General features: G+C 50.9%; 2 protein-coding genes across 4 annotated transcripts; one reads left to right on the forward strand and one right to left on the reverse strand.

Annotated features, from left to right (window-relative positions):
- Positions 1–16,227: 16,227 nt before the first annotated feature.
- Glt1d1 (glycosyltransferase 1 domain containing 1) lies at positions 16,228–86,524 on the reverse strand. Of its 3 annotated transcripts, none has more exons than XM_076866409.2 (12): positions 86,457–86,524; positions 76,862–77,010; positions 68,318–68,423; positions 63,608–63,659; positions 53,128–53,164; positions 51,568–51,624; positions 45,851–45,946; positions 45,171–45,220; positions 33,990–34,033; positions 32,508–32,628; positions 29,508–29,606; positions 16,228–16,983 (listed from the first exon to the last, which is right to left on the reverse strand). In XM_076866409.2, exons 1-12 carry the CDS (start codon positions 86,522–86,524, stop codon positions 16,822–16,824), a joined length of 1,041 nt encoding a protein of 346 aa, XP_076722524.1. In that variant the 3' UTR covers positions 16,228–16,821. The 3 variants fall into 3 exon arrangements, with proteins under 3 accessions (XP_076722524.1, XP_076722516.1, XP_076722506.1); XM_076866401.2 differs by lacking the exons at positions 76,862–77,010; positions 86,457–86,524 and adding exons at positions 56,913–56,968; positions 74,964–75,041; XM_076866391.2 differs by lacking the exons at positions 76,862–77,010; positions 86,457–86,524 and adding exons at positions 56,913–56,968; positions 74,964–75,041 and having other exon boundaries at positions 32,508–32,673.
- Positions 86,525–97,505: 10,981 nt separating this feature from the next.
- On the forward strand, positions 97,506–120,030 carry Slc15a4 (solute carrier family 15 member 4). Its single transcript, XM_076838866.2, has 8 exons — positions 97,506–98,054; positions 103,666–103,958; positions 107,925–108,093; positions 108,515–108,592; positions 108,946–109,114; positions 114,581–114,736; positions 116,114–116,272; positions 119,498–120,030. The coding sequence occupies exons 1-8, from the start codon at positions 97,506–97,508 to the stop codon at positions 119,644–119,646; spliced, it is 1,722 nt and encodes a 573-aa protein (XP_076694981.2). The 3' UTR covers positions 119,647–120,030.
- Positions 120,031–121,896: the final 1,866 nt, after the last annotated feature.

A 121,896-nucleotide genomic window follows, 5' to 3' on the forward strand; every position in this document is an offset into this window, starting at 1 on the left:
AGGCTTCTAGCCTCCTGAACTGTGAGAAAATGACATTTCTGTGGTTTAAGCCACTGGGTCTGTAGCACCGGGTTACGCCAGCCTAATGCGTGGGCTAATGCATTCCCGCTCATTCTTGGATTGTTTGCTGTGTCCTGGGCCAGGTGCCAGGGGAAGTCTGAGTGACAAGGCACTAGGCAATCAACACATGAGCTTGCACATGAGCCCGAGGGGACGTCACCCCTGGCCAGCTCCATGACTACAGCCCTGAGAGGCCCTGAGCCAGAGCAACCTGACTATACTGCTCCCGGACCCACACCTCAATGTGGAGAGAACAGGCTCTAACTGCTTCCAGCTGCTGTTTGGAGACATTTGTTATGCAGCAATAGGTAACTGATACATCTACATCACGCCCTGCCCCCAAACTGTCCCCTGATACAACAAACGCTCCTGCACTGCAGGTCAAGGACCTGCACCAGCTTTGCCCCTGGTCCTGCTCAGGATCGCTCATGAGACCCATTCTTCGTAGGGCTTCAGGTCACTCAGGGCTGTGGAAGGGCCTCTGTCCCTTGCTGGCTGTGGGCAAAGGCCTCAGCTCATGTTCGTGTGGACCTCTCCCTGGAGTGCTGGGAGTCTTCTCCCAGAGCAGAGGACTTGAGAGAGAGCTGCAGGTGGACTGGCTGTCATTGCATCAATGCCATAGTAACCTACTGGTGACATGGTTGGCCCACTCAGCCTGGCCAAGACCTGCCCAGTGGTAAGGATACCAGAATTTGGCACCATTGAGGTCCTTGGTGGAAACTCCGTCAGTCATAATGTTTGTTACAAAACTGCAGGTATTAGCCCATGTGGGTACAGGTGAGCACAGAGGGCTCTGTGGGGATGGGGACGGGAAGGGACACTATTAGAGTTTAGACATGAGATGCTCTGCCTGTAATTCCAGGGGCTCAGGGAGGAGGATCATCGAAGCCAGCCTCAGCAACTTAGTGAGATTCTAAGCAACTTAGCAAGACTCTGTCCCAAAATAAATAACAATAATAAAGGGCTGGGAGTGTGGCTTCGTGGTTAAGTGCCCCTGGGTTTAACCGCTGGTACCAAATAAAGGACTAGTTGTGAGATCTTTAACCTGATCATTGGATTAGTCCACTGATAAGGATTAACTGGGTGGTGACTGTGGACAGGTGGGGTGTGGCTGGAGGAGGTGGGTCACTGGGGGTGGGCATTTGGGGGTTATAGTTTGTCCCTAGGGAGAGGAGTGTTCTCTGCTTCCTGGAGCCACGTCCTGAGCTGCTTCCCCCACCACACCCTCTCTTGCCTATTATTTTGTAGCAAAACCACACCAAATCCCAGGGACCTCAAAAGGAAGTGGTCCCCTTCCTGCTGTCGTTCACGACATCAGGTCATGAATTGCAGTGCAGCAGAGCTGATTGGTTATAATTCATTACAGTGGCTTGTCATTATCACAATTATTGCTCATGCTCCTCGGTTCTGTTGCCTGGAGTCGCGCCCAGCTGATGGTGCTGGACTTGCTCAGGTGTCTGTGGCCAGCTGCGTGGCCTGGGCTGGCCTCAGCTGGATGAGTCCTCTGTGCTCCACAAAGGCTTTGTCCTCCAACAGCTGGCCTGGCCTGGTCACATGGCCCCATGAGGGTGTCCAGGTTTGCAAGGAGGCATCTGGGCATGCAGGACTCCAGAGCCGGCAGACCCTGGCTCTACAACTTTCTATTTGTCAAGGTGAGACCATCTGTCCCACCCAGGGACAGGGATATGGATGATGACTCAAAACAGCAGAGCCCAGGCAGAAGCGGTAGCCTGGCTACAAACACGGCCCCCTGCCTGGCCACCACCTTCTCTCTGCCGCCATGCCACCTCCTCTGCCCAGCTCTGCTCCCAGGACTTTGCAGATTGCTGTAATTAAACCCAAAGTGTGGGAAGAGCAATTAGACTTTCAAAAGAGCCATTAAGTGGAATTATTCTTTGACACCTGACAAATTCAAGCCGTTCAGGCCCAACGTTAATCTTTGCTGCTCTTCCCACCGAATCTGTCACCTGAGATACGCTGGAACCATAAGCCTGGCCGCGAGGGGAGCTGGTCCTCGAGATGGCGGCCTCGCGGAGGAGAGACACACAGAGCTCAGCTGAACAAGGTTCAGCAACATGCAAATGCAGAGCCCTCCCTAGGAGGCTGCCCACCCCCCACACACACCTGGGCCACCGCCACGCACTGCCCCACGGAGAGCAAAGCCTAGAACAAGGGAAGAGACCCTCCTAACTTGAGGAGCTACCCTGTGGGCTGCAGGGTAACAGCTGTCCCTGGGCTCTGCCAGGCGCATTCACAGCGGGGGGGGGGGGGGGGGGCGGGGCTTGAGGGAGCGGGTTTGCAGAAGCTGGGATGGGGTCTGGAGAAATGTCCCATTCCCCTCCCCCACAGCCCTCAGCCAGCTAGGTAGGTAGAATATGGCAGCTCACCTGTGCACGTCCCGTCCTATATGCTGCCCACAGGGAAGTTACAGATCCCGAGGTGGGCAGGGGATCCTGGACCATCCAGATAATCAAAGGCTTTATGATGGGGAGATGGAGCACCAGAGCTGGAGGGGATGTGAGGATGGCAGCAGAGGTCAGACAAGGAGAGAGAGCCAAGGAAGATGCCCTGCTCCTGGCTCTGAGCATGGAGGAAGAGACCGAGAACCAGGAACTGAACTGCCTTGAGCGTGCAGAAGGCCAGGATCTGAACTGTCCCCTAGAACCGTCACTGGGGCACTGCCAGCCATCACCTTGGTTTCAGGTCTCCTGACCACTGGAACTGTCTGCTGAGAAATGTGCCAGGTTACGCCACCCACCTCCCAGGGGTGTGTTTCAGCAGCAGTAGGAAACAAATGCAGATGCCCATGAGGGGCACAGGCCGGGCCGGCTCTCATCTACCTCTGCAATCCCAGGAGGAAGAGCACGGCTGAAGCCCGGCCACCAGAGCCAGCCGGAGCCAGCCAGCCCGGGGCGGAGCTCGGCTCTCCTGCAACTTCTCCCAGGGCAGTGCCTTGGCTCTCTGGTCTACACAGCGGGCCTCGTAACAGGTCACGCCTCATAATGGGCAGGAGGAGAAAGCAAGTGAACGTGCAGAACGTTCTTCCCGTTTCCCAGGCTCGAAAGAAAAGCAGGATTGACCTTATGGATGGAGGACATGCCCCAAGGCCCAGGGACTTCCAACCAATTTTAGAACACACAGGAGCTGGTGGTTTGCACGTTCCACTGCCAAACAAACCCAGGGACAGCAGGGGGTGGCTTGGCTTCCCCAATCCCGGGAGCAGAGCCCCCGTGCCAGCCTGATATGTTGGCACGCATGCATACAGTGGGGGCCAGATGGACCACTTAAGTTAAATGAAAGTCGTTCCTTCTTGTTTCACTGCCCCAGGACCTCAGTAACAACTCGGGCCTCTCTGAGATTCGATTCAGACCCCCTGGATGTTGGTTGAAGCCTGATCAAAATGATAAGCCACCTTGATCCAAGGAGGTGATTACAAGGTAAAACTTTATTTTACATGAAGGGGCCGACATCACATAGAATCCTGGAGCCCTGCTGAACCCAGGAGCATTTGAAAACACGCCTTGCTCCCGACTGCTGTCTCTCCTTGTGTCCCAAGAGAAGTGTGTTTGCTTAGACCCTACAAGACGCCCCCCCCCCACCCTAGTGCTCTTAGGTTCCCCTCTGGCCTACTCTCCTGAGATGTCACCTACGTCACCTACAGCACGGCCAGCGCTGTGTAGAGGGAAGGGAAATTGTCCCCAGCCAGCGTAGTACCAATGTGCCTCGTTTGGAGCATCTCTTGAAGGACAGTCCTTGTACTTTGGTTTTTGCAAAGCTAATGAGAATAGTGATTTTCCTGTAGACATGAAAGAGAAGACTAATTTCCTATTGTGCAGCATCAGGATTAATAATTCATTTAGCAATTAACCGCACGCCCCTGTAATGTGCATTTGGATCTTTATTTGACATCGTCACAGGGACTCTAAAGGTTCCTTGAGCTCATCCTAACCTCCCAGACTCCGGGCATTCTTGTTACCATTTTATTTGTCTCCTTCAGAGTAAGTTTGACCACATAGGACAGAACCCCGAAATAACAACCACGTGAACACAACAGACCCTGCTCACAGAACAGGCTGACGTGGAGACTCCGCAAAGCCATCAGCGACCCAGGCTCCTGCTGCCTCAAGGTCACCCCATATCCCCTCAGGCTCCAGTCATCACATGAACAGTCCAGGAAACAAGAAGGAGAAGAGGGAAAAGTATCCCCCTTTACTGAGTCAGAGTCCTTCAAGAGACCCTCCTGGAAGTTCCTCCAAAGATTCTGCTTTGATCTCCTGGGCCAGAACTTATCCACATAGTCAGACTGACCTCAAGGAAGCCGGCTCTGCACTGCCTTTGTCTGAGCAGTTTCCACCCCAGTGAAGCCAGGGTCTAGATGAGGGGACATCCCCTGGCCACCAGCAATCTTGATTCCACCACCATCTTTCCCCGCTTAACAATGGCACCACGCCCCCACTACCCAGCTGCTTGAGCCAAAACCACAGCCTGAGCCCCCGATGGCTCACTTCCACCATCTTCCACATCTACCCTACGTGCACGTCCCTCTGTCCTACCTCCTAATACACCCCACATCCGTCCACTTCTATGCCATCTCCATGCTGCCCTGCACAAGCCACCGTGGTCACCTGCTCCCTCCTGAGCCTGCTCTTGCTATCCTGTCACGCACTCTCCTCACAGTGGCAAAGTCTGACCCTGTCACTCCCCCACTTCCTGCTCTGCAGCAGTGTCCCCTCCCTCTCGGGGGGGAACCCTGAGCTCCAGGTCTCCTGAGCCCCGTGAGATCCGTGAGATCCAAGCTGAGTCACCTCCACGCCCCCTCCCCCGGCTCCCAAGCCACCCATGCACCTTCCCCACCTGTCCCTCCAACACCCAGGTCCCCTTCCATCGCAGGGCTCTGCGCTTCCTCTCCCCTCTGGCCAGCTCTGCGCCTCGCTGTCCATCTCCCCTCACCTTCCTGGGTTCCCACCTCGGTGCAGGCGCTCCCCCACTGCCCCGAGCACCCAGCGGCTCCTGCCCGTGCCGTACTGAGGGTGGTTCCCCTGGTGCCTAGAATGAGCCTGCCACCTGGAAGGTGTCTCGGCAAAGCTGGCCAGACCAGACGGGCAGCAGTTGGAGGGTGGGACAGTAACAACCAGCCACTGGGAAAGAATGAACTGTGCAACAGACCCAACCCAGAGCAACGCAGGGCACAGGTGCAGATGATGCGTTTGGAACGTGCCCGAGACACCCGCCGGCCTCTGCAGGGGCAGCAGAGAGAGCTGCCCACGTCCAGCGACTGGAAAGACAGAGAAGACGAAATAATCCGTGGCACGATGAAATCACTGCGGACAACTTGATGAGACATCCCCAGTTCCCACTGAGGCATAAACAGTGGATCTCCACACGGAAGCCTCTGGGAAACTTGTGAGAAACCCTTGAGAAACTCCTTCTTTACAGAATGTCCAAGACGGACTATGCTTTCACTTCCGATGATCCCGAGCGGTTGATTACGCGGTTCTCAGTCAGGCTGGGGGAAAGCTCACTTCTACAGGAAGAGCTGCTTGCTTGTTCCAGCGTGGTTCACCCCCACCTTGCCCGGGAGGAGAGGCGCAGCCTCCTCTGCCGAGTTTGAAATCCTAGTAACCGAGGTTAAAAGGAGGGTTGAGCTCTGGGAGCTCAGAAATAGTCCACACTTGGCTACTTTGGTGCCCCAGGGCTGGTGGTCAGGTATTCAGGTCAACCTGGAGTGGATGCTGGCATGCCAGATGTCTGCCACTAATCCACTGAGCCTGGGAGACAACCACTGCCAGGGTTCCCAGGGCAGGGTCTTGCAAGGACGTGACGTGCTGGTAAAGGGACAGTCTCAGAGCCGCTCACTTTGACTGGGTCAAGAACCACATTGGCTGCACTGATCCATTAAGCACTGTGCTATATCTGAGCGGAAGTTACTCCGAATCTCCCTCTCAGGGCCCTGGGGGCTGAAGTCATGTGCTGGTCTTTTCATCTTGGGGCGCCAGATTTGGGGTGTGTCCCTGTTTTGATGCTCAACTCATGTTCTGCTGGGTACTTCCAAGAAGGCACAGCCATCTCAGCAGGAGCCCCAGGAGCCCCTGAAGGAAGCCGGACCTTGGCTCCAGTGACGACTCCCAGGCTTCTCCAGAGGACACCTAAGGAAAAGGGGGGTGACGTCCTTTGTCTTTGCCACGCTGTCTATGAGTGCACCCCGGGACACCTCCAGGCCCAGTCTCACCAGGACTCCGACTTGGTGGGAACTTGGGAAATAGTCCCCCAGGGTGACCGAACTCCCCAATGAGGAAGTCACCATGTTTCCTTAATTACACCTAAATATGTCATGGTTTGGCCCATGAAAATAAATGCTCATTTCAGAAAACTTGGGAAACAATGAGTAAGAAAATGAAAACCACCCTCAGCCCCGTGGCTCTCCTATGTGGGTGGGGCCAGCTGACTCCCAGCCCAGGCAGCCGCCATCTCACCAGGACCAATAGAGCATCTGTCTTGACCTGGCTAAAGAGCTTTGGAGGACTGCTGGCAATTCCACTTCATAACTATGCATTACTTGATTAACTAATCTGTTATTTCCAAATATTTGTGTTATTTGAAATCTTTGGCTTTACAACTAATTCTGTGATGCATTTGTTTTCAACATAAATCTTTTAAATTACCCCTGATTACGTCCTGAGGGTAAATTCCTAGAAATGAAATGGTCACATTAAAGGTCTTAAATTTTTAAGGCTTTTTGAGGATGCATGTATTGGGTTATCCATATGTATATTTAATTTTTTATTATTTGTATTCATTATTTATAATATACATTTATAAGCATATTTTATAATTTTGTAAATATTATCATTTTAATATTTATGAGTACTCAAGTCATCCTGTGCTATATAAATTATATTTACTAAATACACAGCTTTGTGTAAGTTTAAATGTTCATCTATTTTTGTGTTTTATAGCTATCCTTTGTATCATTGGACAGTGCTCAACGTATGTACGATACCTTAGACAGAGGCTGTGCTCTGGCTGCAGTTCACCACCCCAAATTGCAGGTTGACCCATCCCGACTGCACATAAATACAAGGTGACTCCCGAGTGCTCGCGTCCTTCCTGGGTCCTGTGTCTTCAGAGGGCCCTGCCCTCTAATTCCATACAGCAGAAAGCAAGTGCTGTGGCTCTGTCCCTCAGGATTCAACGTGAGCACCCCTCCCTGCCCTCAAGCCTGCACCCCCACAACAACTTGACTCATGGGCTCCACAGCCCATCCACCTCCAAAGAGCAGGTGGTTCCTGTGCCCCAAGAGCTGCAGGGGAGCTGGGCATTAGCCTCTCGACCTCTGTGTCTAGTTGGCATGCAAACGAAAGGTCTTGACCTGGCTCGGAAGTGTATGTGCTGGTCAAGGGTTGAATCGTGGCCCCCAAAGGGTGGGCACCCAAGACCTAAGCGTGGGTGGTTTGGACCTGGTGTCTTTACAGAGGTAAGGAAGGTGGGGATCTGGAAGTGAGGTCCCCCTGGGTGGTTCTGCAGCAGGAGGAGTGTCCTCCCAAGATGGAGTGGAGGAGACAGACACAGGGAGCAGCCAGGAGCAGGGATCAGAGGGCTTCCATCCTCTGCTTCTGTGAACTGCGTCTGCCCCAGGGACTCCCTTGAGAGAACACATGGGGCTTGCTGGACTGTGGTTTCTGTGGTTTCTCCCTTTCTTTCCCTCTCTCCCTTCCTCTCTGTCCCTCTCTCCCTCTCTCTCCCCGTCCCATCTCTGAGTCTCTCTCATTGTTCTCCTTTCTGCACATTTATTACATTTTCTCTCTCTGCCCAGCTCCCAGTTGTCAGGGAAAGGCTCTGATTGCTGTCTTGGGTCAGCTGTTCAGCTGGACCAACAGATGTGGCAAGAGCAAGGTCCTGAGCATGGGCTGTGTCTGTCCTCTCGTATCTGGATACACCTATTTGTTTTCCATCATGGCTAAAAGGCTTTCAAATTCTGCAGGTAGATCTCATGACACTTTGTCTCTCTGAGGCCCAGGACTCACTGCCGGCGGCAGCCACGTGACTGTGGCCGGGACACACCCCCACCCCACCCTTGTGTGGTCATCTCCTAAAGCTGCTGCCCCAATCAGAGATCAGTGGCTCCTCTCCCTCTCTTAAACCAGCTTGGTTTCCCTGCCGGTTGCCTTGTTAATCATTTGTGGGATTATGTTTTTTGGCATTTTGAAATTCTATCTGTGACATTACACTGTGGCACCCCTGTGGGTTGGGGAAAATTATTAGACAAGAGTGGCTATGGGCCAGAAGGGCTGCAGACACCGTCCCCAACAGATGCATCTGTGCTCCCAGGACTGTAGTGCAGGCGGTGGGGTGGGAATCCCAGTGAGGGGGCCAGTGGGCGAGCAGGACCTGGACTTGAGCCTCTGACCTCCACCCGGGGGCCAGCGATAGGGCTGCCCACCCTCCTTCCTCCTCAGGGGGTAGAAGACAGACATGTCCTCCCTCCAGGCAGGATCCGAGCAGCCCTCGCAGAGGCCATGGCACTAGGTGGGCGGGAACTGCACCCAGCCTCATTCTGCTGGAGAGTCCCCAGAAGACACTGCATCCCTGCAGTTTCCTGGCCTCTCCCTGCCTTCCTTCCTCCTGTGTGATGCAGAGCAGGACAGTGCCATCTCTGGGCACAGGGCTCCCCTCGTGGCCATCAGCAGCCCTCACGGCAGGCTGGACTTCCCCCCCAGGGCCCCGACACTGTGTCACCCATGTTTCTGCCTCAGTGAACTTGGGGCCGTGACAGCTTCTCTCCAAGCATGTTTCACACACTCCTGGCTCTGCACAGGCCAGCAGTGTGCCTGGGTCCCCTCCCCTCCACCTCCCGCCTCCCTGGACTCAAGAGATGCCACTCACCAAGACAACGCCCAGGCCACAGTTCCCTGCCCAGCAGGGAGGGCCTCCCACACCTGCCCTCACAGCCCCAGAACACCGCACACCTGCTGCAAATCACCCCAGGCACCCACATGCCTGCCCCATCACCTGCAGGCCACTAGCACCTGTCCCTATCACCTGTAGGCCACCTAGCACCTGCCCCCATCACCCCCAGGCCATTGTACACCTGCCCGATCACCCCCAGGCCACTGCACACCTGCCCGTTCACCCCCAGGCCACTGCACACCTGCCCTAACTATAATAATGTCAACTTTCTGCTTTGAATGTGGCCCTTGCTGCTCCACCTCTGCAATTTATTTTTGAAAGAACATGCTTCCTCCTCTTCCTCTCTCCAGGCTTCTCCCTAGTCTCTCTCCCTCTCTAATCTCAGGGAAAGGGGTCACCTTTCTTCCCTGTTTCAGGCAGGTGTATCTGTCCCTGAGCACACACCCACCACAGGAATGAAATCATCCAGACTTGGGGATGGCACCAGAAGATCTCAGAAATGACTGTCTCTCAAATTAACAAGTGAATGGCAACTCTGACAGAGAGCCCGTGGAATACGGCCTCTGAATCGCCTCTTTAAAAGCCCCCTGTTCCTGCTGAGGGGCAGAATCACAGCTCTGGCACAGGAGTCCCCAGTGCTTCTCCGTTGTGAGCAAAGCAATAAACCTTCTTTTTCTTTTTCCTTAAGATCGGGTCCTCATCACTGGATTGGCACTGGGGACAAGGACAGAGCTTCAGATAACATAATACTGCCAGGGCCACTCTATACCCAAGGCCCAGGGGCTGCACAGCCAGGGACAGCCCCTGTGCTCAGTGCTGGTTAGAGTCGTCCAGACCTGTCAATCCTAAGCCTGCTGGTCCTGCCTTGCCCACTCCTTCCCTAGAAGCCACATAGAGCCTGATGCCTGCCTCTCCTCCCCGTGGGGCCCTGTGGGGCCTGCTTGCTCCCTCCCCTTGGGAACTGGGAGTCACAAACTGCCATTGCATGGCAATTGTCCCTGGTCTCTGCCTCATGATGTCTCCAATAAACTCCCGATCCAGCATACTTGTACTTGGGAGCAGACTGGATGCTCACCACCCCTCCCCGTTCTGCAGCAATGTTGCTGGGCCCATCCTCCCAAAGCTCCGGGGGGAAGACGCTGTGCCCTCGGTCCCCAGACCTCCTCTAGTCACTGTCCCAGCAGGGCAGCAAGGAGCACGGGGCTCCAGGCATCCCGCCTGCCCCCCCAAGCCTGGGCGGCACTGAGGGCCCAGCTAACCCGACTCCCCTTGGTTTCCTTTGCAGTGTGCGAGCACAGATGCCAGCCCTGGGGACCGCAGACGCCACCAGACCTTGCCACTAGACCTTCTGCTCCCCACAACCCTGCTCTGCAACGTGCAGGATTTTGGTTTTCAGGGTCGGTTGTTGTTCTCTCTCCTGACATTCAAAAGCCTCCTCCAAAACCCAAGGCCAGGCATTGGAATCTTTGTCATCTCAACATGGTCACAGCAACACCCACCTCCACCCTCCAAAGCAACAGGCTCAGGAAGATTGGATTTTCACAGTGAATTATCTGCATGTGTCTCTTGCGTTGCCTGCAGAGAAAACCAGCACCTAACCCGTGGGAGGTTGCTTAACATCGCCCAGTGGACAGATTTTGCATTGATGAGGTTATCCAAAAAGTGGTCATTTCCAGGGTACTAAAAACGGTCTGAAACAAATGGTCTTATTGTATTTAACACTTAAAATCCCTCTTATGCTACTTCCATCAAACAGTGACCTCTGGGCCATGCAACTTACTCAAAAAAAAAAAAAAAATGCAGATGTTAAGACCGATGGCCCTGTGACTTGCTGGAGTGTCTGTCTAACCCCTGTGTGAGAGGGAAGAGAGACAGAGACCAGTCACCACCCAGCTGCCACCCTCCAGCCCCCTGTGCCTCCTGCTCCAGTGCCGACCCACCGGCACCTCAGAACTTCTCCAAAGCTACTTGGGCACCCGTGGAGTCCTTGACCAATCAAGGTATCCCAGCTCTCGAACAAAAACCAAATCCAGGCTCCGCAAGGAGAGATGGGTCCAAGGAGAGGCCATCTAGAGTGCTCTGGCCACGGGACCTGCAGTCTGCCCGAGGCCAAACCAGGCAGGCTTTACCTGAGAGTGGGCATGCACGTGAGGCCAGGACAGCTGCATGGCCCAGGGCACTTCCTGAGGAGCGTGGCTCCAACTGTGGACACCACAGGGTGCCTGTGGCTCAGGCAGGCAGAGCTCTGGGGCACAGAGCAGCCTGGACAGTGAGGTTGACGTGTGTTTTGGTCTGACTGAGCCCTGGGGACAGCAGTTCAGCTCATCTCTGATGAGGCGAAGGAGGGTGGGTCAGCCCTTGCCACAGGCAGTCGTGGGCAGGGGAGTCTGAGCTCAGCCAAGCTGTCCAGGGAGGGGGTCCTTGGAGCCAGCCTTTGCAGAAGGATGGGAGCATTTCAGAGCCTCCAGTGTTTTCCAGGGTGTGGGTAACATTTAGTGCTGCCAACTCTGCACACGGCACCTGCCACCCAGTAGGTGTTCAGTTCACATTTACTTTGGACAGAACTGGAGCGACGGCCCTGTTCAATAAAGTGCCAGACAAGACACACACGCGGCCCTGTAAGTTGTTCCGTCCATGAAGGCTGTTCACATGCTTCTGACCATGGCCTTAAAACTCACTAGACGCTGGGGGAGGCGGGCTGGGGAAACAGAAGGCAGGAAGCCCTCTGAGCCACCCCAGATCCTGCAGAGCTTTAGATTTGTAAGCTGTTGTTTCCAGACAGCTCTAAAATCGAGGTATTTGCACCAAATTCTGAGGAGAATGCTAGTCTACCACCCGGGGCCTCCCTCTCTAGACTCTAGCAAACGTCCAACTGTGAACCTTCTGACTTGGAGAAACACTCAACCCCTCCTAACGCAGATGCTTCATTGAGAACACTGATGCCCAGGGGGGTCTTCTGTCTTCGCGAAGCGCTCTGCCGTGCTGGGGGTGACTTCAGGGCCTCTCCCCGGGAAGGGGCTGCTCTTTTTTCTCCGCTAAGGAGAAAGCCTGTGCCATCGGGCAGAGCTGCGTGATTTTGTGGAAAGACATTTCCCTCCTGCTGGACTCTCAGGGACTATTTATGGGTCTGGAAGGACAGGTGGACTGTAAAATAATCTAAGGCAGATTGTGGCCATGGGCATGAATGAGGACATTCCCTTCAGCAGCCCCTGCCCTTGTGTTCATGTGGCTAGAAGCTCTTGGGAGCCCGCAGAGTCCCTTCTGGGACTTGGACGGAGTATCTTGGACGGAGTCTGCATTCTGAGAAATGGTGCTCTGCTCTCCCGACCCTTGACCCCAGCTCTTAGACAGAGGTCCCCTGCCCTCTGACTGAACACCATTGTGGAGCATCGTCTTACCGTGCTGTGACCTGGGAGGTGGCCCTGCCAGGTGGGCAGCTGGTTTCTTCACTGATGTATCTGTAGCCCCACAGCTGGTGTGTGGCCCAGCCCTGCCACATGTGCCCATCTAATGACCTTAGGAGTGTCTGTGAGGACATGGAAGGGAGCACACCCCCAGGAGGCAGGGACTCTGTAACCCAGGACAGAGCAGCTCGAAAGGCCAAGCCCTGGGGCATCTTTCTCCACCAGAGCTCAGGGGCTCCAGCACTCTCAAGTGTGGGGTGACAGAATTTTTGCAGGGCTACATGAGTCCAATCAGACATGCCAGGCCCAGGGGCAGTGAAGGGACAATTGTGACTTGCAAGGTTTTAGCTTTACATACTATTTAGAACCTAAACTCTGGGCATGATGGAACTCCAGGGCGTCCCTTTTTAATGTAAATTAGTGATTTCTGCTAGTGGACTTCTGACTCGTGAATCCCTTTGGAACAGACTCTGATGTGGCCAGACCCACCCACTCAGACAACAGTGGGCTTCCTCTTTCAGGATGCCTCAGGAGCACTCAGAGGGAACAGAATTCTACCCACGGTCAAGAGCTTTGATTTCACTGTGCCGCCCAGCACTGTGCTCCGCCTGACACAAAGGACATTTAAGGTGACATACTCTTGACACTGGGTTTTTAATTTAGAAACTGCAAAGTCTGAGGTACTAATCGATACCTGCAGCTGGCAGAGAACTCGGGTTACAAATGAGCATCCTGGGAAGAAAATGCAAGCTGCGTCGTGTGGCCTTAAAGGCCAAATGATAGCCCCATGGAAACCCTTCTCGGCATTGAAAGGTGTTCTGTGATTAATGCAAACCAGGGTTCCTGCACCTGCTGCGGGAATCTCACTCATTTATCTCCATGGCTGCTACACTAACAGCTACCCACGAAGTCCACACCCTCCCCTTCTTTCCCAGTTATAGATCCCTAATTCCCAGCAGAACCCAAGACTCCCTGCTGCAGGGTGGGGCCAGGCAATTAAATGAAAGTGGAAACTGTCCCAAAAGGGAGGAGAGGTGTTTGGGTCCCTGCTTCCTATGTTCCTGCCTGGAATTCAGGCATCATGATGGAGCTTAGGCAGCCACGTTACACTATGAGATAGGGATGGCCACCTATTGAGGATGCAGGAAGAAGAGAATAGAAGCAGGGTGGGTCTCTAATCCCAGGAAGACCGCACCCGCTCAGTGAATCTCTCTAGTCAAGAGAAGATGCCCTTGTCTCTTGCTAAGTCTCTGCCTATTTTGTAATGTCGTGTCTGCCATGACCAACTGCAATCCTACCTGAGCCCTCCCACTCCCTACCAAGGCTGAGTTGGTCCTTATGATGCTTTCAATGTTAAAACGCAACATGGCGTAAGTGCTCTGGAAACTGAAATCACAAATGTTGCCGAGGACACCGGATTTGCTGACCCTAACACAGTGGAGGATGACGGCTACTGGCACTGGAACGGCAGGCCTGCAAGGCTCGGGCAGCGTGAGGCTGGGTGGAGTGAAGGAGGTGAGCCGCTGGGAGAATGCGGGGCAGGAGACCAGACCCCAAAGGAGAGCGAGGTTCGGGGACACCACAGGCCCCGGTGTGTCGCTCCTTTCTTCTTGGCTGGGCCACGGGAAATCCTTTACATCTGGTTAAACATGGACAGATTTCACCTACTTTATTACTCTGGCCAGTCTGGGCTTTTCTTAGAACATCCCTGTTTTGCATGAAGTTCTGCTTCCTAGTTACATGATCCTGCAGTTGCCACAGGGAATGCACACTGGACCTCTGGGGAGCCTCAGCCCGGCCTGCCCTGGGAACCTGAGGTGCTTGGTCCAGGGGGCCGCTGACCACCCAGATTCCATGAAGCCAAGGCAGGGCACTGCCATTTGAGTGGGCCTTCTGGTAAGGGCTAGTTTTGGGGTGGGAATGTCCTCCTGTGTGGTCCTCCCCCATCAGCCCCCTGACACTCTAAAAGAATATCAGGATCAAAGAGGTGAAGTGTGCCCTGCTGTGCCCTTCCACCAGGAAGGAGGGAGGGGGTCCTGGAAACCCGGGTGAGAGCCAGCTCGCCACACAGGTCCTGAGTTGTCTGGATGCAGTAGGCTCAGGTGGGCGCCTAACCAGAGATACTTGGTCATGGGGCCACCCCTCATGAAATGGCTAATGCCCCCATTGAGGGAGTGGGGTCATTATCAGAAGTAAGCCCCCAAAAGGCCGAGTTCAGCTCCCTCTCCCCCACCCTCCCTGCTGTGCCCTTCCACCACAAGTGACAGTGGCAGCTCCTTGGACTTGCAGCCTTCAGACCTGGGAGCCTATAGGATTCTATGTATTACACATTAGGCAGCCCAGGGCCTCAGGGCAAAGCAAGACGCTGTCCCTGCCTTGTAGGGAGCTGCAGATACATGGCAGGGGAGGCAGTTTAGCCATCAAGAACCTTCCATGGGAAAAGGTTACATAGCTGTGCTAGTATTACTACAGAACCCACACAGAGGTATGACCACTTGAAGCCAAAATACCTGCTGAGAATTCAGATGTGCTCAAAATTGTACCCAAACTGTGCAAGGGAGAGTGGTCTTCCACACACACCTTGGACCGGGACCTCCAAAACTGTGACTGAAACAAGCATTTTTCTCTTTATAAAAAGTTTTCCTCTCGGCACTGATTACAGTGGAGGAAGGCTGATGGACACGCGGTGGTGCAAACACCTGGCTGCATTTCCATCTCCTCTAGATTAGATGTCGGGGTGACAGTCCTTCCTGTTAGGGTGAGGATTGGTGGGGTGGGGGGACCTGTTCCTGCCAAAGGTGCTCACAGGAAGAATAAACGGTGGCTGTTTTTGTACTGCAGATGGTGACACACTTTATTAACTTAAAACCTGCCCCTCCTCACCATGCACTGGGCAAGACGTAGCTCCGGGGTGATGGCTGGTGGAGGCCAGGCCCCCTCGAGGTCACTCAGGGAGGGGACAGTTGCGCTTCAGGACCAACAGCACTGGGTAAATAGCAGCAGTGTGGGCGGTGGCTGAGTGACCTGCCCCAACAGTCCCTTCCCCTAGGGTGGCACTGCTCCCTCCAGACACAGGGCTCAGGCCCAGTCTCCCTCCCTCTCCCTGTGTCCAGGCGTGGAAGCGTGTCCTGGCACCCGTGTGGGCCCAGGGGAAATGGGCGATGCTTGGCCAGCTGCTGATGCAGAACCCGAGGAGCAAGAGCCCTGTTCTCTCCACCCACCGCCTCCCTGGAGAGCGGCTCTTCCATGACCCAGGTGCAGGGTGAAAGGCCAAATGGTACTGTGTGGAATCAGAGCGGGCTGGTGCCCACCCCAGGACATTGGGATGGCGCTGACTGGAGGCTGCTCCTTCTGAAAACAAGATGCTGGCTCTTCTGTCCTCAAGAACACGGTGGTGAGCAGCAAGACGTCCGGGATGTGCCCTTGAACTTGGGGAAGTGCAGGGTTGGTCCCTCCCCTCTCTGCCTCTGTCCAGAGCCCAGGCAGGCTCCTCACCAGCACTTTCCATGAGGGCACCCCGGCCACTATCCTCTGTCCTCTTCTCCTCACGCTGCCAGCTTCTGACTCTTGAGGGGCAACAGGTCAGTTCACCCCCAGCTGATGGTAAGGGATGTCCACTTGGTGGCCATGATGTCAGTGCTTAGCGGAAGCCTTCCCAGTCTGGTCTTCCCAGCAGCTGAAGGTCAGTGGAGACTATTTCAAGAGAGGCTATGCCAACCCAGGGAGGCCACCATTACGATGACCACTGGACTTGTCCTGCTGTGCACTTGTGCTGTCCTACAGTCCCGGTCCTGCCGTGGGCTGGAGGTTCCTGACCCCATCTGACACTCAGCCTCAGCTCCCTGATGCTGGGAGGCAAAGGGCCCCAACTGGACCCAGGGACAGAGGCCTCCAATTCAGGGCCACCCAAATATTTTCCAGGCCATGTGTGGGCAGCAGCAAAGGTGGGCAGGGCCTGGAGGGCAGCGGGGCCTCTTCTAGCAACACAGTCTGCCTTCCCCTGCACCATTTCTGAAGGGTGAAAAGTTCAGGCTGTGAGCTCTGGCCGTGCTCTCCAGGGCTCACCCGCGGGTGGCTGAGGCCTGGCCCCACGGGCCTGTGAGGGCTGGGATGAGCACAGGTCACTCAGAGGAGGGGCTGGGGTCTGTACGGTGAGCACTTCAGAGGAAGCCTCTGCCATCCATGAGAAAGTCCCAAAGCTGCTGACCAAATTCTCTTGACAAGTTTCTGAAATCCCCGCCTGGCCACTGAGGTAGTCACTATGCACCTCTAGCGGCTGACCCAGGTGGACACACCTGGGCGAAGGGTCACTGGGGACCCTGCAAGTCCATGAGAGGGCCAATGGGCCCTGGCCTGGCCTACTGGGTGCCTGCCAGAGGCACGGATTGAGGTGTGGACAAAGGTGTGTGGCAGGTATGGTGGGCATGGCGGGCACGGCGGGCGCGGGCCCTCAGGCCTCCAGGGGCCCCTGCAGTTTCCCCACCAGGTGCTGGTAGGTCTCCCTCTCCGCCTGCCAGGAGTGGTGCCTCTGCACATGCGCCCGCCCCTGGGCCACGATCTCTCTCTCCAGCGCAGGATCACGGATGAGTCTCTTCGCCAGCTGCACAAACTCCTGCAGAAAAGGAAGGGGGGAGAAGGGCAGGAGCCATGGTGAGGGGGTTTCACGAAGGTGCCCACGCTGCTTTCGCTCCAGTTCTCCCTCCTGCCTGCCACCCGCCCTGCAGAAAATGACCTTCAGGAAGGACAGGAGTTAACACCAAGCATTTGGATTAAGGGAAAAAAATGTATGCTGGGCACAGAGGCACACATCTGTCATCCCAGTGACTGGGAGGCTGAGGCAGGAGGATTGCAAGTTCAACGCCAGCCTCAGCAACTTTGTGAGGTCCTGAACAACTCAGTGAGACTCCGTCTGAAAATAAAACATCAAAAGTGCTGGGCATGTGGCTCAGTGATTAAGCACTCCTGAGTTCAATCCCTAGTCCCCCCCAAAAAAGGAAGAAATGTGTACACACCTATCTGTATAAAATGTCTGCACACATGCATGTGCATACATATTACACACATGTGTGCAACACGTGCAGAGACACACGTCTACATACACCTATGCACATATCCGTGCCAAGGTGAGAGTCCCGGGAAATGCTGAAGCATGGGCTACGCTTCGTCCCTTTCTTCCCCAAACCAGCGAAACCTGCTGCTCTCCCTGAGGTCTCAGGAGCCGTGATGCCCACCTGAGCTCAGCCTGCCATACAAATGTGGCCTTCCCAGGCTCCGAGCTGCACACACTGGACACAGAACTTCCAGGCTGCTGCCCTGCTTTTGTCCCAGGCCCTGGGGGGTTCCCCTGGGCTCAGACAGTGTCTTCCCACCAAGGGTCAGTGGCACCTGGTGCAAGGGAGCTCTAATGTTCAAGGCCAGATCTGGGTTCAAATTCTGCACAGCTTCTCCCTGCTATGTGGCTTGGGCATGCTGGTTCACCTCTCTGAGTCCCACCCTGTGGCTCATCTGTGAAGAGGCACAGGACACAGGATGGGCCACACTGCCTGCATGAGGAAGGCAGGGAGAGGCAGAACCCGGGGATCCTGCGGGGCCAGGTCTGCTTTGGTTTAGGCCACACATATGCTCAGGCTTGTCACTCGTGCAGCTCACAGGCCTATGTGGGGACGAGAGGGCTCCTGTGTCCCAGCCTTCCCGTCAAAGCCCTCAGGACTCGCAGTCAGGGTTACTCTGGTGTTAAAGAGGATCCCCGCAGAGAAGGGGAAGGCTTGTTATTTATTACACTTGCATGTAAATCACCAGCACAGCTCTCGAGCCAGTAGACACAACATGCCACATGCCATATGCCACCTCCACATCTCAGTACCCACCTACAGATGAGGGGACAGCAGAGTCTCCGGCCAGGGCTCTAAGAAGACTAAACGAGTCACTCTCCTCACCCCCTGAGGCCACAGTGACTGAGATGAGCCTTCAATGCTTTGCTTCTAAAATAAATGTCCACGTAGTCTCAAAATTATTGTTAATTAAACATCGAAGGCCTCTGATAGCTAGCAAATAAACAGGAGTATAGACGAGAGCAGAATCATATTCTTGTATATGATGTCGACGCTTTATGGTAAATTTATTCTCCTCACAATAAAACACACAACAGAGTCCTTCCCACCCGGTGGTCCGAGGCAGTGGACGGGGCTTTTGCCGTGGCTGGAACACCACTTATGATGCAGCTCGTAGCTTTGATTTATCTTGGGCTGAAACCCACCCCCTGCTTATCATGGCTGCAGAATGTGAGGCCACTTTACAACAGCATCCGAACAACAGTTTCCAGGGTAAAGTTGCAATAAAATACTTTTTTTTTTTTTTTTTTTTTTTTTTTTTTAGCAAGCAAGCCTGGAAAGATGACTTTACCAGAGCAGGAGAGATCCTGGATTTGCCCCATAAAGCCCTGGAGGAGGAGGGAAGGCAGGGGAGAGGTCGGGGACAGGGGAGGCCGGCTGAGCGTGGGTGGCCCTGCCTACTCCAGGATGGGTTAACCATTCCAAAGGTGTCACCCTGACAGCAGGAGGCCCTCCAGACCCAGCCGGTGGACAGTGAGAGACTCCCTGGACTCAGACTGTCCCTTGTGTCCACTGAGGGTCTGCTTCTCCTCCCCATGAAGACAGGAGAGTGGGGGACCTCTGCCCACCCACAGTGCCAGGAGCAATGCATCCAGCTCCAAGAAAAGCTTTGGGAAAGCATCCAGCCTCCACCCCAACCCTCGGGGTGCCCTGGGGACCACCATGAGGGTGAGCACCCCACGGACAGATACTGGCCACGGCCAACACCAAAGACCAAGGAAGGTGTTGGGGTGCCATCCTAGACCATTCAGCCCCAGGCAGTTGCTCGGGACTGTCCCTGGGTGAGTGGCCATGGCCAGACCAGCCAAGAGCCACCCGTGGAGTCCAGCCCAGACGGCTCATCGTGTGGCTGTGAGATGATGAGGTGTGGTGGACCTAAGTCACCAGGCTGTGCAGTTCTTGGCTACACAAGAATCAATCAGCCCTCCTTCTTCTTAGAGGAAAATAACAAGGTTCTGTTAGATGCTGCCTCTCTGTGATGTGGTCTGGTGAGAAGCCCTGACCCCCAACTCCCAACTGTGCTGTTGTGGTCTACACGACACAGGTGACTCCAAACGACCCACCCCGTGACTGGAACATGGTGGGGCCTGAGATGTGCTTCCAACCAAGAGATGCTGGCCGAGGTCGGGGCTGCAACATCCTTGCCAGGGCTGGGCTGAGCAGGAAGGGCCCTGCCTCCACTGGCTGGGGAGAGGCTTCCTGAGCCCTTCTCAGAGCTGAGAGCAGTCCCCACCCAGCCGCCAGCAAGGGACTGGCCAACTCAGCCCTGCAATCAGAAACCAAATCCACCTTAGCCAGAGGCTCAGGCTGGAGGCAGCCTGGGGACGGCTTTGTGAGATAAGACATCCTGAGCAGCGAGCCCAGGCCGGCCCCAGGAGCTGAGAGAGCAGAGCAGGCAGCTGCAGCCATCAGCCTACAGTGATCCTGTCCAGTCTGCCCAAGGTGGACGCAGCGTATTCAGGCACTGAGCTAAGAGGTCCCCACCTGCCTCTGGGAAATGCTGCCTGGTTCTAAGAAGACACTGGGGACACTGTGCCCCTTACCTCTGGTGCATTCAGGCTGCCCCGATTGGCCAGTCTCCCCACTGGAGGAGGAGGCCACACTGTGAAGGCCAGGCTGGGACACTCAGAGACAGACTAGGCTGACATGAGACATCAGGCTGGCTGCCCATCTAATGCAGAATGCCTCATGGAATAGACCAAGGCACTTCATAGGAGCAGAAAACCTGCACGGAGAGGTTGACTCCTGTGGGTCACCAAAGCTCCAGTGTGGAGCTCGCCCCAGAGCCGATTCACTGACTGACAGGTGCTTACTGAGACCAGAGGCTGTATAATGACCACGCCTGAAATTCACTTATAAAAATCAGCTATAAGCAGTCAAGATGCACAAACTGGAACAACTACAATCAAAACTGAACATGGAAATTCTAGCTCTGAAGAGAGAAAGCTGTGGACACTGTTCCAGATCAGCACTGGGAACCCAACTGGCCCCAAGAACACAGGTGAAGAGGCCCACCTGCTGAGTGGACATGGGCCTGGCTTCTGGCCGGTTACCCTGGCTTTTTGCCAAGAAAAGTCTAAATTCTGGATATTTATGAAAAGTACCCCATGTCAAATTCAGCAAGTAATTCAAATTAAAAGACACACCAGACCCAATAAAAGCCAAGTGTGGGCCACAAGGAGCCCTGGTGTGCAAACCCTGGCTCAGGTAACACAAGTGCCAGGTTGGAAACCATGCAGAAATAACCACCCAATTGGGACCTGACCTTCCTGAGCAGTCCTCGGCTGCTAGTGGGTAAATTCCTCACCAAACCCTGTCCCCCAGCCTTCGCCAGGATCCGGGGAGGACAAACAGGACGGTTTCACACAGAGTAATCAGAGGCTTAGTCAGTGGCCTGGGTTTCTAAGCTCTGTGCACCCCCCAACCCAGCCCCCATGTTCTGACTGGGCAGGTGGGGGGGTGGTCCTGAACACTTGTGCTGAGAGCCACCCCCAGCCATCCTGAGCAGGTCACCCAGGCAGCAGATGACCTATCTTATTTCCCAAAAATTATTTGGCCATAAAAATAGCTTTATTTTTGGAAACTGCATGTGATGAGACTCCAAGAATTGGCTCTCTAGGAGAAGGACATGTTTTTGCCTGAACCACTTTTCCGGTACCTAACACCATCCTCTTGGTCACGTTTATGGCACTGACCAAATAGCCACCATTAACAGCAACCAGGAGTGGAGAGAACACATCTGATTCCCAACTGTCAGAGTGCCTGGGCCGTTCCCACAAGGACTCCATGTGGCCATCCCCTGGATGATTCAGCATAAGCCTCCCAGTCTTCTCTCAGGGGGCAGCAGTAATGGGCAGGTTGGGGACAGCTGATGTTTGGTGACCCCCATACCATGGTTACATCAAAACAGCTGCTAGGGTCCCTGTAGGTGGCTGAGTCGGAGAAGCCAGCCCGCCCCTGCATGCACTGTCTCTCTGGCCCCAACTGCAAGGTGGAGTCTGAGAAGTGGGAGGCTCTGGACCCACCAGGTCGTCCCTGTGGCTCTCCCACTGCGTACCCCATGCCTGACCACTGGGGAGGCTGCAGTGGGCCCTGCCTGCTCACACTGAGCCGGAAACTTCCGGGCTCAGGCCCTTCATTTGAGAATGCTGAGCTTGTATCCGACAGGGCATCACACAGCCCTGGTGCCTGGACGGTTCAGTAGCAGGAGTGATGGATGTGCAGGATCCTGGCTGCTTAGAGGAGGCAAGGAGGCAGGAAAGGAGCCCTGGGGAGAGGACTAGTCTGCTTCACTCACTGTCCGCCTTGGTGTAGCCAAGCTTCTTAGCACTTCTCTAACCGAGACCACAGGCCTTGTGCGGGGAGAGTGTCCAGCCAGAACCTAGTAACGACAACCAGCCACTGCGGGGCCCTGCACCTGTGTGACCATGTGCTGGAGGCAGATGTGGGCATCTGCAGGGTGTGGTGTGTACGCGCCTCTCCCGCTCCATCTCTAGCAGGCTCCAGGGCAGCCCCAGGACAGCTGTTTGCATTGCTGAACCCAATGCATGGGCAGTCCCTGGAAGTCCCACACATGGTCACACCAGTTCGGCCAGAGTCGTGCCAGTGAGCACTGGCCCCAGAGGCACTAAAATCAAACGAAGCTGGAACACCCTCCAACCTCTGCCGCTCAGTGGTGGAACCAGGGGCCAGAGGGTACACTAAACAGGACAGTTCTGCCTCTGTGCTTGTCATGCGCTCCCGTTCCAGATGTGCCAGCCGTGATATCCCTGGTGCTGCTCCAGAGTGCTCAGGCAGGAAGGGGACAGGTGGGGAGGGAAGAGGAGAGGGTGAGGAGGTGGCAGGGTCGAAGCAGGGGGAGGGAGGCCTGCAGTGGGAGTCCTGGGGAGTGGCAGGGGAAAGAACAGAGGCAGAGGGGCTGGGCCAAGTGGTGGTGGCCACCCTGCCCGGGGAGGTTCCTGAGGGGCGTCTCCCTGCTGTAAGGCCAAGGGAGGTGGTCACAGCCCACAGGCCAGCACAGAGCCACCCGCAGCCCCTATCCTGCTGCTGGCCACCAGTCTTGCTCACAGCAATGTCTACAAAGCCCCCGATGGATGGACGGCACAAGGAACTCTCACTCTCCCTGACATAGCCACCAGCTGTGCTCCCAGGTCACACTCACAGGGTATCATGGCTCGACGGCCACCCTAACGTTCTGTGAGCCTCCTAATGGTCATGAGCTTACTTCACCTGTCTGCTCACACTGTCTGGCCGCCCTCTGCCTCAGACTTCCAGAGAACCTGCCCACAGGCTGAGCGTGACGCCCTCAGGTGGGCTGGTAGGGGGGAAATGAGGACAGCAACTGCCTCTGTAGAGGTAAGAGGGGCGGCTCTTCCAGCCCAGCTCTGAGGAGGGGCTTGGCTCCCAAGGAGGAGAGGGGAGGAGGGCAGGGTACCCACTGGGAGGATGAGGAAGGGGAGGAGGAATAGGGAGGGGGTGGGCTGAGGAAGGAAGAGCTCCCCATTTCTGCTGACAGTCTAAGTACCAGTGAGGTCCCCTCCGGGGTCCTGGCCTCATCTAGCACAGGCGCCTGTGATCAGAATGCAACTTCAAACAGAGCTGGTCAGGCATGGTGACCAGACCCCACAGGGGCCAGGGGCAAAATGCCTGCTGCCATCCGCTCCTTTGAAAAGCAAGCAGTTAAGCTGCGTCTGTGTGCACACCGCGTGGCCACCACCAAGCTCAGCAACAGCCCTGCTGTCCACAGGGTGGCTTTGACACCCAGGCGCCATCGCCTCCTCCTGGCATTGGGACAGCTGCACAGGATCTGCCAGAATCCCCGCCCCGGGACAGTGAGCAAGGGCCTGCCCTCAGGAGCCCAGATCTGCCAGGAGGCGGGGCCCAGGGAGAAGCATGAACACAGTCTCAAACGGTCACAGTGGGCGAGCAAACACAGTACAAAGGACGAGGAACAGGGTGGGGCCCCGCTGCAATCGGGCCAAGAGGGAGCCAGCTTGGGGACCACAGGGCACTATAGCTGAGGTCCTGGGCAGAGGAGGGAGAAGCAGGGCCATATGGGAGCCCATCTAGGAGGCCCACTGCCTCCTCAATGCCCTGGAAAGCCCAGTGGATACAGCGCCTTCGGCTGCTGGGGACCCTGCATGGGCTGGGATGGAGGAGGCTGCTGAAAGAGCCCAGATCAGACTGGGCAGTGCCTTGGAGTGGGGGGTAGGGACACTGGAGAGATAGAGTCCACTTTATTTTGGAGACAAAACCGGCAAGAAGTGGGACCAGAGGGAAAGAGGCAGGTGGAGGGTGGGAGGCCCTGGGCAGTATACCCAGGGCTGCTGGCCGCCCCCACTGTCTCCAGCAGCATCACCCTGGCTGCAGCCCGGGGTGTCCTCTCAAGCCGCCTGCCCAACTTCCTCAAGTGCTAGCAGTTGAGGTGCTTCTTTCTGAGGTCCAGGAGTCAGGGCAAGCCTGCTGGGCTGGTCCACAGGCAGCTCATGGGACTGTGATTCCAGCAGGTGGAAAGAGAGGTAGTCCCGCTGGCCTGGGTGTGCTTGGGGGCTACTGAGGGACCTGTGGAGCTTTTTGGGTCACTCTGGGTCTCACCCAGCTGCTCCCCAAGTCACAGGTCCAGCTGAATGCACTGGCCACGCTCAGAGCAGGGGCTCAGTCAGGCTGGGGGAGCTGCCCTGCAGCCCCAGAGTGGGGAGGGGGCGGAGGCCCCAGTGTCCTCAGTGGGAGGAACACACTTCCTCTCTCCCTCAAAGTCAAGAGCACTGCAGAGGAGCAGGGTTCCCCTGCCCCACCCGGAGGGCCAGGGCCACATGCAGCTCCAGGCCTGGTACTGGCCACACAGGGCCAGGCCCATGCTCAACTCACAGTGGGGCGCAGCCTCCCTTCACTGGGGCAAGAGCCCCACCTGGTGGCTCAGCCCTGTTACAGCTTCGCCTCAAGGACCATCAGAGGGACAAGCAAAAGACAGGGACTTAGAAAGGACAAGTCCCTTCTCCTGAGAATGAAGACAAGCAAGCAGTGAGAGGATCCGCTTTGAGGACTCTTGGGTGGAAAAGTGCCACCTCTCCTACCCAAAGGAGAGGGGAGGAGGAGGGAGGCAGAGAACAGGGGAGAGAGAGACAGAGAGAGAAGCGCGTGATAGGGGAAGGAGGAGGCAGGGCCATACAGAGAAACCGAGGAAGAGACTGAGGAATGGACTCAGGAAGAGGCAGAAGGAAAGGGAGAGGCTGAGGCCGAGCCGCAGAGGGCAGGCAGGGTGGGGACGGTGGCTGCTCCAGGTGGCCGAGTGCGGCTCTGGAATCAGACTCCTGGGGGTTGGGCTGGGCGGGCGGCTCTAAGACAGTGGCCCAGGGCTCGGGACTTGCCCTCTCTGGCTGTCGTGAAGGCAAGGCAGCATGCTGGCGAGGGGCCAGTACACAGGAAGGCCAGCTGCGGCCCCTGCCAGCCGGCCCTGAAGCCCCTCTGTGCGACACTGCAGCTGCAGCTCATCACCGGCCAGGGCCTCTGAACACCTGGGAGGTGGCCTGTGTGCCAGAGGAAGGGCACTCTTCCTCATTATTTTTAACAGATTTAAAATTTTAAACCTGTACTTATTCAGTTACTCAAAAATTTTATGCATTTGGAACAACCTGGAGAGGCAAATCTATTTTTTAGGCATAGATCCTCCCGAGCTAGATGCAGACCAAGTTTTCAATAAGAACCTAATCTCCAAATTGAGCTGTGCTGGAGTGCCAAGCACGCACAGCACTGCAGAGGCTTAGTAGGAACAAAGAACGCGGGTACTAATAGTGTTGATGTCACTTCTAGCTGGGATGATGCAAGTTCAAATAGGCTGAGTTAAATCAAGTGTATTACGAAAATAGAATTCTTCTATTTCTTTATTTTTTCTTAAGTATGGCTACTATAAAAACGTGACTGGTGTCCTTGGCTGCCCTCTTGTCCACTGGACGGGACCATTCACGCCACTGGCCCAGCACCTGATTGCACACTCCAGGCAGGCTCCCCACCCGAGGGTCAAGTCCAGCTGCCCTTTCCACTCTCAAGCTTGCTGGGTTTACCCAAGAAGCAATATGGCTATCGGATTTGCAAATCCATGCAAACGCGTTTTGGATTAACTTCCAGCGTGGGCCACGTTGTCCAGAGCTTCCTTTTAGGTTTCAGTGCAGATGCTGTCCACATCTGGGAGGCCACCACATCCAGGTTTTACCCTGATGAGGTCCCATCAGGTCCAGGCACTGGAAGGGTGCCTCCTTATCAGCGCAGCATTTAACTTCTGAGAATTACATGTTAGCTTAAGAGTTAACAGACGCAAGAAGGAAGTCCTATGTTATGTAATGTTGGTTGACCTCCACCCAGTCCCCCAGGGACACTGTAATATGAACGTGACATGGGACATTCTCGGGCTGGCGCCTGCCTCTCATAAAACACAGCCTAGATGTTCTGACTGCACTGAGCACAGGCTGGCCATGTCCCCTGCTGCTCAGCACCAGGCTCAACTGTGCTGCAGAAGATGGCCTCTGGTCCCTGTGGTTCCCCTCAAGGAAAGGATGAGCCTCCACAGCATGTGTTTCCTGTTATCCCTGCAAGACAGGTCATAGTCTCCATCTTCCAGATGAGGGGACGAGCACAGGATAAAAAGGGCTTCAGGGATCATTCAGATCTCAAGCAGGAAACTCCAGACCTGAGGCCGGCTCAGCCTGGTGGAGAGTTGAGGCTATCTGTCCAACATGCCTCACGTTTTCCAAACACTGAGCGACTGACTGTCAACGCCATTACTGTTTAAAGGAAAAAGACATTATCTCTACTAAAATCTCACATCACGGAGAGCAGTAAGGACAGTGGCTGGGACACGGCAGGCACGTACTCCATGAACGTCAGTCTCTGCTTCATGACTATCCCCAGTTTTTCTACTCTTGTCTAAAACACAAACAGAATATCCCTGTAAAATAAGCTTGAGCTACCCATCTAGGTTCTGGCCCAGAGAATATGGATTCACAGTTTCTATTAAATGTCAAATGGATTTTAATTTTGAAGCTATTTTAAAAAAAAAAACACAGGGAAATAGTGCAACTCTTTTCTTTTAAAAGGCAAAATCACAGGATTGTTGCAGTAATGGAAAATCGATGTTGAATAGGTTTGGAAGACTTAACTCATACTGAAGTTTTCCAGGGGTGAGGGGTGTAAAATAGAGACCATTCTATTCTTGCCACACTTGATTTTGTCTAACCATCAATTGTTTTAAATTTTTTTTAGTTTCCATGGAGCGCCCAAAGCCCACTTCCCTCCCTCCTGATTCCCTTTATCTTCATGCCAATAGCTGCCAGCCAGGGGGGCTCTTGGGTTCTGGCTGGAACAGGTCACTGTTAACACACTGTGTGCCAGGTCCTGCACTGGTGCTGGCCTGGAGAGGCAGACCCAGAACACCCTGAAGGGGCACCTTCCCCCACGGTGCAGGTGCAGAAGGAGCCCTGGGGGCTGCAGAAGGGAGAGCGGGGGAGGCCCTGGAGGGCAGAGTGGCAGGCAGGGCTGCCCAGGGCAGCTTGCTGACCTCCGCCAAACGTGTGGACATTCTCCAAGGGCAGCAGGACACCTAAGGGCACCCCAGGCAGGAACACCCTCCATCTGCACCTCTCAGCTTTAGGTAGTTGACTCCCCTCCCGACACAGCTCACACTCAGATCTCGGGCAGTTCCTAGAGCATGCAAGGGTCCAGAGGGGCTTCAGGGGAAAGGAAATATGTGGCTTGTCTCCAGCAGGGCCCCGTGGGACCCCCAGTGATCTCCCTCACCTCCAGGGAGGCCCGTGTTCTTCCTTGAAGCTCTTTCTGGGGTCCCGCACGGTCACCGTCCTTTCTTGGCGTCCAGCCCTATAGGCAGGACCACATTCTTCCTTGCTTGTAGCCTGCTGCCCTGGCATGACACACGCTGTTCCCAGGCCTGCCTCCTGGGCCCCTTCTCCAGCACAGCGGGACAAGCTGATGCCAAGGAGGGCTTCACACGACGTGCACTTGTGGTCTCGAGGTTTCCGAAAGTTAAGATACAGCCGTGGCTGAGAGAGCCTCAGCTCCTGGCCTCACGGGACTGAAACCAAGGAGTTGGCTCCATCCCTGGAGGAGCGGGGGCCCTCGAGCCCACAGGCTGTAGGCAGGGTGCAGCTCCTGGCTGTGGGACGGACAAGCTTGTTCTTGCTGGCTATCGACTGGGAGCTGCTCCTGGCTCCTAGAGGCTGCCCAGGGCTCCTCTCCATGGGCTCTCACAGGCCCTGGCCCTCCCAGTCCCTCCCAACTCCTGCTCTGACCTCTAGACCTGCATTTAGAGGTGAGTCTCCTTTATATTCTTGATCAAGGCATAAAAGCTAAAGTGGAACCTGTAACTCTAGATTTAGCAAGAGTCTAAAGAGCATGTATGGCTGTATATGTTACTATTTATATTATACAAATTATATATATTTATAATTATATATACAAAGCACTCACCAGCAGCCCTCACAAGGCCCAGCCTCTCCAGGGCCACTGCCTCCTGCCCCTGCTCCACCCGGCTTCCACTTAGGAGCCTTTAAAGTGGCACTATAGAGGAAATGAGCACTGTTATTTTGGAAGATGGGGGTGGTCATTTTGCCAGCGTGCAGTGCTGGGCCTTGGCTGGTTTCGGGAGAACTGGGCTGCAGTCAAAAGCAGCGAGCCTGTGTCTGCAGCGCGGACAGGCGAGCGCAGGCCACACTCCACCCCTGACCGGCCCCTAGTTGTTACCGCTGAGAGAGAGGAACCCAGCACACTCGTGCCTGTCAGGCAGGCCAGGACCCCCTACCTGCTGTGTCCCCATTCCCGAACACAGCCATGTTGTCCCCTCCGCTAGGCACCAGAGGGCTCCTGGCCCTGCAACCCTTTAGCCCTGAAGCTCATTGGCTGCCAGTTTGTGCTGGAGCCTGTGACCCTGCAGGCTGGGGGCAAGAAGCGGGACCTGGGGACAAGAGCTGGTGTTAGGGAAAGGGACAGCTATCTGGGACCAGACCCTGTGACAGGACACTTGGAAAAACGAATTTCCTTAAGTTATTGTCACTTCTAGAATAAATCCTGTTTTTCTGAAACTAGCACGTGCTTTGACAGTCAGGAGCAGCACCTGGTTTTTAAAAGCACAGACGTAAAGAACGAAGCTTGCATCCATTTCCCCCCAGACGGTAAAGCCCTCCCTTGCCCCCATGCCCAAGCCTGCCAGGTTCTGAACCCGTGCCAGGCCCCACGTGTCACCTCCCTGGGCCCTGCCACAACTCTAAGAGGCAGGCATTGTCCTCCACTTCACTGGTCCCAAAGAGAAAGTGATTCTTGGAGACTTGGGCCACGCGGCCAGAGTCCCAGGCCTGCACAGGAACCCAGAGTTGGCGGGCAGGCGACACTCCAGGGCTTACCAGCAGACCTAGCAGCAGCACTTGACCCGGGCAACGCCCTCACACACCTGCCGGGCGGCGGGACATGCCTGCACCCCAGCAGTCACAGGACATCCCACTGTGCCCTCCGTCGACTGCACGGCTTGGCTTTGTTTTCCGGTGCATATGTGTGTGTGATCACACGTGTAAGCATACATGTTTTTGAGCAAGGGTGTAAGCACCCTGCCTGCCTTTACCTTTGTTTCAAGGGACTAAAAGTGAGGGTACCCGGCCACCTTCTGAAAGCCATGGGGCTCCACCGATACGAGATGCCTGAAGAGTGTCCAGCTGAAGAGTGCCCAGCTCAGTACCACAGAAACAGGAGCACTGAGAGTGAGCTGGCCTGCACAAGCCCGGTCTAGCCGCTTGGTGGCTGAGCCAGAAATGGAACCCAGTGGGCCCACTGCTTGAGCCTCCCTTATTCCCTCCAGTCACGTCCCTGCAGCTGCTCCAGTGGAAACAGGAGAAGCCATGTTGCACACAGGGCCCCTCCTGACCATGCCAGGGACACCGAGCTCCTGCAGACACAGAATCAAGAGCCATTCTCCACAAACATGCGTGGAAACTGTGCAGAGCCGATCGACACAAGGCAATGGCTTTACCTGGGGATCGGCGAACAGCAGTCCAGTGACTCCGTGCTTCACCAGGGCGGCATTCCCAGGGATGTTCCTGGCCAACACAGGGACCTCCAGATCCATCGCCTGGGGACACAGGAGGAGACACAGGGCAAGGTCATCTTGAGAATTAGGTGGTTGAGGGAGAGTAACTTCTCAGGTTAGCCAAGCCGCTGGCCATGGGCACAGTATGGACCTGCCTGCCAAAAAGACACCCCACTGCAGCCTGCTTTCAAACTACATCTAAACTTTAGCTGCCTGCTTTCAGAAGCCCTGGGAAATGGCACGCTGTTACAATCACATCTGACACAATCACTATTCCAACGTCACAGAGCCAGCTAGGAGTTAGAGACAGTAAATGGCTAAGTCCTGGTGCCAGGGACTTGACTCTGGACAAACACGTGAGTCGTGACAGACACGTCCAACACCTCTTTGCCTCTGAACCCACCTGGGTCCAGTTTCCCTAGAGCTCTCCCACCTCACAGGTGGATGGAGGCTTCACATCAGCCCTTCTGAACCCTCTGCTGCAGTCACCTCTTTCAGCAGTATGGCTGCTGCTCGCAGAGAGACTGCCTGTACTTCAGGGCCAGTCCAAGGAAACTCAGTTACTAGGGCTGCCTGGGAATAAAGGAAGCCCAAGTACAGAGGGGCAGATGTGGCACCCGTGTGGATGAATGGCTGAACTTGTGGGCAGCTCCGGTGCCATCCCTAGTCCCTCGACAGGTTGCACTGAGCCAATGATCATGGCTTGGTCTGAGCACACCACTGACACATGCTCAGCATGTCGGATCTTACATCACTGAGCTTCGAGAGCCTCTCCTGGGTATGCAGGGGCATTTGGGGTGTAATTCTTTGATGCAAGAACTACCCAGTGCCTTGAAAAATACCCCTCTTCCCACAGCTCCCTGCACCCTAAACACGTGCCAGTTACATAAACCTAGCTGTGACCACTCAAGAGACCCATCACTTTCCAAAGTGGGCAGGGCATAATCCTGCCACACATGTACACACGAACATTCGCACTTTGAGACCTGTCAGTCAAATTGCCACAGCCACAGTTGTCTTGGAGACGTTGCTGGGGGGTCTTCCCTCACTAGGGCCTGCAGGCTCAAAGTCAGGGGTTGAGCCCTTGCTGCCTCTGGCTGTGGAACTGAGCCTCCCTCCCTCCTCCCAGGTGGCAAACTGTGCTGGACAGTAGAGAGAGAGAGAAGGGGGCAGACACAGAGAAGAAGCGGTGTGTGAATTAGGAAGACAGGGATAGAAAATGGTTCTTGGTGTTCTTTTAACGCAATTCTACATAGAACTCGGGACTCGACTCAACTCAAACTTGGAAGGAGCTATGGTTTCAGGACTATTCACCCTGCTGCTGTGCACCCAGCCCACTGTCGGGGAGGAACGTGCTTTAGCAAGTGGCACTCTCACATGCTTCCATGGGGAAGTGAGCAGATTCTGACAGGTCAAAGATCACTTCCTTCAGATGCAACATGCCCACTCGGTGATGAGCCGCTGGGCTACTTGAATTGTCCCTAATGAAGCGCACCCCTATTCAGCCTCCACAATCAGTTCCATTCAGAACCCTTCGTCCAAAGGTTATTTTGGACTTTTCAAAAGGAACACAACATCAACATTTTAAGGCAGGCAGAATTGCCAACAGCTGCCTTTCCTTTGAAGTAAACGAGGTTTGACAGCAATTCATCTGCGATGAAGTGCTGTGTGTGCTAGTTATAAAATCATTCCCCGGCTCCGCTTTACCTTTTCTTAAGAAGTTGAAAAAAGTGTGTATTTCCATACAAAGGAGCGACTCAGCAGCCGCTGTAAGGGTGCATTCTAAGAATGTACATATTCAGAGCTAAAAGGAAGGGTGGACGCTTTGTCCCCATGCTGCGGCTGAGAGCCCAGTGGTGCTGGTGTGATCACCAAGCACAGACCTGGGCGTGGACACCTGGCGGGAGAGAAGCCACTGCAGGTTCTCACTCTGTGCTCTCAAAGCCTCCCAGTGCCGATTCCTGGCCTCAGTGCTTAGCTTCTACTGGCTCCCGAGTGTTTCTTCCCAAATGATGCCACATTAGAAGAAAACATTAACTCTAATCATTTCTTAAATTTAGGGAGAGTATTTTCTTGTCCTACTTTATCATGTTGTCTGAAACCCTAACTTTGAAAATCGTACCTTTTGTCAGTGAGTTTGGTGCAGGCAAAAGCACGTGCACTATTGACAGGACACTAAGACCGTGGCCGGCTGTGGGATCACACAGGAGCACACCCTGCACGGTCCCTGGATGTGGGGAACCAGCCTCGGCACCAGAGAAGGGAAAGCCCATGTGAGCCATCTTGGGGACTCAGTGAAACAGTTAAGCCGCTCTAGTCATATACCCTTTCCTAGAAAGCTCTCCGGTAACAAGGGATGCTTTAGGGGTCAGGTTACAAAGCAGACACCAGGCTGATGCCCTCTCACAGAGCACGCACTGCCCAGCAGAGCCCACCAGGACTTCCCGAGCAAAGCCCTCCTGCGGTGGCCTCGGCCCTGCAAATACAGGCGGCTCTGGCCGCTGCCTGCAGAGCTGTGCTGAAGATGCACATGTGGCCATGTTGTGTCCCCAACACTACACAGAGGACAGAGCCTCATCCACTGCACCACTGTCCCCTCCTCTGCAGGGACAGGGTACAACCCTTCTGCTCAGGACAGCGCAGCCAGAGGAGAGGTGGCGTGAAAGAGGCTGCTTGTGAACAGCTCCATGGCTTTCCTGGGAAGGGACCCAGAGGGTCCGGGGACAACACAGGCCGCATCTCTTTGTCTCTGCAGTTGGTGAGGACAGTGGCCCTGGGCAACGGGGTGACATTTTGGAGGCCCAGACTGAACTGCAAGGGGGCTTTAAACTCCCAGGTCGTGCTGCTTTCAGCTTGGGGAGTGTTACTGACAAAGACGTCACCGTCACAAGTGGGGGATGGAGGGGCCGTCTCACCCCACACTGAGCCCCCTCACACGGTTACCTCCAGAATGGCGGCCGACATGCCCTCGGAGACAGAGCTGTTCACCAGAGCGAAGCAGTTCCTCAAGGCCGCATGCAGGTCCTCCCGCTGCATCTCCCCCATCAGCCGGACCCCGGCGGCCCTGAAACAGAGCGGGAGGGGCTGCATCCAGCTGGCCCAGGAGGGGCTGCTGGCCACGGCCCCCGAGGAGGGACATGTGGGTCAACGCTGGCGGTGCTGGTGGAGGCTTTGGGAAGGGAAGGCCACCCTGGGGTGAGGAGGCACAGTGGGCCACACCCAGGTGACGAAGGGACTGAAACTCGGGCTTCCATTTGGGACCAGCTTCACTAGGGAGATACACGCTCTCGAACACAGAGAGTCAGACGGCTTTTGCCCTTTCCTGGGTAGGACCAGGAAAACAACACCTCTCTAATAATTCAACCTTTCCCCAAATGACTTTATGAACACCAGTGAGGGCAAAATGAATAGCAATAGATAGCAGAAATATTAAAAGATAATTAAATACTACAAGATAATTAAATCATTGTATATAAAAAGATAATAAGTGGGAATATTAAAAGAGAGATGTAGTGAAAGAGACACACAGCTTGTCGTCTTGGTCTGGCTGTTCTGTTTTCTGACCAATGGTCACCCCCAACCTCACATGCGGGTTGTCACCCCACAACCACCATCTTAAAGCTTCTCTCTCCCCTTCCGCACTGTGCCATCCCCCAGGGCATCTGCCTCATGAGAGGCAGACACGTCCCTGCTCTGCTGGGGACGAGCAGCACCGCAGACCTCTTTGCTGTTGGGGGGCCAGGGAGGCCAGGGAGAGAGGCTGGGGCTCTGGGCTGGAGGGAAATCCCGCCACAGGGGGTGACATAACCAGGAGACAGGTCCCTCTGGCCTATACCCTTTTCTGCCTCCCCACTGAAAGTGCAGGACACAGAGGGTGCAGTCCTGTGGCCCCCTGGTCACCTGAGAGGTGGGAGCCTCAGCCACACTGTCAGCACAGAGACAGGAGAGCAAAGGCCCTGAGGTCTCAGCCAAGTCCCCACTTTGTTCCCCGACCAGCCACTGTCAGGTTGTCTTGGTGAGCCTCTAAGCCTCAGCTTGCTGAGCCCAGGGAGCCGGGTCTCGTCCCTGGCAGACAAGTGCAACGTCTAACAGACACTTTGACATCTGCTCTCCAGGAGGCCGGAGCAGTTGCCACCTCATCCTCCAGGCGTGAGATGGGGCAGTTTCCCTGCATTCCTCCAAACTCTGATTCTCAAGGGGTCTCCCTGGCCATTCCCTAAAGACCAGTAAGTCAGGTGTCTTAGGTTCTTGGCCTATCAGCTTCCTTGCCTGGACAAGGGGGCCAAAAACAGGATCTCATAGGATCGTGGGGGGATTAAAAGGCGTGACAGCAGCAAGGTGCTTGGCGCAATGCCTGGGGGAGAGAACTGTGCCTTTCACTGGCCACTTGGGCCCTCGTGTAAAGCGCCTCTTCCCCTCCCTTACCTCTTGACCCTGGCTTTCACTTCCCTGGTGAACACGGGGTCGACCTGAAAAGAGAGAGACAGACTAATGAGTGCCGGTCCCAGAGAATCAGGTGGTGGCAACACAGCCAGACTCCACTATCCCGAAAGGAAAACAATAAAGGAAACTATGTCCTGAGTCTGTGATGAAGCAGTAAAAATGGCAGCAGAAGGGACCCCAGGAGAGGAGGGGGGCGGTTATGCATCTTCTGCAGGAGACAGCCCTCGGGTGACCTGAGGTCCTGGGAGGAGCAGCAGAGGCACCCCAAGCCCTGCAGTGAGGCTGCTTGCTACCAGAGACTGTCCTCAACTCCTGCAGAACGAGGACACCCTGAGCAGGCCTAGGGCAGGGCATCCAGGGGGTCCGGGAGCCCTCTGGAAACACAGTCTTGAAGTCAAGGACATGTCCATCCACTGAGGAATGAATGATCACCACGTGTTTACCTGCACAAGGGAGTGCCAGTCAGAAGGGACGGCTGGGCTGGGCTGTGGCCAGGGAAGCCTGGAAACATACACTAGCCTGACGGGAAAGGCCCCCAGGGTGCGGGCCCATTGTGTGAGATGCCCTGCGCAAGCGCATCTGCAGAGGAGGGGAGCAGGCTGGTGACCAGGGGGTGCCGAGGCACCAAGTCAGGGGAGGGAAGAGAAGGTGATTAGTTAGTGGACACAGAACATCCTCTTGGGGTGGAAAAAACAACCTGGAATGGGGGTGGGGTGCACAGCTGTGTGGATATACTAGAAGCCACCGGACTGCGCGCTCTAAAATGGTCGTGCTTTATGGCATGTAAATGCCATCTGGAAAACTTAAAAAGCCAAGTGCAAACTTTGCAATTAGTCACAACCTAATATGCTCCAGTCTGGGTTTCATTCCTTTTTCCATCTGTCTGACCTTTGGGACAGGCACTGTGCTTGTCCCAGCATGTCCCTGGAGACTGATATGTTTGTTAAATCAAGGCCAAAATGAGTGGCAGTATTTTCAAGCTGATACACTGTCCCCATAACTTTCACTCCTTGAAGGCAGGACCTGGACTTTCAGCACTGCAGAGGCCATGTTCACGAGCTTCTCTGAACCTGTCTCCTCATCTGTGACATGAGAGCACCAGCTGTGGCCAGGGCTACTGAGCACTCGGCCTTACAATGCTGTCCCTGCTCGGACCTGCACCTACCTCTGAAGAGCGCAGAGCCCACCGCTGCTCATCCAAGCCCTTCTGAGAACAGCAAGCATGAGTGTGTCAGGCCACACTGCCGAGACAACACTGCACAGGCGTTAGGCTCACCAGGGCTCCACTTGGATTCTCTAGGTTAGGAAGGGCCCAAGCAACCATGTGACCACCTCCAGGACAGTGTTTAAGACACCACATGAGTGGGCAGGACTTTCTGCAACGAGGCTTTGTGCTAGGTGACCTGCCCAGTGTGGCGCGAGGCAAGTGCTCTGAGCACAGTCAAGGCTGGCCATGGAGCAGGTAGACTTGGCGCACTTTTGACATAAGAATATTTCCCACATACGACGGTTTGCAGGGAGGAGCCCCAGTGTAAGTCAAGGAGCATGTGTATAAGCTAAATCAAAAAGTGTCCTTTCCAGGGATGGGGACCCCGTGCACCTAGGACTGCAGAGGAAAGGAAGCCACTGGGGTGGCCAAGGGATCACTGTGCCAAGGGAGCCAGCACCCCATTCCTGACCAGAACCCCCGTGATGCTGAGTGCAATGAGCTGTGTGGGTGGGTGGGTGGGCTCAGAGCAGCTGCCAGAGGGCCCTCCTCCCCCATCAGCCCACTCAGCACATCTGCCCCACCTAACCACAAGCTCTTCCCAACCCACCTGGAGGCTGCCGTCCTGCCCTGACCGTCCCTCCACAGTGGTCAACAGCACGACTTTAAAATAACTGAAAACATCTTAAGTTTATGCAAACCTGTCACAGAATCCTCGACATGGCCTCAGATCACAGGCCAATGAAGGCGTGAGCAGAGCGCGCAGCATCTGCATCTCCCTGGGGCTCGGAGGCACTGGGAGTCGGCAGAACCAAGTCCTGTTCCCATTTACACCCCCAGTGGGAGGGGGGAACAGGGGTCAGGCAGCTCTGAAGACTGGAGGCTGTCCCCCTGGCTCACACCATGCTGCTTCCTAGAATCGTGCGTGCACTATCCTCTGGTAAGAAAATGCTTCGTGTGTGTGCTGGACCCCAGGTATTCCACTGAACCACTCTGGGCTGCCAGGCACCCCACAAGGGTAACATTAGGTTTATTGACACCCCTGGCGTCCTTATGTGTTGGGCTCGACACTAATCGGTGTCAGGAAGCTCACAGTGACATAGCAGGTCTCTAAAGAGTGTAGTCAGGAGGGAAATGGGCAGGGGGCTGGCTACTCCCCTTTCCTGCAGTCCTTGGGAGAGGACCTGAACAGAGCCACCCTAGCTGTGCAGGGGGCACGCAGCCCATCCTATGTGACCCTGCTCAGACAGCCCTGCATCATATCCTGGAGTCATGTGAGCATAGGAGCTCACAGGAGCCGTGAGCAGTACAGTGGCCAGAGCTCCCCAGCAAGTCCTCCAGCTTTTCCCTGGGGGATGAACAGTGTGCTGGGGCCAGGGCAGCCCTGGCCCAGCACCACACCACTGGGAACCACTGTGCCGGCCTGCCTCAGGGGTGGATGCGTAAGGATGCAGAAGAAATTTGACATTATTCCTAGAAAAACTCATGAGCAACTTGGTGTTTTCCGCCACTGTACGTGTTATAGTCAATGCTCTGCCTCTCACTCTGTGCCAGACCTGGGCTGAGCCCCGTGCTGAGCCCACCACACAAATTAACTCAGTCCTTGCCATAATCCTGCTATCATTGTCCTTTTCTACACTTGAGGACACTAATGCTCAGAGAGGTCGTGTAATCTCATCGGGATCACACAGCTGCTGGAAGGACACTGGGCCGATATGCAAATTCAGGCAGTGACTCTGACGCCTGGATCCTTAAAACCAAGCTCTCCTGCATCTCCTGCCTCTCCAGCTTCTGCTCCAAGTGCTTCATCAAACAGCTCATAGAAACCTCATGTGGTCCCAGGAACACCTCCCTACTCACCCAGAGTTCGCCCTCTGTACCCATCTAAGTCCCAATCTCCCCAGCAACATCACCCCTGTGCCCGTGACCTACTCAGTCTCCGAAGCGCAGCCTGCACCACCTCTCTAAGGCAGGTCCCCGTCCTCCTGCCACTGCCAGGCTGGGGCTCCTTCCCTCCCCCTGGAACCCCTTGGCCCTCCCCAGGCCATGCAGTGTCCGCACACCCTCTGTGCCTGGGGACATCCTCCAGGTGAACCAGCCCCAGCTCGCCCTACTGTCCAGCACCTATCCTGCATCCTTTGTTCAGATGAGGACACTGTGACCCCAGCCTCCAGCAGAGACACAGCAAACCACCTATGAACGCCCTCCTGGCCCACAGATTAACTTTCACATTCATATTTTACTTGTGATGACTTTTAGCTAGAAATCCCTCTTTTTAATTTTACTAGCATGCTTCGGCTCTCAAGATCACACATTCAGGGAAAGATGATTTGTCAAGGAAACAACTCCAGGCTTGTACAGCCTCCAAGTACCTGGTGCTTTAACTAGAATTTCACTGAAGGTCTAACAACATCGCTGAAGATAAAGCTACAAACTGCATTGAGTTTTTCTGGGTTTATCTTCCACATCAGTTCATTTTCAAATCTCTTAGGGAAGCCAAGTGGAACAAAACACAAGATAAAAAGGAAAGGAAGGGTGGATATTTTTATTTAATGAAAGCACATGTTATGAAATTTTTAAAGGCAAATTGTTGCAAGCAGCAGAGAAAATTCTCATTTCCTTCTTCCAAGTTTGTTTATTTCCTAGCAAAAAATATATTGTTTCAGCTCCCGGGCTTCAGGGAAATAATCTTTGATATGAGAAGTTATTGTGGAAAGTCATTAAGCTGTCATGCCCAGACCAAGTGTGCTCCCTGCACTCCTCATCAAAGAGCCCAGGAACGCACCCACACAAGGTGCCCCTGCGAGCCGGAGCTGCATGCTCTGTGGAAACAGGTGAACTGAGATCAAAGGCGCGTTAATGGGAAACCCAAGCTGAGCTCAGAACATCCTGCATCCAGAGCGGCACCTCAGCCCCCAGGGCAGAAAGGGAACGTGGGCACCAACTGGCTTGGACTTGACCACCACGCGCCAGCTGCTGCCCCAGTCTCCCTCACGGGGACCTCACAGCAGATGGAGAGCAGATACTGCTGTCCTGGTCATCCTCGCTTTGTAGACAGGGAGACGGAGGTGAGGGCGGTTAAGTCATGAGCCCTCAGGCTCCGGGTGCTGCGACATGCCTGTGACCCTCTACTGGCTATAGTGCTCACCACGGAGGAGCGCTGCCCTAGAGGTAGCAGCGGCTCATGCATCAGCTGATATGACACTAAGACCCAGTTTTCCGGAGGGCTCTTGCTAAGAAATCCACAGAAATAAACCTATGTAAGAAAGCTCTAAAAAATAAAATACATGGCATTGGTGATTTTTTTAAAGCAATCAAGAAACACTCAGATTGCAATTTTGTAAGAAGAGCTGGTTGAGCAGATAAAAGCCAACGACAGACTGAGTGACGATATTCAAACGAGTGCCGTGGGGACCGGGTGACTGCCTCTGGGCTGCCACAGGAAAGGTGGGTGAGAGACCCAGGGAACAGGCTCCAGCCCCAGACTGCCCTCGGCAAGCTTCCTGCAGCTGGTCCTGCCTGCTTAGGTCTCTCCCAACTAGTGTGGGCTGCAGGCAGACGGGCAGCAGGTCTATCCCGCCCACTGGGATACGTCAGGGGCCTGAAACAGGCACTCACTCCTGGGCAAGCCCCCAACATAGCTGTGGATGTTAATGACATAGATCCCCCAACCTAGACCCAGACCTACAGAGAGAGCCGTAGACTGGGATGGGGACGTGGTCACAACAGCACAGGACCAGAAAACACACAAAGAAACCCAGTCTCCCCCAGCCTCCCCAGCCTCCCCCAGCCTCCTCTGGGCCTCCATGTGGTGGGCGTGCCCCTGGAGGTGGCAGCTGCAGGAGAGAGAGCCACGGAGGTTTCCCGCCACCTGCCCAGGTCACTGCTGAGGACATGATCTTTCCATCTCCCCGACGGAGAAGCCAAACAGCCACAGGATGCCCTAGTTGACCTAGAAAAGTACCCAGTCCTTGTCTTTGATTCTTGATGAGAACAGACACCTGTGCACATGTGGGAGTTTCTTTCCTTTTTGCTTCCACTGCTCCATGTCCCTGCCGCCCCTCTGGCCGGTGCCTGGCCACCTCAGCATTCTTCCTCGCCTCTTCCCAATGGAGAGGGTCTGGTGGGAGGAGCATCAGGTGCTGATCCTCTCCTTCCATGGGGCAGGCTGTGTGGCCAGAGCTGGGACATTCTGATTCCCTCTTCCTGGACCCTGAACCCTGTAGAGCAGGAAGCAGGTGGAGTGGTGTCCCGGGTGCAGCCTTGAGCCAGGCTCTTCTCCACCAGACGCCGCGCCCCTCCGATTTGGGGGTTACTGCCTACACCCACGCCAGTTCCTCAGCACCCCAGCGCACTCCTTAACAAGCTCCTGTATTCTTACAACCCCTTTTGCTGACCTTGGGCAAGAGGCAGCTCATTTCTGGTGCCCGTGGCGAAGCCATATGAGTGAGCTGTACAATTTCTTCAAGGGGGTCGGCTCACATGGGCTCTGCGTAAGGACAGACAGGACCTCGGGTCACGGCAGTCATCCCCCTAACAGGCTGGGCTCCTCTTCGTGACACAGGGTCTAACCAAGTTGACATGCTTCTGCACAGAGGCACTGGACGTGACCTGGGAAGGTGAGGCCCGCCAAAAGCCTAGCTCATGTCTTAAGAGCTCCTCCCTTACTGAGCACCACGGCTGACGAAGAAGCACGTGGACCAGAGGAGAATGAGGGTGCACCACCTCAGATGCCCCAGATAACTGTGCGCTTCAGAGGTTCCATCTGTGAAGGCCAGTCACTAAACTAAGAATTTAAGGTGTCCCTAGAATTGATCTCTTGCCCTTTCTCCGTCTGCCTCCAGATCATGAGCATGTGGGCCCCTGATGCTGTAGTACGTGTCCAAACTCAAGTGTAAGATGATGTCCATCTCCCTCGCTCTGGATCCAGACATAATGTCAAACTGAAGGCCTGACTTGGAGGATTCAGAGTTCTGCAGCGACAGGGGGTGGGTTGGAGCTGAGAGCTCAGGGAAGTGCACCTGAGAGGGTCCCTCGGGAGCCAGGTGAGCCAGGGGGAGTCTCACCAGGAAGCAGCAAGTGTGCCTTCACACAGGCAATGTCCAGTGGGGTCTGGCACAAACAGAGACCCGCCACACTGCATGGCCCAAGCCACACAGACCACACAGCAAACCATGAAAGCAAATTTGAGGTGGAAGCAGCACTTTGTAAAGGGACGTGGAAGGGCCTGTTCTGGAAGCTTTGGCACAGTTGCCAAGGCCCCTGGGCCCATTTCTAAGCAGGTCTAGTGCTCCTGGGGTGTACCTGACAGCAGGGTACTTGCTAGGCCAGAACCCAAGACCCCAAAAGTTTCTTTAAACTATCAGAGTGCAGGAACCGCAAGAAGTAAATGTTGTTTAGCTGACCTCCTTTCTGTTCCAGTGTGTGCGTGTGGCAGGTGAGTCCCGTGTGTGTGTGTGTGTGTAGCACATTGCCACATAGCATGTGTTGGGGCAGCTCTGCCTGCTGGTGACAGCTGCTGGTGCCCATCCCATCTCCTCTCAAGGCTGCCTTCAGTGACATCAGCTTGGAAACTTGGGACTAAGCACCGTGAAAGCGCTTACACCATGGAAGGCCAAATAGGGTTTTCCACAAATGGGCCCTGCTGCAGACAGCTGGTGGTCGAGTGTCTGCGGCATTACCATTGACCACGGCTAAAACATAGACAACACGTGGAGGCTCAAGCCCATCTGAATTGCCAAAGGATCCCAAAACCATGCTAAGTCTTAAAGACAAGCCAGGCATGGTGGCACATGCCTGTAACCTCAGCAACTTGGCAGGCTGAGGCAGGAGGATCTCAAGTGCAAGGCTGACCTAGGCAGCTTAGCAAGGCACTGTCCTCAAATAAAAAGGACAGTGGCTCAGTGGTAGTGCATCCCTGGTTTCAATCCCCAGTACCAGAAAGAACCGTCTAAGGACAGAGAGCATCAGAAAGGACACAGTTATGCCGGAGGGTCATAACTACGGGGCCTCAGCTGCCTTGGGGTGCAGGTGCTCTAGCCGCTCTGTGAGGTGGTGCACAGGTCTGTGGGGCTGTCGGCTGTCCACCTGAGATGTGAGAAAGATCTTTCAGGAGGCAGGACAGAGCCTGGATTCTGCCGGACGGCCCAGAGACGCTACCTTTCTGCAACCAGAGTCAGACCTGGAAGATTCGGTGTCACCTGCCATCGCAGAAGAAGCTGGCAAGTCCCAGGAGAGCTCCGGGCAACACGGACCCGCACCAGCCTGGTGCTGAGGCTGCTCTGCTCAGCAACGAATGCACAGCCAAAGACGCAGCTCCATTTCCCAGAGGGGTTTTAATTACAGATAGTGAAGTGCCTCGTGGGAGAGGTGCTTCAGAGCCACGAGGGACTCAGGCAAGGAGCTGAAGCACTCTCAGCTGGGAAGGCTTCATGCCGAGTCCCAGAGCCTGGCTGAAGAGCTGCCTGGCGACTGCTCTCACAGCCTGTGTCCTTTGCCCCACCCCGGGGAACTAACCTGTGGGGCTGCAGATAAAGCCCCACAACAGCCCCAGGGGACCTGGGTGGGGTGGTATAGTGGGAGTGGGGACCCAGGGACTTGCCCTGTACCTAGCTTGCCTGGTAAGCACCCTGTGGTCGGGGAAGCTGCAGTGGTGTTAGATCCACTTGGAAATGGGGCTGTAGGGCCTCTGGCAATGGCTGAGACAAGCCCCTCCACCATGGCCTTCAACCTGCCCCAAACCACCCTCTGCTCCCTAATCCTGCATCGTCAAACCCTAGTCAACACCTCATCAGGCAAAGCTGTCGCAGTCTTTGCTCAAAACCAGTTAGTGATTACATCCTTCCAGAGCAGAGGAGAACAAGAGAAGTGCACTGTGTAGGTCCTCCGTGGGCGACGGGGTGTGTGTGAGGGCCTGCAGCGTGGGCACTTAGAAATGAAGGCAGCTCACGCTGCCATCCTGGGCAACAGTGACCCACACACGCACCCATGAGGCCTCCAGATGCACACGGCTCTCACAAGGTGGCACAGAGTCCTGCACCTCCAAGCCCAACCCTGCTGTGGCTGGATGCAGCCCTCCCAGCTCACCACAGCTCCACACCTCAGGGACAGTGGGCCTCACTGCCCACTGGGAAGGAAAGAGAAGCTCGTTTCACACTGATGGTCACTTCACAAAGCAGGCAAAGGTTGGCAAGAGGAGAGGCATTCCGGAAAGACAGGGGAGGAAAGGCACGTGTCATAGGAGCACAGCATCGATGATGTCCCCCCGAAGGCCTGTGATAGAGGGCTGCTGTGGTGGAGCCCAGCGGGGACCCAGGAGGGTTTCTCCCGCACAGTGGTACTGTCCACCAGGCCCAGCTCGCGTGGCCCGCGCAGGTTTCTTGAAGAGGACACATATGGAGCCAAGACCACGTGGGCCCCACGCCCATGTTGTGTTGGTCTCTTCTCCCGCCGCACACCCACACCTGACTCAGCTGTTTGCACAGGTCCTCACGATTTGTCGTGCCTGCGTGTCATCTGTACCATTGCTTCTTGAGCACTTTTCCTGAAGTCAATTTGTTTTATGTTTAAAGGAAATCATCCTATTGGGAAAGCCAGTTCCACATACACTAAGTAGAATAGCATCAGGAAAATGTAAACGTTGAAAAAGAAAGTATTTTTTTGCTTGTTTTGGGGGGGGTCGTTTTTTTCCAGTACTGGGGATTGAACCCAGGGGCACTTTACCACTGAGCCACGTCCACAGCCCTTTTTATTTACTTACTTATTTTGATTTATGGAGACAGGGTCTTGCTGAGTTGCTTAGGATCTTGCTAAGATGCTGAGGTTGGCTTTGAACTTGCAATCCTCATGCCTCAGCCTCCTGAGCCACGGGGGTCACAGGCATGTGTCACTGTGCCCGGCAAGAAAGTCACCTTACTAAGTTCTCTGGGTGCTGTCATTGCTAGTCCACAGCCCAAGCCTGAAAGCTTCTCCTGGGCTAACAAGAATTGCAGCATCTAACTTTTTCTTCTAATCATGTCCTTCAAGCATAAGGCTGGAAGGAGGATTTTTAAAATAATAGTAACTTTCCCACTGTGGGACTGAAGAGTAATTAGTGCACCAGGAATCATCTGTTACCACCCAAAGCCAGCACTCTGTGTGCATGTGTGCAGAGGTGTGAGAGTGTGTGCTGTACCAAGCACAAGGCATGGATGGGGGTCCTCTCCTAGGTGGCACGCAGCACGGCCGCACAGATGCCAGACCTTAGTAGATTCTCTAGCTTCTCTGGCCTCTTTGCAGGGAAACAAAGTTTCCAAAAGCCCTTGAAAACACTAAAGCAAGCACACAGTGCTACAGTCCCTGAGAAAACCAGAAAAACCGGCTGAGGAACAAGGACCACACCACCAAGCCTCAGGGAACTTGTGTGGTGTCCCTTCTCAGGAGTTGGAGTTCTTGGCTAGGGTCCTTCCTATGTAGAGAGGGTGGAACCTGTGTGCTGTTAGAGTCTGTAAACAAGTCTGGATGGCTGCCTGGCAAAATGCCAGAGGGAGTGGTTTGTAAAGTAACAAAAGCGAGCCATTAAGTGTGGAGATTCCTGATTGGTTGACTGCTGTATCTAGTTTATGCTAATTAAGATAAGCTGTTATCCTACAATAAATGGCTCCTATTCCTGCTGCATCAACGTACACAAGTTATTCGTCAGCCCCCCAGTTATTTTGCCCAGCCAGCCTGGCTGCGGCAGTGTGCCATCACAACTCTGGGTCCCCGCCCGCACAAAGGCAGCAAGGTGGGGGCAGAAGTAGTTTCCAGGACCCAGCACAGCACAGCACAGCACAGCACAGCACAGACTTAACTGTCTTGGTTGCCACTGCAGCATCGCACCATGTACTCGGGGCTATGAACGAACAGGAACGTGCTGCTCACGGTTCTGCAAGTCCAAGGTCACAGCGCCAGAGGACTTGGAATCAGGCAAGTTCCGCTTCCTGCCTCATAGATGGTGACTTCTTCCTATGTCCTCACTTGGGGGTAATGGAGAGCAGCTCTCTGGGACCTTTGATGAGGCACTAATCCCATCACCAGGGCTCCATCCCCTGAAGCCAAATGCTCCACCTCCAGCACCCTGGCATGCTGGAGCAGGACTCCGCATAGGAATGGGAGTGGGACGCAGCATTCAGACCCCAGCAACAACCCTGGCCCAGAAACCCCAAGAAGAAATGGACTTGTTGCTGCAACATTGCGTCCCCCTGGCCAGAAACCCCAAACTGCTGGAAACAACTGCTGGGTCAGCTCCTATTTACGAGATGGCCAAGGTGGCCACAGATTCTCTGGATCCTGAGCACCGAAAACTGAGTGTGAGACAGAGCAGGTGACTGACCATCCTGGACAGTGGGGGACAGGAGGGACAGCTCCAAGGACTCCACTGGACTCTTCCCTGGCAAGGGTCGCCATGGTCACTTGTGGACATCTCCCCACCCTTGAGTTCCTTCTGCTTACACACAAGCATGCTCCACACAAGGCCTGTCAACACCGGCTGATAACTCAGTGTGAGGCTCGGTTGAAGAAACAGCACTGAGTTCCCTTCTTGAGCAATTTAAGAGAGTTCTAGAGACAAAGTGGGCTGTGCACGATGTCGATTTAGACTAACCTCTGCTTTATACGACTTTAAATAATTTTCTCTTTGTATGACCCATCTGTATTTGTATAAGAATTTAAGTATGCTATCCTTTGCAGCAAAAAGGTGTAAAGATTAATCGTAATGACTTCTGCAAAAACTTAACTGCAAAGATTAATTGCAGTTGTGATAATCTTTAACCTTGGTCTAGTTTTCATTTTTAAAAGGCAAACTGACTTCACTTAGTTAAAAAGAGAAAAAAAGTCCTGCTGGTTAGGAGAGTAATGAAACTAATTTTTAGAAAATACATAAAAGGACAAAGAAGAAAAACAGAGATGAATTAAATGTTCACAAAACATGGACTTACTTCAGGGCCCACAATTACCAAGTAAACGTTGGGCTCTTCTTGATGCCATTCTTGAGAAGGAAAAAGAAAAAAAAAAAAAGATTTTTGAAAATGGCTTTAAGTTACAGCTGTACAATTACATTTAACATGATTACTGCAAAACATAAATAATTTCTTATTCTTATATACCAATCATAATATTAGCCATTGTAAATTATATTTCTTGAGAATTTATACATGTGACAGTTTATGTTTTTAAATAAGATTTTCCCCCCACTATGTTGTACATTATCCATATTTCTAATTTACCAGAGAGCTAGGACCAATACACCACCAAAACCCAATATGGGTTTTAGAATGAACTCAAGTGTAAATAGATGAATTCCAACAACACAACACAGTGGTAACCTGTTGTGCAAATAGGCATGTATGGAATAGTTTCCAGATAAAAATTTGCAGCCTCCTGATCAGCTGTGATTTGATGAGTTCCTCAGCTCCGAGGACAGAGGAAAGCAGGAAACTGGGCTGAAGTCACCACCCCTCCCTTAAGCCCGTCAGCCATGTTTCCCGTGGTTTCTGCTGTAACACTCTGGAAACGGTTCTGCTCACGTTCAGAGCAGGAGGACGGAGAGAGGACAGGGTCAGAGCTCTGATGGGCGCATTCAATGTCCTGACACTCGCAGGCCCCGCAGGGAACATACCTGAAAAGGCATCCACCAGGTAGAGCGGGTCTTTGACCTGCCTGAGCCCGCAGATCAGAAGGAACACGTGCAGGTTGTCAGCATTTTGGTCAATCTCTGCAACACAAGGGGGGACACTTCAGTGGAGAGCACGCCCCTGGAGCTGCCGCAGCCCTGTCGCCTCTTGGGCGGCTGGGAAGACAGAAGCCTCCTCCCTGGTGTTTCCTCAACGTCCTCAGCCCCCTCTGGGGGTCCACCTGGGCTCAGCTCAGCCTCTGCAGCATGCTAACCTCTGCTGCAATGAGGAAGGGCTGGGCCAAGGGAGCTGACCCAACCGCAGAGAGGGGACCAGCAGCCCAGAGAATTCTTGGACCCGATGCCACCTGGGAGGACTCTGCTTGGTGAAGCTAGGAAAGAGGCTTCTGTATTAAAGTATGCTTAATACACAACCAGGCAGGGAGAGGGTCGCAGGCACATCCAAGTGCACATGCCCAAAGGCCCGTGAGAGAACACACGGGTACATCAATTCCTCACACTGTGCACCGTTCAGATTACAATTCAGATTTGTCAATTATGCCTCCATAAAGCTGGAAAGGGTTTCAAAATAAAAGAATATGTTCGGATGATTTTAAAAGGATTGGGCTTGCCAGATGGAGAGCTGTGGTGTGAGTTTGCAGCTGTTCCCATCAAGTGGTGCCCACTTCCTTCCCTGACCTCGGGCTGGCCTCACAGTGAGGGAGGCTGCAGAGACCTCCACGCATTGGCTGTAGGAGCCTTGTGGAGCCCACACACGCACTGCCTGGCACACCTGGGGGCCTAGTAATGGGGCCCAGCAACTGCGTTGGGAATGAGACTGTGGGGAGAGACCCATCCCTGCTGGGTAAGACCCCAGACCTGTGGCAAGGCCAGGCAGGACCCTCTGAACCTCAGCCAACTGCACACAGTGAGTGAGCCCCACAGACTCCAAGGAGCAGACAGGAGCAGCCACAAAATGACGATGCCCACCCACAAAAGCAAGAGAGATTCTCAGGTGGCCCCTGAAACAGGGCACCCTAGCACCTCTGGATTGCACCCAGCAGAGGACTGACTCCTCGGCAACCAACAGCCTCAACACAGGCCACCTGACGCTCTGGCATTTGCAACCAGTACAACTGGCCATAAACTCCTGCCAGGTCATCTTTCCCAAGATGGGCATTTGTCCATTATTCAATGCAAACAATTTCCAACCTTCTGTTTTTCTGAGTCTTGAACAGAAATGCAATCAGTCTAACTATGGACGCCAGTGAACAGAACTCCCAGACCCTAAGAAAAGCAATGTGTATCTAAATCTGAAGACAAACTTTACCCACAGGCTAAATTCTCTCTAAAAAGCCTCAAAAGTTCTCACCTGAGCTAGGCTAAACCCTGGTGGTGGAGAGCTTGCCTAGCATGCCTAGGGCCCTGGGCTCAATCCTCTACACCACAAAAGAAAAAAATAAAGTTATTGCTGTCTCTGAACTGTTGAAACTGTCATTGAGATGTTGAGGGTTTTATAAAAATACCTCCCCAGTACTCTGAATATCCTCAATGACCTTAGAACATAAACCTTAGCACTTGCTTGAAGTCTGAGCTGCAAAATAGATGCACAGCCTGAACTGAAGGTCAGAGGACCTGAGGTCGGGGCTTGCCCTGGGAGGGGGCATTGGATTCCGCCCCTCCTCTGGGTCTGTGCTTTCCGGCTGCCAAGAGGTGGCCAAGCTCCCTCCACTTTCACACCATGTTCAGCTTCACCACAGGCCTGAAAGCATCGGAGCCAGCCAACCACAGAGGAAGCCCTGGAACCCTGTGCTCCAAATGCAGCATAGAGATCTGTACCAGTGGTTCTGGGGGAAATATAGATGCAGAACAGGCAGCCCTCGAGGCCGCCCCAGAGATGGATGGGGGCAGGACACCCTCCCTCACCAGCACTGCTGTCAGCAGCTCAGATACGGGTTTGAAGGCCTCTTGGCCCCTGGCCAAGTCAGGCAGGGGAGTCTGGCCTGCACGTTCCCTGGCCCAGGTCCTTGGAAAGCTGGCCCTGAGCAGGGTGACCACAGAGCCCAGGTGAGAGTGCCGCTCACCACGAGGTGTGCACACTCAGGGTTGTGTGCAACCGCAAGAAATCCTTCCGTCCTGTCCACACGAGGCACTCTGTATGTCCCATTCGGCTTCACTTCCATTTTTTAAGGTGCTTGTTCCTGACCCACTGGATCGATTTTGAGACTCCTGACAAAGACCCTGGAGGGGTCGGAGTGAAGCCGGCACTCCTCACCTCTTCGCCATCTTCGTTGTGAGGTGGAGACTAAATGTCAAGGGAATTGGGGGAACTAAGTCAGAGGTGGCAGAACAAAAGACTAAGTGCCCCCTCTCGTCCTCGGATGCTGAACATGAGTCATGGAGACGACATTCAGATGTGACTGTCTCGTGTGCACTTCTCTCACACAGAAAGTGTCATTTTCGAGGAAATGAAGACAACAGCTGGAAAGTCCTGCCCCTCTGCCAGAGTTCAAGTCCTTGACTCAAGCATCAGCCAGACAGTGGCCGCGGCTCCCTGCAGCCTAGGACGGCTCCTGCCCAGGTTTTAAAAGACACCTAAGGCAGGAGACCTGCGAGCCGGGGGAGTCTCAGAGCATCGTGTTTCCTGGTTTTAACTCAGAGGTACTTTTACTGCTGAGTTTCCTGCGATAGCCAGGGTAGGCGTGAGTCAGGTGTGAGCTCCTCGCTGACAATCGCACACACTTGCCCGTCTTCCCGCCTGGACCGTTTCCTGCAGGGTGATATTTTTGTCTTTAGAACAGAATCGTGCTGTTTGCATGGTCTGGCACCCACACCGGCACCAATGGGCTGAGCCCCACACCCGCCCCGTCTGAGCTCGACATCCCCCTCTACATTTTATGGTTATTATTAGGAGAAAAGAACTCAAGAACTTCAGCCAAGCACATTAGGCTTACTGAATTTCAACTGAAAAATCTGATTTTGTGGCTGTGTGAGAATAAAGAGATCTAGTAATACCAATTTTCCATATCAAAAACAAGCCAGCTTTCTTAGGAATAACCCGGGAAAGAAAAAGACCACGTGTGAGTGAGGCATCTTAGGGACTCCATTCAGAAATACAAAGTGTTGATGGTGGGGGACTAAAATAAATAAGCAACAGGAGTAAAAATTAAACGAAAAACAAAGAAATAGGAAGGAGAGGCCTGGATCAGATCTGATCCTAGGTTGGGGGTTTGGTGGTCCAGCCTGCGAGGAAGCCTGGCTTCAGAGGTGTTAGCTTGGGCATAGGAGCAAATACCATGGACACTACACTGAATGTACCTGGCAGTGCCCAGAACCCTACAACTAGCTTACTCACCTGGGGTCTGCCCCGTATCTTCTGATCAGAATGGCTGCCACAAACACCACATGAGGAACTAGAGAAGCCCATACTCCATGTAGCCAGTTAAATTCTTCTTAGTTGAAATGTGCAAACATGGATCTTGCTAGCGTCAAGCTGGTTTAGTGTTTTCAACCAAGGAGACTAGTTACTTTGTTAGCTATGGCTGAGAGAAGTCACACTGTCTGGGAACCCGAGAAGATGAGAACACGTGGTAAGACTGACCTCAGGCAGGGCACAGTGGCACACGCCTGTAATCCTTGTGGCTCAGGAGGCTGAGGCAGGAAGATGGAGAATTCAAAGCCAGCCTTAGCAAATTAACGGGGCCCTAAGCAACTCAGCCAGACCCTGTGTCTAAATAATTAAATATTAAAAAGGACTGGGGTTGTGGCTCAGTGGTTAAGTGTCCCTGGCTTCAATACCTGGTACCAAAAAATAAAAATAAAAGGTTGTCCTCCAACACTGCAGAAGCCTACTATCCCGCCACCAGCCTTTGTGTCCAAGCAGATGCCAGCTGTGTAGACAGGGGTCAGAGAGGCCCTCCACCCACCCAGCTCTACAGAGGAATAGCTCATGAGAATTCAAAAGGGGTTTGGGCTCTAACAGCTGCCTCAAATCTGTGTACCTTCTGTCCTCACTGAAGCTCAGTGGAGGGGACAAAACAGCCACAGGGGCCAAAGGCCCCAGAGACCAAGGTAGGATGGAAGAGAGATGACAAGGACAGTCTATCCTCAGAGCCTGGAATAGGACAAAGACGGTGGCCCAGACCAGCGGATGCCTGGCCGGGTAACCCAGGCACAGGTCCATTCCAGCCACCCAAGGTCACCATCTTGCAGTCATCCAGCTACTCCCAGACTCCCCAGGTGGAAGGTTCCAAGGACGTGGCAGCTTCTAGTCGCAAACACTACGAGGACACTGCTACCATGCAGGGCCCAGAGGACAGGTCTGCTAGGGAGCATTGGACCCTCTGGGTGTTCTGTGGTCACCCCGTAGCAACACCAGACGCCAACCAGGAGGCCACAGCACCTGGGACGCATCCTCCTCCTTTAGGAATCATGAATCCCAGTCACACCATCACCACGTCCCGCAATTCCCTGAAGATGAAATAACCTCACGGCAGGCCATTTAGAGGGGCCCACCAGTTCTGAATAATGGCACCCTGGCCGAGGTGATGAAGTGGCCCGACGGCGCGGCTGCATCGGTAATGCTGAGTGTGGCCCTGCTGCTGTCACTTGGATGCAGGAGCACACTCCAGAAATTATTTCTAATAAAACGCTTGGAGATTCTTTTTCTCCAGGGAAACCAATACTGACACACAGTTTGTAGTGGGTGCAGTTTTGCGTGAGGATCTGGGGTGAAATGAGCCAGCCTCGGTGTTGGCTAAGGGAGGACGGCGCTTCTCAGTTTCCCCGTAGACCTGTGATTTCAACTCCTCTTCACCCGCAGGTGGGTCCGTCCGTCTGGACAGCACTCCTACACTGTCCCCTCTGGGGAAAACACATTTCCACGTAAAGCAGAAGAATCCTTGGACTTCCAACTGTACACGGCATCCAACTTCACCTCTTCTCCCTCCTTCACCCAGCAGGGCTGGACTGGCAGCCCGTGAGGAAGCTTTCCTCCCTGGGTGCCTCTCCCTCGGACCACCACGCGCCCTGTACTTAAGGACACTGTGCAGCAACATCCTGCAGGAATATCACGGCCATGTTCATCTGCTCTGCTCTCAGGCAGGGAAGAAGCCCCTCTGTGCATCTCTGGTGGACTCCTTTCCAGGAGGCATCTCTCTAGAGGCAGGAGCTCCAGCAGGTGTGTGGTCTAGCACAGTCTATGGTGGGAACCCTCCCGAGAAAAGAAGGGCCAGGTATGTGAAGGCAGGGCCTCGCACTCTCCTGACTGCTCACCACGGGGCTACAAAAACCCAGTGCCCCGTTGAAAGGTTCAGTCAAGCCAGTTTGTAGTGTTGGCAACCATGAAACCACAGGTTACATCGACACGCAAAAATCAATTAATTTATACACACACACACACACACACATATGGGCAGCAAACATTTTGAGAATATATTTTTTAAGTTTATAGTTGCATCAAAAGCAATAAAATACATAAGAGAACTTTTTAAAAGGCATGAACACTCTGTACAAACCCTTGTGAAGATAAATAAGACCAATAAATGTCCCATGTGCTCTCCACATCTTCCTGGCCTGGTGCCAGTATCCTGCTTCCTAGTCCTGCCCCACCCGAGCCAGTCAACCTCTGGGCTAGGCAAGCTCTCCCTCCGAGCCCATGAAGGCGACAGGAGCTGCCCCTGAGGACTTGCATCCAAGTCCTGGGAGAAGGCGCCCCAGCTTACCTGAGCGCTGAAGAAAGCTGTTCCAGTTAAAAGCGGCGTTCGGTATTGTTGCAATTCCTGGGTTGAAGGAAACAGAAAAAGAGAACGTGGGCATGGATGAGGTTGGGAGACACGGCAGCTTGTGGACTTTTTGGTTCTTAGGAACCCACTCAGCCCAGTCCCCACTGGGCCCATTGACCCTCCAGCAGGGGAGGTGGAAGGGCAGCCCCAGGTTCCACCAGGACAGCCGGCCTCTGGCCCGGTCCATGGCCAGGTCAAACTGCCTCTGGGTCATGCAGATCTCAGTTCCTTAGGAACCCTGTAGAAGGTTTCCCACACAACAGAACTGAGCCCTAACAGACCCATGTACCATCTTATCTTTATTTAAAATTCCTCATCTCAACCTCACCAATTCGTGTCCAATCATCTGAAGTCTGGGTAACATTTCCTCAAACAGATTTGCTAAGTTTACATTTTTTCTTAAAAAGCAAACCTGTAAGATTTAGACTGAATTCAAGAGCAACACTCAGCAGATTTCTTGACGATGAGAAGGAAGCTTGGAAGTTTTATAACATGTCGATCAAGTCATCTGACCACTTCTAGAACCCACTTTAGCAATCATGGTTGGCTCAGATAACACACTGGAGCCCTCTGCCAGGGACCTTGGGGGGAGGGGGAGGGGCGGTGCCTCCACCCACTGTCCACACTCCTAAGATCTGCACGCCAAGTTGGTTCCTGCGGCCTCTCTGGCTGGACACGGAGATGGCACGGCGTGTCAGCCTGGGGCTGTGTCCACACCCATGCTGCTTCCTCCCTGCTCCAGCACCTCCCGGCTGTAATCGAGGGAGACCTCCGGCCTCCCCACCCCTGGCCCCCTGGCCCCCTGCCCATGCAGCCTCCCGCACAGGCCAGGCGGCACACCTGCTCATGGTGCACACTCCAGAAAGGAGCATACGTGAAAATGGTCCTCATGCTAAAAACGACACTGAAACACAGGAGCAATGTTTCCATGGTGACACAATGAGGAGGGTCTTCAGGCAGGTGCCGCGAGGTGAGCAGCACAGGGGGAAGTCCCAGCCACGAAGTCCCTGCATCCATCCTGGGCCTCTGCCTGTCCTGTCCTGGCCTGGGTCAGGTCACCTGCCCTTCCCTGAATCCCTTCTTTCCACTCCAGGTTGCACACGACAGTGTTTTGCAGGAGTGATTACAGCCCACAGGGTTGAGCTGAGGGCTCCACCGGGCAGTCTGGGTGAGGTCAAGAGGGTGGGGTGGGCGATGGGGAGCAGGTCCCAACTCAGTCAACCTGGGTGCTCAGCCCCTGTTGTACACGCACCCCGGGTGACGTTGATTGCACTCCCACTGCCGTAAAGTGTGGGGAAGGCTTCAGTCTCGAGGACTCTTTCCTCATTTCCCCTAGGTGTTCTATTCATTTCTTATTCTGATACAAAACAATGAAACTGTGTTCATCCTGCTCATTAAGCAAACATCAGAATCATATTCTCTCATCCAAAACATCCCAGGGTGTCTCTCTAAAGGACACCTTCTTTCAAAACATAACATGTGTATTTTAAAGACTCTTACCTTGACTTTGGACATAGATCTTGTCCTTAGCGTGTGGCTTTTGAAAAGAGGAAGAAAGAAAAAAGTAAAATTGTTAGTCCATTTTGTACACTTTACAAACAAAATAAAAGCCATTTTAAATCCTTTTAGAAAACATCTCTAGGCATCGCCCCCTCAGCTGCCCGCAGGGTTACCTCCGCTTTTAATGGGTGTGGACATTAAATGACAGCGTCTATAAGGCAAGAAGCACAAAAGAAGTCCCTGGGATTAGGGTTAGTGCAGTTTTATGATCGCACAGTTCCTGTGTTAGCAGAAGTTACTAGTGCTCAGCGGAGAACTCGCCAGGATGGCACTCCCAGTGCCCCAGCTGCTGTCTGGAGCGGAGGGGAGCCTGGGGAGTATGGTTGGGGCCACACACCCTCCAGTGGGAGATCCATCCCCTCCCCCAGGACAAAAGAAACCAGGAGAAAGAAAGAGAAAAAGAGGAGGGGAAGTAAGAAGGGGAGGGAGGGGACGCATATGTGGGGCAGATTCCTCCCACAAGGCAGGACAGGTGAACCTCAGACCCAGGGCTCCCGGGCCCCAGGCCTGCAGGCCCTTCCATGGGTGACCCTGGCATTTGTGCCACGGTATTGACTATTCCTCCTCGTGGTATTTTCTGGAGAAACTGCACAAAACCACTAGCGTAAATAATCTATTTCCAGTTCATTGGGAAACAGTGGCAGAAGTCCTCTGTAACTCAAGGTCAGCCGCAAGGCGGGAGTGGGAGTGGAGAGGCATCCACTGTGGACCCGATGAGGGGCCCCCCCCACAGACACCAACCGTTCTTTTAGTGGCCCAAATATACACATTTCCAGGGGCAAATGTCCAAAATGTGTGACTTTTGACCCTGGGACCTAAATTTTCCAGATGAATGGATGAAATGACCAAGCCAGCTAGATGTCTGGAGGTCACAGGAGTCACAGCTCTGTCCTCGTGTGTGTGTGTGTGTGTGTGTGTGTGTGTGTGTGTGTCTAGGGGCAGGTGCAGTCCCTGAAGTAATATGGCCCTGGCCCTGTACAGGTGTGCTGGCTGGTGCCCCCAACCCAGCCTGCAATTCAAGGAGTGGGCATTGGAGCAGCACCCCCATGGGAAAGGCGGGCCTCCTGTGGGGGGACAGCCCCGCTCCAGCCTAGCAGCTCCAGGGGTCTGGTTGGTCATAACCATGCCAGGTTGTGTTTAACCGTGAGACCCTGGGCCTCCAGGGGTCTTGAGTGCCCTCTCTGTTCACCAGGCAGCAGAGGCACATGATCTAAGCCCAAGGAGATGGCATCTCAAAGCTCCCTTCTCTCCTGGCTAAAGAAGACACTAGCTTCCAGGGAAAAGCCGGAAAACGCAACTGTTGAAACTGGGAACTGAAGGTGGGAGCAGTGAAAACCTCCTTTGGTTGGATCATAACCTCACTGGGGAGCTGTAGGAAACTCAGCTGGTTCGTGGAGGCTGAGGGTTCTGCCTTAGGACACCTCTGCAGCAGAGGCTCAGAACCTCGGCCAGAGGAGGCCGAAGTTCTGCTAAAAGCACGTTGGACAGCAGCTCAGCCAGTGTTGGTGCACACATGTGACGATAACAGGGTCCACATAATCCTGGGTAAATCGGATTCATGAAGGAGAGGAAAAATAGAGTTTATAGTCTTGCTCCTCCCTGCATTGAGATGCGTTTTGCAAAATGTTCCCTTAGAAAGTTCTCTTTTCTACCAAAAACCTCATTTAACTGCTATGTCAACTCTACAATCAGAAGGAACTGATGTGCATGGAGACTCCGAGATTCAACCACTGGTGTTTATAAGTCTTTGAATATCATTTCTCTAAAACCCATTGAAAGCCTGAAAAGGTAAGTAAATGAACAGTCTAGTAAAGACCTCTACAACACATCAACAATGATATTTTGAGATGTGATCTAAAGCAAATCAAAAAAATAGAGCTAGAGTATAAAATATATCTGGACCTGGGCTATTTGTAATCATTGCGCTAAAAGAAATCCGGCAAAGGCCAATTGGCTTATACCGATTTTGAAAAACATTTTCTGTGTTAAAATGGTACAAATACAAATTAGTTTTCTTTGTTCAATATTTATTGCTTCATTTGCCCTACGATGAGTCAAAGTCCTTGTGTATCACTTATCTTGCCAGATTAGCTCATCTATGTGTTTTATTTTATTTATAAAGTCAAATAAAAAGGACTGGATCTACACAAGAGTGTGATGGAAAAGACTCTCCATTTCAGTATCTATGAGGAACTGTTGCTTAATTGAGCCTGTCACTGACTAGACACAGAAAGCCAGTGTCCTATCAGACAAACATGTAAGACAGGCATGTAAATAGGTGTAACAGAAGCAAATGCTCATTGGTGACTTTTGGTAATGGAATAACAGCAATCACAGAGAGACTCCCCATTCTTTAGCTAATGCAACACGAGGCTAATCTTCTGAATGAAGCCTTCTGCATGTGAAAACTACAATAAATATTAATCTTGTAATGTATGCATAATTAAATCCTCTTCAAGAGGCAAAAATAATTTTTATTTTGAAATTACAATACAGCTTCTGATTGTGACTTTATCAAACGTCTGCATGGGCTGCGGCTGCAGCTCAGTGTTAGGGCACTTGCCCAGCATGCAAGGGCCTGGGTTCCATCTCCAGCACCGTGGCCCACAGTACGACATTCCAGAAAGTACGTCTGTGCCTCAAATACATAAATTGGGCACTTCCCTGGGGGGACGTGGTGTTTTGTTTTCTTGTCCTTCTTAACTCTTTTCCATTGAAAATCTCTTTCCAAGCTAGAAAAGAAAATAATATTTTTAAAAAAGGGAGTGCAAAGGACACAGTCTTGCTACTGAACTCCCGAAACTGAACTGCAGAGATATTCTCTAAGCAAAGGAAACAGCCCAGCTGGGATGGTGGCTTGGTGATGGTGCACTTCCCCAGCATGCCCAGGGCCCTGGCTTCCAACCCAGGTGAGCTGGGGACACCATCCTATCCAATCATGGAGGAACCAGGAGAAACAGAGCTGGAAGGACCCACGATCCTGCAAAACAGCTGGGGGTGGGGATGTCCCACCCAAGGCAGAAGTAGGTCCAGCAGAGGAACCATGGCAGGAAAAGCCAGAGAACTTTTGCTTTCCCAGCAGTGACATCTCTGGGGGCGACACTCAGAACCACTGCTGACGGAGTGCTCAGAAGCATCCGCCCTCCTCAGCCACCTGGCCCAGGAGAAGTGGTGCTCCCACCTCCCACCTCCCACCTGCTGGAGCCGAGGTCACACAGCAGGTCAGCTCCAGATCTGTGCTCCAGAGTCCAGGAGCTTGCCCCTTGCTGCTGGGTTCCCTTGAAGCTTCTCAGTCCCCGGGCCATTCACACAAGGCAGGGGGTGAAAGAAACATGTGCCCTCCTTCAAGAACTCTCTGAGGAAAGCCGATCTTAACACAAGTTCTTGGAGTAATCAGCTTCCAAGATGCCACTGATCCCTGGAGGGTCTCGCACGGAGCCCTGTATAGCGGCCAGCCCACCCAGAGGTAGCCAGGAGATGACACCCACCAGGTGGGCGATTTCAGGTGTCCTCGGTGGTCGGGACCACAGCAGGAGTGGGCTGTAGCTCAGACACTATCCAAGCAACGTTTAGAGGCAGCAGCACACAGAGCAGTGGCCATGCGGGGAGAGGACGAGTACCAAGCACAGAGACAGCAAGCATTCGCTGCGTGCGTCAGTACTAGTTAATAGGCAGCTGGTCCAGGTTAGGTCAGTGTGAATGCCCACGGAGACGTTTGGGCTCACCTGTGACATGAACCGTATGTGTGACAGTCCCTGAGATCTGCCTCGCTTTCTGCATTCTAGTTTCCAAAAGAATCTTGATGAGTTTAGGTACGGGCTGAAAGTAAAATGGCACTTGAGCTACTGCCCACCACAATGACTTGGAGGACAGAGATCTTGGTTACCAGGCAAGGAAGATAATTAAGCCCCAGAGGTGGTGACTCAAAAGTTTTCAAATGATCACACACATCACTAAAAAGGTGACAGCACCAGGAAGCTCAGCTGCATGCTGAGCGCAGCCAACTGCACCCTGAGGCCACCCTGCCGTCACCATGCCTATTACAATGCCATGCTTTCTCAAACACAAGCGTTTTACAAGGAGTGCATAAATAAATTCTGGAATTTAATATCCTCTTAGAATAATTATTGGTCAGAGTGTGACCACAGGCATGAGGGTCTCGAGACCCAGGGAGACATGTCAAAACATCATCGCTGCTTCTGCGGGGGCAAGAGGTGCCGCTGAGCTAGATGTCAATTTCTAATTTGTTTTTGGTGAAATGTTTACATTTTTTTAAAGATTTTAAAAAATGTTTTCTTATTGGTTATTCATGACAATAGAATGCATTTTGATCCATCACACATAACTGGAGTATAACTTCTCATTCCTCTGGTTGTACATGATGTAGAATAACACCAGTTGTGTGATCATAGTACACAGGGCAAGAATTTCTGATTCATTCTACTACCCTTCCTACCCCCAGAGCCCCTCCCCTCCCTTCACTCCCCTCTACCTAATCCAAAGTACCCCGATCCCCCATTTCTGATTGTGAATTGGCATCTTCGTATCAGAGAAAACAGTCAGCCTTTGGTTTTAGGGGGTTGGCTTATTTCACTTAGCATGATGTTCTCCAGCTCCATTCATTTACCTTCAAATGCCATAATTTCATTCTTCTTTAAGGCTGAATAATATTCCATTGTGTATATATACTAGTTTCTTTTTTAAAATATTTTTTTTAGTTGTAGATGAATGCCTTTTATTTTATTTATTTATTTTTATTTGGTGCTGAGGATCACACCCAGTGCTTCACATGTGCTAGGCAAGTGCTCTATCACTGAGCCACAACCCCAGACTGATACCACAGTTTCTTTGTCCATTCATCTGTTGAATGGCATCTAGATAGGTTCCATAGTTTGGCTATTATGAATTGAGCTGATATAAACATTGATGTGGCTGCATCACTGTTGTATGTTGATTGTAAGTCCTTTGGGTATTAAACCGAGGAGTGGGATAGCTGGGTCAAATGCGGGTTCCATTCCAAGTTTTCTAAGAAGTCTCCATAGTGGCTGCACCCATTTGCAGTTCCACCAGCAGTGTAGGAGTGTGTCTTTTTTCCCCACATCCTCACCAACATTTATTTTTGCCTGTATTCTTGAAGATTGCCATTCTGACAGGAGTGGGATAAAATCTCAGTGTAATTTTGGTTTGCATTTCTCTAATTGCTAGAGATGTTGAACATTTTTTTATGTTTGTTGATCAATTATATTTCTTCTTCTGTGAAGTGTCTGTTCATTTCCTTAGCCCATTTATTGATTGGGTTATTTGTTTCTTTGGTGATGAGGTTTTTGAGCTCTTTATATATCATGGAGATTAGTGCTCTATCTGAGGTGCATATGGTAACAATTTTCTCCCATTTTATGGGCTCTTTCTTCATGTTATTGCTTCCTTTGCTGAGCAGAAGCTTTTTAATTTGATTCTTGATATTAATTCTTGTGCTTTAGGAGTCTTGTTAAGATAGTCAGATCCTAGGATGACATGATGAAAATTTGGGCCTACTTTTTCTTCTATTAGGTGCAGGGTCTCTATTCTAGTGCCTAAGTCTTTGATCTACTTTGAGTTTTGTGCAGGGTGAGAGATAGGGTTTTAATTTCATTTTGCTACATGTGGTTTTCCAGTTTTCCCAGCACCATTTGTTCTGAATAAGCTCTCTTTTCTCCAGTGTATGTTTTTGGTGCCTTTGTCAAGTATGAGATAACTGTATTTATGTGGGTTAGTCTCTGTGCCCTCCATACTGCACCATTGGTCTACATGTCTATTTTGGTGCCAATACCATGCCCTTTTTATTACTATAGCTCTGTAGTATAGTTTAAGGTTTGGTATTGTGATGCCTCCTGCATTACTTTTCTCACTAAGGATTGCTTTGGCTATTTTGGCCCTCTTACTTTTACAAATGAATTTGATGATTGCCTTTTCTAGTTCTATGAAGAATGTCATTGGGATTTTTTTTAATATTTATTTTTTAGTTGGACACAATACCTTTATTTTGTTTATTTATTTTTATGTGGTGCTGAGAATTGAATCCAGGGCTTCACACGTGCAGGGCAAGCGCTCTACTGCTGAGCCACAACCCCAGCCCTCATTGGGATTTTATTAGGAATTGCATTAAATCTGTATAATGCTTTTGGTAGTATGGCCATTTTGACAATATTAATTCTTCCTATCCAAGAGCAAAGGAGATCTCTCCATCTTCTAAGGTCTTCTTCAATTTCTTTCTTTAGTGTTCTATAGTTTTCTTTATAGAGGTCTTTTACCTCTTTTGTTTGATTGATTCCCAAGTATTTTATTTTATTTGCTGAGGCTACTGTGAATGGAGTAGTTTTCCTAATTTCTCTTTCAGTGGATTCATCACTGGTATATAGGAACATAATTCACCACATCAATGGATTTAAAGACCAGAATCATATAATCTTCTCAATAGATGCAGAAAAAGCATTTGACAAAATCACAACACTTCATGCTGAGAACGCTAGAAAAACTAGGATAATAGGAACGCACCTCAACATTGTAAAAGCTGTCTATGCTAAGCCAAGGTAAGATCATTTTAAATGGAGAAAAACTGAAAACATTCCCTATAAAAGCTGGAACAAGACAAGGATGCCCTCTTCCAATAGCCCTTGAAACTCTAGCCAGAGCAATCAGACAGACGAAAGAAATTAAAGGGATGTGAATAGGAAAAGAAGAACTCAAACTATCACTATTTGCTGATGATATGATTCTACATTTAGAAGACCTAAAAAATTCCATCAGAAAACTTCTAGAATAAATAAATTCAGCAATTTAGCGGATATAAAATCAATACCCACAAATCAAACGTGTTCCTATACATCAATGTTTACATTTTTCTGGTGAAAATCTTGAGAAAAAAACATCCTAAACTTGAATGAGAACTATTAGCCAGATTTGCTTCTGCAGGTATTACGTTCTGCAACAAAAAGTCAAAATCCCGTGCAGGATATTTCTACAATGTTCACAGTACACAGCTCACAGTTGGAAACACCTAGTGAATCAGATTCTCAAAACTGCTGAGTCAGGAGCAAAATACCACAAAACAGGACCAAGGCCGGGCAGGAGAGACTCACAGCTGCATGGCCTGCCACCCTGGCGAGGGGCCCATGGGGACACAGCACACATGATGTCAAATTGGGGCTGAGAAGAGCAACACTGAAACCTGACAACCTGAGCCTAGACAAAGGCATCTCAAACTAAGATAGAGAAAACCCTCTTTGTGGAAATCCTATCAAAGCTTGTGTAGAGCCAGCTGTCAACAGATTACAAACACAGCCTCCAAAATCCTGTCCCCACGAGGCCACTCCAGCTCTCAGAGGCTGACGTGGACCTGTGACCTGACACGCTCTCACTAAAGAGTCTGTCCACGGGCATCCTCATCAGACACTGTGCCTGAGTGTTCCAGAAGCTGGAGGCTGCTCCACCCCTGCGTCATGGAGCTGCACTGGTGGGCACAGGGCCACACCACCTGTGCTGCTTACTCGGAGGTGGAGCTGGCCAGAGCCCTGGTGTGCGACAAGTACAAATGCACTGGCTCGGAAGGCTCTGTACCAGACAAGGGCGAAGGTATCCCAGTCTTCTCTGTTCTGATGCCACATTGTGATGAGATTCTGGACACGGAGCGGGGAGTAAAGAATTTGGCCTGGACCAAAGAGAGCACTGGCCTTGCCCTCAGCTGCTGGGCAAGGACACCTGAGAGCTGAGGACTGTCTTTGTTTAGGGCGGGGGGGCGGGCACGCTGGATCCGAATGGGACCGGCCACACCCAGTAGTCCCAGGGTTGGGGCTGGCCATGCAGAAAGGCTGACGTGGTGATTTCAAGTGAGGACTTATGTCGAGTGCTATCAGTTAATCTGGAGACTGAGTCCAGACAAGGGGTGAGGGGCAGTCCATCTTGCCCACATAAAGAAGGCCCAATGAAACTGGGGACAGTGAATTCAGGTGAGCATCCTGGATTGGCCACACTCCACGTGTCCCATCGTGCCTTCCTGCCGCTGGTGTGAGGAGGGAGGCCAGCCTTGGAGACTGAAGGCTCTGTACAGTCAGGAGCAGTGTGGCTTGCGGGCAGCAGCAAGACAGAAGCACCAAGATTAAGTAGACATCTTTCTGGTTGCTTTTTAAATGCAGCTACTGGAGAGTTTTCAATCACACCTCTGGCAGCACCACATGTCTGTCCAACAGGACTGGTACCAACAGCACCCGTGTTGCTGGGTGCCTTCATTTAATGACCTTTTTAAGTGCCATTTGAGAAAATATGAGTTTTACCCTGGATTTTAATGCTCAGAACTACAATTACCTACATAAACTCTACACACACGATCATCATCTCTTCTGAAATCACAAAAAGAAATAAGAAGCCAATGCCGTAAGTTTTTCTAATCTGGGTTTACTGAAATTAAATTCTGGTTTGATGATAACTAGGCAAGATCAACCTGAGCCCAGACTGCTCACTGAGATAGAATACAAAATTAAAACCCAAAGCAGGCAATTCTGCACTGAAGGCATAAGTGAATGGATCAAAATATGTATCACTGAATAAGAAACCTTTATATTAATTCTACAATTAATTACTGACAAAAATAATCAAATAAAGGTATTGAGCTGAGTTGTATCAAAAAAATCCACCCACCCACAAAAAGGTGTATCAAAAAACAGCTTCACATTCAAATTTAATAAGCCTGACGCTTTAAGTCACAGACACAAATTAATCCCTTTTCTGATGGGCAATAGTGTAATGCCTCTCGCATCCTCATCCACGACCTTTGCTGCCTTCTGGGTGTGTCTTCAAGTGTGTGCCTTGTGCTTGGTGGAGGCTCCCCCAAGGATTGCAGCGGGTGTGGTAGGGTTGACTTGACCCTGTTGGGGAAGGGTCTGCTGAACTCCAAGATGTCGCCTTCTCCTTAATAAAGGTGGCTGGCTTCAATTCTAATCTTTGCTTGAAAATTCACATTTGTCGTTGGCAACCTATAACGCCTGCCACTCGTTTTTCTGGAAGGGACGGGAACAATCTGCTGGGCATTGAGAAAGTGTCTGGGGAATGTCTGAGCAGCCGTGGTTCATCCCCAGTCGGTCTGCCCAGGGAAAGGCGGGCTCAGAGGCGACAAACTCAGCTTGCAACTCAGCCAGCCAGGAAGGGCCTCCTCTGAGCACACTGTCACAGGCCCTCAGGAGGCCGCAGGGGTGCTGTGGACATGCTTTCTCTTTCATCCCAAGACTTGCAAACATGCACTAAGGTTGGTGCTTCAAGGTTGTCCTCAGAATCGCTTCAGTGAGGAATTATGTGATGCTGGGTAAGTGGGTAGTGGTGACTCACCTTGCTGTCCCCACTCACCTTGCTGGCCCACAGTACAGAGGGCCAAAGATCCCTTAGCATTATCAGAGAGCGGGATTGACCCCATGTAGGGGTGACTAGCTTAAGGAGGCTGAGTGAATGTCAACAGGGACAGGATAATAAGTTAACAGCCAGGGCACTTGGCTAAAGCCTCCCGAGATTCCAGGGCTTCAGGGATTCACCAGCTGCAGGGTTCATCTGTTTTTGTTACTAATTCTGAGCTTGACAATTAATGAATCTGTGAAAAAGTGCAGCCTGAGTCCTGGCCCAGGGGGTGTGCTGACAAGGGCTCTGTCCTCGCCCCTGGGCAGCCCTCTCCAGGGCCTGGGTTTTGAGAACTGGAGTTATATAAGGATGGGCAGAAGCCCACGGAGTCCTACCAGAGGGGTTGCACCTGCCCACGGGAAGGGCGTGGGCCCTGTGCAAACCCACAGGCTGGGATAGGGACTGGCTGCTGGCCCACCACCAGGGAACAGCCCTGCCCACTAAGGAGACTGGGCATGGCCTTCTTTTCAGCTCTGCAGGCACCCATCTCTGCTGCCTTTCCTTCCCCACTGAGGACTCTGCCAGACTCCCCCCAACTCACTTCACCTGCCCCAAGTCAGAAGGAATACGAAGTCAATAAGTAAATTAACCTGTGGATCTGCACAGTTCTGACTCTTTAAAGCTTTCCAATCAATAGCCCTGGGAGGCTCCCTCTGCACCTAAGGTTGTTACTCAGGGATACGAGGCTGCCGCAACATTTAGAGTGCAGCCTGTAAATCTCCCAATCTGAGATCATAAAAGAAAATAGACAAAACATTAAAAGATTTGACTACTGGGCTGTTTTGTCATTTGATGATAACATAAAAAAATCAGTGAAGTTTCGAGAGGATCTGCACGTAAAAAAAAAAAAAAAAAATCAATGTATGGGAAACATAATGCACTGTTGTGAGCCCCGAGGCACCGTCAAGAGGACCCTGTCAACTCCAATCAGACTGCGTTCCAGCCCCCCAAGGCTGCGACTCACCCGCACAACCAAAGACAACACCAGATAAACACGTACCCACTGCGTCTGTGCCATCTCCTTCATCGACTCCGTGAAGGCGACAGCAAATCTAGTAAATGAACAAAAATAATGGAGACAATTAGGCCAGAATTCAATTAACAAAACTGTGAAACAGCTCCTCGGAACAAATGATGAGAGACAGGGTAAGGCACTGAATTTAAAGTGCAATCAATCTTTATTACTTGTGGTCACTGACCATTAGGTTCACACTCCACTCACATCAAAAAAGTTGCTTGTGGAAGAAGTAAACCAAATGATGCTCAAAACTTCCTATTTTTCTTGTTAATTCCATGCAAGGTCAGAGAATCAGGGGTAGAATTAAAGCCAGCAAGCCAGGTGCAGGAGAGAAGCAGGGCACTTGGCTAAAGCCTCCCTGAGACTCCAAGGCTGTGGGGATTCACCAGATGGACAGGAACACCTACGTGTTATTTTATTGGATTTGTGCATTTGTTTATTTACTTTTTTTTTTTAACCAGAGATTGAACCTTGAGGTGCTCTACCACTGACCCACATCCCAGCCCTTTTTTTTTTTTTTTTTTTTTTTTTTTTTATTGTGAAGCAGGGCCTTGCTAAGCTGCGGAGGTTGGTTGGTCTCAAACTTGTGATCCTCCTGCCTCTGCCTCCCAAGTCACTGGGATCGAAGATATGCACCATCATGCCCGGCACATCTACATTTTGATACAGTTAAATACTTCTTTAACAAATGTGCAAGGGGCTCTCAAGCTAAGAATGAGAAGATAAGGTGTTCATGAAGTTCTTGTTTGTCATGAAGTACAGAAATATTAACAGATACCTCTTAATGGAAATGAATACCACATTCCTAGGTGGGAAGGATATGAAGATGTTCCTTTTCACCAAGTGAGATGAGAATTCAATAGCAGTGCAAAGGGCATCCTGGCCCATCGCCAGCTACTGCTGTTCACCCAGGGAACAGGGCTTCAAGGAAGGCTGCTGCATGACCAGGACCAAGAAGACCAGAATTCCTGGAGGGTTTCATCCCAGAGGGCACCTTGAGTCAAAGGCTTGGGAGACCATGGTGGGCACTGGAGGCCGTCCATCATTCCTGCCTGACAGCGTCACTATTCCAGGCAAGCAGGCAGTGTGCCCCCTCTGAGGGCACCCTGTTTCCGCCCTCCTCAGAGAGAACGCTCTAGAGTGTGGAGCCCTAAGGCCCTGGGCCAGGAAGGAACTTGAAGGCAGCAGCCCTCTTGTGAAAGGTGTCCAACAAGGACCCTTGCACCTTGGTTGAATATTGGGTTTACCCACTTTGCCTTGTGATTCTGTTTGTTGAAAACATCAGTAGTCAAGACTACAGCTCCAAAAACTACAGGTGGAATTACCGGTATTTAGCTAGTGCTGACCTACCAAACAGCAGAGCCATGGCGTTAACCTAGGAGGTGCAGTTTTCTAATCATGAAATTACTTTTATGCCACTTCATTTTATGTCAACCCTCTCTTGATCATTGATTTAACAATATTTTCCCCAATAGCTTTCTGAATGATGCTCCATGAAATGATTTCCACAATTTTGTGATACTTTTCATTTAATTTTGATATTTATAAAATAATTGCCAAATTATTACTATATTATAATATTTACAAGCTGAAGATTGATGCTGAATTAAAATTGGACACTATATTATATAGAAAAAAAGGCTAACATATGAAAAAAAATGTTTGAGCTATTCCCTATAGAAAAAATGCACTGATTTAAGAATTATTTGATGGAAGATGAGACACCACAGAGTTAGGCAAGGTCCAGGCTTTGCTTTATAGAACAGGGACTCTGGTGTCAGCCAAGACCTGTTTGATGCCTGCAAATTTCTTGCCCACTAACCTCAATCAATGACCCCCAAATAAAAATCAAAATTGTTTTAATAACAATGTAATGAATAATACTAATGATAATACCATTAAGATGGATTCACTCAGTATTAGTTCTAGTAAACAGAATTATTTTTCTTCTTTAAAACTGTGTGTTAAAAACCACGATTCTAGAGGTATTTGCCACAGTCTGGCTGGGCACAAAATCACGAGCCACTCACAGCCTTGTAGATTCAAACAGCAATTCTTTATTCCCAAACTCACACTGGCCCTCTACAAATACGTTCTGGGGAAATCCATGTTCTCTGCCCAAATACTCTCTGAATTCCGTGAGAACTCAACGGGAACTACTGGAGCGGGCACGCCTGAGGCAGCAGGATACGCCTGAGGCAGCAGGATACGCCCTATTCCCAGCAGGATACACCTTAAACCTGGAACCGCCCTAAATCCAAGGAGAGCCTAAAACCCTGATCCGCCCTAAACCCGGATCCTCCCTGGTCCCTTACATGCAATGTCACTGCAAAATGTCTAAGGCAAGTCCTATTTCCACGAGTCCTTCCACTAAGCAACATGGGGTACGCTGGCAAGGAAATTGTCATACCTACTTGGCTAATGGCTTTCAGCAGGTAATAAGTGTTTGGAGCATGAGACCACCACAGAGAAACCCTGTAGGACAGCTGCCCTTCAAGGCGGCCCCCAAGGGTCAGCGCCTTCGTCCACTGGGGGTACACATGAGCATACACTCAGAATGTGGGTCTCCATTTTCAACAGGCTGCATTTCCATCCACTTGGGCTCAGCAAGTCCTCAAGAATAACAGGGTCCCGCATTCCCTGGCCCAAGGGGTGTCCAAAGACTGCACCCACATTACACAAATAGGCTGCCCTGGGGGGTTGGGGGTGACCCAGATACATAAACACACAAGCATTCCAACCTCCCCAGGGCTCGACAGCCAGCAGACGTCATGATGAGCTACAAAAAACTGACAACTGGTGATTTATCAGGCTAAAAACCGATTATCTGGTTGAGTTTTCTTTTGCTTTTACAGTGACACGAAGATTAAAAACAGTGGAAAGGACCCGCGGGCAGTCCCTGGATATGGGGTTGCTCTACAGAGGTGAGCCTTTCTCAGGGCAGCCAGTGGGTGCCTGGGAGGCCTAATGGCACAGGCCCGGCCTCCTGGACCCCACAAAGCCTGCAACTCGCCTCAAAATGTGTCATTAGCTTAGCCCTCTATTTTGGGTACATGTGCACATTCACTTCTTTCAATTAACCTCCTCTTTCTTCCAAGTTGGCATGGAACAGTGGAGGGCACCTATTGCTGTTCTAGGTCTGGCTCCTCGTATAGCCCTGTAGCATTCGTTACGCAGTAGGGTCCAACTTACTCCAGGCTGCTGTACAAATATGATTACCGCTAGGGTTTCAATACGAAGTGTCCCCCAAACTTATGTGTTGAAGGCCTCTCCCTAATGCAGCCATGTCCAGGGCGGGAGTGTGGGGCAGTGAGTGGATGAGGGCTCTGACCCCACTGGTGGTTCATCCATCGATGGATTCGTAATCTGAATGGACTCCTGGGATCGGGTAGAAACCGCAGGAGCAGCTGAAGGGACCCAGCTGAAGGAGTGGATTCTGGGGGGCATGCCCTTAAGGACTTCATCTTGTCCCTGGCTGGTCCTCCCTCTGCCATCCCTTGCTTCCTGGCTGCCAAAAGCTGAGCAGCTTTCCTCGGCCATATGCTCATCCACCACGATGTTCTTCTGCCCTCCCTCAGGCCCAGAGCTTGTTGCCAGGCTGAGGCCTCTGAAACTCTCAGCCAGAGTACATCTTTCCTCCTTTAAGCAGTTTCCGTCAAGAATTTTGGTCAGTGATGAAAAAAGCTGACAATACAACCATTTTCTAAGTATGCCTTGTTAAAAATCAAAATCACAACCAATTTAAAGATTGTGCTTTAGTTAGATTCTAGGATCGGAAATGCCTCGGTAAATAGGGCGAGCGTTCTGATGGGCTGGGTGGGGTCAGTCGGCTTGACAGATGGGAAAGGCCTTCAGCAACTTAGTGAGACTCTAAGCAACTTAGTGAGACCCTGTCTCAAGTTAAAAAATAAAAAGGGCTGGGGACATGGCTCAATGGTAAAGCACCCCTGGGTTCAATCCCCAGCACCAAAAAGAGAATTATACCGCATGTGCTCTTTGGAACACCTGGGCAGGAAAGCTCTGGAAGTGATTCCAGTTGAGGTTCTGACCTCCCCACCTGGGGTAGAAATACATGCAGGCATACTGGTGGCTGCAGTGATGGAGCTGCTATCCACATTCAGCATCTGGGGACAGGGACTTGTCCCCCAACCCCATAGGATATGGGATTCCTGGTCCCAGGTGCTCACAGTGCCACCTTTGAGCAGCACTCCAGAGCAGCGGACAGACTTATACTCCCTGTACTTAGGGGATGGCTGGGAGTGGCATGACTGAGCTGTGGTTTAGGGATCCAGCAGGTGGCCTGTCTTGCAAAGGATGTGCAGAGCTCAGGAAGTGACAGGCAGGAGCCCTGCAGGGAGCAGCAGCTGGGACGAACCTGAGGCAAGGAGCACCTCATTCATGGGCTGATAAAGCAAGAGTTCCCTGTGTCATCTGAGAAGGCAGCAGCTGTCTTTTCTGCCACAGGGACAGTCTACAAGAACCCACCCAGTATTAAGTGAAGGCCAAGGGCCCAGAGTCAGGTACCCCGAGGATTCACGGCCACACACCACCGTGGCACATGAAGGGAGGGGTGCCGGGAAGCTGGTTGCCTGTGGGTAGATGGGAACTGCCTAACAACCGCTCTGCTCAGTCTTTCAGTGAATCCCATGCAAGTGGGTTCAGTGTGGGACCCGGGAGCTTCTCGGGGGTTACCTGGCTTCCTCGAGCACTCTCCCCATCACTTCGTTTTTTTCCCTGTGGTTGGCATCCTCGTTTAAATCCGTTCCCCCGAAGATGATTCCAAAAGGAATTTGATGACCTGGGAACCAGTGACAGGAAACAGGATTTAGCTTTGGAAACATCCCCAGCAACCCACCCCAGAGGATGAATGGAAAGCTGCCATTTCAGAGCAAGGGCTGTACGGAGTGGAGGAGTGGGTCTCAGCCCACAGCGGCAGCTCTGAGATCCATCACCAGAGATGCCAACTGCTGTGGCCATGACTGGCTTTTGTTTTTTCAATTCATTTGCTTTAAATTTTATCAAATGAAAAATATTGGTAGCTACCATCTATCAAAGCCAAGTTTATCATTTCTGGGAAACAAGCTCATCTGCGACCATCGAGGTTTGGGACAGAGAAAGGGGCCTCCCAGCTTAGAGCTGTCGTTTGTCATCACGCCAGCCAGCGGCTGAGGGGATGTAAGAGACGTGATCCCAACCAAGTCCCCAAGCAGTATGCAGCACAGCAGGAGGGATAAATCACAGCCACAGGGCTGCAGTAGGAACCAGGTACCCACAGTGCTGAGCACTGCAGGCAGGAGGGACCCTGAGAGGGCAGACACAGACTCCCAGCAGAGGCCCAGGTTGAGGGAAGCATGGGGTGAGGCTGTCCCCGGCTCTCTCAGGAACCAAGTTATGAGCACCAAGGTGCACAGATCAAGTTCAATGATGTGCTCATCACAAGCGACTCCCCTGCTCCCTGAAAGGACTTCCAAAGGTCAGCTAGCGTCTCCAAAGCCTCTACGGCCTGCAAACCCGCAACAGGTCAAATCCAACCAGAGTCACCCTGGGATTTCCCACACAAGCTGACCCCTTTGAGTGTGTAAGGGAGCGATACTGAACTTTCCTTTTTATCAAAAGAATAATGTTTTCATCATGGAAATTAGCAGATTCCATCTTTCTCTATCTAGATTGCTCTCACCCTAGAATGTCACTGCCAAGAATTCAGCCTCAAGATACTGAGCAGAGCAGTAATGCAAGTGCGTGCAATAAAGGTGCTAGAAGAAGGAGAATCTGAGACACAATCTAGCTGATCGCTGATGGAGACAATCCTTGTTTTAGGAGGGGTGTGTGTGTGAGTGTGTGAGTGTGTGTGTGTGTGTGTGTGTGTGTGTGTATACTCAGAAAAACTGACAAAATCTACTGCTGAGTGAAGAAAACAAGCATGTGTTGGTCAACACAATGTGTGTGTGGCCGTGATAAACATGTCTCTCTATGCATCTAACATCTGTGCAAAGACATTCGACACAAACTGCTGCGGCCTCTGGGAAGACCTGTCAGGCCCCAGGTCCTAATGGGTAACACTGATGTTTACTTTCCAATGCTTTATGCTGTTGGAATTCCTGACTGTGGACCTGTTTGAACTTTCTCAAGATACAGAGACAGAACAGGAATGCAGTGAACCTGGTTCCCAGAGGCAGCAGGTTTAGGTCTTGAAGATGCAGGGATGGGCAGGTGCTCATCCCATGTAGGAGATGCTCACCCCATGTGGGAGGACATGACTCTCTGGGGACCAGCAGATCTCCGAGGGCAGTAGGGCAGCCAGTAAAACTGAGGTTGCTAGAAGCTGCCTGCAGACCGGGGAGACAACCCTGGGCTATCCCAGTGGTCCATCCTGAGGGTGAGGAGGGAGGCAGGTATGGGACACACAGGGAGACTCAGCCACGAGGGCTTGGAGGTGGAGGAGTGGCCGTGGGGCGAGATGAGAACTGACCAGGAGCCTCTGGGGGTGAGCACTGCCTGCTGAGCCCCTGTAGCTTAGGACCTCCAGGTCCATAGGTCTCCAGAACTGTGGGACAATGAATGGGGTCCTGTGGTACCTTGTCACGCAGCATTAGGCAGCCAATGCAGCCTAAGCCACTAAGGAAGTTCCCTTGGCAAAGACTGCTGGTGAAGAAGGCAAAGGAGGAGAGTGGGAAAGCCTTTCTCAGCACCTAAAATGCTGCTTCAGAGGCAAGCAAGGCCAGGGGCCTGGCTGACACAAAGAGCCCCTGCTGCGGTGGGGGAGGCGCCAGAATTGGGCTCCAGTCCACCCTGGGCTCCAACCAGCTCCACCTGGAAAACGTGACTTAGGGCAAGGTGCTCATTTCTCTGATCCTCGCCCTCTCCCCAGAGACAGAGATGGTACTAATTAGCTGGTTAACTGACTGGTTGCTGAGACCTTAAAAGAGACTGTGCACAACACACCGGGTTCCCAGCAGATGCCACGCGGAGAGCTAGTCTCACTGTGCTTTACACCAAAGACATTCAGATACACCAGTCCAGAAATTGTCTGAATTATGTTAGCACTTAGAAGAATGGAACTTGAGCTATTTCACCTACTTATTTTTCAGTGCTCATTTTATAGATAAGAAAAGGAAGTCCTAAATAAGTTGCACTTTAGTCTTAATCGCAAGACTTTTAAAAACTCACCATAATTGTAATTGGTAAGTTCTAGAAGCCCTTTTGAACCTTTTCCTTTCTGCAGCATGATGTGTGGAGAATGCATTTAGAAAGCTATTTTTTTTAGTGTACATATGTATGGTGTTTTGAAATATGTGTACATTGTGGGATGGCTAGATCAAGCTCATTAACACACACATCACCTCTCTGACTGGTCATTCTGTGGTAAGGACATAAAAGCTATTCTCCAGCAATATTCAAGATGCAACACATTGCTGTTAACGACAGTCAGCATGCTGCACAACAGATCTCCAGTCTCTTCCTTCTGACTAACTGAAGCTAGAGTCTTTACCAACAATTCCCCAGTGACCCCCACGGCAGCTTCTGGAACCACGGTTTCAGCCTCTGCTTCTAGGGATCCTGAGATTCTACAGGTAAGTGGGCTCCTGAGGGATCTGTCTTTCTGTGTCTGGCTTATTTCTCTTAACAGAATATCCTTCTGGTTCATCCAGGTGTTTGCAAATGAGAGGATTTTCAAAGCTAGAATCCCACGGGTATATACACCCATTTTCTTTACCCACCAATCTACGGATGGACAGTGAGGTCAATTCCCCATCTTGGCTGTTGTGAACAATGCTTTAGAATGTGGGGTGCAGATGTCCTAAGGAACACAGGGGAGACCCTCTCCAAAAGTGTATGCAGTGGCCTACTCACCAGTATTGCTTACAGTTGAGGGGAAAATGGAAATAGACGCAACCTTTCCTAGCCAACCATACTGTGGAAGACCACTCAAGGACAGAAGGAATGGTCTAAACATCCTGTTAGATAGAAACAGCTAACTGAATTATGACATGACTGCAATTTTAAAAACACCCACAATCTGCAGAGTGAGAGCCGGAGGGTGGGCTAGAGGAAGAGAGCTAGTCGGATGCCAGGTTTCAGTTTCGGAAATCACCGATTCCGTTTCCTCTGCACAAATGCACGCGGGGGCTGCTCCAGCAAGTGATTAGACTCCTTCTTGATCAGTCACCTGAGCCTGTCGGCTGCCCTGTTAGGTTCAAGCCTGAGCATATTTTCAACAAGAAACACAGGATGGCTTCATTCACACAGGGGACTGCCAGCATCAAATGTCCTGGAAAGTTATCTCTCACTCGCTGGTTAAGGCCCCTGAAAGGAGCCAGAAAGCCAGCTGCAGGGTGGCAGGTGTCACAGCCCGAATGAGAACAGCTACAAGGGTCCCTTATTAAACACTCCAGAGACTGACTGCAGTGTGGACAGGCCCAGAGCGAGCAATGAATGTGCCACTTCAAAGTTCAAATTTATACTGTTTTCTGAAATACTCCCACTATCCCTGCAGCATATCTGCAAGGCAGACCAATGTTGCTAAGGTGCTATCCCTTTGTCTGCATATTTGTTCTAGCGACTTTCTTACCTAACCATGCCCTCAGCAAATACTAATTTTAAAAAGTAAAGTGAGCTGGGGAACGGAACAGAGCTCAGTTGATAGAGTACTTGTCTCGCATGTGCAAGGCCCTGGGTTCAATCCCCAGTACCACAAGGGAAAAACAAACAAAAAGTGAACTTGCACTTGTCCAGGTTAAGGTCTTGCTTATGTTGAATACACACACCCACACACCCACGGCTTGTTTTCCTTCACAATATGTATCAGAAGCTTAGAAATGCCTACACCCTAAGATCACTTTTAGAAAATTCTAAAGTAAGTGAGATGAAATCTTTTCCAAAAGAATATGTAAATGTCTTTTCATCAATACACTGTTTATAACTGAGGGGGAAATAAGATGCAATCCTTTGACAACAGAGGCAATGTTCTGATAATATTGTTAGGTAAAAATAAGTAACTAAACTAAAAGTACCATATGACTACAATTTAAACATACACACTATGCAAGATGGTGGGAAACTGGAGCAGCATTTTGAGTATTTCATATCTGCTTAGCCCCTAGTCAGCAGCCCACAAACATCTTCTGAAGGTAGTTGCAAGTTTAGATTGTAAGAATGTATCTTTTTTTTGCAAACTTAATTTTTTAATAAAAATGTGAAACAAATAAAACCAAATCACACACAGACTCTGGTCCTTTCTGCCTAAAATCACAGGTGCCATAGTTTCTTCCTTGCCTTTTTATATAGTTTCCAAATCACCTACTAATGTAATTTCAGAAATCAGTGAATGTATATATTTAATAAAAAACTATAAAAGTTTCATGGTGCATGGAGTAGAACTGAAGTCCAGGCAGTTAGTAACAGTGTAGCACCTGCTGATGTGCAGAACTGGCTCATGAGTACTGGGTACCTTGCCTGGTGAAAACCGCATGGCCCAGCAATAGGCTTCTCACCGGCCGGCCGGGCTTCTGTTGTTTTTCATAGGTTACACTACCCAGTTTTACTTTTTAAAAGATAGCCCTTGGGAAGGATGATATTTGATTTCCATAATGAAAAAATGAGCAACTGACAAACAAATAAAAGCTGAGCCAAATTTACTCTGAGGGGTGCTGCCTCTGGTCCTGAAATTTGTTAGGTGGTGCAATAAAATTGGTTAATTGATTTTTTCCTCAGGGTTGTCTGGGGGTGGGGGGCTTGAGCCCCACAACTCTTAAGAGAAGCAAACCTAATTTCAGATGTCTTCCTGTTTGTTGAAACAGAGGTCAAGAAAGGTAAAACTGAAAAGAACCCAAGTTCAAAGAAAAAAAAAGCATTTTTGACTACAGTGTGGGGAATAGGTCCTTGCTCATCTGCGTAGAATGTGAACTGGAATAACCTTTCTGGGTAGCAATTTGTCAGTGTCAATCAAAATTTAAAATAATAATAATACTGTCCCCTGGCCTACAAGTTTACCTAGGAATTAGTACTACTGATAGCTCTCATAATGAAGTTAAGACATATAATCAAAGGTACTGCAACATTGCTTAGAACAGCAAAACTCAGACTTCAATAAATATGTGCATTCTTACAGTGAAATTCAGGTTGAGTAAGCCTAATCCAAAAATCCAAAATAGGAAATGTTCCAAAATTGGAAGCTTTTTGAAGACTGACATGAAGTCACAAGCTGGAAATTTCCAATTCTGACCTTACATAACAGGTCACCAACAAAAGGCAGGCATACCACAATACTCTACAGAACTACCTTCAGGCCATGAAATAAGGTGTATAGGAAATATAAGTAACTTTTTAGACTTGGGACCCATTCCCCAAATATTTCATTATATATATGCAAATACTCTACAATTTTAAAAAATCTAAAATCACAAACACTCTGTCCCTAGCATTTCAGAATAGGAATACTCAACTTGTACCAGGCAGCCACTGAGAGGGAGGCTGACATAGTTATGCAAGTGGGGAAGGTACATAAGGAAACATACAGAATAACCTAACTTGTAGGAATAAAATATATTCCACATTGCAGGAGAAACAATTTGAAAGAAACACCAGGTATAAACGACATAGACAATACCTCTTGCAGCCAGGAGGATTCCAGATTGGGCTGAAGGGAGTCTGCAGCTAACCATCGGCAATAGCCTCACATGCACCTGTGAGCCAGAGCTGGCACAGGCCTCTCTCTGGCTCCAGGAGGAAGGTTACCCCAACACATTCTGGGATAAACCTCAGACTCTGCTACATCCTACGACACTTAGAAGAGATTTGGGGTCCTATGCTGTTCACAGAAAAGCACTCTCTGGGAATAACACTTTCAGAAGCAGGTCCCCGCTTCTGAAAAGAAATCACTTCTGACAGTGAGGGGTCCCAGAAACAGGACAGCAGGTACACTCTTGCAGGTTCACGAGCTACGATGCCCATACCAAGACATGCACTGCAGAGGCTGAAGTAGAAAAATTCAAAGACAATTTAAGGTCTATAAATTGAATACTTCAAATCATGGCATTTCCAAGAGACAGAGGAGGTTGAGTTGCTAGGGTTCCCAGGGGTGGAGATGCCCCAACTGTGTGGCTCGAAGGAGGGGCGTCCACGCAAATGTGCAAAGGCCTATGTGGTGGCCAGTATCCAAGAGGGTCACCTCCTTGCATACACTCTGGCTAGGACCCATGCCATATAGTGCCAGGTAACCAACGGGACTCCTGTTGGGCAGCTTCTGAGGCTGGGTGGTAGAAGACAAAGTGACTGCATTTTCTCTCTCTTGGGTTATTCTCTCTGGGAGAAGCTGGCCACCATTTCTGAGGACACTTACATGTCCCTGGAGAAGTCTCGTCTCCTGCCAATAGGTGATTGAGCCGCAATCATGGATATGACCCTCCATCAGCCCGGGTTAACCCGACAGCCCAGGTTGACCGTAGCACACAAGAGCCCCTAGGACAGAATGTCCAGCCAGGCTGCTGGCAAGCATGTGCTTAGAGCAGCTAAGTTTGGAGGTTATGCAATAGTAGGTAACTAACACAATAAATATATTTCTAGAAGAATCTACATGAAAAAATACTAGCTGGCTGCCTCTGGGGAGGACAAATGAGGCAGAAGGGACAAGAGGCAGGCAAGAGATCCCCTTTCATGCCACACCCTGGAGTCAGGCCTTACTCCAAGCTGGGGGAATGTTTTGCCATGCACATTTTTATTTAACAAATAAAAAAGAGCATGAAAGCAGAATGTCGCCATGTGTGGAGACAGCGTCCTGAGAGGCTCAACTGCAGAAGTGAGGAGAACCTCACCTCATCCTTGGCAGTGAAACTTCTGAACACCAAGGAAGCTTCACATATTTTGTGACCAAAAAGTGATCCCAGCATGAGTGCCATAGATAATGGTGGTCTACAAGTGACTGCTGTCCCCTGAAACACACAGCATAAATGACAGCTTCACCAGGCCACCAATTCAAGAAAGTCCTTCCTGGCTCAGCTAACACAGAACACCTGTCCTGCCCCAACTCGGAGGCTCTGCTCTCAGGGAAGCCATGCGGCCTGGGCGTATTACAAAACCCACCATCTGCAAGAAGGTCAAGACTGAAACAGGAGAAAAGAAGGACAATGTGCACCTCCTCTGGGTGTCCCAGGAAGCAGCCTGCTGGGCTCCCGAGGGGGCAACAGTCTCTGTAGGGACGTCCTGCTGTTGTCCTCACTGGTGACACTGACGGAGAGCTCATCCTCTGCCATCAGGTTAACCATCTGTCACTCTGCATCAGGCAGAGATGTCGATCACTTCTGTCCAGTACAAAAGAGCCCCAAAGCCAAGGGCCCCATGACCTACTGGACCTTCATTCCTTTTGCAATTAACCTAGTGATCTTATTCTGACATTATTTCCTGAATTGCCTGTTTCAACCCAAATCTCACAAGTGGTCTAAATTAGCTTTAGCACCCTCGCGTTTTCCTCATTAATTAATAAGCTGAATTAAAATCTGTCATAAGGACTCATGTGTAGAAAAGATTCCCATGTTTAGCTTCTGAAAGGTACACTTTGAAATAGGAAGTACACATGGAAACAGGATGGCCCTCTTCACAGTAAAGACAGTTTCAACATCCACTTGTTCTGTGTGGACACAGCAACCACATTTTGGAAAATTGCTCAGAAGAAAAACAAGTGAAGAGCTCCTTGAACTCCTTCCACTTGTGAACTGGATAAACAAGGTGCACCACTGTGCGCATTTCTGGAGTTTCGGGTGCTCTGGGTTTACAGCATTCCCACTGTTTTACTTTGGAAGAGTGTATTGTCATTTGCTTTTGCATTGCTGTGACCAAAAGACCCATAAACAATGATGTAGAGAAAGTTGGCTCTGAGCTCACGGTTTGAGAGGCCTCAGTCTATGGCCAGCCAACTCCACTGCTCTGGGCCTGAGTGAGACAGAGTGCACTGGTGGCAGGGGAAAGCTGCTCAGGACAGGGCAACCAGGAAGCAGAGAGCTCCTCTCACAAGGGACAAAATATAAACCCTAAGGCAGGCCCCCACCATGTGACCCACTCCTCCAGCCACACCCACCTGCCTACAGTTACCTCCAAGCTAATCCATTCAAGTGGATGAGTTCCCTGACTGGGTCAAAACTTTCATAACTGAATCATTCCACCTTGGAACTTTCGTGAATTGTCACACATGAGCTCTTGGGGGATAGCTCACAGCTAAACCCCAACAAAGAGCAGGAAAGTTACCTTGTAAGAGTCGGCCTCCCCTGTAGAGGTGAAGAGCCAGAGCTGCCTCCAAGTTCTCAGCCGCAATGAGGTCTGAGACTTCAGACGGGCTTTCAAAGTCAAAGGCGTCTTTCAGAATGCACACGTGTCCTGCCGCTTCTAGATGGTCCCTGTGTCAAAAACAGAGAGATGGGGGAAGATGAAGGAATGCGGACATGCCACAGCTTGCTCCTGTGATGGGGAGTTTAAGTCAATTCTATGAGTAATTTTTATTTCTGAATTGCCCTTTAGAGGAAATCTGCTTTGAAATCGAAAACACAGCTCAGCTTCGAGGACAGCAGCATTTGTCCACCAGTCTCTGACACAACAGACTGTGGCCAGGACAAAGGTCAGAGGGCCAGGGCTAATTCAGGCTGGCTTGGCAGACTTCAGACGTGGGGTCCACTCTGCCATCTCCAGTGACATGTGCTGAACAAGAGAGTTCCTTCTCTGTTTCTTTGACTCCACGTGTCACTTTTTTCTCTTGCCCTTTTATTGTGGATTGTACCCAAAATCTGTCTTCAGTCCGCTGTTAGTCACTTCTTAAAAAGGACTTCAAAAGTCACCTATTACCATGACTTCAAAAACTACTTCCTGGCCCTTCCCTTCTACCTTCAGAAAGAATCCTTTCAAACACATCTCTTCCTTCTTCCCACTTTAACTCAGTTCCTGGTAACATAAATCACACATGCAGAAAAGAACTGTTCAGGATGATACCAACAGCACAAATGAGAAACTGGGGGAAAAAACTACCATTTACAACACATACAAAAGAAAAAAAGCTAATTTTCTTTGTATATAAAGAACTTTTATAAATCAACAAGAAAAAGCCTAATAATCCAATAGAAAAATATAGTTGGCATAACATTGCAGTTCACAGAAAAACAAAAGCAACTGGGATTTTATTTTATTTAGTTATAGGTGGACAAGATATCTTTATTTTATTTTTATGTGGTGCTGAGGATCGAACCTGGTGCCTCACACATGGTTGGTGAGTGCTCTACCTCTGAGCCACAACACCAGCCCCAATGACTGGGATTTTAAATGAAGGAAATGGAACTCAATTTCATAACCTTTTAATGTAAAATATGTATAAAGACCAAGAAGTCTTCCTACGGCTTCATGAAATAAACCCTCCTGCACACTATTTGTGAGAGTAGATTAGACCAACCTCTTTGATGGGTGGTACAGGAACAAGTAGCAAATCCAAAGCACACAAGTCTTCTGGCCATGACTCCATGTCCAGGGACTTACTCCAGAGGTACATTTAAATTGTGTGCAGAAACAGGCAGCCAGGAACAGCATCACCACTGTGTTTGAAAGAGCAGGACTGAAAACCACTACCCAACTTGATCTTCTGCCACTAAGAAAAGGCAGTGAGTTGGGTCACCACAAAGCGACTCAGAATGAGCTCCAGACTCATAGTGAGCAAAGCAGAGAACGCCTGTGTAGATTCTGTGTTGCACAGAGCATCTTGAAGGAAATCCAGAAAGGCATGGTAGCATCTGTCCCAATAGGAGATAGAAGCAGGAGGGGGACTTCCCACTACATTCCCTTGTTCTCTTGGGGATTTTTGCTGTGTGCATGCATTATAATTCATAATTATTTGAGATGTGTGTGTGTGTGAGTACATGTGTAGGTGACACTCAGAGCCAAGTCTTTGCCCTGATTAAAACCTCCAACAGCTCACAGTAGCCAGTTCAATTAAACCATGTGAAAATGAGGTCCCTCTTGGTCTTACTTAATGAATAACCTGACCGCTGAGCATGTCCCCACTGCAAAGCCCAAACACCCGAGCCCAGCTCAGGCAGGCACCACCTCCAGCCACAGCCCATAGCTGATGCCACCCATGGCCAGCCCTGCCTTCCACCCATAGGACAGCTGACTAGCCAGCCACCTGGCCCCACCTCCTGCCATGAATGCTGACAGCCCTCCTCCCACTCTCTGCTCTGGGTCTCCCCCTCTGTATCCCCACCACACTCTCTCCCTGGCACTTACACCCTCTGTGCTGCAATTATATGAATGGTGGAGTCACAAGTTGGGGCTCTGGTGACAAAATGAGCAAATAGGTGATAATCAAATACACTTAAAATGACCCTTGAGAATTCTCCTAAATCACCCAGCTAGCCTGAGGGTCTGAGATGCAAGTCCAACAGAGCCCTTTTTACTGCAGCTCCACCAGCGGGGTCATTATGTCCTTATCCAAACAAACTATCTGGCTGCCTGATGTGGAGGAGAAATATTTCACAAAATCCTCAGAGTTAGAGAAAGAGGAGGAAGAAATTGAGGAAGGAGAGAAGGGAGAGATGCGAGAAGAGGAGGGAGGTCAGGAGGAAGTGCAGCGGGGAGAAGAGGAGGAGGGGAAGGATGTGCAGAGCGGGAGGAAGAGGAGAAACAGTAACAAGTAAGAGCAGGAGGAGGAAGAGAGGGAAAAGGAAGAGGAGGAGGTCATCTTGACTCTTGGGCACTGTGACCCTGCTAGGTTTGGTTGTGGTTTCAGGGTGACCCCCCTAGGCTCAGTGCTGAAATTCAATCCTGACTGTGAAGTACCAAGGTGGAAACTTACTCAGGTTGTTTAGAAAGGGCTCTGGGAGGCCAGCAGATCACCTAACACCGTGAGGTGCAGCCCTCATGATGGAGTACCGGTAATTACACAAAGAGGGAGAATGCACAAGGCACACGCACGTGTGTTCCCTGTCTCTTGCCACGTGATGCCTTGAGCCACCTTGAGACTCTTCCTGGGAGAAGGTCATCAACCCCTCAACCCTGAACCTGCGTGTGAGTTAAACAAACCTCTTGTTTACAAAGTTATCCAGCCTCAGGTATTTCATCACAGTTTCAAAGCATGAACTCATTCAGATCATAACATGGCCAAGGACTTTGCATTTGGGAGCCACACAGGAACAAAGACCTCAGGAAGAACAGCAGATCCAAGTCCTGAAGCTTGCAACCACTGTGGGCATGTGTACAAAAGAGCCCCAAAGCCAAGGGCCCCATGATCTACTGGACTTTCATTCCTTTTACAATTAAACTAGTGACCTTATTCTGACATTATTTCCTGAATTGCCTGTTTCAACCCAATTCTCACAAATGGTCTAAATCAGCTCTAGCACCCTAGCATTTTCCTCATTAATCAATAAGCTGAATTAAAATGTGTCATAAGGACTCATGTGTACACAAGAATCCCATATTTAGCTTTTGAAAGGTGTACTTTAAAATAGGAAGTACACACTCACTCATAGAGGAAGGATAACTTTTCCTGCTGTTTCCTTTCTACAATGTAAATTGAATACCCAGGGGTCCAACAGCAGCATGCAAATGAAGAAAAACTAAGATCTTAGGACTGAAGTTGGCTTATGCTGTTGAGGCACGGTTATATCTTGATTTTCCCATTTTCACAGTTGAATCTGATCCTGTCATTGATGTTCAGCAACACTGTCCCTCTCCCCCAGACTTTGCAGCCTCCGTAGATGTAGATAGTAACTGACTAGCAGGCTGGAGAAAGGTCTGCTGCCCGTGTAGCTACTGCCCACTTGGGCCTAGAAATTGTTATCATGCAAAGGTAAGAATCCAACATGCTTGTGAGCAGAAGGGAATAATTGCTATTTCATCTTCTTAAAGCTCTAAGAAATGAGCAGCTGAGAAAAACGTATTGATAATTGGAAAAGGGTTTGAATTCTTCTCAGAGAATCCATTCTTGAGAGATTTATGACCTCTGCAGAATCTATACAGAAGAGCACAGGAAGAATGAGATACATGATAATGTATCCTTCCTGATCTGTGAAACCTATTTCAAGCAGCATTTTGACACTGACTTTATGACCTCATAAATACTGTAAATAATTTTTTCATCTTAATCCTCTGTGAATTAACGTTTTACCCTCATTTCTAGTTGACATATAACACCTTTAAGTTGCACTATCTTTATTCCTTCTGTCAAGTAATAATTTAGTTCAGCTAACAAATTCACGAAGCACCAATTATGCCCAAGGAATTCTATTTATTTTTTTCCTTAAGAAAAATGTCACATTCAAATGAAAACACTTGCATGCTATGGTCCAGGTGGAGAGAGGGCGGCCACCGCTGTGGAGTCTGGCTCCGCAGGATATATCCTGGACACAGGATATCTGGTGTGATTCTGGGCCAGCACTTCCGACCCAAGGCTGAGCAGCTGAGCAGGCCCACACGCTCCGGCGTTTACAGGTGGGATCCATATGTCCCCCCTCTAACCTGGCTACCAGGTTTGCCCCACAATGAATGTGATTCTTACCCCAAATCCAGCTGTGAATGGTTACAGCCTGATCTGTGGGTGCAGGTGACTGCCAGGCCTGCAGTGTCAAATCACACTTGGAAGCCTGGGCCTGCCTTCTAGTTGGGTCACAGGATATGTCTCCATGCAGTGGAAAGAAAGCCACTGTAGCTGTCTGTCACCCCAAGGGCTGTTCTGCAGGAGTGGGTCCCTGACTTCCTGTTCAAGACCCACATCATCTTCCCAGAAGAACCCATATCTTTGATGCCCCTAATTATTCCTGAAATGCTTTGCTCTTCAGATGTGGGTTCTAATATTCACAGGGCTTAGGAGACGCCTCTGCAGAGTAGGTGCCAAGCCAGTGCATCTACAGCGCTGACGCCCAGCCATCGGGCGTAACCTAACAGTAGCTCAGACAGCCCGCACAAGGCTATCTCACCTCAAAGACTACATAGAGAGAAGAGATCTTACAATATTGATGTGTTTTCAGCCCCGGACTTTTTACCCAGAATGCATTCTTTGTCTCTGTCACCTACATCTTCTAAACAGTGGCTAGGCAGTGGAGGCCCGAGCTTCCTGCTGAGAGCCTGTGCACCCAGGAGTGCCCCTACTTGCTCCCAGCATCTGCCCTTCACTCCCCACATTCAATCCCAAGCCCTGTTCATCTTGATTCTTAAATATGACAAATCCAAAGGTGTCCTCGGTCCCCACCTCCTTACCCTCCATCTGCAATCACCATGACCTTCCCGTGCAGACTTCCCGCAACCTTTCAGGGCTGCTATTTCTTGTCCTGTGAGAAGGAGGTCCTGGTTGCCTCTCCAGTGGCATCTCCTGGCCCTGCCTGGAGCAGGCTGATCAGACTCAGCACTGAGGCGAGGCTCAGAAAACCACACTTGGAAACAAGCCTCGGAAGCAGCTTCAGACTCTACTCTGCCCTCTGTCCTCCTGCCTCCTCCCGGCTTCTTCCCCTCAAGGCAGTTATGAAAACTAGAATTTTTGTGTCCCACAAAATTTTTACGCCCAGTCATCGTGTCCTAAAAATCTAGAATTTTATTTCTCCAAGCAAGCCATAAAGCCTAAAACATTAATCTCCCTGTCTTGAACTAGCCATAAAGAAATCATTCTATTCCTACGTTCATATGTGAATTCACGAACATGATAATCCCACATCTTGTACAACCAGAAGGATGGGAAGTTGTATTCTATGTGTGCAATATGGCAAATGCATTCTACCACCTTGTATAATTAAAAAGAACAAATAAAAAAAAATTTTCATCTGCCTCGTCTGATGGAAGCCTGTGAGACACCATCCCAGAAGGGTGTCCTGCCCTGTGTCTGGGAATGGAATGCTGCCCAGAGGCTAGGAGGGACCTGTGCAGGGACAGGCCTCCCTGGCTTCCCCACTCCATCTGGACTATGAGAGCACAGCCTCTGTCCACTTGTATCTCTCCATGGCTGGCCCATGCTTTGTGGAGCCTACGCATGAAATGGACAATTCACCTGGATGTTTGGGTCTTTAATCTAAAGGCTCCCATATCATGTAAAACATAATCCATTAAATATGTTATGCTTTCCTCTTGGCCTGACCTGTTATAGGGGTGTTGGCCATGACCCATGCAGTGGGTGAGGAAGGGATTACTGCCTGCCTTCCCAAACGGAGCAAGCTCGATGGACTTGTGTGGGTGGTCCTGCACACTATAGGCCATTCAGCAGCATCCCCAGCCTCTGCCCACTCAATGCCAATAGCTCCCAACACCAGTTGTGGCAACCAAAAATGTCTCCAGGTATTGTTTAATGTCCCTGAGGGACAAAATTGCTCCCTTAACCTCAGCCCATCCTCTCTACCCCTGCTCCTATTGAGAATCACTGATCTGGAATAGACTAAACCACTAGGGTGGCACAACTCCATGTTCTCAAAAGGATACTCTCTTCCATCATCCCACTGTTCCCCCATTTGCATGAGACACTCTCCTGATCCTTTCTCTTCCCTTCCCTTAATAAGGCCCATATTTCTCACTAACAGTTCACATTTATTAAATGTATATTATGTGGCAGACACTATTTAGAAACACTGAAATGTACAAACTCATTTGACCCTGTTAACCACCCAAGAGGTCATACCAGCATCCCCTGGTTGATAAGACAAGAAGCCACTAGCTAGATCCTGCAGTGTTTAAGCAGTGGAGCTGGCACTTGAAGGCACCAAAAGGCTCTCCCTGACCTGCAGGCTGGATAGGTCCCCCACCTACATGCTCCCAGAGGATCTTGTTCTTCCCACATGAATGCAGCTTTGGAAATCGATCATCACTATGCATCGGCCATTAATCTACAATTTGTAAGAGACAGGGTCTTGCTATGTTGCCTAGACTGGTATCGAACTCCTGAGCTCAGGCGATCCACTGCCCAGGCTCCCAAATAGCTGGGACTGCAGGCGCACGCCACTACTACACCCAGCACAGTGTTAGCTTACAGTGACAAACTTGGGTGTACATGTATGGGACCATCACTTTTCTAACCTTATCTATCTCAGATGCCCTCTTCTGCCAAACTGACAGGATTCCTGGGTTACTCATTTGGGGGCTCCCTTCTTGATTGCACAAGGTCACTCGAAGGTTAGCAGGGTCTTTGGCAGAGAATATTTAAGTACTGTCTCCAATTCTCTCTGCTCACTGCTGATTGGCTCTTAGGGAATCCCCATCACCAGGGGAACCTCTCTTCCCTCCCTTTCCAGGATGGCAGCATCACATCCCCAGGGAACCTAAGCTTTCAAAGACCTAAAATGTCTCCCAGCAACTTCGGCAAGCCTCGCTGAGGTAAAGGAAGACAAACACTGACTCTGAATAGACACCAAAGGGCAAATGACAACCTTTATTCTGCACAATGCACAGTCAGACACCAGCAGAAAGAAAGAGTAACCAAGAGACCCTGTGCTCTGGCGTAGGTCAGCCTTCTCCAGGACCCACCAGCCTTGTCTGCCTCCACAACCCCAAGGCACTCCAAGACAGGCCACATCACAGGGGCATGGCAAACCTGTTGTTTGAAGGAATCAAGAAATGAGTGGATGGCTCTAGGGAGAACCAGTAGCTTTCCATTTATATCGCAACTGGTACAAAAGTAAGGAATGGCCTTTCGGGTGGGTTGAGTATAGCTCCTTAGAAGATGTGGGTTTATAGTTCTAGACAGGAATTGAAGGAATCCAGAGACTGTCACCCCAAAATGCGGCACCCTCATGTTGATTGTATTAAATTAAGGAACTTGAGAGCAGAGCAGCAGATGCTGGGAGAGGCCTTATCTGGATATCTTCTTGTCGGCTAGAAGCCCAGACTGTCAAGGAGGAAAACGATTCCTTCTGATTCTTCCCTGAGTTTTCATCAACTAGACTCTTGTCGCAGGCAGATAGCCTGAAGTTTATCACCATGCTGGGCAGACTTTTGCACACACCACTGTCTTCTATTTGGGCTATATTCAGTATTCCAAAGGCAGTCATTACAATCCATTGTCTGTACTGTGGGCCAATGACTCTGTCCCATGCCATTGTATGTCCTGCCAAGCCCACTGAAAACATTTTAACTACAATTTTCTCCATGGCCTATTCTCCTCCTGCCCTGTGGAAAGGGTCGTACAAACTCCAGATCACACTGGACTGGCGGGTAGTCACACTCTGCCTCTTTGCACATCCAAGTGTCTCTTCTCTCTGTCTAGGGAACCTTCCGAGGGTGAAGGAAGCCTTCCCTCTGTGTCCAGGGGGCCAAATGTTGAATGACAGGCACTCACTGTCTGAATTTCTAAAGCACCATCTGTTCTCCACCAGGATTAAGCTGGGCCTGGCCTTTCTCTCTGACCTCGTTCCTAGCTCTTGTCCCCAGCTGCCTTCAGTGACCTGCCTCCATGGTTCTGACCAGGCATCTCAGGTCTGCCCCAACTCAGGACCTGTGCTCCTGCGGTTGCCCCTTCCTGGGACCCTCCATTCAGGTCTCTGAGTGTTTGCCTCATTTGGTCTCTCTGGAACCCCATTATCTAAAGTGGCCCGGCCTTCAAGTTACCCTATTCTGTTTTCTTAATGATGCCAACCACCTGGGGGCCCTTCCTTTACTTCTGTTTCCTTCCCTGGGTTTGTCCCCAATGCTTCATTCAACAGAGACCCCTGGGGGCTTTCTCCCAGATCAACCCAAGGAGTGAATGGAATTTCCCCAAATTAAGTTTATGATAAACTATACAATAAAATCCCTAATTGTAAATTCCCCAGATGGATCCTCTGTGTGTTCTTTCCACTTTCCTTCTTTAGGAGAACTGTAACTTTTTTTTTTTTTTTTTTTTTTTTTTAGCTAAAAGGTACACACAAGAGTTGGTGGAGCCTCAACTGCTCATTTTGATGATGAGGAAAAAGTAAATTGGGAAGTTTCATGAACCAAGACAGGGGAGGGACAGTGCCCTTTCACTGGTCCTGTGTCCAACCCCAGCCAGTCCTCCGCTACCCCAAGCCCAGCCCTGGTTCTTTCATCCAGTTGAGACAGCCCAGCCACCACCAGGACTAGGCCAGAGGTAGCCATGAAAATGCCCCTACCCTGTCCTCCTGGCACCAGGTTTGTGATCCAGTGACCTGAAGACAAAGAGGTAAAATGCACAGCAAGATAGTTGCAAAAAAAGGTGAGTATTGAGAAGATAACCAGGGCTGGGGTTGTGGCTCATCGGTACAGCGCTGGCCTAGCATGCACGAAGCACTGGGTTCAATCCTCAGCACCATTTTACCATAAATGTAAAATAAAGATATTGTGTCCACCTAAAACTAAAAAATAAATATTAAAAAAAGAAGATAACCAGACAGAAGCATGAGGAAGATGGGGATAAAGGATGCTGAAGGGAAACAGGGGCAGCGATGCAGATGGGGGAGCCAGGACCCTTTGGAATCAGACCTGAGACAGGGGCAGAGTCTTCGTGAGCGCTAAACCCTCTGCCTGGAACCTGGCCCACCAGAGCCGCCCGGTTCCCCTGGTTGTGCCCAGAGCTCCCTCAGCAGGGAGGCCCGCTCTAAGCCTCCATTCACAGGAACCGCACCCGCAGGGCACCTCTCCGCGGACCCCGCTCTGCGCCCCCGGCCCAGTCGCTCACAATAGAGCGAGAAGCAGCTGGGCCATGCAACCTACCAGCTGCCGCCGCCGGCCGCCAGCGAGCGGTGCGTGGCCGCGAGCACCCTCACACCCCACCACCTGCGCCCTGCTGGGCGCCCAGCCTGCGCCCGGCCCGGCCGTTGGGGCGCGCGATTCGCGGTGCCGGGCGCGCTGGGGCCCGGCCCGCAGGATGCTCAGGCCCGGCGCGGCCCGCACCTACCGGACACGCTCGGCCGTCACAGCGTTGCCGGTGTGCGGCCGCAGCACCGCCAGGAACAGCAGCCGCATGCCGCCGCCGCCGCCGCCGCCACCGCCCTGGCCATAGACCTGTTCTGCAGCCTCCGCCGGCCCCGGGCCGGAGCTCGGTCACTCCCGCCCGAAGCTCCCCAGGCCTATTCGGCGCCCGCTGGCTCCGACACACAGAGGGGATGAGAGCGCGGAGGGGACCAGGGACAGGGGAGGGGAGGGGACCAGGGACAGGGGAGGGGAGGGGACTGTGGAGAGGGGAGGGGAGAGGAGGGGAAGGGTCAGTGGGGACTGGAGGGGAGGGGAGGGGTCAGCGGATAAGGGAGGGGCGGGGTCCGCGGGGAGGGGTGCGCGGGCCCTAGGGGACAGCGTGGGGGAAAGGGAGAGAGTCCGGGGGAGAGGGGGCTGCAGAGGAAGGATGAGCGGGCAGGTGGCGGCCCTGGGGCAGGAAGGGGTTCTCTAGAAGGGGAAAGAGAGCCGGATCAAAGGATTTCAGGCAGCTCTGTGGAGTTGAGGACAGGTCCGGTCCCACGGAGATCGGGACCACTGGTGGTCTGCGTCGCCTCCCCAGGAGATGAGCACTGGCCACTAATGGGCTCACCCAGGTGCAGGAATGGTTGCAGCCCTTTCCACGGGGCCAGGCCCGCAGATGTGGAGAAGGGATCTGAGCCTCATTTTCCACAACCTGCCTGACTTTAGTGTCTAGAGGGGACAGGGTCTTTAGGAGTGATGAGGCCAGAAGGGCCCTACCCTGGAGGGTGGAATAGGTCCTTTGGAAAGGCCTAGAGGGATAGCCCTTTCACCCTTCCCCCTCCTGTCCTGTGAGGATAGGGTGCTCACTACCCGGGCAACCAGCAGGAAAGTTCCATCATGAAGACAGCAGCCCTCACCCTTCACCAAATCTGCTGCCCCCTTGGTCTTGAGCTTTCCTGCCACTAGAACTGTGAGGAATAAATTTCTGTTATTTATAAATTACTCAGTCCATGTATTTTGTTGCAGCAGCGCAAATGGATGAGAGCAGCCATACTCATAGGCTTCTGGGATGAGGACTCAGACTGCCATTCAGCCCACCACAAAGCCCCATCTGGGAGATGTCTGCATTTATGAGGGCCCCATCCCCGCATCTGGGAGCATTCCCAACCTTCTCTAGCTAACCTTCATCCTCTTAGACCCTCTCTGGTCCTGATCCCATCCTGCTTTACAATACTGAGCGTGAGGCCCTTGCCTTCAACTGGGTCATAGCCTCCCTGATAGCTAAGTCACTCTGTGACCTCTGCGTGCCCAGGGCAACATCAGGCATGGCCAGCACAGTCAATAAAGGCTTGCTTAATTCAGTTGAATCATGGGTCATGCACTGTTGTGAGATTTTATCCTATGAGGAATTATTCCTGATTCTTTTTTTTGGGGGGGGGGGGCAGTGCTGGGGATTGAACCCAGGACCTTGTACATGCGAGGAAAGCACTCTACCAACTGAGCTATCTCCCCTCATTCCTGATTCTTAATGGGAGTCAGTGCTAGAAAAGGGTTTGCTAGACTGAAACTTGCATGCAATTTTTCCATTTACTCCTTATTCATCGGGGAGAGATTCTGAAATGCCTTTGGGGGCACATACCTACATGTTCATTGCTTTAGTTTACTCATTTGTAAAATGAGAAAATCTATAAACTATATCATAGTTAATTAATTCATTTTCATGAAGTCTTTTATGATTCTCCCATATAGGTAATAGAAAATGAAACAAAGGCAAGTATGTTATTGTGGAGTAGGTAGAAATCACTACTGGGGAAGGGTCAAGGGAACAGAAAAGGTTGTCGGCACCTCTTATGAAGCTTCCCTAGATGCTTTCAATGTAAGGGTCTTAAAATACATGTAAAGTAAAATCTGTTTTCTTTCTGATCATAGTATTTACTTGCCTATTTTTCTAGTTCCTAGCACCAGGGAAAATGGAACTTTATTATCTGCCCTGTATAAAAATGATAGCATTTTCAAGGGAGAGCACTGTAGGTCTGCTGGTTTTAGAAATAGCTCTGTGATAGAAATCAACAATTGACATTTTCCCGCCTTTACAGTAATGATTATCGAGGCACTCCTGTGTTTGTTCCTACAAAGGGTTTTGTCTGTGTGCCATTGTTCCTCACAGTAGTACTGAAAATTACAAAAGAGACAGACATGGAGGGAAAATGAGAAGGAAAGGACAGGGAGACAAAGACCCTCGTTAACACAAGACAATACTGTGGGACTGCAGTGTGTACGCCCTGGATATTTCCTTTTCCTTACTTCCATTGACAGAACTCCAAAGTGACCAAATTCAAAAAATAAAAGTAAATAAGAAAAGCTATTGATCTGAGAGCAACTCGTTCCTGCTGGTTTTGCTCAGTGAACATGAAGTTCCTGAGGAATGAGTGAGCACGGGTATGAAATCAGGACTTTCATCCCCACACTGCTGAAGACTGGCCAGAGCAGCCTCTAGATTCTTCAGCACAGAGATCTCCTCCCAAAGCTGGCCTGGCCACATTTGGCACTGCTGCCAGGATTCCTGTGCCAATCACACAAGAGCTGTGACTAGAAATGAGGACCTGTCTGGTGCTTGCCGGAGGCTCACAGTGGGGAAGACAGAGGTTCCTCTGACCTAAGCCCAGTAACAACCTGTGGAGGTGGAGGTCTTTGATCTTTTGACAGTTTTGCTTATTTGTATTAAGTAGGCCAAACACAGATAAGCGGGGGGAAAATGGTAAAAGATCACACAAAATTCCACTGCCCTGGGAAGGGCATCTGTATCCTTATCTGCTGTGTGTGCATGCATGTGTATGTACCGATTGTATTGGCTGAACGTTTTCAATTACAAATACTTCAAGTTTTCCAGGCTTTTTATATACATAGTTACAATGACATGCTGATCAAGGGGTCCTGACCATGTGCCTAACAGCCCTCTAAACTCAATCCCTGCTCTTCAGGGAATGCCCCAGTCCTCAGCTGCAGATTCTGCAGCTCTCAGCACTTCACATGTGAGCTTCACCATCTGGCACACCTGAGGTATCCCCAAGGTAGCAGACTCTTCATTCTGTTTCTATGACTCTGTTATAGGATTTTTGTGGAGAAGGGACAGTGATTGGGAGACCAGTGTCTGAGATTGGGGTCCCTGATGACTTAATGGCTGTGGCATGCTTGTGCCTGGGAAAGTTTCTGTGTAAAGGTGCAGGATGCCAGTTGCTATGGTAATGCCCTCCATGGGGAGGCTCAGCCTCACCTTGCTCTCAGGCACCACCAGCTCCTGGGAATGAAGGAATTCTCTTGCTGAGACAACCACAATGTTTCACCAGCTCTGCTGCTCCTGAACCTGTCCGCATAATAGTAACTTTAAACAATGGACTTTCTTGAGCTGCACAATGCTCCTAACACTGCCCAGTGCAACTGTAGAATGTAACTGAGGAAATACCTGCATACTGTGGCTAACTCTGTAACTTTCATGAATACAAGGAATAATGCTTGCATAGTGTTTGATTTGATCAATGAGCCATATATAGTAAAGATTGCTGGTGTACTTCCTTAGACCTGCTTCTCTATCAGTGAGCAGCACTGTACCTGATCCCAGCTATTTGTCTTCAAGATGTGTGTTTGAGTCTTTATTCTTCCAATCTTCCATGGCCCCTCAGGAACCTTCCTGTTTGGCCAAGTTGGTCTTTTATTTATTTTATTTTTATTCTTATTTCTTTGGTCATTGTTGTTCCAGAAAATAGGAACACTTTATACTTTTCCTGGTAATATGTTTTTTGTTACTTCCTAATTATGGCAAGCAAGTTCTAACATGGCCCAAGAGTTGCCATCTCAGGTGTGCACACAACTTCTCCGATTTATTCAATCAAGTGACAGTCCAGGGACTTTTGGGAAGACGCAGCAGAGATGAAGAGATTTGAAGATGTGATTTGATTCCCAAGTTAGTTGACCTTAAAACACTAAGATACTGCAGGCTGAGTATCACCTAATAAGCATTCTTTTAAAGAGAGTGAACATTTTCCAACAGCAGAATGACTAAAGTGTTAGAGGAAGTCTCTGTTGCCAACTCTGACCAGGATGGGCCATGTGGTGAGGAATGTTGGTGGGCTTTAGTTGCTGGGACCAGGCCCCCAGCTGATGACAGCAGGGAAATGGGTAGTACAGCCATATCTCAAGGGACACATACTGCCACCACCACAAGTACTGGGGAGAGAGTCCTGAACTCCAGAAATGTCTGCCTGGCCATCAACTGGACTTCAGTTGTGTGAGGCTAGGGCAGAAGAGATGGCTGTGCCAACACCCAGTCTTCTGACCTGCAGATCTTTGAACTAATAGATGGATACTGTTTTAAGCACTGAAGTGGTGGTAATTTGTGACACAGCAATGAAAAACTAACATGGCAGTACATCATGAACACATTTCTACCTCCTTGTCCTACATCTACAGTACGATCTGAATCATTGCATAGTATCCCAATGTCTGCCTGCACTATAATTCACTTCTTATTGGACATCTTTGCTCTTTCCAAACTTTGGGCTATTTTCATCAACACCACAATGAATATTTTACAGCTAGGTGCATACATTCTTCAATTCCTTATGTGGAATTGCACATTTAAAATGTGAGCAAACATGGTTTTGGTACAAATGACAAATTGCACCTCACATAAAGTTGTACCACTTTATCTTTCCAGTGGCCATTTATGAACTCACCTGCTTTCCAAAACATTGCCAACACTGATTACTTTCAAGTCAGTGACAAAACATGTCTCCTCTTTTCACATGTTTAAATTACTGGTGTATTTTGATTTGGTTCCTTGAAGGGCATCTGTGTCTTTGTCTGTTATGTGTGTATGCATGTGTATGTACCGATTGTATTTGCTGGACGTTTTCAATTACAAATCACAGAAAGCCACATTTGCTTAACTAAAAGGAAATGTATGGGCCTATAATTGAAAATCTTTCAGCTATGACCAGAACCAAACCCACATGTTGTCATTTTGAAACAAAAGTCTTTCTCTCATTTCTACCAGATTCTTTTGGGTTGCTCAATTCTTGGGTTTTACAAGATGGTCCCAGGCAACTCTAGGCGGATGTTGTTAAAATCTTCAGTCCCAGCAGAAAGCAGACTCTCTTCCTTCTCATTACAGAGTAAGCCCTGGTTAGCTCTGATTAGCCTATGTCATGATCCCATCTGTGAACCAATCCCTTCAGTTCAACAGATAGCTTAGTACTGGTTGGACAGGCTCAAGTCACACACACTCTTCTGGATATGGGGGTCCAGCCAGGCCCTCTTTCACCAAAGCAGCCTTGATGAACCAAGGAAAGCCAAGGTGCGATCCCCAGAGGGGGACAATGCTGATAGGACCCAAGGCAGCTTTCCTTTGAAGGGCCTGGCCATTCATGATGCCAATTTTATTTATTGGATGCTTACAAGATTCTTAAGAAATTAGGTCATTAACTCTGTCATGTACACTTCAAGTAGTTTTTCAGTTTATTTGCTGTTAACTTCATTGATTTTTTTAAACATTTATTTTTTTTAGTTGTAGGTGGACACACTACCTTTATTTTACTTTGATGTGGTGCTGATGATCGAATCCAGTGACTCACATATGCTAGGCGAGTGCTCTGCCTCTGAGCACAACCCCAGCCCTGCACTGATTTTTTATATACATGTTAGTCTTTGTGTAGTCAAATCTATTAACTTTTCCTTTACAGCTTCTGACATTAGTGTTAGGCTTAAAAAAATATTTTCCTTCCTAAGATTTTACATTTGCCAACTTTTTCTCCTAATGCTTCTATATTTTTGGTTTCTTCCTTTTAGTATTTAATCCATTTGGAATTTATGTTGGAATAAATTGTGAAGCCTATTTATCCCACACATTCAGTCACTTTTTCCAACAGAATTTACTAAACAACTAGTTCTTTCCCCAGGGACCTGAAACCCCTTCATCGTTCTGGGCTGAGTTATTCCAAGCTCTTGCTCCAGCCTTGTCCACTGTATCCATCACCCTGATCGCTCCTGTAGGCCAAACCCACAGAGTGAGTGTGTTTACAGCTACTAATGATGTTTTATGATTGCAATATAGACTACGGTGACGGAGAAGTTTAAAAGTGGAAGTTAGCTGAGTGGGCAGGTGTGGTCGCACAATTGGTAACAGGTTGCCTCCTTGCTATAGAAGCACAAGTTCCTTTTCTTTCACTTACTCTCTTGCTCTCCCTTCTATCACTGCCCTCTCCTATGGGTGAATGTCTGATACATGCAGATATCTTGTGGGTCTTTAAAACACGGGAGAAAAGGTACCCAAGAAGTAGAAGTTTTTACTCACAGGCTCAAAATTAGTGCACCCCCCTCCCCACAAAATGTCAAATCAGAATCCATCTCCTTGACCATACAGTCTCATATCCTCTGTACAAACAAGCCCAAGGTATCCTGAGTGCTGAATCAACACACAGCTTCACGTGGCCCTATTGGGCCCAAGATGTGAGACTGGCTCCCCTCCACTGCTTGGCTCTCTTGACTTACTCACTCTGGCATTTTTCTGCTTCTACAAGGCCTATGACTGTGTGCTGTCCTGATGGGGGAAGATGAGCTGGACCTGTCTGTGCTGCTCCTCAGCAACTGGGAAGTCCAGGCAGGCAGAAGTGCTGGGCTGCGGTTGAGCCCTCAGACATGACTTCTGGGTAGGAGTTCAGCAGATGGATGATACAGGATCCACGATGGCTGCTCGGGAACAGAGCTTTGAGGAAGTCGAAACTGTGAATCAGGGGATGCAACTGTCCGGCAGCCAGGGGTGTGCAATCAACCGGAACGTGAAGCAACAAGCACAGATGTCATGAAAAAGTCAGAGTTAGGCAAACCCTAATGGGTTCCTGAATTCGTCACAGCAAACAGCATCCTTCTGAGATCTGCACAGGACAAGGATCAGGAACAAAACAGTTGCCATTGGAAAAATGAAAGGCTGTGCATTCTAGAGCCAGCAGTGCATTTCCAATTTCAGTGCATTTTGCAAGTCCTGGAGATGAGCAGCCACCTGCAACTGCATGCTTTCAAGACAAAGCTGCCTGCTGTTCCGGTAGGTCACTTGTTTGATTATTTCAGTTGCAAGGCACTCACACGATTACTCTCCAGTATACTGAAAGTATATTGCAAGTACACCCAACAAAGGGGTAAGTCACCTGCATGAAGTCTTCAGTGATGCAATCCCAGGGGCAGAGGACAGGAGCTGCAAACTCAGTGCTTACAAGGACCAGGCAGAAAACTCCATGAACTGCACCAGGCATGCGTGAGAAAAAGTTATATTGCCCTCTCTGGTCCTTTTATTTTTCCAATTTTAGGACAGAATCATGGTAGGTGGCTTTTGGCTACAAAGAAGAAAACACCCCAACGCAGTGGCTGAAGCAATGCACGTTTACTATCTCTTATTACCTAGCTGTTCCCAGAGTCTTCACAGTGCTTCCACTGAGTTGGTTTCATCCTTCCCAGCTCATCGCACAGACAGTTGTCCAACACCTGCCAAGAGCTATTAGGGCCACAGGCCTCCTAGTTCATGTCCACCCTGGAAGCAGCATCCCTTGCCGTAATGAAGCAACAATACTTGTCACAGTTCAACCAGGCATGTCATGTGTCCAATGACAGGCCACAATGCAAGCAAGGAAATACTTGTCCTGAGTGATCAGAGCCTGGGTTCTGAACCAGTCATGATAAAAGCACAGGGCTGAGCACTGCTATTGACCAATCAGACCAGGGGCAAAGGTGAATTTATTCTGAGTTACAGGACTAGCTGGTGGAAGGGGTAGTGAGGAGGTTAGAATAAATACCTGAATGGAATCTGGATTCTGTCTGGAGGAAGAAAGTAGATGTTGATAAGTAATAAGTAATCAGTCACATCCATTACACAACAGCTGTTATGTTGGCCACTGTGGTCACTACTAGTCACATGTACCCAGACAGTGAAGCATGGCCAGTGTGACTGAGGAAGATAATTTTTCATTTTATTTAATTTCAACTAATTTAATTTTAGGTAGCCACTTGAGCCTAGTGGCTAATGCATTGGACTGTGCAGATATGGAAATAATTCCTCACAGTGGCTGAAACCTGGTGCCAAGGGACTGTGGTCAAAGGAGAAGGCAGATGCATTCCGTCTTCTGTTGCAATGTTACACAAGCTCCCAGACCGTGGTGGTTAAATGACAATCGTTTTGTTCATAGTTCTGCACTCTGAGTTGAAGCTTCATGAGGAGATAACCATATGGCTGCATACACCTGGCAGTCAGCTGGGATACTGGGACAAAAACCTCCTCCCAGTTGCTGTGGATCTCCTTCAATGTGAGACCTCTCAAGCAAGCCAGCTGACTTCTAGCACAGTGGCTCAGGGCACAAGGCCCAAGAGAGGAGCCTGCCAGACCTCCTCAAGGCTTAGGCTCCTACATGTCTAAGACTCTTCTGTGGCATTCTCTTGGTCAAAGCAGATCACAGTCCAGCCACGTGGCACTGTGACCTGGAGGGACCATCTGTAGACTTGAATGCCATGAGACATAGTTTCCAGAGGTCAGGGTGGGGGCACTAGAGTAACAGGTAACCACAAGCCCCAGTGCTGCCTCAACTCCCATAAGGGCAACAGAATATCCAAACTTATATGTGAAACGGCTCCATTAACTTTTAGTTCACTTTTTTTGGTAATAACTTCATTGAGACAAGATTCATGTATCACACAATTTGTCCTTAACGGCTCTTAGTCTAGTCAAAGTTGTGCTACCATCACCACAATCAATCTTAGAACATTTTTATCACCCTAAAAAAAACCCATGCTCTTTATCAATCACTCCCCAATTTTACCACCCACCAATGTGCCAACCATAGCACTAATCTGCATTTCATTTCTATATATTTGCCTGCTCCACACATTTCATATAAGTGGGATCTTGAAGCTGGGCATGGTGGCAGATGGGGAGGCTGAGGTAGGAGGATCGAAAGTTTAGTCAGACTCAGCAACATTGCAAAGCCTTAAGCAACTTAGTGAGAATCTGTCTCTAAATAAAATATACATTTTTTTTTTTTTTTTAAATAAAGGGCTAGGGATGTAGTACAGTGGCTAAGTGCCCCTGGGTTCATTCCCTGGTACCAAAAATAAATAAATAGGATCTTGCAGTATGTCTTCTTTGCTCATCCTGCCCCGCCCCCGCCCAAATATTGCAACCAAACCAAAACATTTTTACATGCTGGATTTGTTTTGCAATCTCAAGGTACCAAATACAGGACCCTAGGACACTGCTCACAATGCCTCAGTATACATTGAACCTGGAGACTGCTTTCCACCATTTTTTTCTTAGTGTTATATTTCTCGAATGAATAACCCAACCAGGTTATCTGCTACCATCCAAAATGTATGTCTTTAACTGGGTAATGATTAAATCAGATTCACTTTTATTCCATGTTTAACTCTGTTCTCTACTTTGTTTGAGCATATAAGGACTATCAGACTGAGAACAAATCCTCAAAGATTCTGCCCATCTACTAGTTGGAACTTGGAAGAAGTACTGGGACTAAGAATTGGTTAAAAATAAGCCTTTTCTTTAAGCCAGAGTTCCTTTACCTACTAAATATGTGACCCTGGAGAGAAATCTTGAGGGTTTTCTTTTTCCAATAGAGGGCTTGGGTACTAATGTGAACATAAGGTGTTCATTCATCTTTTGCAATTCAACACATTATCATTCAGTTAACACCAAACACATTTATTATTGGCAGGTGCTACAAACTCCAGGAATGACAGCGAACAAACCCACCAAAGATCCCAATCCACCCAGTTTCAAAAACAGACCTAAATGGTTTCATAAAATAAATAAATACATGAGTTATAAAAAAGTACAGGGAGCACAAACGACATAAAGTTGATGCAGCCTGGAGAGTTGGATAAGTGACATTTGAGCTGACTGCTGAAAAACAAATTAGTATTAACAGTTGGAAAAGGCTCAGTTCTGGGGGTTGGGGATGTAACTCAGTTGGCAAAGTGCTTGCCTTGCATGCATAAGGCCCTGGATTCAATCTCCACCACCACAAAAAAAAAAAAAAAAAAAAAAAAAGGTTCAGTCATGCATTGCCTGCTGTTTGCCAGCACCTAGCATCAGTCTATATGTTTGACATTAAAATAAGGAAAATAACTAATAACTAAAGACAATGAATGCTACCTAAATGGCAGGATTACCTATCCCTATTGACTACTGCGGAGCCCATTTCCAGGTATTGGCTCCATCCTATCCTTCCTGGAAGTAAGGATTAAGGATGGGGAAGTGGTCTTACCCACACCATTTGAATCACTGCAGCTCTGGGTCCCAATTACCAAGCCATGCTTGGGGCTGCTTTTAAAGGACACGCTGCCACTCCACCAGATGCTACTTTCCTAGGTGCGGGGGGCCTGGGGACAGGAGCAAGACAGCCAAATCTCTGCTGCCTGGGCCTATGGGAAACACGTGCAGCCTCGGGAGACCCACCAACCATACTGAAGGTTCTACAGGGAAAGGGTGATGGGATGGGATGGACTGTGGCGGGCTTCTCGGGAACGACCGCTCGGGAAGAGTGGGAGCGTGACAGGGGTGGTCTGGGGCAATCTCCGGGAAGACCTGAAACAGGTGGAGCGGTGGCTCTCCGTGGGGCAAGTCGCCGCTGAGGGGTGCTGGGGCGACGTCCGGGTCGTCTTCGGTTGTACAGCCTGGGGCGGCGGGGTGCAGCTGACATCAGGCGCATGGCGAGGCCAGGGAGCGCCCGGAGGACGCGGCCAACCGCGGTTCCCCGCCGCCCCGCGAGAGTCCTCCAGGCGGCGGCACCAAGCGCGCCAGGGAAGCGGGACCAGCTCTCCCCAAGCCTTAGCCTGCCGGCCCCCCACTTCAGCGCACGCTCCGCAGTCCGCCTCCGCAACTTCCGGGGCGGGACCGGAAGCGATCCCGCCCAATGGGGCGGTGCGACTCGGCGGTCTCGCTCGGGGGCGGCGCGGGGCCTCTCGGGAGCGGCCGGCGGCCGGAGCGGCGCGACGCATGGAGGGCGCCGGCGAGCGGGCGCCGCTGCTGGGAGCGCGGCGGGCGGCGGCCGGGGCGTTCGCGGGCCGGCGCGCGGCGTGCGGGGCCGTGCTGCTGACCGAGCTGCTGGAGCGCGCCGCCTTCTACGGCGTCACGTCCAACCTGGTGCTGTTCCTGAACGGCGCGCCCTTCGGCTGGGAAGGCGCGCAGGCTAGCCAGGCGCTGCTGCTCTTCATGGGCCTCACCTACCTGGGCTCGCCCTTCGGCGGCTGGCTGGCCGACGCGCGGCTCGGCCGGGCGCGCGCCATCCTGCTCAGCCTGGCGCTCTACCTGCTGGGCATGCTGGCCTTCCCGCTGCTGGCCGCGCCCGCCGCGCGCGCCGCGCTCTGTGGGACCCCGCGCCCGACGCGGGTGCTCAACTGCTCGGCGCTGCCGGCCAATGGCAGCGACGCCTGCCCGGACGCCGCCGCTCGCCGCTGCGCGCCCGCCACGTTCGCGGGGCTGGTACTCGTGGGCCTGGGTGTGGCCACCGTCAAGGCCAACATCACGCCCTTTGGCGCGGACCAGGTGAGCGCGCCGCGTCCCTGCACCTGCGTTCCGGTGCTGGCGGAGCCCGCGAGTCGGTGGCCGTGCACTCCCCGCCTGGCTGTGCACCTGGCGCGGACGGGACGGGACCCATCGGCCAGGCGCGGGGTCCTCTGCCTTGGAGAAGAGAGCCCAAAAGCAGAGAGCCGTGGCCCACCCCACTGCCTCACTTAGCATCTACCCATGCCCCTGCCCCGTGCGGAAGGGACTGTAGGAACAGGGGAGCTTCTTCTAGTGTAAGGAGGATCAAGGAGAAAGCAGTATAGACAGGTGTGGTGGGTGCTTGGAAGGCTGATTGGGATCCATGCATAAAGTGATGGCCAGAGTAGTCTAAAAGAGAAGGGACTTCTCTGTGGTGAGAGAAGACTTTGAGACTTGAAGGATAGAAATGGTCGCTGCTGTTGAAGGTTTCCCTACAGTGAGGTTAACAAGTGCAAAGGCCCTGGAACCAGAAAGCCAGGGAAAGTCCCCATCATTGCTGGGTTTCATTTACAAATAAATGGGCTGGGTGAACATCTTAGTTTTTTTAAAGGATTTGGGGTGGGGTTGGTAGGAAAGGCCAGGGGAAGAGTTTTTGAGTTCACATCCAGCAGCTGCTGTGAATCATCACTGCCCAGAGTTGAGGTTAGAGTCAGTCATGCAGAACTTCGGGTGAGAAAGGAAGTGCTAGCAAATGGCCTGGGTGCCAAATCAGGCCTACTTCCTTGTTTTTAAGGACTTGTTTGCTAAGAATGGTTCTTACATCTTTAAGTGGTTGGAAAGAGTATTTTGTGGCAGGTGAAGTTCAACTTTGATTCTTCATTAATAAAGTTTTATTAGAACACAGACCTCCCCATTCCTGCTCTCATTCCCTGCAGTGGCAGAATTGAGTAGTAGTTATGGAGATGATGTCTTCCAGCATCTACTTGCTCTGTCTCAGAAACAGATTGCAGGTGTCTGCTGCATAGTGGGCAGTGTTGTCAGGAGGGTTCCAGGTCCAAGTCTGCTGCAGCTGGCCAGTGGGAATGCCTGAACTAGAGTGGAAGCAGAGGACAAGGGGTTAGAAGTTTGGGGTGGGTAGGGAGTGCTGATGAGTGCCCCCAGCAGTGGGGAAGATGACTCTAGGGTCTGTTCTCATGGCTCTGTGTGTCCCTTGCTGACATTCATGAGTGCTTACTGTGCCCAAGCCATGTTCTGAGTACTCACTTAGTCCACGTGACTCCCTGCTTTCAAAGTGCCCAGTTCATAAATGAGGAAGCTGAGGCCAGAGAGGTTGAATCATTTGCCTAAAGTTTCCCAGATAATACCTAGCTGAGCCCCGGTTCAGGAGCTTGCCCTTGAATCTGAGCTTTGACTGCATCTGTGTGAGGTTGTCCATATAGAAAGGAGACGCTTCCCCGGGGAATGAGATTGTAGCTGCCTGACATACTGAATTTTGAATTTAGTCTTTGTACAGTGACGTGCTTTAAGCTGCATGGGAGTCTTAAATTCATCTTACAGATGGGGAAGTGGAGGCACCAAGTTTTCCTGTGCGAGGTAGGGAATGGTCAAGTCAGGCTTTCATCCTGGCGTCCAGCACTGATTTCCTAACCTTTAATTTGGCCATGGCACCCAAGCTGCTTCTAGGTCTGGGTTCATGGTGTTGGCCCTGGTACCATCATCTCCCAGCCCCAGGCAAAGGTTCAGGACGGAGCCAGGAGCATCTTTGCCCTTCTCTTCACACCTGGCAAGCTCAGCATGACTGGTTATCGATGCCTCTTCCTGTGGGTGCTACCAATGTCTTATCCAAGCCCCACAGCTTGTGGTGTGCACACTGTAGTCCTGCCCCTCTCACTGCTCAGCGAGTGCACAGGGCCACAAGTTTTGAACATAGTCTGAATTAGAAGGTTGTGCTCTCCATTTACTCGGCAGATCAGTGATTGGTGTTTCTTAAAGGAGCTCCTGAGTGGTCCTGAGGAGCTTGTCCTGATTGGTCTGGAAGAACCAGCACTGTTTTGACCCATAGTTACGTGTGAAGATGTCTCATCCAAAGCCACCTGGCCCACCTCTTCCCATGTAGCACTCTGGTGAGAAAGGGACCATCCTGGGTAGAAGGACTGACACAGAGGACGGGGTTGCCAGGTCAAAGTGATGGGCTTCTGAGGGTCTCCTGAAGCTGTGCTTTCTAGGTGTATGAGATGTTAGACTGCCGACCACACATCAGGTGATTTATGCATTGATGTTACAGTTCTGGGTGTGCTGATGGCATTGTGATTGTGTAGAAGAATGTCCTTGCTTTAGGAGATGGGTGATGGAATCTTGTGGGTGAACTTATGGTGCTACAACTTATTTCTAAATAGTTCAGGCAGAAATATTCTGGTTTCTTTAGAAAAAAGAGTTAACTATCTGATAAGTATAGAGGAGTCCATTTTATGATTTTTCCAAACTTTTCTGTAAGTTGAAAAGTTAGGGGGGTGTCTGTCAACTAATGAAAGGATGAGCTCAATGCAGCATAGACATAAAGAGGAATATTATTGGGTCATAAAAAAGAAGTGAAGTGCTGGTTAATCTCAACATGACACTAATTATCTGGAGGAAACCAGAGGAATATTATTGGGCCATAAAAAAGAAGTGCAGTGCTGGTTAATCTCAACATGACACTAATTATCTGGAGGAAGCCAGACACTGGATTCCATGTACACCCATTCATGTGGAAATCCAGTGCAGGAAGTATTGGGCCAGTGGTTGCCTGTGGCCAGGAAGGGGCCTGGGAGTGATGCTGAAGGAGGGGCTGGCAGTGTAAAGGAAGTGTGACCAACTGGGTAGTTGTGGTGGTTTGTACTGCCCACCTGGACCAGGCTTTTAAGGGGTAAATTTTATGTAAAATGGTACCTCCACAGAAGATGTTGGGATTAGTACCCTGAGGCCAGGGGCTTTGTTCCCTGCCAGTCCGGGCTGGTCCTGGTGGGATTCCGGAGGCCCTCTCATGTGGAGGGAACCTGCTTGCATTTTAAGGTATTTTTTTTTTCTCTCCTGACTGTTGGTTTTCACATATGCCCCTGGAAAACCTTCTGATTGGAGAGGTGAGTAGGGTCAGGCTGTGTGACTTTGAGACAGGCTGGTGGTTTTGAAAGTGAGTGTGTAAGCTGGGAGTCCAACGGGGTGAACTATTTTGATGTACATCCCTCCAGCCCTACATTTCCCTGTTGTTTACCCCTTTTCAAAGTCGGGGTCATTCTTGATGGGGGAATCCAGTAGTTGAGTAGTTATCTGAAGGAGGAAGATCTTATTGTGCAGATAAATGAAGACAGCAAATAATGCTTTTTTTTTTTTTTTTTGGTAGAGCAAATTGCCCTCCTCTGCATTTGAAGGAATTTTTCCAAGTCAGCCAGCTATTTAACCTGATGCTCAGTTCCATCTTTTGAGCTTCTCCAAATTGATTTTGGTGGTATGCTTTGACCAGTCCTTTGAAAAGCCTCACCCTGGCAGGGTAGGTGGCAGCTGCACACTTGTTGACACAGCATGGCTGGTAGGAAGTAGGGGTTGTGGCCTGTCTGCGGATGCAGGAGGCTGGTGATGTGCCCAGGGCGTCTGCCAGCCTCCTGTCAGAATGGCTGGTATGTGGTGACTTGGGCCCCAAGAACAGGCTTTGGTTATGAGTTAATTTGGGCAGATAGCCCTTAGAATTTGAAATGAACTGACCACAAGTTTATCCAGAAAACAGGGATGGGTAGAATCAAGGCTAGGATTCTGCTAGGCTAACTGATGTTGGTTTGTTTCTGCTTCATGTGGAGACGGGCTGCATCTTCCTGTGGGTTCTGTGAAGAGCCACCATGGGCAGTGGGAGAGCCCCATGCATTTTGGATCAGTTGTCTGTGTTAGTTTTTGTGTGTGAACTGACCTCTTCCCTTTTGTTGCTTACTTTTTCTTTTGGTACCGGGGGTTGAATTCAGAGGTGCTCAACCACTGAGCCACACCCCCAGCACTGTTTTTTATTTATTTAGAGGCAGGATCTCACTGAGTTGCTTAGCACCTCACCATTGCTGAGGTTGGCTTTGAACTCACCATCCTCCCGCCTCAGCCTCCCAGCCACTGGGGTGGGGCGGGGGAGAAGAGCACTGCTGCCACGCCCGGCTGGTTTTTTTTTTTTTTTTTTTTTTTTTTTAAAACACTTATGTTTTTTTCTGTCACATTTTTCAGCTCACGTTTTTCTTCGTGTCTGTCTCCAGTTTAACATCATGTCCACTGTTCAGTAAAATTTAAAGGCACGGAAAAGCAATGTGCCCCTGTGGAAGAAATTCTCAGTCCACACTGTTCAGTGGCAATGCTTGAATTTGGTTCAGTGGCAATGCTTGAATTTGGTTCAGAGCCTCTGTTCTGTTTTGATATGCACAGGAGGAAGTTTAAACTCTTGAGAATGAATGTGGCTTATTTAAAATGCAGGTTTTTAATTCGAGATGATATAACCATATAGTTAATTCAACCTGTTACCTGCCAATGCAGTAGGTATGCTTAACCATTTCAACTTAAAAATAATGGATTTTGGCCAATACTTGGTTTTAATGATGTCTTTTACACCTCTACTTTAATTTAAAAAATAAAGTAGTGGGGCTGGGGCTGGGGCTCAGTGGTGGAGCGCTTGCCTAGCATGTGTGAGGCACTGGGTTTGATTCTCGGCACCACATATGAATAAATAAAATAAAGGTCCATTGACAACTAAAAATATTTTAAAAACAAAAACAAAAGTAGTGCTTAAAATATTGCATCAAGTTGGGGGGAGTAGCCTTGCCTGTAATCCAGCTACTCAAGACACCGAGGCAGGAGAATGCAGGGGTGTTTGGATTTATCTGCAGTGTGTTTGGGGTGAGCGTTTTTTTTTTTTTTTTCTTTTTTTATCATTTATTTTTTTAGTTGTAAGTGGACACAACACCTTTATTTTATTTATTTATTTTTTAAATGTGGTGCTGAGGATAGAACCCAGTGCCTCACACATGCCAGGCAAGTGCTATTCCTCTGAGCCCCAGCCCAGCCCGAGGGGGTGAGCCTTTGCCAGGTGCTTTGTGCCATTTAGCTGGGTGAGGCATGAGCTGTGCGGTACTTCTGAAACTTACCTGTGAGCAGAAGAACCTGCGTAGCCGTGTAGCACAGGCTAATAGACCCCAGCCTCAGACCAGGTGACTTGGGGTCTGCAGTGTGGTCCTGTGCCTCTGTCATTAGGAGCATTCCAGGGGGTCCTGCAGCAGGTGACCCACAGACTTAGTGTACTGTAGAATTTGTTGGCATTTGGGGGAACCACCCTAGATAGCCCAGCATTGGTAGTAGATGAGTGTCACGAGACCCTTGAATGTATCTGTAAGCACCATTTTGATTGCGTTGCATTTCTTAAAGGTTGTTGATGGCAGTAATTTTAAGCAATGCTTGTTTTTTTTTTTTCACCTGTGAAGATTATTACAGCCCTGCTGCTGCCATGGGCACACCTGTGGTCCTGGCTACTTGGGAAGCTGACTCCTGAGGCGGGAGTTCAAGGCCAGCCTGGGCAACACAGTGAGACCTTGACTCAGAAGAAAGAAAAGATACATAAAGGAATAAGTTACTGTAACTTGTTTTCAAGTGTTTTTCCTTCCTGTTATTTTAGGTCAAAGATCGAGGTCCAGAGGCCACTAGGAGGTTTTTTAATTGGTTTTATTGGAGCATTAACTTGGGAGCGATCCTTTCACTAGGAGGCATTGCCTACATTCAGCAGAACATGAGCTTTTTCACGGGGTACCTGATCCCCACGGTCTGCGTTGCCATTGCGTTTGTGGTCTTCCTCTGTGGCCAGAGTGTTTTCATCACCAAGCCCCCCGACGGCAGCGCCTTCACGGATATGTTCAAGATACTGACATACTCGTGCTGTTCCCAGAGGCGCGGTGAGCGCCTCCGTAGCAGGTAAGTGCTTGAGTCTCCTCTCGGGCTGTGGGACTGTTCACTCGCTGTCACCAGAACAGCTGCTTACATGACGTGGTTGTGTGTGCTGGGCACGGGGCTGCATGACTTGGAATTCCTGTCTCTAGCCTTGCATCTGCTTGGCAGGATGTTGAAGGACTATTCCCTGCTGTCCCTTAGCGGGTCTGGTCTCTCTCATGTTCATCTGGGGGCGGGGGCGGGCATGCAAAGGGTGTGGGCGTGTGGGGAGCTCATATTCAATTTATTCCACTGCCAGTGCAGCTGGAAGCCCCCAGCAGCCTAGTGTAGCCTGTAGGTGAGGATGGTCGGCCCGGGGCAGAGAGAGACCGAGTACATGCTGCATGCCTGATGTTCCATGTTGAAACATCTTGAAATACGTTAATGAACATCTAAGCCACTGTTTACTTGGCTGGTCTCTTTTTTGTCAGAGGCAAGAGAAGCAGTCTGTCAGGTCAGCAGGTGTTCTAGTGTCCAGGGGCCGCAGCAGCTGCTCCAGCAGAAGGACCAGTAGCAGGGTTTTGAGATGCATTTTAGGGAGCCAGACCATCTCAGCTTTGTGCTGAGTGTTCCAGGAACTGGGATCTTAAGTCAGGAAGTCCTGTGTCCTGGGAACCCCCCCCCCCCCATGTCCCCTCATACTGTGACAAGTACTCATCAAATGCAGGCTGATAAAGAAAAGTCTGGAGCTTAGCTTAAGAAGAGACCTCAGTCATTTTTGCATTGTTAACTTGTTGAGATGCCCATTAGCCATTCATGTGGTAAGACCATCCCTTCAAGCTGTGTGTTTCTGTGACAGGATAGGACAGTCAAGATGTAGGACACTCTGTCTCTAGAGGAATCTCCAGGTCATTACAGTCAGCCCCCAGGGACTGCTTGATCAGCCTGGGATGCCTAGCAGTCTCTCAGTGGGCCTTGGGGCCGCGTACCTCTGCTGGATTCCCCTGGTGCAGGCCGAATGTCTGCCTCGCGTGCCTGCCGTTTGTCTTCTCCTGTGCTTGGGGCCTCAGTGGCCATGTCTGACTGGCACTCCTGCCCCTGGTCGTTCTGAAACTACACCAAAAAAGCCCCAGTACCAGCCTTTTTGCTGCAGGCAGAATGTCTGAGGTTGTTTCTGGGCCCCTCATGTGGTGTATGACAGGTGTGCTCTTCTCAGCGGGCCAGCTGGGGATGCTAGGAGTCACCACAGTTTTCAGACACCTGATTCAAACCTTCTAGTAGTGGGTGCACACTCAGGCACTCTTTAAAACGAGAGCTGCCCTGCTCAGCAGCAGTCACTAGCATTTGGTGGGGGGGGGGGGGTATTACCAGGAATTGAACCCAGGGGCACTTTCCACTGAGCGACATCCCTGGTCCCTTTTTTGTATTTTATTTAAAGACAGTGTTTTACTGAGTTGTTCAGGGCCTCTGTAAGTTGCTGAAGCTGGCTTTGAATGTGTGGTCCGCCTACCTCGGCCTCCTCAGCCGCTGGGATCACAGGCGTGTGCCACAGTACCTGGCAGAGACACCAACATTTTGTAGTCCTTACTCCCATTAGGCAGAAGTGAGGTCTTGGTCGCAGATGTTGATGCTGTGAGCTGATATCCAGGCCATAGGCAGCCCTTTCCAGGCCGCCCTCCTTGTCTCCTGGGCCTGAGCAGGCCCTGCTGGCACAGGGAAGAGGGTTAGAGCTGCTTTTGTGTTTGGAGTCTTCCTGGGCAAAAGTAATTACAGAGGGCTACTTGGAGAAAAGTTGATGGTTTAAAGAATTGTCAACCTAGGCTGTTTGTGTGAAGTGGCTGTGTGACATTGGAGAGTCAGTGACCTTGCTAGGCCTTCTCTTTTTGCATAGTGGAGATGGACTGAGAGGCCCAGTGCGACCTGAGTGTGATGCCCAGTCCCTGATGGGGCCAGTCAGTAGCAGCTACCAACTTGAGCCCAGGGAAGTAGGGTGCACGCAGTTTCCATGTGAGACTCTTGTCTTCATCTAGGCCAGTCCCAGTTTCTGGTCTAGGTTCTCTTGTTTCAAAGATGATGTAATGCTTACTTTAAATGAGAACTGAGGATCTGTTTAAATGGCCTGAGTGCTTCCTTGAGATCCACTCCTCCTTGAGTGGAGAGCCCATGAGAACTGATGGCCCTCTACCACAGAGCATGCACTGTGCCCCTGGGCTTCCAGGGAGAAACCGTGGGCTCTTGTCTGTGTTCTGATGTTACATGTGACTGTGACTTCATGGTAGGTCACTGAATAGTGTACCAACTATGTATGAGCTGGGGGTTTTGGTGCATGTTGACTTTGCAGTTTTTAAAATGTTTAAGTGATAAACAAAAGCAGTGCAGCCAGTTAGTAACCCATGTGGAAGCTTCTTCATTCAAAGGGCATTCGTTGTTTGGAATTTAAATGTTTTTGGAGAAACATACTTAGCGTGATGTGGCCCATCTCTGGTAGGATCTAACTAGTGCCTAAAGACTTCAGAGTGTTCCAGTGTCCCCAGCACCCATCATAACAGCCCTGGGTGCACAGTAGGTACTCAGAAAATACTTATTGAATTGATTTTGATAAATTTGGTTAAAATATTAATCTGTAGTTTTTAGCTTTTTTATTTTTTCCTATTCTGAATGTCTAGATGAAACATCAACTTTATAAGTTAAAAATAATTTAAATAGGGGCAACTTAGTAAAATGGGACATGAGTTTGTAAACTAGAAAGTGGATGATTGCCATTTCTCTCTGAGTCCCAGAATTGGAAGGTGTTCTTAAGATGACTGTCTTCTGGTGTCTTTGGCATTAGCAAGAGTGTGCAGTCCTCCTCCCCGCCTACTCCCCCAGCCTTGGGGCATGGGAAGGAGTCTGGAGCTGCCTGGTGGGACCTGCTCATGTTATGAAGGACAAATCAGAGCCAGAGGGAGAAGCAAAGGTGCTGGTGTGAGGCCCGGACGCTCAGCCATGCGCTGGACTGTGGTGTCCGTGTGTGAGGGAGACATGGAGCAGAGGGGCAGTGGTATGCTACCGTGGCCAAGGCTGCTTGGATTTGCATCGAGTCCCCAAGCCTTGTAGCTTTGTGACTGTGGCACATTTCTTGCCCTCTCTGTGCCCCAGCTTCCTCTGTGAAATGAGTCAGTAGATCCTGTAGTACTTCCCAGGCTCATGGTCAGGGTGAGTGGTCAAGTGCTCAAGGCTCTGAGAACAGAAGCCCTCCCTGTTTCCTGTCTCCTTGCCCTCCTCTGGCATTGCCCTCCCCTCCCTCCCCTTTATCTGGGAGAGGATGCCATTGTGGCTGTACTGAACATGAGACCGGCTGTCAGCCTTGATGTTGAGTAGCCTGGGCCTGGGGATGCGGCTCAGTGGGAGAGCACATGCCCAGCATGTGAGAAGCCCCAGGTTGGACCCCCCCCCCCCCCCCCCCCCCCCCCCCGCACAGCAAGAGAAAAGTAAACACAGGGGGCTGGGGATGTGGCTCAAGTGGTAGCACGCTCACTTGGCATGCACGAGGCACTGGGTTCGATTCTCAGCACCATATAAAAATAAAATAAAGATTTTGTGTCCACCTAAAACTAAAAAATAAATATTTAAAAAAAAAAAACCGTCTAGCACAGTTGCTTGTTTGTTTTAAACACCACTCAGTGATGAGCAGATACTGCTGGCTCTTGGCACAGTAGCCTGCTGAGCAGGGTGACCAGTGCTGGGTTAGATGGGCCTTCGGACACAGTCCAGCTGCGTCTCTGGCTTGCTCAGTCACAGCAGATGTAGCTGTAGGCAGGCCAGCATAAGGCCTTTGTCAGCTGCTCCAGCACATTGTGCCACATTTAGAAACGATTCGGGTAGCTGTATTGTGGTGTGCACAGTTTGTAATAGGACAGCTACAGCAGAATCCATGTGCTGAGCTGGTTTCCTACCCCAAATTTAAATTGTTACCAAATACTTGATTGCTGGGGTGGAAGAAAACTAACTCCTTCATTTTGTTTCCCAAAGTGAAGGCCTTGGAGTCTTTCAGCAACCTTCTAAACAAAGTCTGTTTGATTCATGTAAGATGTCTCGTGGAGGGCCGTTCACAGAGGACAGAGTGGAGGATGTGAAAGCCCTCGTCAAGATTGTGCCTGTGTTCGTGGCTCTGATCCCTTACTGGACAGTCTATTTCCAGGTGGGTGTACATGCCGGCTGGACGGCCCCTTGCCCAGGCGCGCTGCCCTCACATGTTCTGTCTAATACTGAGGGGATTTTTTTTTCCCATGAATCTCTGAAGAGCTTTTGTTTTTAGTTATAGACTCATTTGGCTGCTGTAAATATTTTGAAACCCTTTTCAGAAAAGAAGCTGAGAAGGAGTGTGCTTCTGATTTTCTGGGCCCTCCATTAACTTAGTTTCAATTTGGAGAACTGGCAGTTCTTTTCCAAAATCATCTCGAGGACTCCTATGGTGACAAATTCGTTTCTTCTTCTCACTTGAACCGCCATCTGTTCTGAGAGTTGCCACGAGGCCTCCCTCTTGGTTTGGGAAGGAGATGGCCACACTCCTCAGACACCATGTCTGGTTCACTTGTAACAGTGCTGCTTTCTGTGCCCAGATGCAGACCACGTACGTTTTACAGAGTCTTCATCTGAAGATTCCAGAGATCTCAAGCATCACAACCACTCCTCACACGGTAAGACCACTGGGCTGACGGAGGTTGACGCTTGGACGTCTTATGCATTGCCATTTATTGCTAGACTAACAGCGTTCTTCTGGGACTCAACCTTCACATCGTAGGGCACATGTTTCCATTGGTCAGGCCATTTGTCATAGTGAATTGACAATGGCAATCACACATCAATTAGTATCTTTATCTGACTGGTCCCTATCAAGCATAGAACAAGAGATCCATTTAGAAATAAGTGTTCCCAGTTCAGGGTCTTGGAACTGAGAGCGGCTTCCCTGGGTGGGGATGGACTGTCCTCTGTGCTGTGAGGGAGGGATGCTCGGGCTATGGGCCTGACGCCCCCTGTGTTCTGAATGCAGTTCCCAGCGGCCTGGCTTACCATGTTCGATGCTGTGCTCATCCTGGTGCTCATTCCGCTCAAGGATAAGCTGGTGGACCCCATCCTGAAGAGGCACGGCCTGCTGCCGTCCTCCCTGAAGAGGATCGCCGTGGGCATGTTCTTCGTGATGTGCTCCGCCTTCGCTGCAGGTAAGCCCCTTTGTCCCCTACGGCTGCTCTGCTAAGGTGGTGCAGGTGTGTGCTCTGCAGCAGGTGGCCCAGGAGTGTGTGTGCTGGGAAAGTTGACCACCAAGCGTTTCCTAGGATGATTCTCCATTTTCTAGTTTTTCACTATGAGAGTTCCAGTCTTCTTCCAGGATGCATTGTTCCTTTCCTTCTAGAACTGAAACCTAAGGAGTGTGCTCTAAGGAGCCGTGTTCTGCCCCTGGTTTGGTCTGGAGCAGCGGCTGCTGCATGGCTGCGTGCTCTGTGGTTCTCCAGCAGGAGAGTCTCCGTGCAGGGGTCAGCCTCAGAAGGCCCCAGAATCCTTCCAGTTTTTATAGAAAATTTTTGTGCTTCTTCCTAGGGAGGAAGACTTTATCGATTATTATAGGCTCAGGTCACGCTTCTGCTCCCAGATGTTAGGAATTCATGTCTACGTGTGCAGGTGCCAGGGAGGGAGTGCTCTTTTGAAGGGCTCTTGTGCATTTTCTAGTTCTCATTCTGACATGTTGTTTCTCTTTTGCTCATAAAGCTGGCCTATTGCTGACTCCTAAAATGTGCTTTGAAGTTCCTTCTTGATTAGTCTTTGAAGGTCATTGAACCATAAAATAACTTAGTTACATGATAGGGAAGCTGGTGTTACTAAGCCAGCAGTGCACAGCTGCAGCTGTGTTCAGCAGGTGTCAGGAAGTTAGTCCTGAGGCTTAGGAGACCCATATTCAAGAAGCCAGGACATTTTAGAAGAGCTGCCTTATCTTTTGAGTGAACAGATAATTAAAGTGTGCTCTGTCTGAGTGAGGTTTTTCTCTATAGGTTAGTTTCTCTTTAGAACTGTGATGTAAACAAGCAAGAGCAAATACGGAGTAAATTGGAGTAAATTGCAGCATCACTAACGGGCCATCTGGAGGAGGAGCAGGCTTGTCCATCGGCTGTCTGTAGGGGCCCAATTCTGACCTCAGCTCCTTTCTCCCTGGCTGGGGTGTGTCCCCTGGGTGTGGACCTGGCCTGGTGAAGCGGCCTGTGCAGGCTGGTCTCTTACCTACCGTCACATGGTGCCACCAGCCCTTGCTGTTCCCGGGACTCCCGTGGTAGACTCTGGACTGGGAGAGCATCCTGAATCTGAGGCAGAATCTTCTGAATGCCTTCTCTGGACGTAGCCTTCATTAGAAGAGATTTAACCACTAATTTGTAGCAAGGTTTTGAAGTTGTTATACAGCCAAGTCACGGTTTTTAAAAATAGATTAACCCATAGTCTTTGCCATCTAAGCATGGCCACTGCATCTGTTTTGTCCTAGAACACTTTCTGTGTATAACTGAATTGCTTTTGCGGGGCAGAAAGGGACAAGGTATTCACGAAGCTCATAGTGTCATTTTTATGTATTATATACTTAGCTATTTTTTCATGTCAGCAATGACATGTTGAAATTATGCTTTTAGTGTATTCCTTTTTTTTTTTAAGAGAGAGAGAGAATGAGAGAGAATTTTTTAATATTTATTTTTTAGTATTTGGCGGACACAACATCTTTGTCTGTATGTGGTGCTGAGGATTGAACCCGGGCCGCACGCATGCCAGGCGAGCGCGTTACTGCTTGAGCCACATCCCCAGCCCCTCCATTTTTAATGTTATTTAAAAATGTGTCCCTTCTACGATGGTTGGTCCGAGGTTATCCACACAGGTGGGGTGCTCACCCTACCAAGAATGTCCTTGGGATGAATCATGTGAAGGGGTGAGTGCTGTGTCTAAGATTCTGGTTTATGGCTCCCTTACCAGTATTGATTGTTTTCTTCTGTTATTTTTCTCTTATCTGAAGGGTTAAAAAATGTTTTATTATTGTTTTAACATATGTTACTAGTTGGGTTCCAGCTCGCTGCTGAGTTTCCAGTGGCATTTCTGGTGGTGGCAAACCAAGAACTTCCATCCTGGGTTCACCAGGGGTTTTTGGAAGGAATGAGTGCTGGATCATTCTCTGGTGGTGGTGGTGGGGGGGTGCATGAGAATCTCTCCTTCCTGTTCCACTGGGGCTGTTGTCATTCTGTTCTCACTTCCTGTGGTCAGCACTTGGAGCGCTTCTGGAGCAGGCCATTTGCTGAGAGGGCTGAATTGGCCGCGTGTCCTTCAGTGCAGCCTGTCTGCTTCCATCCTGGCCGGGGTCTGTGTGGCTTTGTCGGGTGGAGTGCCTGGACCACATGTCACTGAGCAGTTGGTAGGTCTCTTCCTGTGGCCTAGAATAGTTGACTGCCATGAGAGCTCTCCCTCTGTGTTGTCCCTCAGGTATTTGCCTAAAGTATTCATCTGAGCCCGATTCCTCTCTGAGAGGTCATTTGTTTGGTAACTTTTTAGAAAATCTTTTCTGATTTTATGCAAATTTTCTCTTCTCATGATTCACTAATTTTTTAAAATAGTCTCTACTAAATCATGCATTTTCTTGAGTTTTAAGAAAATATGTAAGAGATAGAAATAGTCTTTTAAGTAAATCTGTTGCTTCCTTCCTCATTTCCAGATTCATGTATTTACATACTCTCTTTGTTCATCTTGCCAGATTTGTATGCCTTTGTATTTCCTTACAAGTGTCTTGGATTATCAGTTTAGCTGTTTCTATGTTTACCTTCGTTTAAGGCACTGACACCGTTTTATTAGGCTTTAGGTGTAGACCATAGAGGAGAGGCACTGGCAGGATTTCACAGAGTCAAACGTGCTCTGATTTGGACGTGGTTTCTCTGGGCTCTGTGTCTTCTAGTTAAAGAATTAAGTACTTTCCATTGGGTATGTTTCTGGTATTTTTTTCTCATTTATTGAGTTAAATTCTTTGTTCACTTTTATCTATTTTTTTTATGTTTATTAGTGCAAACATTTTAAGCTAAGAATTTGTCTGTTATTACTGCTTTAATCAGGTATTGTATGATTTGTTATTTTGGTCTCTTATTTTCTGTGAATGTTGAAATTTGGTTTTGATTTCCTTTTTCCCTCATTTTTTTCATATTAATTATACATAACATTTGTTGAGAGGGCAATATTTGGTTCATATTAGTTATACATAACATTAAGGTTCATTTTGACATAATTACCAAATCTTGGAATAGGATTTGCTATAATTCAGTCTTCAGGACCACCCCCCAACCTCATCCCACTCGTCCTTATTTTTAGTGACTTGCAGAAATGCGTGATGGTGAGATTCCCTGTGGTGTGGACATAGGAAAGTGAGGTCAGATTCAGGGCACTGTTTTTTCCTATCTCATCCCTTTTTCTCCCCCTCAGTCCCCTTCTTCTGTCCATTTATCTTTCTTTTATTTTGATGGCATTTCCCCCGCCCCATTTCCCTCCCTCCCTTTTTTGGACTAGCTTCCATGTAGGTCTCAGAAAATGCTCAACCTTTGACTTTCTAGGTCTGGCTTATTTTACTTACCATGATGATCTCCAGTTCTGTGGTTTCCTTTTTGATCCAAGAACAATTCCAGAGAATTTTTTCATTTAATGATACTGATATTTTTGCCTATACTTTGTAAATGATGGTTCATTTTATTGGGGAGTTTGGTGAGATCGTGGCTTTCTTAAGTCCTGTCTTGGGGTTTTGAGACTTCCTTTATGGCCTGATGGACATTCTGAAAACTCTTTAGTCAGGTGCTGAATAACGTGATTCATCTGTTGTCGTAACCTGAGGCCTTCCTGCCACGTTGGGGTCGGAACCCAGGGCCTGGACAACTGAGCTGCTTCCCCAACCCAGTCACAGCTTTAACAGCAGGAGTCCTAAATTGCAGGCCTTGGGTTTCCCCAGATGAGGTGCAGGGCAAGGGTAAGCCAATGGGTCTGGCGAGCAGGGGCACAGGTCCTGGCCAGAGCTCTAAGGTGCAGCACAGGCTTAATGATGTCTATGTGTTACAGCGAGGCGGTGATGACAGGGGCAAGACCGTGATGACAGGGCCGTGCTGTTTGATCCTGTGAGCTATCTGCATGGAGACCCCAGGCATCCTTTCTTGTCTCCAGATCTGCACCTGGCTGTGCATGTGGGTCTGGTTTGAAGCCCTCTTACCAAGGAAAGCCTTACTTTTTATTGTCTGCTTGTTCTGAGAGGATGGGTCAGGTGTGTTTCCAGCAGATTCTCAGTGTTTCTAGCAGCTCCAAGGTCCTTTGCTTGTCTTAGGAATATGGGATTCATGTTTTCTCTGTGGAGTGCACGCAGCATTTGTGGCAGGTCGGCTCTTGGCAAGGAAGACTGACCCAGCTCGGCTCTGCGGGTCATCTGAGACTCGAGGTGTCTCCTGACAGCAGCTCACTGCACCAGCTCCAGGGCCTCCATGTGCCCGCCTGTGGTTGGCAGCGGGTTCTTGCCCCGTCGTTTCCCCTACTCCTCTTCCCGATGCTGCCTGCCTGGGACAATGTGGCTGGCCTCTTCTGCTGATGACCTTCAGGCCACGTGGCCTCGGGTGTGTGTCCTTGTCTGGGCTGCTGCAGGTTTCTGACTTGATGGGAGCACAGGGCTCTCAGATCTCTGGAAGGCTGTTGGTGATCAGCTCTTCTTGATGGAGGAGCTGCTGGGCCTGGCCCGGAGGCCTCTCTGCCTGGATGTGGAGGATGTTTCTGCTGGGACAGTGCAGTTGAGAAGCGAACTGAGCACATTTTGGTTCCCAGATTTTATTCATTATCTCCCTGGAAATTGTGTTCTGGTCCTTTCTCATGCTCCCACTTTAAAAGGAGTGATTTTAGTGTATCCATTGCGTTGCCTTCTTCCCAGTCTCTCGCCCTCCCTCATATCATGTTTTTAAATAAATAGATCTCTATATCAACATTGGATAGCGGGGTCCGTTTTATTTGCAATTAGAAGTTCTTAAATTAAAAAAAAAAAAAAAAGTGTGTGAGATTCTTATAGAAGGCCGTGACCACCAGTTGATGTTCCCCTCGCCTGGACACGAGAAGAGTGGCCACTCTGCTCTTGTGTGCTGGCCTGGTGCTGGCCAGTCAGCCTGCCCCTGAGTCGGGCCCAGTCCTGGGCGGGCAGAAGTGGATTTTATGTTTCAGTTGAGTTGGCCTCTGCAGGGAAGAGGGCATCACTGTGAGCAGTTGTAGTAATAATGGTAATGTGTTGGGGTCACCTTAAGGCTGTCACTGGTGGGGAAGACACCTCAAATCCTGTCCTTTCACTGACAGGACCACTACGTATTCCCTCACTTCCTTTTTAAAACAGACACAAGAATGTGGATGAGCAGTCAGGTGTTTGAGGATTAGTGAGCAGAACCTGTTTGTGTAGAATGCTGTAGAAGCACCAATGGACAGGGTTGGGAAGGGGGACTCGGGACCTGCTAGGGAGCTGAGAGCTACAGCCCCCTCAGCCATGGGCACTGTGGCGCCAGGTGGGCGCCATCCTCCTGGGGCTTTTCAGAACCATCTAGAGCTGTCTGGCAAGCAGAGTTTTAGTTTGATCACAAATGATGCTGCACTAACCCATTTATAAATTCTAGGAATCCTGGAAAGCAAAAGGCTGGACCTTGTTAAAGAGAAAACCATCAACCAGACTATCGGCAAAGTGGTGTACCATGCCGCGGACTTGCCCATTTGGTGGCAGGTTCCACAGTATGTGCTGATCGGCATCAGCGAGATATTTGCAAGCATAGCAGGTACATCTTCATGTGTGTTCGCAGTACTTGGTGTTTCTGCTAATTGAGGAGCCCCTGTGTCACCTGTAGGTAGCTGTGGGTTAGAACATGGCTGCTGAGCGTGTGCTGAAGCTGCAGCAGGGGTGCGTCGACATTCACTGCCTCCCCTCTAGGTGCCACAGAGGGGAGAGGGAAAATCGCTTCTGCTGGGTCTGGTGCTTGCAGAGTGCCCCTGACCCCGAGGACACAAGCCACACTTGCTGCTCCATGTGGTTGACGCAGATCTGTGTAAAGTGGCAGGTCTGGCTCATAGGCCTCTGTGTCCCTGTCAGGGATGTTCTGTATTCTGGCCACTGGGTGGAAGTGGGAATCGGTGACTCCCAGAGTCTGGAGCACTGGCCAGGGTCGGGGGGCAGCGGAGGTCTTTACCTCTGAGGGGCTCATGCAGCACTGGCTGATGACTCTGTGAGGGGTACGTCACTGCAGAGTGGCCTTCTGTTTAGGATGCATGCCCGCCTCTGAGTCCTGCTACTGTAAGCATCTGAGTTTACAGCTGGGCCTGCTGAAGTCATTTAAAACTTATGGAAATGGAATCCTGGCCGGGTACAGTGGCATATGCCATTAATCCCAGTGACTCAGGAGCCTGAGGCAGAACGATGACAAGTCCCAGGCCAGCCTGGGTACCTTAGTGAGGTCCTGTAAGGTCTGTCAATGAGCTGGGCCTGTAGCTCCGTGGTGGAGCACTTGACTAACATGTTCGAGGCCCTGGGTTTCATCCAATACCTCAGGAACAAAGACATGGGATCCTGAAGGAGAGTCCCCTTTCCTTGGGCTGAGGTTGGGGCTCAGTGGTGCAGCACCTGCCTCGCACATGTGAGGCCCTGGGTTCGACCCTCAGCACCACATAAAAATAAAATAAAGGTGTTGTGACCACCTACAACTAAAAAAAATATTTTTTAATAAAAAGCTGTTGATGGGCTGGGGTTGTGGCTCAGCAGTAGTAGAATGTTTGCCTAGCACGTGCGAGGCCCTGGGTTCAATCCTCAGCACCACATATAAATAAAGAGATAAAGGTGTTGTGTCCAACGATAACTAAAAAATAAATATTAAAAATAAATAAATAAGAAGCCCTTAGACATGGGGGAGTTGTTTCTCTGACAAGTTCTGGGAGTAGGCACCTTCTGGGAGCAGGCCTCCCCCATTGTCCCTGAGGTGGGGCTGGTTCTGTGCTTCTTGGTACTTCGGGAGCTGTAATGTGGGCGGAGTAGCCACTGCTGCAGGAGGGAAGTGGTCACCTGCCGGGCTCCCATCCGAGCAGAGCTGCCTTCCTGCATCAGGAGGGGCAGGGCGCCCCCAGGGGTCGGGTGCCCCTGACCAGAGGTCCTCCCCTCCCCCCAGGTCTGGAGTTCGCCTACTCGGCCGCCCCCAGGTCCATGCAGAGCGCCATCATGGGCCTCTTCTTCTTCTTCTCTGGCGTCGGGTCTTTCGTGGGCTCAGGGCTGTTGGCCCTGGTGTCCCTCAAAGCCATCGGATGGATGAGCAGCCACACCGACTTTGGTAAGAGCCAGCCCCCGTGGTGTGGGGAGTCCCTGCAGCTTGGCTGCCTGTGGGTGAGCCAGGTGGTCTGCATGTGGGAGGGTGAGCGACATGGGCGGGTGGGCAACGTTTCTCAGGACACAGGGGCCCACTTGCCCTCCGGAGCCTCTTCTTTCTCCAGGTCTGCGGCCACCCAGCTACACCCTGCTGAGCTGCTGCTGCTGGGAGGGTCCTTGACTGAGGGTCCCTGTTGTCTGTAACTGCTTCCGGGGGAAGTGATATCCATGTCACAAGTTCTCGTTATTTAACTTGGTCTTATGTACTTTTTTCCTTTTCTTGACAAATACTTTTGTTTTCTGATACTAAAAAGACAAGGGTAGATGAGTTGCTTTTTGTTTCTTAATAAGCATTATTCGTGATCAATCATAATAGGATTTTGCAATTAAATGCCAGTAGGTGGCATCTTGGGTTTTGAACAAAAATCACTCAAAAGTCAGAGTTTGGCTTTCCCCAGATTCATAATAGATGTGGGGGAGAAGACTCCCTATTCTCCTGTGTTTTCAACGTGCTGTCTGCACCCAGCCTCCTGCCTGAGTGCTTGCTCTGTTTCAGTGGTGCTAGCCACTGTGGTTTGTTCGTCCCCTGGAAATCGTTGGCAGTTCAGGGACTTTTCTCTGTTAGTTGCAGAGCCCCAGAGCCCTCCAGAGGTGGAGCTGAAACTCCTTCCTGTGAGGTCTTCGCAGAGTGTCCAGAAGCCCAAGCTGCCGTCATCCCAGTGGTCACAGATGCCGACTGTCCAGTGCTATGCACTGGTTCTGAGAGCAGTGGGCAGACCTGGGGCTTTTCTCTCCCTTTCAGTCCTTGGAGCGTGAGCACCCCTTTGGCCAGTGCTGTTCCTCCTTGAGGCCTGTGGCCCTGGGCTCCAGGTGCTGTGATTGGAGCATGCAGAAGACTTCCTGCGAAGGCTTCCTGGGGACCAGGCTCTGGGTCCTGAGGTGTAGTTTCTGTGCCACTGTTTTCTTCGTGTCCTAGAGAGTGGACTGTGTTGTCCTTCCCTTGGTTTCTGGTGCTCTGACCCCTTCTGGCTGCTCTCAGCTCTCACGGGTGCTTCTTGTTTTTCTGCCCATGAGAGTTTGGGTCAGTCTGTGGCATGGCCTGTGGGTCCTGGGCCTGACTCTGATGCTGCTTTTTCCTCCCCTTGGAGAGAGCAAGAGGCAGTGCACCCCCTTGGAAAGACCCTGTCCCTAGAAGGGGCAGCAGCTGCCCACAGGCACCCACCACCAAGGGCCAGGATTCCCTGTGTCCCCATGCTTCTGGGGCTGGGGGTGGTGGCACTGCTTCTTAGGTGCTGGGTGCATCACTGAGGGCCTGGCATGATCCAGGATGAGGCTGGTCCTGGCATGGCTTGGTGCGAACTCTGCCATAGGCCCTGACGTCCCCACACAGAGGCCGACACAAACACATTCGGCTTGGCCTGCCAGCTTTGAGCTCTGGAAGGGTTTTGGAAAGATTCATACTTCAGAACTGGCACGTCAGTGACATCGTTTGTGCTTCGACCTCCCTGGTGGAGGCAGCGTCAGTGCCATTCCTGGATTAGGACTGAGCAAGTGCCAGGCCCCGGCAGGTGGGCGAGGCTCTGTCCACAGGTGCCCATGGTGGAGCCTGGGCTATGGCAAGGGCTCAGGCCACACTGCACAGCGCCTGTCAAATAGCACTGTGTCTGTCAGAAATCTAGAGTTAGCAGTTCACACTCAGGAAACTCTGGTTTCCTCAAACTGTGGATCAGCACTTAGTAAACACGCGTGCTGTCCCGTTGTCCCTGCGCATCATGTTAACTTGATCACTGCACTGTTAGACCTGGAGTCCTTGTGAACTGAGAGCAGAGTGAGGAGTCTCGCTTTTCAGTCAGTAGATCAGTCTGTGCTTGTGAGCGTGTCGGGGAGCAAAGCAGCTCACTCTGTGGGCAGCTGCATCCTCACGGCCTCAGCGGCCGTGCATGCCTGTTTCCCTGTCTCTTTGGGAATTGCTGCGCACCCTGCAGGCTTGTGGGGACAGGCAGTGCTGCCTGGTGGCACAGACTGAGAGGCTCGAATGCCCCTTGCCATGTGGCTGTGCCAAGCCAAAATCCTGCCACTTCTCTGTGCGTGCATTAACCAGGGGTCTGCAAGCTCTTCTTCAAGGGGTGACTGCGGGTCCACAGAATCAAGGGTTCTGGACCTGTGTGGTCCTCTCTTCTGCCCGGTCCTCTCTTCTTAGTACTTGTTGGGAGTTCAGCACTGTTTTAAAAGCCACATGGCCTGGGACAAAGCCGGTAGTTGGGGTACCAGTGGGCGCTAACACTAGTGTCAGGGATGCGGATTTACCAGCGGAGTGTCAGCTTGCAGGCGCCAAAACCTGAAAATGTTGAGGAAGTTCTGGAAACAAACTTGGTGTCCCTGTGGTGTTTGGAATTTCGTTGCTGTGTCTGCCCAGCTTACCAAGGGTGCACATTAGGGGTTTCCCAGGGACCTGGCAATGGTCTAGAGCACGGGGCCTGAGCAGCCAGCTCCTGGCTCTCTGTGTTGAGAAGCGCACAGGTGGCGGCCCAGGCTTGGTGCGGGAGCAACCAGGCACTCTTCAGTAGAATGCCAGCTCCGTGCTGGGCTTGGGCAGAACGTAGAGGCTCCTAAGTTGGTTCATGGCGACAGAAGAGCCTTTGGAAGACGGCTGGAGCAAACGCGCCACGCTGTCACACGTGTGCTTCTGGGGGCGAGGCAGAGGAAGCCAATGTTTTATACTTCAGTCAAATTTTGATTTAGAGGAAAAGAAAATTAATAAGGGCCCCCTTACCTCCCGCTGGCTCTCAGAGGCTGGCTATGGCTAACGGCTTTGACTCGCCCTTGCCTCTTCACCTGCTCAGCCTGGGGTGGCACCAAGCCTGGGGTGGCAGTCCCTGGTAACGGGGAGCTGCAGCCAGCTTTGGATCACCTCTGGGTCGCCGCTGCGTCCCTCAGCCAGGCGTCCCCCCACCTGTGTCATCAGGGTCGGAGGTGGGTGGGACAGGAGGAGCACGAGGGTGCAGAGCCCTGGGTGGTGGTGACCACTGTGGGGACTTCCCCAGGGGCTTGAATGCAGAGGGGTGGGCTTTCTGTGTTGGGGCCATGGATTCTACCATTTCCTGGTGCCTGTGGGGTGGAAGCCCACAGCCCCATGTGGGGACCAGGTGTGGAAGTCTCATGCCCTCCCGCCCTTCCTCCCTCCCTCTAGGCAACATCAACGGCTGCCACCTGAACTACTACTTCTTCCTGCTGGCCGCTGTCCAGGGGGCCACCCTCCTGCTCTTCCTCATCGTCTCTGTGAAGTACGACCGGCAGCGATCCAGAGCAGACAGGACCCCTGCCAGCGCCCGGGCCTGATCTGAGAGCCGCTGTGGCCCTGGACTGAGCGCAGGACGGTGGACAGGCCTGGGTGGGCTTGTGGGCTGGCTGCCGGCCTTCTATGCTCACGTGCCGTCTGCACCCTTCCCCTTCCCTGTGGGCTGGTGAGTGCCTTCCTGAGCTCTGCCTCCTGGCACCCAGCCCCTGGAGCAGAAGGCAGGTGTAAGCATGTGGCCCTGTCCCCAAGGGCTCTTGGTCCCCCAGAACATGCAAACTGAGATCCCGGGGCCTGGGGCGGCTGCAGCGGTGCTGGAGCCCGCTTTCTTACAAGTCTTCCCCTCCCACAACCCTGTGAGCGCCCTTTTGAAAAACTAATAGCGTTTACTTCTGAGGAGGGGTTGGGGTCTTTGAGAGCGAGGCCAAGTGCGGGGTGGGGGGCGGGGTTCATGGAGTCCTGTTCGTGGTTCCTCCCTGAGCCACCGTCCTGCCATCGCCACGTCCTTGGCAAGTCGTAGTGCATATTTCATCTGCTGCTTCAAGAAACACTTATTTCTTAAACTTTTGACGTGACTTGTTTTTAAGCAGGAACGTGTGTCAGTAATTATTTATGGCCATGAGACCTATCTCAAGCTGCAGAACAACTTGTGGGGTGTTTTGGATCCTGCCTAGACAGTCCTAATCTCTATTTTTATTTTGGGTCTACATGAGACTGAAGGCTGGTTGTGGGTGGCTGGGGGAGAGCGCTCTTGTGAACAGAATTAGTGTAACAAATAATTAAACACTCACTGTGAACTTGAGCTGCGGGGCTGGTGGCCTACTCCTGTGTTGCTGACCTAGCTGGGGTTCTGACTTTGTCCACTAAGCTATTCACTGTGTGTCGCTGTGTTTTTGGTATAATTTTATTATAAAAAGCATCTCAAATGTGAGACCCAGACGAGTTCTCTGAGTGGTTTGTCCACGTCGGCCCTGGTCTAGCCTTGACACAGAGATTTTGTGAGAATTCTTGATTCCTACGAGGCAGGGTCAGGTGAGGAGCCCTGGTGTGGTGCCGCCCGGCACAGCCTTTCCATCTCCAGTGGGGGTTTCCAGCCCATGTGCTGCAGCTCTGCCGTGAAGCCCCTGGCAGCAAACCTGAAGGCAATGGTGAGGCGCTCACTGTTGGATAGAGTGGACAAGAGCCACAGAAGGAGTCTGGGGGACCTGACCTGCAGGTAGGCGGCCATAGTTCTCATGGGGCTGGAGGTGCCAGCCTGCTGGGGAAGGAGGGAAGGAAAGGGAAGTGTTTCAGGGAGAGTCTGCTCTGCAGAGGTATGGTGGTGTCTTTGGGGCATGCTGTGTGCCCCAGCTCACTGCCCTGTGCTGGCAGAGCCAAGTTCCCTCCTGGGGACTCGCCACGTAGGGCGAGAGCAGAGTAGGTGCACGGACCCAGCCCTTTCTGCCTGTGCTAATGCAGGTCCCCTGTGTGGGACCCCATGGCCCCCACCCCTGCCCTCGGCCTCATCTCATCAGCTCACGAGGTGCACACTGGCCACTGGGTGGGGGTTCTCCCCAGAACCGGGTGGCACCTGTGATATCCTGACAAGTGCACATGAGGCTCTGCTCCACTCCTGGCACAAACCTCCTGAAATCCTGGACTCTTTTTTTTTTTTTTTTAAGAGGTGAGAGAGAGACAGACAGAAAGAATTTTTAATATTTATTTTTAGTTTTTGGTGGACACAACATCTTTGTTTGTATGTGGTGCTGAGGATTGAACCCGGGCCGCACGCATGCCAGGCAAGCGCGCTACCGCTTGAGCCACATCCCCCCAGCCCAAATCCTGGACTCCTCTTCCAGTACGTGGCCTTTGACTTGGTGGTTTCTGGGGTGCTAGGGCCTCTTGTCCTGATGAGGCCACCTCGGGGTGGGAGCTGGTGCCTGGTGAAGTCGCCCCGCCTGCTGTCCTGCCTCTGGGTCTTCCTAAAACCCCAGAGCAGGCTGTGGAGCCTCCCTGGCTGCTGCCCGTGGGAGGCTGGAGTGGGGCTCCTCGCCCTGCCCACACACCTTGCCCTGAGCTTCTCTTCTCTTGGGCTGGTCACCTGTGTCCTTGGGATATCCTTTATAGGCAGTAAGTAAACCTCAGTGTCTCCCTGAGCTCTGGAAGCCACTCCAGCCCCTGGTTTTCAGGCTGTGAGCAAAGGGTGGAGGGTGGGCACCAGGCTCACCCCCCAGCGCCCCAAGAGTGAGGGGAAGCCCACTGAGCACCCCTGTGCTGTGCGGGAGGTGCTGGAGCAGGCTTGCCCAAAGCCGGCC

Source organism: Callospermophilus lateralis, chromosome 1, assembly GCF_048772815.1.
Source record: "Callospermophilus lateralis isolate mCalLat2 chromosome 1, mCalLat2.hap1, whole genome shotgun sequence".
Classification (NCBI taxonomy): domain Eukaryota; kingdom Metazoa; phylum Chordata; class Mammalia; order Rodentia; family Sciuridae; genus Callospermophilus; species Callospermophilus lateralis.

Coding starts and splice junctions, on each gene's coding strand:
- Glt1d1 (XM_076866409.2), bottom strand. CDS start 86,524: ATGCGGCTGCTGTTCCTGGCGGTGCTGCGGCCGCACACCGGCAACGCT. Junction 53,165..63,607: donor AGATGGCACAGACGCAGTGG/GTACGTGTTTAT, acceptor TCTTTTCAAAAG/CCACACGCTAAGGACAAGAT. Junction 32,629..33,989: donor GTGAAAGCCAGGGTCAAGAG/GTAAGGGAGGGG, acceptor GCTCTGTTTCAG/GGCCGCCGGGGTCCGGCTGA.
- Slc15a4 (XM_076838866.2), top strand. CDS start 97,506: ATGGAGGGCGCCGGCGAGCGGGCGCCGCTGCTGGGAGCGCGGCGGGCG. Junction 98,055..103,665: donor CGCCCTTTGGCGCGGACCAG/GTGAGCGCGCCG, acceptor CTGTTATTTTAG/GTCAAAGATCGAGGTCCAGA. Junction 116,273..119,497: donor GAGCAGCCACACCGACTTTG/GTAAGAGCCAGC, acceptor CCCTCCCTCTAG/GCAACATCAACGGCTGCCAC.